General features: G+C 37.5%; 18 protein-coding genes across 18 annotated transcripts; 8 read left to right on the forward strand and 10 right to left on the reverse strand.

Moving 5' to 3' along the window:
* Positions 1-5,587: 5,587 nt before the first annotated feature.
* On the reverse strand, positions 5,588-9,981 carry LOC141824301 (lipid phosphate phosphatase gamma-like). The gene is made up of 3 exons (XM_074711564.1): positions 9,476-9,981; positions 9,187-9,405; positions 5,588-5,831 (listed from the first exon to the last, which is right to left on the reverse strand). Exons 1-2 carry the CDS (start codon positions 9,947-9,949, stop codon positions 9,199-9,201), a joined length of 681 nt encoding a protein of 226 aa, XP_074567665.1. The 5' UTR covers positions 9,950-9,981; the 3' UTR covers positions 5,588-5,831; positions 9,187-9,198.
* A 280-nt stretch (positions 9,982-10,261) lies between these two features.
* On the forward strand, positions 10,262-11,124 carry LOC141824302 (rhodanese-like domain-containing protein 10). Its single transcript, XM_074711565.1, has 2 exons — positions 10,262-10,738; positions 10,817-11,124. The coding sequence occupies exons 1-2, from the start codon at positions 10,314-10,316 to the stop codon at positions 11,010-11,012; spliced, it is 621 nt and encodes a 206-aa protein (XP_074567666.1). The 5' UTR covers positions 10,262-10,313; the 3' UTR covers positions 11,013-11,124.
* Positions 11,125-11,932: 808 nt separating this feature from the next.
* Positions 11,933-14,048, forward strand: LOC141823945 (protein trichome birefringence-like 28). Its single transcript, XM_074711155.1, has 5 exons — positions 11,933-12,775; positions 12,865-13,036; positions 13,116-13,315; positions 13,417-13,575; positions 13,644-14,048. The coding sequence occupies exons 1-5, from the start codon at positions 11,949-11,951 to the stop codon at positions 14,014-14,016; spliced, it is 1,731 nt and encodes a 576-aa protein (XP_074567256.1). The 5' UTR covers positions 11,933-11,948; the 3' UTR covers positions 14,017-14,048.
* Positions 14,049-20,586: 6,538 nt separating this feature from the next.
* On the reverse strand, positions 20,587-21,102 carry LOC141825755 (em protein H5-like). The gene is made up of 2 exons (XM_074713142.1): positions 20,907-21,102; positions 20,587-20,813 (listed from the first exon to the last, which is right to left on the reverse strand). The coding sequence occupies exons 1-2, from the start codon at positions 21,100-21,102 to the stop codon at positions 20,587-20,589; spliced, it is 423 nt and encodes a 140-aa protein (XP_074569243.1).
* A 4,387-nt stretch (positions 21,103-25,489) lies between these two features.
* LOC141822787 (putative cell wall protein) lies at positions 25,490-26,029 on the reverse strand. Its single transcript, XM_074710115.1, has one exon. The coding sequence runs from the start codon at positions 26,004-26,006 to the stop codon at positions 25,686-25,688; it is 321 nt and encodes a 106-aa protein (XP_074566216.1). The 5' UTR covers positions 26,007-26,029; the 3' UTR covers positions 25,490-25,685.
* A 5,618-nt stretch (positions 26,030-31,647) lies between these two features.
* Positions 31,648-32,943, forward strand: LOC141825705 (mitogen-activated protein kinase kinase kinase 18-like). Its single transcript, XM_074713089.1, has one exon. The coding sequence runs from the start codon at positions 31,648-31,650 to the stop codon at positions 32,941-32,943; it is 1,296 nt and encodes a 431-aa protein (XP_074569190.1).
* A 3,566-nt stretch (positions 32,944-36,509) lies between these two features.
* Positions 36,510-37,757, reverse strand: LOC141825497 (uncharacterized). The gene is made up of 2 exons (XM_074712882.1): positions 37,075-37,757; positions 36,510-36,857 (listed from the first exon to the last, which is right to left on the reverse strand). Exons 1-2 carry the CDS (start codon positions 37,667-37,669, stop codon positions 36,778-36,780), a joined length of 675 nt encoding a protein of 224 aa, XP_074568983.1. The 5' UTR covers positions 37,670-37,757; the 3' UTR covers positions 36,510-36,777.
* Positions 37,758-42,761: 5,004 nt separating this feature from the next.
* Positions 42,762-43,589, forward strand: LOC141825451 (E3 ubiquitin-protein ligase Os03g0188200-like). The gene has a single exon (XM_074712835.1). The coding sequence runs from the start codon at positions 42,835-42,837 to the stop codon at positions 43,360-43,362; it is 528 nt and encodes a 175-aa protein (XP_074568936.1). The 5' UTR covers positions 42,762-42,834; the 3' UTR covers positions 43,363-43,589.
* A 1,217-nt stretch (positions 43,590-44,806) lies between these two features.
* LOC141822686 (uncharacterized) lies at positions 44,807-50,665 on the reverse strand. The gene is made up of 11 exons (XM_074710016.1): positions 50,628-50,665; positions 50,428-50,539; positions 49,731-49,820; positions 49,373-49,486; positions 48,193-48,375; positions 47,132-47,628; positions 45,847-45,946; positions 45,685-45,744; positions 45,502-45,594; positions 45,293-45,412; positions 44,807-45,121 (listed from the first exon to the last, which is right to left on the reverse strand). The coding sequence occupies exons 1-11, from the start codon at positions 50,663-50,665 to the stop codon at positions 44,807-44,809; spliced, it is 1,722 nt and encodes a 573-aa protein (XP_074566117.1).
* A 1,599-nt stretch (positions 50,666-52,264) lies between these two features.
* On the forward strand, positions 52,265-54,952 carry LOC141825558 (pentatricopeptide repeat-containing protein At5g52850, chloroplastic-like). The gene is given in 2 exon segments (XM_074712938.1): positions 52,265-52,874; positions 52,877-54,952. Coding segments are annotated over 2 exon segments (2,427 nt in total). The 3' UTR covers positions 54,694-54,952.
* A 463-nt stretch (positions 54,953-55,415) lies between these two features.
* Positions 55,416-59,763, reverse strand: LOC141824507 (serine/threonine-protein kinase STY13-like). The gene is made up of 4 exons (XM_074711812.1): positions 59,578-59,763; positions 59,388-59,427; positions 58,379-59,328; positions 55,416-56,050 (listed from the first exon to the last, which is right to left on the reverse strand). The coding sequence occupies exons 3-4, from the start codon at positions 59,290-59,292 to the stop codon at positions 55,717-55,719; spliced, it is 1,248 nt and encodes a 415-aa protein (XP_074567913.1). The 5' UTR covers positions 59,293-59,328; positions 59,388-59,427; positions 59,578-59,763; the 3' UTR covers positions 55,416-55,716.
* Positions 59,764-62,288: 2,525 nt separating this feature from the next.
* Positions 62,289-64,380, reverse strand: LOC141825430 (transcription factor bHLH35-like). The gene is made up of 5 exons (XM_074712813.1): positions 64,254-64,380; positions 63,747-63,951; positions 63,415-63,645; positions 63,119-63,289; positions 62,289-62,580 (listed from the first exon to the last, which is right to left on the reverse strand). Exons 1-5 carry the CDS (start codon positions 64,325-64,327, stop codon positions 62,485-62,487), a joined length of 777 nt encoding a protein of 258 aa, XP_074568914.1. The 5' UTR covers positions 64,328-64,380; the 3' UTR covers positions 62,289-62,484.
* Positions 64,381-80,458: 16,078 nt separating this feature from the next.
* On the forward strand, positions 80,459-81,537 carry LOC141823052 (LOB domain-containing protein 1-like). The gene is made up of 2 exons (XM_074710329.1): positions 80,459-80,713; positions 81,145-81,537. The coding sequence occupies exons 1-2, from the start codon at positions 80,459-80,461 to the stop codon at positions 81,535-81,537; spliced, it is 648 nt and encodes a 215-aa protein (XP_074566430.1).
* A 13,723-nt stretch (positions 81,538-95,260) lies between these two features.
* LOC141824926 (protein SMAX1-LIKE 4-like) lies at positions 95,261-98,641 on the forward strand. Its single transcript, XM_074712275.1, has 3 exons — positions 95,261-96,480; positions 96,951-97,143; positions 97,238-98,641. The coding sequence occupies exons 1-3, from the start codon at positions 95,276-95,278 to the stop codon at positions 98,639-98,641; spliced, it is 2,802 nt and encodes a 933-aa protein (XP_074568376.1). The 5' UTR covers positions 95,261-95,275.
* Positions 98,642-102,493: 3,852 nt separating this feature from the next.
* On the forward strand, positions 102,494-103,298 carry LOC141824927 (homeobox-leucine zipper protein HAT9-like). The gene is made up of 3 exons (XM_074712276.1): positions 102,494-102,737; positions 102,812-102,891; positions 102,978-103,298. Exons 1-3 carry the CDS (start codon positions 102,495-102,497, stop codon positions 103,165-103,167), a joined length of 513 nt encoding a protein of 170 aa, XP_074568377.1. The 5' UTR covers position 102,494; the 3' UTR covers positions 103,168-103,298.
* A 1,900-nt stretch (positions 103,299-105,198) lies between these two features.
* On the reverse strand, positions 105,199-106,367 carry LOC141823295 (xyloglucan endotransglucosylase protein 7-like). The gene is made up of 3 exons (XM_074710559.1): positions 106,077-106,367; positions 105,784-105,977; positions 105,199-105,709 (listed from the first exon to the last, which is right to left on the reverse strand). The coding sequence occupies exons 1-3, from the start codon at positions 106,350-106,352 to the stop codon at positions 105,319-105,321; spliced, it is 861 nt and encodes a 286-aa protein (XP_074566660.1). The 5' UTR covers positions 106,353-106,367; the 3' UTR covers positions 105,199-105,318.
* A 4,975-nt stretch (positions 106,368-111,342) lies between these two features.
* Positions 111,343-113,203, reverse strand: LOC141824503 (uncharacterized). The gene has a single exon (XM_074711806.1). The coding sequence runs from the start codon at positions 113,163-113,165 to the stop codon at positions 111,507-111,509; it is 1,659 nt and encodes a 552-aa protein (XP_074567907.1). The 5' UTR covers positions 113,166-113,203; the 3' UTR covers positions 111,343-111,506.
* Positions 113,204-114,726: 1,523 nt separating this feature from the next.
* On the reverse strand, positions 114,727-115,971 carry LOC141823480 (putative xyloglucan endotransglucosylase/hydrolase protein 23). The gene is made up of 3 exons (XM_074710766.1): positions 115,637-115,971; positions 115,354-115,547; positions 114,727-115,254 (listed from the first exon to the last, which is right to left on the reverse strand). Exons 1-3 carry the CDS (start codon positions 115,892-115,894, stop codon positions 114,861-114,863), a joined length of 846 nt encoding a protein of 281 aa, XP_074566867.1. The 5' UTR covers positions 115,895-115,971; the 3' UTR covers positions 114,727-114,860.
* Positions 115,972-117,325: the final 1,354 nt, after the last annotated feature.

A 117,325-nucleotide genomic window follows, 5' to 3' on the forward strand; every position in this document is an offset into this window, starting at 1 on the left:
TCTCATCCACCTAAGTCAGCACCGTACCCACCCCACTGATTCTTTCTTATGTGATCGAAGGCCTCATAATTTTGACTTGAGAAAGAATAGTCGATCTTGCTCTTCCACAAACAAGAGATAATAAGATTGTTTTTCTTGTCTCTCGAGATAATAAGAATGGTTGATCTTACTCTTCCCCATAATTATAGGAAGACTAATCCACTTAGGAAACTGGACCTCCAGTCCTAACGCATGACTGGCACTCTAATGAGATGACAACGACAACCTTAAACAGGCTCGAGTTAATTAGCATATAGAAGCTCAAAGGCTAAATCTTGACAAGGAATTGGATTGAATGCTAATTGCGTGATCCACGACCAATCTAACAAAACACAGCAAATAAAAATCAAGGCACTAGAACTAGTGTCGAAGTACTAATCCTTCTTAAAGCAACTTGGCCAATCGGTGAAAATAATTCGGTGTGAAAAACTGGAAAATGGAAACAATATCTTAAACATCAGAGACAGTTATTTTATATATTTTTAATTATGCATATCGAAGTCAATCTTATAGGAATATAAGTGCTGAGAAATTCAACTATACTTCCAACATTTTTTGACTCTACCTTAAACAGACAGCAGAAAAATTAATTAGTTCACCTAATTGAATTGGACGTTAGATGACTTATCAATTGTCTTTGAAAGGCATATTATATATAGCATAAGTCATCACCTGCCACTCTTCGTCAATTACCCTGTCCGTGAAGTGGCAATCAAGCTGTGTTTGAATTTATTGGGGGAAGATGATGCCCTGCATGCACGATGTGCACAAGAAAGCAGCCTTTCATCCATCCATACATGGTTTTTCAGCACAGCCTATAAACTACACGCTTCTAGTCTCGTCTTATAGCAAAAAGTCACTTCCTTTTTATTTATCAGTGTTCCTACGTAATGCAAGCTGGAAGTAACTGTGGACTTGTGGTAGAATTAAGATGGAATTGGATTCTGTTCAACTTTCCTTTTCCTAGCTAATTAGTTCAACCAACATTTACATGTAAGCTAGCAGTAGTACAGCTACAAATTGCTAACAACTCGGATTGAAGCTAATGATGATTGATGAACTAATTGTGAATTAAATTTCCCTTGCCTTTCAAATTTCTAGAGCATCTGGACTGTGTGCCCTTGGCATTTTATTACTGGACAGAAAGACTTTTAATTTCCAGAGCATCAGCAAAACCTCTTGAGCAGACAATAGAACTAGCTGTTAGAAAACCAGAATTTTTAAGTTTGCAAGGGAAGTCAACAACTCCCTACTCACTGGTCAAAGAGAATGATCATTAATGGAAGAAAAAGGTGGCTGTTGGCACACTTAATCAATGCATAACTCGTAAATATTATCATGTATATGTCTTTAAAAGAAAAGAAAAGAAAATTCATATAAATCATCATCAGGAATTGGAAGGGAAAGAAAAAGAAAACAGCAGTATTCACTTTAGTTTGTGCATGGATCTTAGCAATTTTCCACCGACTTGAATTGAGATGGTAGGAGATTAATGGCGAAAAACGACATGAATGATGCAAAATTAAAGTAGCTAGCAATGCATGTGTACATGCGAACCAATTGAATTAGTTTTTTTTCTTCATATGTAATTGATTTATCTTCAATTGGGATCACAACAAGTGTCACCCTAGTTCTTTGATATGGTTCCTTCATGCAGACATTGGTGACGATGGTGAGAGATTCCTGCATGTAACTTTCGCTATTTATTTTTCGTCATCGAATATATGTGTAGTTCATCTCTTTGTGCTTTCGCTTTCGCTTGCTGAAGACTGTCAACTCGAGGAGCTGGAGGGCACTTCTCCATCCAAAGCCAACTTGTCACCATCAATACTGCTATACAATCTAGAGAGAGGAATTATCCAAAACAAAATCTCTGGTTTGGCATGACATAAACAAGCAGAATCATTCTGTAAAACTAGCTCGAGAAATTGAGAATCAAGTTGGTTAGTAGATTTCAGGAATAAGGTAGATATAATATCACTTCTTGCATACATGGAATTTCTAATTCCATGCATCATAGTATTCATATGCAGTAAGTCTCTTTAATTTGATCTGTATTTGTATGTGCCTCTTAATAAATTTCTTGTATTTCGATTAGCACTAGAAATGCCCCAAATATTCAGGAACTACAACATCTAGCTTGAGGGCTCGATCATGATCATTCAATACAAAAAAATTTAAAAAGAAAACAAACAAGTTTAAATATTTTTTAAGCATGAAGCATGATAAAGTAAAAGCTTGAATACTTGCAATCCAACTCAACTCTTTAACATTCAAAAATAAAGATCACAAATTATTGCTGAACACATCTTGTCAAACTGTTCAGACATCTATATATTTATATATATATAGATAGATAGATAGATAGATAGATCCATAAATACTTACAATATTTAAAATGAAGAATAGAACTTAAGTTAAATTTATAAATTTAAGTTTTAGCTAACTTACAAGGGCAAGCTTGTCTTTAGTTGAACTAGATCAAAATCTTAAACTGGAATAATGTTAAGTTCTTTAAGGTTTTAATTTTCTAATCAACAAGCTTAAATCCTTAGCAGTTAGGTGAGATGGAACCTTTTCAAAGATGTTAGGCAAGGATTGCCAAGGCACTCCATTCACTTTCAAAGATGATATGATCAAGTCCTAGAATAAATGATAAATCAAGTAGGGTTCCAAAGTGATTTCTGCAGTGGCAATTAACCACAAATCATAGCAAATGTGAAACAGAAAATGAGACTAGATGATAAAGTTGAGCATTGTCCACATTTTTACTACATGAACGACAGTGTCAATGTGGGACCGTCACTGACCAACCTGATCACTATGCAGTCAATTCGATGTCTGATGTGTCAATTCCTAAGATAATGCACAATGCATTCATTCAAAAGGATTCAAAAATACCAATCAAGGTGTCAGTTAGGGGCGGGCATGTCCTACAAAAAATGTAGTATTTCAATTTATGAGTGGAAAGCTTCTGTTTAGGAACTTGTGCTGAGGTTGTTGTCATGGTAGTCATATACTCATATGACAAACATCCTCATCAAGCACTATTATAGTTGACTTCATATGAAGAAGAACAATAGTCTATCTCTAACACCTATCTCTTTCACTTTCCACTTAGTATCCTAATCTTTAACCATGGCCCCTATCTTTGATGAGGACTCCTTATATATATATATATTTGAACACACTCTTTATGCAGACCTCAATGAACACAATTATAACTTTTATCCACGAATGATCCCATTGCATAATCCTCAAAATGACTTTTTCTGTCATATCAGCCGTATTATACAATTTAGATCACAAATGTGAGTCTTAGCAAATTCTTGAATCACAACTAAAAATTAAAAATTGAACACTAAAAATTAAAAATTGAACACTGGATGCGCCTAATTTTGCTAATGCTCACGTTATAAATAAGTTTGTGGGAGCCACATAAACACACTGATATATTGGTAAACTTAGATTTACATTTTAACTTATAGAGATCCACCAAGGTGAAATGAGCTATATTGCTCAAAATATAAAGTTTAAGGATATGGAAGAATTCCAGGGATCTTTAGGATCACATTAGTGGTTTCGCACTTCATTTTAACTACTAGATGTCTATTAAGATGAAATGACCATTTCACCTTAATAGAGTGAAGATGAAAGTTTGAGGATATTGTGAATGTACATTAAGGTGAGATAAGATAGATTTATACTGCCTAAAATGCAAGTGTGAAATCACAAATGTACTTATGAAAATCTCAAAAAACACGTCCTTGTTTTCTACTTGCATTTTGGTCAAAGTAGCTTCCTCTATTTTAATGTTCAACAATAACAATAACAACAACCAAGTCTTATCCCATTAGATATGGGATCAACTCCTCTATTTTAATGTTCAATTGCTAGAAAATATTTTTTAAAAGAAAAATATAACATATACTATGCATAATAAAGCTTTCTGGAAACTAAGTTAAGACATTTTTTTAATCACTATTCTTGAAGTATAGCATGTATTTTTTCAAGAAATTGCAATTGACCAATACCTTTAAAAAACAATGACTCCTGTGTATGCAAAAGTTTCCTTCTTTGCTTGCATAATTATATTTACATTCGAAATTTTACGAGGAACACATGGATAGCAAACCAACTCTGGCAAACAGGCCAGGCTGTTTATTGAAATGGCAAGAACAAAACTAAATGTTTTTAAGGATCAATTAACAAACAAGTTAATATGAAATATTTAAGCAATAATCATAAATTCCCATAATAAGGATCTAGTGCAATGAAAATGTAAAGTAAATAATAAACATCAACAAACAAATTTAATGAACCAAACTAATCGACTATCAAGGCGGAACACCTCATCAGAGCACGCATCGAAGCCATGAGGAATACTTAGCCTCCTACTATCTTTTAAATCTGTCGAACTATTTTAAATAAACTTAATAAATGTTTATTATGAAGCTATGAGCATTATAGTACAAGTCCTCGATCACTTTAAAATCTGAAATTATTTAAATGTATTAAGAAGCTAAATTTCATTAATTAAAACCCACAATCACTTTAAAATCTGAAATTATGCCAATCTATAAAGAAGCTAAATTTCATTTATTACCTTGATTTAAACATTTATAATGAAAAGAAATTCAGCTGTAGTTGAGCTAAAAAAAAGTCGACCTTGATTCTAATATTAAGTCAGGACTCTTGTTTAATGTACCACGATGGCGTAAGGTAATCCCCCCCCCCCCCCCCCCCTCCCCCCTTCTTTTCTATGTAGAAAAACCGGACAAGTGCATGAATTCTTTGGGGAAAAAATATATATGCAGCACATGCTCCCATGTATTCTTAACCATTTGGCATCAGATCAATTCATGTAGGCCAGTCTACCTCATAATACAAGATCTCATAAGGAGCTCAATATCCCAAAATGATCTATATCACATGTGGAACATCTGTAGGCCTTTTACGTGACATCACAATAATGAGTATGTGAAACACTGACCTGGTTTGACTCGTACTGAGGACTTCAGATGCATACAGGATCTGGAGGATTGTCAGATCATATTTCCATCAGAGGCGTTGAGAGTTGCCTATAGTTTTCATGCCTCCATCACGTCTGCAGGATAAACATTGTAATTTTAGTGCTGTGAATGCCATAGAAAATAAGAAGATAAGGGAAGCGCATTAATAGCAGGCATGCATGAGTGGCAGCAAAAAAATGCACAATTAGCATAGCAGATGCACAAAAAATGGACCAGATAAACGGATCATGCATTGAGGTAGCTCAGAAAAGTTGCAATTAGCACGCGGGGAAACCTGAGCTCCATTTCCAAATTATTGGAATTACTCTCATTTGATCAGGTACCAGCGTTGGGCAGATCAGCCACAAATTTTAATTAGTTTGGTGATCATTACAGTATTGAATCCTCAAAAGGCCAATAATCATGGCTGGAATCCAAAGTGCAGGCTTCATGCTGAGAACTGGAACGAACTTTTCTTATACTCAATATTGCCGATGTAGTGAGAAGATAAGAAGAATAGCTACACAGTATTCAAATTACAAGTACTCTCAAATAAAGAGTTAAAATGGAAATTGAAGACATGTCATAATTAATAGACGAAGATCTGATAGTCTTGTCTTAAAGCACTCAATAAGTCTTTACACAAACCAACTATCAAACTAGCAGAAACAAAAAGATCAGAACAAATATCATCCTTTAAGAATTCTGTGTGCCTTTGTAGTTTAAATATTCCTTTCTTGTTGAATTTCAGTCAAAGTTTATCCCATCCTATTGATAAACCTGCAACAAGGAGATGAAAAACATTTATACTTATGAACATAAATTGGTCAAACTTCATAAAATTGAGAAGGCCGGAAGATTTAAACAACTATGACAAGCTGGCACAACCAAATAATTTTTCTAACTTCAACAAAAATCACAAAGTGACCTATAACCCTGGGAAGGCATATAATGAAATCATAATATCATATTTAATCTTTACCCATATAGTAATAGCCAATTAACCCCAAGATCACAATAAGCATTGAACAAGTCTTGTTAAATAGTTGTTTGTTGTAGCCAATAAATATAAGATAATGATAAGCACAGAGGAATACCACCCATGAATGTGTGCTCATGTCTTACTTGTGCAGCCCATTTAATAATAGCCAATTACACCAAAATCACAGTGAGCATTGATAAAGTCTTGTTAAATAGTCATTCATCAACAACAAGCACAGAGAAATATGGCCTATGACTGTGCTCATATCCCACTGGTGCAGTCCATCTAATAATAGCCAATGAACCCCAAGATCACAGTCAGCATTGACCAAGTCTTGTTAAAGAGTAGTTTTAGTAGCCAATGAACTTAGGGACAATGGTAAGCACAAAGAAATCCCATCCATGAATGTCTTCATGTCTCACTTGTCTAGGTACACAAGATACATGAAAGATTGCACAAGAAATTGCTTGATGTGTCATGTTTTTAAGGGATCAGTCAATTTTGAGCTTTTAATGCTACGAACAGGGAAAACAAGGTCCAGAGTATGACAACTATCATAGGAACTTCTGAATCAACTACCAAAAAGGCATCCTTTGCAAGAAAATGGCATGCTGTACCAAACCAAACATTGAAGTGGTTTTAAAGAACAGCTTTGATGTAATTAGTTTATTCTGTTGTTTTAACTGTGACATTATTGTAGACCATGCCCGGGCAGCGGACCTAGCTCTGGCAAGGAGTGACAGAAATAGACTAACATGTGCTAATATACAAAATCATTTGCTCATAATCGAGCTCCAGAAATCCAATGCCTTGATAAACAAAGTATGAGCACTGGCTTTTAATTTAAAACTTTTACCCTTTTAATTTGTTCAGACCAGACTGTTACCAACTAGCATCTCCTATAAAGTTCCAAGAATTAAAAAGCCTTTCTATTATATTTTGTTCATATAGCATAGAGGACTGATTGCTTCTGCAACACTTAAGTACTTAAATATTTGAATGTCAAACAGAATAATTCATGTAAAGGAGTCTGCATGTATGCCAATTTAGTTTTAAAAAAACAATTGGGAAGACAAAGTCTGGCAGAATAGGAATTACAAGAAAAAAAGATATATTCTGTTAATCATAATCATACTCTATCATAACATTGGAAATGAACTGAAGCATGAAAAAAATCTAATCAAAACCCTATGTGGAACAAGTGAAAAAACACATTTGAGCAAGGCATTCATTTCACTGCAATTTACATTACTAAAATTAGCAAAGGAAACTAATTTCTTGAAATTATATTGCTGACAAAATAAACTGAGAAAGATAAAAAGGAGCTACCGTACTCCATAATTTCCTCAAACCCACATGAAACATTAAGTATAACTAGTGGGTAGAAACCACTAGTGTGATTTAATTTGATAACTTCTGCAGAATTGAAGGTGTATAATAAATTTGCTTTTATATGATGAGTACTATTTGGTTAGGACAAACTATATAATTGCAAGAGGCACTTGGAAATCTTGATTATTAGAAACTGATTCTAGGTTATGCTTTTGATGTAAAGGATGTCAAACACAAAAATTGGAAGATTATGATGTGCCATTACATGTGAAACTGGCTAAGTATTAATACTGTACAACCATTAGACGTTTTCTCAAATCTAGAACATACTTTGTTTTTTCAAATCTTGCATAACATCCAAAATTTAGCATCCATTAAATTTCCATCCATTCACCATTAAAATGTTAGCATGGTATCCACATGAAATTATGTCAACTTAACAAAATGCTTACTGGGATGCATGTGTGGGCTATAAGCCTATTAAACCAAGGAGAAAGAAGTTGGCAGAGGGAACAAAATGGATTTAAATCCAAATCAGGATTTGGATCCAGATAAGTACAACTTATTGATTCACACATACATCTTAGTAAGCATTTTGTAGAGTAGACATAATGTCACATGGATATTATATTAGCATCTTATCAGTGGACAGACAAGTTAACACATGACAAATTTTAATAGGAATCACGGACATTATGCTAGTTTTGAGAAAATAAAGCATTCGCAGATACAATCATCCAAACAGCTGCAATTGCAAATTTAGTTCTACTTGCAGTATATTATGCATATTGAACTGTATGTTCCACACCAGATCATCAAAGCTAGAATTTTCTACATTTTCTATGTGAAAGAAGATGCATTTAACGACAAGGAGGTCTTAGACCATAAGCTATAAATTGGTAATTTTTCAAAGCTTAAGCTATAGAGATTAATAGTTAGCCAATCAAATATTTGACGAAAGAACTTTAATCAACATGATGAAAATTATTCAAAATGCACATATATACTCATGGTAAAGAGGTGCAATCCTTGTCAATAAGTACAATATCGGAGCTAAATGATGTTCAGCAATATCTGTGCCTGACCTAACTTTTAGGGTTGGTTACATGGATCTTATTCTTCTATTGAACTCTATGCTATGTTATATCACCATGAATATTGTACTCAATTAAGTCATTTTTCATTAATATTTCTTTGGTTTCCTTCTAACCTTACACCTTCCATTCTTATATATTAAACACTTGTAACTATAGGATCTATTAATCACCCTGAACATCTCATTCCTTCTCTCATTTTATTATCTATCAATGCTACACCTAATTACTATAGGATAATTTTTTATTTCAATTTTTTCTAATAATTATACATATCTATCTTAGCAGTCTGATCTCACTAGTTGACTTTCATATGTGTTGCTCCTAATAGTCTAGCATCTAATCGATAATATATTGCAGGCCATACCACATTCTTCTAATTTTTTTTTATTAACCTAAGGGACACACGATGATCAAACAAGACTCCATAAGCTTATTGCCATTTTGACTATTTATATTTTAACCTATCGATAACATTTTCATTCACATCCCCTTTTTATTGAACAATTAATCCAATATTTAGAATACATAGAGCATGAGCGTCATGCACATCATTTTGACTATAAAATCTTTTTTTTTCTTATTACTGAAACTATATTTCATGTTTACAGCAACAATTCAACAAAGATATTGGATATACGAAGTCCTATTGTGTACCAGAAACATATCCAAAAATTATTACCAGATAAAAGAAAAGCAGAGACATAAGGTAGGTCTAATAACTTACAAAGACTCGCTTTCAATCTTTTGCTAACTTCTTCCGGAAAGCCCTGGCGTTGTTGTACTCGAACTCTAGCACGTTCGGGATGTGCGAGGAGTCCTTGATGTAAAAGAACCTCCCAACTGCGCTCTCCTCGATTGCCGGGAAATAGTCCACGAGCATAGTGTTCACTATCCAAAACCAGCCGGCCCCGAGCACCATTCCGAGCGTCGCTCCGGCGATAACCTAACCCATTTAACAAGCGAAGATCAAATATTGATTGGACTTGAGTGATGAAGCAACAGGGGAATCGTACCTGGGCAAGAGTGTGGTAGCCGAGATAAACTCGGGAGTAGAGGGTGAGGAAGGCAGCCGGCCAGGGAAGGAGGGCGAGGAGACGCCTGTATCGAGGCGAGGAGGTTCCGGCGCCGTTGAGAAGGCAGAGGAGGGTGAAGTAGGAAGCGAAGAAGAACATATATTGGGAGTGGCTGGATGGCCATCCGTGGGAGTCGCAAACCTCTAGGGCGGCGCACATCGCCGAGGGACGCGACTGCTGGATGGAGGATTTGATAAGCTCGTTGAGAAACTGGGAAAGGATAAGACCGAAGGAGAAGAAGACGCCCTGCAGTTCCCGGCGGAAGATGAAGTGAGAGACAAAGCCGCCGAGGCTGATGAAGACCGGGATGAGGGAGACCCACGCCAGGAAGTGGCCCAAGGAGTCGCCTCGCCGGTACCGAACGTGGGTTAGCGTCACAGCCTTCAGAGCCGCCATGTCCGGTCCCTCGTCCATCTCTCGATATGGGAGCGTCGGTAGATCGGAGGAGGAAGAAGAAATAGAGACGGTCGTTGATTGCGAGACTCCAAATGGACGGTGGATGTTCCGTGGTAAATGATGGTACATAATGACAAAAGAAACTAATTTATATATGATTTGGCAGCTGGATAAGATTACTGTTTTGATGCATTGATGCAGTAATTCACGCTTTTTCTAGCCGAAGGATGACCACGTTAAATTTGAATTTGAATATGACGGTCCTTTTTCCCTTTTGTTTCTATTAAGATTTATGGTTAAAATCCAAGAGTTAGATATGCGAGGATAAGTCGTATCCAAAGCCAGAGGAGGAGATCGCATAACAGAGCAACTAGCTGTAGCAATGGCCGCCGGCGCCATGCACTTTTTCGCTTTCCACACGGAATTAAGAAACAAGGTCTTTCTTGTCCGAGCGCAACAGGCGGCGCCGGGGCAGCAAGAGCTCATCCGCTCCGGCGCCGTCCGCGCCATCCCGCCGAGGGACGCGGCCGTGGCCCTGCAGGCAGAGGGCTTCCGCCTCCTCGACATCCGTCCGGCGTGGGAGCACTCCAAGGCGCGCGTCTCCGGCGCGCTCCACGTCCCCTTCTTCGTGGAAGACACCGATGGCACTCCGCTGACGCTGCTGAAGAAGTGGGTTCACTTCGGCTACATCGGGCTGTGGACGGGGCAATTGCTCACCACCATCAACGAGAGGTTCCTCACCGAGGTGGAGGTGCTGGTGCCCAACAAGGACGACAAGGTCCTCGTCGCCTGCGGCGAAGGACTCAGGTACTGAAACAGAACCCCTGTGGCATGACGACGTACCTATGGAGTTCAGAAACTAATTGGTGCTTTTGCTGGGTTGAGGTCGCTGATTGCGGTGAGGGTGTTGCACGAGGGAGGGTACAAGAACTTAGGGTGGCTCGCCGGCGGATTCAACAGGGCGGGTGACGGTGACTTCCCGCAAGTGGAGGGGACGAGGAAACTGCAATACGCCACTATCGGGGGTGCGTCCTATATCTTCTTGCAGCTGTTGACCTTGCTCAAGGTATTCAAGGACTAAGTATAGTTGCTAGAGTAAGTGATTAAGGTCGTGTATGAGAGCGTATTTGACGGTTTGTGGAATCTATTTGCAAATTTTTTAATGAAGCAAAGTGAAATTATAAAATTAAGAATTGTGCTAAGTTTCTAAAAATTAAGAAGCAAAGTGATAGAGTAAGATTTCTTTGTGCTCCATGAGACTTTCACTATATCTCTATAGTTGAACAAGCTTCTAAAAATCTCGGTCAATTGAATTCTTCTAAACCATATTGGTGGTTCAATGTCAAATAGGCAATTATTGATAAATTAGAGAGGAGTTGAGATGTAGCTAGATGCTTCCAATCACTCAACAATCCATCGACCAACTGAACTGCTCTCGACAAACCATCGGATGGAGAGGAGTAATTACTGATTGTGTTTCCAGATGATGATTTTGTTGTGCTATTTATTATATTGATATGGCTGGCGATCGACATGTCGACTTAGTGATTGAGGAATGGCAACGACTAAACCCCAAAGGTAGACGTCCACAAATGCATGTACTATTTGCCAGCTAGATAGGCATCGACTAAACATAATAATAGAGAGAGACGTCTACAAATTCAAGCTTCTCGCTACCCTTAATTACTACAAAAGATATAAATTACACAAAACACAAAATTAATCATGGTCACTTTGTTCTCCTTTTGCTTTTGGAACCTTCTTTGTCACTGCCATTGGCATTTTCCCCTTCCTCTCATCCAGCAGATTGATCCTCTTTTTATTGAATTTGTTTATTTATTTATTTATTTATTTTTCTGTTTGTGGTGAGGTTTAAAGTAAAGGAAACGAGACAGCAACAGTCGAACCAATCCCTCAGCACGATCACCCACCCTTATCCTCCTCTGTTTTCTGCTCTCTGTCGTTGTATTTGAATTCTGATTCCGAGAAAGGTCAGAAGAGAAGAGGTCGACGCGAAATGATGGCTCGTCGGAAACTGCCACTTCTCGCGGCGAACAAGTTCGATTTGAAGAATTCGTCATCATTCGGCGCCTGTAGACGGAAGAGCTGCAAGTACTCCGTTTTCGTTGTAATCTTGGTGCTGCTCTTGTTCACGTTCACGTTTAACGAGGACGTGAAATCGATTGGAGAACATCCTTTCGGCAGCAGGGATAATTCTCCGATGGAATTTCCCATAAGATATGACATTAGCCACCAACAAGCCAAGCAGACAGTTAAAGAGAAAGAGAGCACTAAATTAATCGAGAAAGCAGAGGAAAAGCCGGCGGCCGAGAAGGATCGGGCGGTGGTTGTCGACGTCGTCAATTCTTCCGCCAAACAAGAAGAGAAAAGAGAAGTGCGCGAAGTAAAGGCGCCGAAGGAAGAAGAAGAATTCCACGACGCAAAGATACCGGCCATGGACATCGAAGAGGGAAAAGAAGAATTGCGCGAAGCAAAGGAAGCACCGGCACTGGAGGAAGAAGGTCGTAAAGAAGAACTGCGGGAGGTAAAGGAGACGATTATGGAGAAAGAAGAGCGAAAAGAAAATTCGCGCGAAGCAAAGGCGCCGGCCATGGAGATCAAAGAGGCGGTGAAAAAGGCCGAGCGGCAGCGGATAATCCTGGACGTGCCGGAGAACTGTGACCTGTTCGATGGCAAGTGGGTGTACGACGACGTAAACTACCCGATATACAAAGAGGCGGAGTGCCAGTTTTTGACGGAGCAAGTGACGTGCATGAGGAACGGCCGGCGCAACGACAGCTTCCAGAAGTGGCGGTGGCAGCCCAAAGATTGCACTTTGCCCAGGTTTGAATTTGACACGAAACAGCACGAATGCATTACGATGCTTCTATTACTCAATGCTGATGAGTTAGGTTAATTGCCAATTTAATTAGATTCGATGCGAAGGTGATGCTAGAGAGGCTGCGAGGAAAGCGGCTCATGTTCGTCGGCGATTCCCTGAGCCGGAATCAATGGGAGTCGATGGTTTGCCTCGTTCAATCTGTCGTGCCTTCAAATAAGAAGAGCCTCACCAAGAATGGCTCGTTTAGCGTCCTCCGGCTCGAGGTAATCCATGTTTTAGTCAACTCTGAGTTCTTAAATTTTTAGATCGATGTTTTAACTAAATAAGTAATTAATTGAGCAGGAATACAACGCGACCGTAGAGTTCTACTGGGCGCCATTCCTCGTCGAATCCAACTCCGACGACCCCAAGATCCACAGTTTCCCGGACCGAATCATCATGCCCAAATCCATCGACAGGCACGGCAAAAACTGGGAAAACGTTGACTACCTCGTCTTCAATACCTACATCTGGTGGATGAACACGCCCACCGTGAAAGTCCTGTTAGTAAATTTAATTGGATTCTAATCTAAACCCGAACTTTTATATAGATACATACACAAACAAGGCTAACGAACTCAACTTCTGATTTTGATCAAAATAGACGAGGATCGTTCAACGAAAGTTCGACCGAGTACGACGAGATGGAGCGGCCGCTGGCGTACCGGAGAGTCCTGAACACGTGGGGCAAATGGGTGCAGGACAACGTGAACCCGAATCGGACCATGGTGTTTTTCATGAGCATGTCTCCCCACCACACGAGGTCAGAATCTTTTCTCGACGTCATTGGCTCAACATCACAGTATACATTGAGTCCGTAATCAACCGCAGGAGCACGGATTGGGGCAATCCGACGGGGATCAAGTGCGCGCTGGAGACGGAACCGGTGGCGAACTGGTCCCGGTGGCAGCCGCTCGAGGTGGGGACGGACTGGCGGCTGTTTTCCGTGGCGGAGAACGTGATCGGGAGGCTGCGGAAGAAGGTGCCGGTGACGTTCGTGAAGATAACAGCGATGTCGGAGTTGCGAAAGGACGCGCACACGTCGGTTCACACGCTGCGGCAGGGGAAGCTGCTGACGGCGGAGCAGCAGGCGGACCCGGCTCGCTTCGCCGACTGCATACACTGGTGCCTGCCTGGCTTGCCGGACACCTGGAACGAGTTCCTCTACACCCGCATCGCGTCAATCCCCTGGAAAGACCCCTAGTTCTCCTTTTTGTTTCATATCCTTTCGTGGCATTTTTTGTGTTTGGACAATCTTTTGCCGGAGAGATTAATATTTTATTGAATTACAATACAATTCAACTTATCTGTAGAGATAGCTTGAACTGATAATTTCAAGCTGCCAACAAGGTTTGGTGTGCCCCGATCACCGATGCTAAATCAACCGAATGGTTGAGTCGTCGAATGCCGAATCGGGCGAGATGCCAAGTGCTGAGAGCCGAGACGGCCAAGTCACCGAGTGTTGAGTCGGTCGAGACGCCGAGAGCCGAGTCGACCAAGTTGCCGAGAGTCGAGACAAGAGGCTAAGTGCCGAGAGTCGAGTCGAGGCCTGCGTTCAACGCAGTTTCCTTAAAACAGATTCGTCCCCTCCGGCGGTGCTTAGAGGTTACGACGGACGTCTGTTTCCAGGATACAACGACAGAACCGCGCTGTCCACCAAGCACAGATAGATCGCGGCGAACTGAGATAGTACCCGAACGCTATCACTAGAGAGGAAGAAAGAGGGGGAAAGAGAGAAGTAGATTTGCTTCTCAATGCTCTTATGCTCAAGACTAAGAGTCTTATATAGATTTTCTAATCTATATGTTACATTCATGCCATTAATTGCATACGTTTATGCATCCATGAATTTACGTTTATGCATCCAATTGCATCAACGTTTATGCAATATTAAATTGCATAAAAATATTTTCAGGTGGCAAAATGTTGGTTCATTTATTTGGACAAATTTTATCCTGACCGGTCTGACATTCGACGTGCGCAGGTCGCATTCGCACACAAGTGCAATCCGGGCCCTAGATTTGCACCCCCTACGCACCTATATCTGAGAGAGAGCATCTCTCTATGCATTTGTTCACAACATCAATGTTTGTGACACAATATAAACCAACCATTAAGCCTTGAAACTTCCAATGTGGGACTATATTCCCATTCACAAAGGAGTCTCCTACTTGCACCATCATTTATTTCCATTCAAATTTCCAACAATCCCCCACATGAATGGAAACAGGGTATGTGATAGCATTCAACAGTTGAGTCCAGTATAGGATAGGTAGGTTTTACCCTTTGAACCTTCCCTTGTGAAGATCTGTTTGTTTACTAGCTGACAGTAGACCCGATGTCTTTGAACTGTTCTGTCGTTTGTGTAAACATTGACACATCTCACCCAGGACTCTCCCTGATACACCTCAATTCTCATGAGTGTGTTCGTTCTTGGCCATGAACACGCCTGGTTCTGTGAGAAGATCTAAGAATTGTGCCTTCAATTCTCTTCGAAGCGGCCCCACTTCTTTCTCACATAGGTGATCACTCAAGAGTATTCCACACTACTCTACTGGATCATTAAAAGTCATGTGCTTACCCTCCATCTTATCACTGATTCACTGGGGCATTTCCCCCCACAGTGATGTTCCTTAGTCGGTGCAGTTAGGTTGTCCCTTTGAACCTAGTTCTTGGGATCTCCAGTCTGCATAGGTTGGGTTTCCTTTGCACCAACATTTCTTATCGGCTTCAAACCCATCCCTCGCGATGAGCTAGCAACTAACTCTCTGTTTAACCCTTTGGTTAGCGGATCCGCTAGGTTATCCTTTGACTTTACATAGTCAACAGTGATAACTCCCGTTGAGAGTAGTTGTCTAATAGTATTATGTCTACGACGTATATGTCTAGACTTACCATTATACAGATGGCTCTGTGCTCGACCAATTGCTGATTGGCTATCGCAATGTATGCAGATTGCCGGCACAGGTTTCGGCCATCTAGGAACATCTTCTAGAAATTGTCGTAACCATTCAGCCTCTTCACCACATTTGTCAAGAGCTACAAACTCAGATTCCATCGTGGATCTGGTTATTATGGTTTGCTTCGAAGATTTCCAAGATATGGCTGCACTTCCCAAAGTGAATATATATCCACTTGTAGACTTAGAGTCTTTCATGTCCGATATCCAATTTGCATCGCTATATCCTTCGATTACGGCCGGATATCTAGTATATTGCAGTCCATAATCACGAGTATATCTCAAGTACCTCAGTACTCTTGTTATCCCTTTCCAGTGCTCAACACCGGGATTACTCGTGTATCTACTCAGTTTACTTACTGCGTATGCTAAGTCTGGTCGTGTACAACTCATTAGGTACATCAGACTTCCAATCACTCTAGAGTACTCTATCTGAGAGCTACTCTTTCCTCGATTTTTCGATAGATGTTGACCCATATCTATCGGAGTCCGTGCTAACGCAGTATCATTCTTGTTGAATTTTTCAAGTATTTTATCCACATAGTGGGACTGACTAAGAACAAGTCCTTCAGCTGTTCTAAGGATTTTAATTCCTAGAATCACATCAGCTAGGCCCATGTCTTTCATGTCAAATCTTGAATTCAACATATCTTTAGTGGATTTGATTATCTTATCATTACTCCCAATAATAAGTATATCATCTACATAAAGACATAAAATGATATATTCATTTCCTGTGTCTTTCATGTAAACACATTTATCACATTCATTGATTGTGAATCCACATTCCTTCATGACATTATCAAATTTTTCATGCCACTGCTTTGGTGCCTGTTTCAAGCCGTATAACGATTTTACCAATCTACAAACCTTATTCTTCTGTCCTGGTGCAGAAAATCCTTCAGGTTGTTCCATGTAGATTTCCTCTTCTAAATCACCGTTTAGAAAGGCGGTCTTTACATCCATTTGATGTATTTCCAGATTCCATAGAGCGGCAATAGCCAACAATACTCTGATGGAAGTTATTCTCGACACCGGAGAATATGTATCAAAGTAATCAAGGCCTTCACGTTGTCGGTAACCTTTAATTACCAATCGAGCCTTATACTTATCAATCGTGCCATCTGATTTTATTTTCTTCTTGAAAATCCACTTGCAACCTAGTGGTTTACTCCCCGGGGGAAGATCCACAAGTTCCCAAGTATGATTTTGCAAGATAGAATCAATCTCAGATGCAATTGCCTCTTTCCATTGAGGACCCTCAGAAGAGTTCACTGCTTCTGAGTAAGTTTGGGGATCACTTTCCAACATGAAAGTGATAAAATCCGTTCCGAAGGATTTTTCTACCCGAGCTCGTTTACTTCGTCTAGGCTCAACCTCAATTGGTTCATCTACTTCTTCTTCCTCTTGTGATTCATATATCCGTTTTGAGGAACTTTCTTCCTCTCGGGTCTTATAAGGAAACACATGCTCGAAGAATGAAGCATTTCTTGATTCAATAATCGAGTTCTTGTGTATCTCCGGTACTTGAGATTCATACACAAGGAATCGATAGGCACAACTGTTATGTGCATATCCTATAAATATGCAATCCACAGTTTTTGGTCCTATCTTGATCCTCTTCGGATCAGGCACCATTACTTTGGCAAGACACCCCCACACTCGTAAATATTTATAGGATGGTTGTCTTCCTTTCCATAACTCATAAGGGCTCTTCTCAATTTTCTTTCGGGGAACCTTATTTAAAAGGTAGTTAGCTGTTAACACAGCTTCCCCCCACATGTACTCTGGTAATCCAGAGCTTAATAGAAGAGCATTCATCATCTCTTTCAGAGTACGATTCTTTCTCTCAGCAACACCGTTTTGCTGAGGAGTATAAGGAGCTGTTGTTTCGTGTCTGATTCCATGTTCAGCACACAACTCAGCGAATGGTGATACATATTCACCACCTCGATCACTTCGAACCACCTTAATCTTCTTATTAAGTTGGTTTTCAACCTCATTCTTATAGAGAACAAATTTCTCTATAGCTTCATCTTTACTTTTGAGAAGATACACATAGCAATACTTTGTGTTATCGTCTACAAAAGTGATGAAGTATTTATTGCCACCACGTGTTGGCGTACCTTTAAGGTCGCATACATCGGTGTGGATTAGGCCGAGTGGTTCACTGCTTCTTTCAACATGTTGAAAGGATGACCTTATCATTTTTGCTTCAATACAAATCTCACATTTGTGTTTCGGGTCAAGGTGGAATGTAGGTATGCTTTGCATGTTAATTAATCTGCGTAGTACATCGTAGTTAACATGTCCTAGTCTACCATGCCATAAACATGAAGACTCAAGCATATAGGTGGAAGAGCTTTCATTCTTATTAATTTTTGACCGAATAGCCATTACACTGAGCTTAAACAGTCCATCAGTTATATAGCCCTTTCCTACAAACACTCCATTCTTGGATAGAACAACTCTATCCGACTCACATACAATGCGAAAACCATGCTTGCTTAAAAGTGATCCGGAGACCAGATTCTTCCGAACCTCCGGAACATACAACACATTGTTTAGAGTGAGCTCCTTGCCTGAGGTCATTTTCAGCACCACCTTTCCTTGGCCCATTACGTCCGAGGTTGCTGAGTTCCCCATGTACAGCTTCTCCCCTTTGACTTCTTCAAAGTTATGGAGCAGCTCCTTGTTGCAGCAGACATGTCTGGTAGCACCAGTATCCATCCACCATTGTCGAGGGTTTGAACATACCAAGTTCAGCTCGGTGATCACAGCACAGAGGTCGTCCACCTCTAGTCCCTCGTTCAGGTTGGCCTCCTGCTTCTTCTTCGGCTTTCTGCATTCCGAAGATTTGTGACCGACTCGGTCACAGTTGAAGCATTTCCTAGAGAACTTCTTCTTGGATACGCCTCCTCTGGGTCCAATTTTGGAAGACTTAGAATTTTTCCGTTTCGAGCTTTGACCGTGCTCGACCACGTTGGCTTTTTCAGTAGCCTGAGAGAACATCTTTCTCTCGGAACTTTTATTATCTTCCTCGATTCGGAGACGGACAATAAGGTCCTCCACATTCATCTCCTTTCGCTTATGCTTCAGGTAATTCTTGAAGTCCTTCCAGCTGGGAGGGAGTTTCTCTATGATCGCTGCCACCTGGAAGGTCTCACTTAGCACCATGTCTTCCGAGTGGATCTCATGCAGGATCACCTGAAGCTCCTGGACTTGGCTGATTACAGTCTTAGAGTCAACCATCTTGTAGTCCAGGAATCGGCCCACAATGAATTTCTTAGCCCCTGCATCCTCTGTCTTGTACTTCTTGTCTAGGGACTCCCACAGCTCCTTAGCCGTTCTCTTCATGCTATACACAGCGTATAGCGAGTCGGCAAGGCCATTGAGGATGTAGTTTCTGCATAGAAACTCAGAATGATTCCAAGCTTCCACTACAGTTGCATCCTCAACATGCTTGGGAGGTTCCTCAGTCAAGAATCGAGCCAGATTTAGCGTGGTCAGATAGAAGTGCATCTTCTGCTGCCAACGCTTGAAGTTCAACCCAGTGAACTTCTCTGGTCTTTCCCCATGAGCGATTGGAACATTACCAATCGGGGCGGAGGGGGCCGTCACAGGTTGAGTCTGTTGCACCTCAACGTTGTCTGTGGCCATCTCAATAGAACCGAATCTGTTTTAAGATTGTTGGACAATCTTTTGCCGGAGAGATTAATATTTTATTGAATTACAATACAATTCAACTTATCTGTAGAGATGGCTTGAACTGATAATTTCAAGCTGCCAACAAGGTTTGGTGTGCCCCGATCACCGATGCTAAATCAACCGAATGGTTGAGTCGTCGAATGCCGAATCGGGCGAGATGCCAAGTGCTGAGAGCCGAGACGGCCAAGTCACCGAGTGTTGAGTCGGTCGAGACGCCGAGAGCCGAGTCGACCAAGTTGCCGAGAGTCGAGACAAGAGGCTAAGTGCCGAGAGTCGAGTCGAGGCCTGCGTTCAACGCAGTTTCCTTAAAACAGATTCGTCCCCTCCGGCGGTGCTTAGAGGTTACGACGGACGTCTGTTTCCCAGGATACAACGACAGAACCGCGCTGTCCACCAAGCACAGGTAGATCGCGGCGAACTGAGATAGTACCCGAACGCTATCACTAGAGAGGAAGAAAGAGGGGGAAAGAGAGAAGTGGATTTGCTTCTCAATGCTCTTATGCTCAAGACTAAGAGTCTTATATAGATTTTCTAATCTATATGTTACATTCATGCCATTAATTGCATACGTTTATGCATCCATGAATTTATGTTTATGCATCCAATTGCATCAACGTTTATGCAATATTAAATTGCATAAAAATATTTTCAGGTGGCAAAATGTTGGTTCATTTATTTGGACAAATTTTATCCTGACCGGTCCGACATTCGACGTGCGCAGGTCGCATTCGCACACAAGTGCAATCCGGGCCCTAGATTTGCACCCCCTACGCACCTATATCTGAGAGAGAGCATCTCTCTATGCATTTGTTCACAACATCAATGTTTGTGACACAATATAAACCAACCATTAAGCCTTGAAACTTCCAATGTGGGACTATATTCCCATTCACAAAGGAGTCTCCTAATTGCACCATCATTTATTTCCATTCAAATTTCCAACACTTAACAGGGACCAGAATCTTAGTAACAACTTGATTAAACTCCACATAAGATTAGGTACGCAGAGCACAAAATACCACAAGGCTTAAGCATTACATGACTTAGCTACATGCTGCAGAACCTAAACAATAGCAAGTCTAAGACTACTTGCTATCGTCTATACGGCTACTGCATAGTTTTGTACTTGGACTCGTCGATGGGGATGCCTTCGTTGGTGGCCCGCTCGCCTCCAAACTCCTCCTTGGTGGATAGGCCACCTTTACGGGTCATCTCCAGCTGGTAGCCTTCGTGCCCGATCTGCTCCCTCCTCGTCTCCCCTCCTTTGTGTCCCAACTCCTGGTACCCCTCCGTCCCCATCTGCTCTTTCCTTGTCTGCCCGCCACAGCTCCGCCCTATTCATTTTTACATCAATTACACACTCGCATATACGTATCAATTTGATGATATATAGAATTTAATGTGCTAATTAATCGACTAAATGAAACCTTCGGCGAGGTGCTCCTGGGCCTCGAGGCTGTTTCCGCCGGTGCCGCCGGGGACAACAGTCTCACCCCGCCTGGCCCGCTCGTCCAGCTCACGCCGCTCTTGCTCCGTCGACATTGTGCGGGTCGCTTCTACTCTCGATCGCTGCCTGCTGCTGGATGAAATCTTTAGCCTTGCGAGCCTCAATCGCATCTTCATGGGAGAAGGGGAGGAGAGGGAGAGTGGCGTAAATAGATTGCCGAGGGCGGTGTGGATGGGGACACCTGCGAGCTTAGTTGGAAGCACGGGACGGCGTTAGAGCTCAGGGAATGCCACGTTTGCTGCAAGTCTCGCGGTGGTAACGGTAACACGAGTCATCTGTAACATTTGCTGTATGAGATTGTCAGTTTACATATATTCGCCAAAACTGCAGTTCTATGTCAAACGTCGTTTAGCTCCTTCTGATCTAACCGACATTTTTTTGAGCAATTTACACAAAATCTCAAACTAGTGGAGCAGAGTCGGAACCGAAATAGAAAGGATGTCTATTATAAAGAGTGTTGTTAATGTTGGATATGATTTTGCAAGGCAAAATTAAGGTGCCATCGATCGTTGGAAGTCTGATATGATTTCAAAATCGAAATCTATGTTTCGCGTAGATAAATCTAGATTATTAATTTGCTCAAAACCGATTACGGGTGAATGAGAAATTAATTGGCTAAAGTTGTGTCCAAAATAACGTTAAGAAAAAGATGGGGTTTTAGTCCCACATCACTAACCGGCGCAAGCTAAAGTTTCCTTATATGTGTTGCTGTGTTAGTGGAGTTAACACAAAAAACACAGGTGCTCTCTACCCATGGGCGAGCAGGTGCTCGCACCTGTGAGCCCGTCACGTGCGCAATGGGCGCTTTGTAAGCGCACTTTGCACTTTGCACTTTGCGTCGTGTGGAGCTGAGGAGTTTTTGTTTATGCTCCAGGTGGCAGTGCCTGCATGGCATGTGATTGTACAGAGAGCGCTGACTGGGCAGACAGATGGCGACCGTCGGATCGAAGATGGTAATAGATCGCAGTGGATGCGATCTGGAGCATTGATGGCTCTAGGTCATAATCTGACCATTGATGAGGGGGGTTGATCTGAAGTGTCGGATTAATAGAGTAAATCTGACGGCTGAGATCAAGTTAGGCTGAAGAGTTAAATCTCTTCAGATCCAACGGATGAGATCATATTATAAATATGAAGAGATAAAACTCTTCAGATCCAACGGATGAGATCATATTATAAATATGAAGAGATAAAACTCTTCAGATCAATGGATCAGATCAAAAGTCATTTGAAGAGTTATAACTCTTCAAATCTGATGGCTGAGATTAAAATATCTTTAAAGGGTTATACCCTTTCAAAATGAACGATCCAGATCAGCCCTCACCAAAGGATACTTACCTCTTCACCAAGTATATATACATCCATTTTCTATTGGAAACTCATCTCATTCAATCTTTGCAATCCATAGCATAGCATTTGAGCATCCTCTGTATAAAGAGTCCGAGAAGCCTACGAGAAGGTTCGCCGATCTCGAAATTTGTAGTGCTGCTATTTCGAGACAACGTCGTTGTATCTTGGGAACGAGTTGCTGCTATCCGTTAGCACCGTAGCGGAGCAATATCGTTTACGGAGATAGTGTCGAACACTAGCCTCGACGATCCGTATCAATTTGCGACATCCTCCCGGAGCTACCGGAACAACAGTTAATTAGCGGCATGCCCTTGCAGAGGATATGGGATATAATCTATCTTGATCAGAATGAGTTTATAACTGCCCTCGAGACATAGTTGAGTTAGTTACGATACAACAGATTTGCAGAAGAGGGCAAAGGTTCGAATCCTGATAAATTCTGACGAAGTCAGGCAATACACTCATGCGTCGTGACCAACTACAATTTTTCAATTTACCTCCTTACAGAGGGTCGTAGGGCCATTAAGGTGACGGATCTATCTTTTTGCAGAACAAAATGAGTTTGTAACCTTTTTTTTTCGATTGGATCTAACATCCGTTCAAGCAAATTATGATAAATTCTACCTCAGATCCTCGCAGATTAGTCCGATCAGATATTTCATGAAAATTGATATGGATCGATGAATCAATGATGTAGATTGGCTTCTGTTTCAATCTGATGGCTCAGAACAGGGCCTTCACAAAACATTAGTATTGTTCATCTAAAGTATTAATCTCTCTTTAGAATTAAACATTCTTAAAAATTCTTATAGTCTACTTTTCTTGCTTCAGCTCTATCTGACAAGCGTTCTCTCACTTGCATCTAAAATGATAACTTTCCCTTGTATTTGAGTGGCATATCCAAGTTACATAATCTCTCTTGAGCCTTCATAAAATAATTAAATGAATTGCACTAATGAATATTTATTCAAGATTTCAATTTTATATCTTGCACTAACCATGGGTAGCTAACTCATTCACACAATATTTAGAAGTTTCATTAGATGTCTATCATTTCTAGTGTAATTTATATAACCATGGATATATATATATAAATCAATGGAATCAAAATATCTTACAATAGTATGATATTGTCCACTTTGGGTCTAAGCCCTCATGGCTTTGTTCTTGGGCTCTCCCCAAAAAGCATCCCCCTCAAACAAAGGACCACAGACCTCTCTCAAACGGAAAGCCTCCGTTTGATGTCTGAATCCTCGATCCACCAGGACTTTTTGCCATCGATCCACCCGACCTACTAGGACTTCCCACCTAGCCGCAACTAGGATTTTTTGCCTCTCGATCCACCCGACCTACTAGGACTTCCCACCTAGCCGCAACTAGAACTTTTTGCCCCTCGGTCCACCCGACCTACTAGGACTTCCCACCTAGTAGTAATTAGGACTTTTTACCCCTCCTTCCTTTGATTCAGACACAGGAGCACCCACCTTCCTTTGTTTTTAAGGTTCAACTCACATGGTTAAATCTGGATCATAGCTCTTCCGGTGGTTAATCCGATGACTGATACCAATTGTAAGAACCAATGTAATCAAAATATCTCTACAATAGTATGATATTGTCCACTTTGGGTCTAAGCCCTCATGAATTTATTCTTGGGCTCTCCCCAAAAGGTCTCATTCTAATGGAGATATCTTTCATCCTTTTAAATCTATTATCTTTTCCATGTGTTTTTAGATGTGGAACTATGTTTGCACCTTTGCAATCCAACAATATATATATACTTAATGACATTGATTGCTCCCTATCGAATATGTCTCCAAGCGCATGATACTATATGTTGTAATATCATTGTTAATCATCTAAATGACTCTATTCACAAAGAATAATTTGCTAGTACAAGTACAACCAAGTGCCACATAGACTCGATCAGTTGTTCGGATAATAAGTACATATCTATATGATACCACCAAAACAATTTGATTATGTGTGATACAAAGTACATTTGCTCTGTAAATCACTGATCAAACTTTACAATGGTCCTCTGTGCATAATAAAACTTACTCGAATGCATCCTTCATGCATGATCACATGAAGAGTGACTCTTTCAATGTTACATATATATATCTTAATTAGCAACACCAATCTTAAAAGGTCTTTATTGATATTTTAACAACATGAATTTGTTTTTCATCTTAGATGATTTATTTAATTATCATATGTGTCTTTATTTTATCAACAAAATAAATTAAATCAAGAACACCATGAGCTAGCACTTGATTAACAAATCTCTTTATTTAGTTCGATGAGATGTGTTCCTTCAATAAAACCAAATATCTTTATTTAGTTATAATTTATGCCTGGCAGAAACAATCATGTGCACTCGTTTACGTTGTAACAAGTATTTTCGATTAGTTATAGCAAGTATATTCCTTTAGTTTTAGTAAATGTAATTATTGGTAAAAAAAATAATTAGAGTATGTGTTTTTATATTTCTAGATGTCTTCATTTATTCATATTTGTTTAATTGTTTAATAAATGATATTTTTATAATTCACATAAAATTATTCTAAAATTCGTGTCAAATATTAATAGTATAGGCATCCTTGATACAAAATGTGTATAATTATTAGAACATTATCAAAACTTCAGTAAAAAAGTAAAATTTGTCATCCCAGCAGCCTTATATAATCGGTCCCATGACTATATATAAGAAATTAAATTAAAAAATTACAATTGACCATGATAAAACAGGACATTGTTTCTGTTTTGCCAAGATTCAATCCTTGTCATAGTTGTTTTGGCATTTCTTGCATTAAGGAAGTGGGCGTATGCATTTAACCTATCATCTATCATCTCACTGACATAAAAAAGCCCACGCTCGATCTCCATGATTCATGTTTCTTGTACATTCAATGGTTTCTGTTCATTGAATGCGGACACTTTTACCTCGTCACTTATAATTAAATTGGTAGGCATTTCGATTTGGTATTTCTTTTCGTACATGGAATAGTAAATATGAAAAGTTTATAAGAAAATCTCTCATCTCAGTTTTTTCCTCGAGGAAAAGTAGTGCACCAATTTTAATAATGATTTCCTTGTCATTTTTAGTCATACTACATGCATTATATAAAAGCAAACACAAACATTTACGGAGCAAATTAACATGGAAATTTAAGATAAATTCCTTGGTGAGACACTACTACCATCACATTTTTATTTTAATATTTAATGGAAAAAACTGATGAGATAATTAACTTGCAAGGTTCCACACGAGGACGACAATTACAAGAGATTTTCATAGTGCAAACAAAAGGAAATCTCCAATCCCACCACACTAAAAAGCAGTGCTCGATCAAGGGGTCGCCGGCTGGAACGGGTTCGGAATTTCCAACCCGGGATTGGGCACAAAAGTGTCGTCGATCCCGGGAAGAAACTGGGCGCTCCTCGCGGCCGGACCGCTGCTGTCCAAGCCGCCGACCGCCGGCAACTCATGGCTTCCGAGTTCGTACCTTCCGATGCCGGGAATGAGCACGGTGCCCTCCTGGACGCCGTAGCAGTCAGGCTCCTTCTTGTCGGAGCTCGCCGGAGTTCCACGTCCGGCGAGGGCAGGAAGAGCAAAGGCCGAGAAGCCCAACAAGAGGAGCACGAGATGGCAATGCAATGAAGCAGCCATTGGACGTCGAAGAAGAAGAAGGAGGATCGATCAATGGTTGATGGAGGTACCTTCCGAGTGCTCTGTTTTTATAATAACAAAGTAGGTGACGAAATGGCGGTGATTCATCGCCTCAACAACTTGTTGCCGCTCATTAACTACGTAGCTGGTGGAAATGATGGAAGAGAAGATTGGCACAATTTTTATAGCGTTGATTTTTCGTTTTTATAGTTTAATTTATATATTTGTATAATGTATTCGATGATTTGTCGATCGGATCGGCGAGCATTAAAGCGTGAGGATGAACATGGAGTACTGTGTGATCCACGAGATTGTCTAGAATTTGTTAAGTTTAACAGCTAGGGTTATCTTGTCAGCGGATGGTATTTAGAGATGCCATACGCCAATGAATTCATAATTAATAGCACGGGTCCTTCTTAATTAATTTGCTAGCTTCTATATTAATATATGGTAATATTAAGGGTTAATTTACTTTTGTATAAAAGCAAGACTTAGATAACATTGAAAAAGAAAGTGGAAATCGTCTCTAATAAGTAGCTGGTTGAGGCAATTTATTTCATTTCCTCGTTGTTTGCTAAATTTTACAAAGAGGGTCAAAAGTTGATGGCGAATTGAATATTGAACCCAAAATTAACAAACATACGATCCAAGTTTTTATGCATGGCTTTGTTACTTTGTGAGCTTATAGCCATATATGCCTATTTATATGAACTAGACTTGAGTTGATTGCTTAATCGATGATCCACCAATTGATAAGTCAACTGATGCGTTCAAATATAGCCATTAATGTTAATTTTGATGTATTTTCATTCTTTTTTTATCTCCAACTTATTTACTTGAGTGCTCTACTCCTAAATAAATCCATAGTAATGGCCTTCAATTTGTCGGTAAACTTCTATTAAAAAAAAGAGCTTGGAGCTTAATCACTTAATGAAAGTTGCAAGATCACTAATCAGTACATTCATTAATTCTATTATCTTATCATCATTTTTACGTTGAAATATATATTACTTTTTCTTCTGCTAATATATATTTTTATGTACTTTAATTTGTTCATCCAAACAGTGCCTTTTATGGATTTGGACAATAAAATTTGAAATTTACTCAGTTGGAATTAATTTTGATATGCACCTGCATGCACTACGTATATTCTCCTAAGATGCGTTTGCAATTACTTCATAATTTCAAGGTAAATTTTAGATTTGATTGAATTATTAAATCTAACGCGAAATAATTATGCAAGTTAGATTGCTAGGTCTGTTATTTATTTTTCTAAACATTGTTGCATTGTGTAAATATCTTTTACTATATATAAATATCTGTATTTTTTTAGAGATTGCTTCGGGTTTTATATATTGGAAAATCAATTTTCATCCAGTTTTTAAAATGTCTAAAAACGATGCATGTACATATATACTTTAAATATATATATATATATTTTTTCATAAATAAAATATTTTCAGAAGTATATTTTAATCTAAAAATGACAGATCAAAATTTCTATTTGATTTAATTTTGGAAAAAAAACAAATGACAATGGAAAAGTGCTCGATCCGATCGCTAAATTAAGAAGCATTAATGGATTGTCTTCTTCGTCTAAGAATATAATATTGTCTTCTTCGGATGAAATTTTTTTATAGAGTCATATACTCATATATATCAACCATCTGAGGGTTAATCAATACACGAAGCCAATTAAAAAATAATAATATATAGATTAACTTAATTCTAACCAACGCTCATTTAAAATCCATTCACCTCGCTAGCTACCAACCTTCGGCTGTTCTGTTGCCAACTGATTCCTCCAGCTTTTAAATGGAGTTGCTGCTTATCAGGACTGAGGGCACTATACGTCGTCACTATCAGACCATAATTATTTTGCACATTTATAAGGCAATATATATAATATGGCACAACCTCGATGTTTCGAAAACTAGACTGGTGATTAAATTAGCTAGTAAGAATGTCGAGCCAGTAATTTGGCCTATTGAATCAGTTTTAACTGATTAATTAAAAAATCGTATCATAGAAATAATTCATACATTATTATGTGTATAAAGTATTTAATATGAATTTAATAAATATATTAATTAAATAGTTGAATTGTCAACTCCACTAAAAAAATTAAAATATATAAGTTAATGATAGAAATTTCCCACATTCCAATTCCTCGAAGTTCCATCTATCATTAACCTTGTGCTACTCGACAATTATCAAAACTCTTATAACCAAAAACTTAAGTCACTGCAGTTGCATCTGACTCGGTAAATTTTGGATGGTTCTTTTTCGTATGAGTATTTTACGGATTCTTCTTTGTTCCTGTTTTGAATATTTTATTCACTCACTATTTTGGTTTCGCAGGTTGCGGCAAGGCAACCGCAACTCTACTAGCTACTCTACGCGAAATTTCTCACAGGCTTTAGGCTTTAGGCTTTAGGCTTTAGGCTTTAGGCTTTAGCCTTGGCCTTTAGCAGAAGCCTCTCGAAACTCGTGGCTCGACGTAGGCCTTACCGACCAATCTTGGTTCATGCACGCGTACGGTCAGACGGTCGAAGGCGCGCAGAATAAATGCGCTGTGTGCATGCATGCCTCTGTTGATACTTGCTTGATCCGTTTGAGCACAACAAGGCCAATCTCCCCCTCTCAATTTGCGTTTCTGCAAAAGAATTATCGAAGTAACTTCTTATTATATATATACGGTTCCGTTTTCCCATGTATTTGCGAGGGAAAGGAAAGGCATCCATTCTCTGGGCGGACGGAAAGGAACCGAAAACCTTGGTTTCGGCCCTGCGTAGCGGTCTACATCGATATGATCGCCAAGAAAATGGAGTGGAATTTGATTGTGTAAGCGGGATGTCAACTGGTCAGACCGTTTAAGGTACTACTATACGGATTAGACTGAGCAGTAGTCACTTAGTCCGCAGATCTTACACTACTACAAGAAATTTATGAAATAATGACAGAATTAGCGACGGAATTAATTTCCGTCGCTATAATTAGAGACGGAATATTCATTTTCGTCTCTAATTAGAGACGGAAATTAATATTCTGTCGCTAATTATAACGACGGATTTAAATATTCCGTCTCTAGATAGAAATTAATATTTTCATTTCTGCATTAAAAAATACTTTAGCGACGGAATATTGTATTCCGTCGCTAAATTAGAGACGGAATAGAAATGTCCGTCGCTAATATAGCGATGGAATTTAAATTCCGTCGCTATTATCGCGTCCAGGTGGGTGCGGTTTGGTGTCTTGCATGTGCAGCACTTAACCAATCAATTGACTTTGTTCCCTCCCAGAATGCTCATCGCTCAGCATGCTCGAGCATATATAAAAGAAATAGATGTTAAACAATAGTTGAAGATCTGGCAACAAGATCTTGGATTGTTTATTTAGTTGCAAACGCCATTAATCCTCGAATGACTTTAATTTGTTCCCTCCCACGCACTAAAAAAATGCCAACTAACATCGGTTCCTCATGCAATAACGATTCCCTTCTTTTTATTCAGTCAATTGATTTGATTTTTTTTTTAAAAAAGACCATTCTTATTGAGCTACTTTATACCTTCTGATTCGATCACATATATATGTTTTTTATCAATTGGAGTGAAGAAGTTGAGATTGAGGGAGAGGTCCATCTCCTTTTAAAAAAAGTTTTTTTCATATAATTGTATATTTTCTCATATTCAAGTCCACACAAATTTCACCTCAATTAATGCTAGATAATTATATTTTAAAAAAAACAAATTGATCCAAAATAATCTTAGTGGGAAATCTTTGTATATCATAATTAAAGTAAAGCACGAATTGGAGCTCTTTGTGAAACAAAAACTATAAATCAAGATCTTATTAATCATTAATCCTGTACTGGAGTATTCAATATTTGAACTGGATAATTTATTAATTTAATTTTGACGTGACAAATAAGAACAACATGGATAGTCAATACAAATATCGAGAGAAAATTGACTAATGAGAGTGCTTTGAGTCAAATATTTGGTAGATTTTTACATAAAAAATAATAGTGTTTTTTTGGTTCCCCATTTGATTAATTTGGATTCATTTCCATTCCTTTTCTTTCTTATTTTCGTTTTATTTTTCTAAATTAAATTAATTTCGTTTACTAATTAAGAGCTATATTATAAAATATAACCTATTATATGTGCTACTTAGTGGACACTATCTATGGATATGCTTCATCGACGGGAGACACCAAATTCTTCCCATAACAATTACTTAATCTTCTTTTTAGCACAAAATCTCGTGACCATCATCCAAATTATCCACTATGAATTCATGCAATTAAATATGTCAACCTCGTGCTAAGTTTGTACTTAGGATAAGTGTCACTTTCACTTCTATTTATTTTTTAAATAAAATTTCAATTTATCACTTGAGTTAGTTTTACTTTTGATCATAACTTCCTGATAAATAATAATACAATGCTTTAAAAACAAACAAACATTTTTCTTGCAGGGTTTGATTCATCTACTTGACCTGTATAACTGGCTTATATCTTGTTAGATGCTATGGATCTCTAATTTGACCTAATTACTAGAAGTTGAACAGATGGAAAATTGAATTCGCCAACTTGTTTAGTAGTCTAGTTCAGTGCATTTTATGCATCCTTGATACACATGTTTTAAATGTAAGAAATAAGAAAATGTATCATTAAGAATGAAATAGTACATTGAAAAAAATAATAAAATAATGAGTTCTATAAATCAGGCACATCTTGAGATCTCGGCCGGCGACCATACCGGCAAGTTAACTAACCAATGATTGAATCAAACAGTGTTTGATATATGCCATAATCATATATCGAGGTGGTTGGAATTGAACAACGATTCATGTGTTCTTAGTGTGCGAATTGCGTCCCCGGGGCAATGGTGCAACGGTAAGACATCCGGATTGTGACTCAGGAACCCACGGTTCGCCGTATGTGCTTCCCGATTTACTCTGGTGGTCGGTGGGAAACTTTCGTGGGACCGGATAGACCACCCTCAGGGATTGAGTCCATGTAACTAACTGAGATTTATTATTTTTTTTAGCGTGGGAATTGCAAGCAAATAAAACGTGCACGGTGCACCCTTCGCCCAAACTTACCGCCAACTAACTGCTACCTTAATTAGGTAATGGAAAAGAAAAGTAGGGCATCGTGCACGTCTCCTGCATCTTCTGCCACATCTACAAACCACACCCTAACACCAAGAATCCCCCACCTCCTCTCTATCATCTACTGCGCCAATATCCTAATCCACTCCAATAATTATCAGTAAGTGCGAGTTTATATATATATATATATATAAACACTCTCCCAGAAGAATTGATAGATTGAATATAATTTCGGTAAATAGACCAAGTAATTTGTTAATGACAAGTTGGGTCCCGCTTAATTAGCTGGTAATGATATCGATCGCTTAAGTTATCAAGATAAGCATCACTTTATTAGCCAACCAGAATGAACCCCTTGCGTCCAATAAGCCGTTTCGTCTTATGGCCTTCTTCCTGTCACGTGTTATTGTATTTATTATTTATTTATTTATTTGTATATATCCAAAACACCACCTTTAAATACCTGAGCAGAGTGGCTCGACTCCATCTTGCCTCCTCTGCTCAAGCACCCACGCACTCTTACATGGCGAGTTGGACAAGATGGCGGCAAATCGGGAGCGGCGCCTTCGGCGACGTCATCCTCGCTGTCGACAACTTCACCGGCAAGCCATTCGCCGTCAAGTCCGTCCAACTCGATTCCCCCCATCACGCGCAACTGGAGAACGAGATCGCCATCCTCAAGTCCCTCGCCTCGCCCTACGTCGTCCGCTACCTCGGCGACGACGCCGACGGCTCGCGACGGAATCTTCATCTAGAACTCATGGTCGGAGGCTCTCTGGCTGATGTTCTGGCGGCTAAGAAGGGCAGTCGCGCTGCTCTCGACGAGGGCGAGGTGCGGGCATACGCACTGTGCGTGGGCCGCGCGCTGCGGTACCTCCACGATGTCGCCGGCGTAGTGCACTGCGACGTCAAGGGCCGGAACGTCCTGATCGGAGAGGCCCCTGGAGTCGCCAAGCTCGCGGACTTCGGAGCGGCGGTGCGGACTTCCGATGGAAGCGTAAAGGGGAACGGTGGGGCGCGGGGGACGCCTCTGTGGATGGCACCGGAAGTGGCGAGAGGAGAGAGGCCAAGGCCAGCGTCCGACGTATGGTCGTTTGGGTGCATGGTGATCGAGATGATCACCGGGTTGCATCCTTGGCCGGAGTTCGAGCGAGCAGAGCCAGAAGCAGCTATGTTTCACATCGGCTATGGAGAGGAGCTGCCGGAATTCCCGCCGTATTTGTCGAAGCTGGGGAAGGATTTCCTCGATAAGTGTTTGAGAAAAAGCCCGAGCGAGCGGTGGACGGCGGAGCAGTTGCTACAGCATCCCTTCTTGGCCGAAGAAGGCATCTTCCTGGACAATTCGCCTAGAGGAGTGCTCGAATGGGCAAATTGGGACTTCGATGGAGACAATTGCGGCTCGGATTGCAGCAGTAGTCTATCAACTTCTGCCGATTCGATCACTCCTGCAAGGGACAGAGTGAAAGAGTTGGCTTCATGCAGTAAACGACTAAGCTGGGATGATGACGGAGGTTGGGAGGAGATCAGGAGTGCTGAGGAGGTCAACTTAGCAGAGGATGGCAAAGAGGAAGTAACAGCAGAAGTTGAAGCACTCCAACATTGTACTTGCTTCAGTGTGCAAATGGAGAACATCCATCGTCGAGGCTCTGCTACTGCTTCTGCTGCTAATGCCTGTTGTTCTCGGTATTGCAATGGTGGTGGCGTCTGGCACCGCCAGATTGGCCTCAATACGAAGTTGTTGGTTGGTTGGTGTGAATTATTTTTCCGGTTGAAGATGATTATTAATACGTACGATCCTATGTTATCTCCCTTCGTTTGATTTTGTTTTAATTAGTTGATGAAAGTATTGAGAAAAAGGGTCGAACCGCGCAATAATCCTTCTCTCAGTTCGTCATTCCTGATTTGATCGGTCAATTCTAGTGGGTTTTCAAACGCCTGCGGCTACGTCAGTAATCAGTAGCTTGACAACATGGAATTATAAAGTTGAAGTTGGAAAAGAGGGACGCCTAGACAGAGAGTGTGATCTGGTTGAGCTAATGGTTGCTTCACTTTAATTTATGGCTTTAGATTAAAAGATAACTTGTGCATATTTTCATGCAACTCGGTGTATCATTGTGTTTGGCCAGGCTTGCTCTGGGTTGGCTCCTTGACAGCTAGGGGGAAGAGAATGCGTGTGAGTTCCTTGGTCCTCTCCTGAGTACTGCTCGCCTGCTGCGATGCTCTTCCTTCCACATTTGCCTTTTGCGCAGAATCGATTACGCGCGGTCCTACGCCGGGTGATACTAAAGCACGTGATGTCCTCCCGTCCCCCCTCCCTCTCTCTCTCGTGCTATGAAGAATTGATGATTTTCTTTTGCTCCGACGGACAGACATAATTGGAACTTATACGTGGTGTTGGTGTTGGTGTTGTGTGGTGTTGGTGTTGGTGGTGTTGTAATATATAGATCACGAGATCGATCTCCCATGTGTTCGTACTGCGTAACGTCTCAATGATCACTTGACCCAATGCAAAAAGTCTCTTTAAACGAGCGAAGTCGTTCCTGAATTATTTCCTTTTCAAATTGCGCGAGACAATTCTGGACGAGGATTATCTGTTTTCCGCAATTGAGAATTTCATCTGTTTCAATGATTTATTCAAATATTTATGATATTAATTCTAACTATAATTTATAAAATATTTTGTTAGTAAAATAAAAAATCTAATATGTCTGCAGTTGCAGTTGAAATAGTAAAAATTAGGTAACTGAATTATTAAAATGATAATAATAATAATAAATAAATAAAGAATTGATGATTTTATCTAATCACGGTCTGTTTGTTCACTTCCATACTCATTATTCTGCTTTTTATTAATTTAAAAACATATATTTAATATTACCATTAAGAGATCCCTAATTTTGATGACAATAAGGATGCCAATAAGGGCAAGTAGTACACGATTTTAAAGTTTTATCCGTAAACTGAAGGGAAAGAAACTATGAAGACATTTCTTTCAACCTCGCCGTGACTAGAGAAAGAGCCGTAACCAGAGAAAGAAGTAATGGAGTGCTTGCACAGCTTCCTCCTCCTCCTCCTCCTCCTCCTCCGCCACGATTGATTGGACGTCGTCCTCCTCGACCACTGTTGATGGCTCGTAATCTTCCTTTGCATCTTTTGCGTTCTGCACCACCCCAAAAGCCAACTGTGATGTGCCGGTGGGTTCCTCTGCCCGCCGATGAAATCTCAATCAATTGCGATGCATCGGTCAGCATGATCGCATAGGACTCGGGTGCATCGGTCGCAGCTACATCGATGTAGTGTTGTTCACCGTCACCGCAGTGCGCAGAAACAAAGTCGGTAACTTTGTGGTTTATCATGAATTGGAAGCCATTCTGAGAGGACTACAAAAAGCTCACCTTTAGCTATTCTTAATATCTTTATGAGCATGCATCACAAGACTAAATTACTCGATGTCAATAAAAAAAGAAAAAAAATATTAGAGCATCCACGATCCATTTCCAGTATAACACCCTCAATCTTATTAAAAAGCATAGGATCAACTGCCACATACTCGTTATAACAACACATCTTTTTCACCTACATTCTTTTTAACATTAACACTTATTATTTATGGATCTTACCGTCCACTCAATCATCTTAAAATCATATCATATTAAATAAATATATTTTAAAAATATTTTAAAATATTAAAATTAATTATTATTTTTAATAATAATCTTACTTTTAAAATAATAATTTTACTATTTTTAAAAATAATATTAAACTTTTTATTCAATGAAAATTTAAAACTAAAATATAATTAAAAAATAAAAAACATACACATAGGGTGAGCTAGCCTCTTGGTCGGCCCACTCCACTTAATTTTAATTGAACGCGTTCAATTGTTTGAACGCATTCAACTGGAGGGGTGTTATAACACTCCTTCACAATGGTGTTTAACACCAGTAGGGTGTTATAATACCCCCATTAGAGCATCCATTGTGGATGCTCTCATCCATGAGTAAATATGAAAGTAGTCTAGATAATTCAAATTCGATAGTAAATTCTTTATTAGTCTTGAGATTTGAATCCTTAATCCTATTCAATAAAGGGTAGAATCTAACACTCTAGCAATCCCACACAGTCGGTCCATGACAACCATCTGTGAGGAGGTAATCAAGAAATTACAGTTAACTACTATGGATAAGAACATTGCCTTGGCTTTAATCTTCAATCCTTGATGTATGAGAAATTGTGTCAAGGTCCTATCGTTGCATTGTGTCCGGAGTAAAAAATTATTATATATAAAATATTGCTATATAAAAATGTTGGCAAACATATTTAAAGTTAATCAAAATGGCTTCGACTTAATTAAATTCATTTCAATTTATTATAATAATTATAAATATGGACAATAACTGTTATAATAATATTAATATGATTTTGACCTAACTGAAGGCCTTTTGATAAAGTTAATACAAAATACAAAATACAAAATATATATTAATAATGTTAAGTTGAAATACTTTTAGTCACGGTGTATTTCTTTTATAAGTAAAACTATATATATATATATATATATGTAACATTAATCAATTGATGAGGAATCCGACTGTACCGCCTCCTAAGTCTAAACATCAATAGGTTGTAGTCTGGTGCACATATCTAAGCACGTTCACTTAAATTGTGCCTTGCCAGTGTATTCGTGATTAAACATTAGTCATCGGGCCAAGAAGTCAACTAGAGGATTGTAGTGTCCAAGAAGTTATGTCGTTAGTGAAATCCACAAATATCTATAGTCATGATGTATAAAAATATTTTTTAAAAATATATTAAACTACTATTTTATTAATATTAAGCAGTGCCCTATATAAAGCTACAAGAGACGTATGAAAACTTTGATGTTTTAAAATTTTCAACGGCAAAATGAAATTTTGACATTGTCAAGGTGCGAAATCAAATACTACTATTCCAAATATTAAAAAAAAAGGCCCCCTAACAAAACTAATTTGCCCTGCTTGCTCTTGTCACGTTTCATATAATAATTTTATATAATTTTATCTTACCCTGTTTGGGGCTTGGGAGATGTCATTTCTGTATAATTTTATCTTATTCAATTGCATTGCTTATACTAACTATACTTTCTTTGCACTCTTATTTTTGAATGATGCTTCAACAAAAGATTTAGTTTGAGATTTAATTAGTTAAGAACTAAGAGTTAAAATTTAAACATGTTCATTAACTGCATCTAAATTGTCCAAATATATTTCCTATTGAGATATCATTGCTAAAATGTGAATCCAAACAGAGAAGCAGATAAACACGAACGATAAACGATTGACATTGTTTGATCCTTAAACACAGTGGTATTTTGTCTCTGATCGACTCCACAAAGTTTGAAAATTTCAAATCCTTTTTTACTCAGTATGCCCCTGTATTGGTTGTGATTACACTATAAAAATACAAACTCAGGACAAAATGGCAGAAGAAGTGAAGAGCAGACATGGAAACATATAGATCGAAGAACAATATAATGGAAGTGGATATAGTAGGATCGACAATTTACAACGGTTGATATATACATCGAGCACTGAGGTAAGAGTGGCCGCTAGCTTTCTGCTCTTGTTATGAAGTATAGGAGCTTGAGTTTGTTGCTAGCTCACATATTAATTAATTAGCAGCTTTGCCGGAGAGAACAAGCCACGGCCTGCGCCCAGTGCCTTAGCCTCGTCTTCACTTGCAGCGGATCGTCACCTGTTTTACCAAATCAATACAGCAAAAGGTCATTACGGATCCAATTTGGCTTAGTAATGAAATCTAGCTTTGTTGACGATTGATGCGAGAGGCTTTTTAAACATGTCCACTGTTTAAATTTCAGAGGAAAGTGATGTTCTTTTTTCTTTAAAGAAAAATAAAATAAAATAAATGAAGTACTAGCAAGAAACCATATATAGTGAACGATACACAATACCAAGATTGCATATTTTCCAGGAGTCGCCGGAACTGGAGATGCCGTCGTTGCTCCGGGGGCTCAGTGCGGGCGGCGAGGAGGTATCGGTCGAGAAACCTGAGCTAGACGAGCAATTCCGCAGACGGTTGACGGCGAAATAGAGGTCGAGCGCCGGCAACGTGTGGCGGAGGTCATGCCCGCCCTCCTCCTCGCTGAACCCGAAGCCAAGCTCGATGCACCCCTTCAACTCGTCCAAGTCCTCGTCCGTCAGGCTCATCAACCTGGCCTTCACTCTCCTCCCCTTGCCCTCTCCCTCCTCCTCTTTCTCCTCCACTGCTGCCGCCTTCTCTTCCTCCTCTACCGCCATCAGCCGCTGCCGTCTATCCAGAATTTGCCGCTGCCGCTTCTCCCATCTGGCCTCCCTCGTCGTCTCCTGCATCGAAAGCTGCTTCGTCAGCTTCTTCTTCTTGTTCCCTCCGCCGCATCCTTCCGTCGCGCCGTCTCCGATGGCACTCAGCCGCGTCATCAGGGACCGGCCGTCGGGAAATTCAGCCACCTCCTTCCCCTCCTCGGTCTCCCGCAATAAGCAATCCACTTCTTCCTTACGCTTATCCATTCCTGTAGTGGAGAAGTAATGGATCGTCTTCTCCCCGTCGCTTCTGCAGCTTCATGGGATGATTCACGCGGTAAGCATCGGCGGGATGAGGAAGGGAAGGAGGGAGGGCGTCCGCGGAATGATGATGGAGAAGGGACGAATTGGAGCTTGGAAGGTGAGGGCGTTGGGTTTGAAGTGGTGGTGGTGGCCATGAGTGCTCCGACATGCAATGCCCACCACTCACCTGGCTTGTTTCATTGCTCTTATTGAAATGATGTAATCGAGAAGGCATCTGTTATTAGACAATAAATATTTGTGGTTAGTTTACGGATAAACTTACTAAACTAGTTTATAATAACGTGGTCGACCACCCCGCGGCCCACATACTAACGTGCTGTTAGCGAGGTTGGTTACATAAGCAATGGCCTAGCAAGTACCAAATATAAATTTTATGTAATGTAGGGATTTATAACTAATTAAGATTTTCAATCAAGGAAGAGTCTATAACTTGCTACGGCAGAGTTACTAGATCTGTCAATATATTATAACTTGCTTTTATTTATCTTTCTGCAGAATACTAATTATCCCGGAAGAGTCTACTTTACGCCTTAATATTTCCCCCTTAATTGTTTGTTATCCAAAAAGAAGAATCAAATCAAATCAAATCTCACCTTTTGACTTTGGGTATCTGTATAATCACCCGAAAAACTTTCACAATGAAAAAATTGTGGTATAGTAAGAGAATCCCTTGTCCTTATAAGGGGCGAATATGCATGGTTGGAACAGAGAAGGTTGCAGCGTGCGCTATATTGGCACATCGAGGCTCGCGTGGTCATGGACTTTCAGGAATTTTCAAACTCTGTAGGTGTCTTTTTCAAAAATTATTCTTTCTCCCTATTTTAAGTTTAAATTGGACCGTGCCCCCATGATGCAATAACATAGAAGCTAAGACTACAAGATAAGATAATTGTTGGAATATAATCAAAATTTTATATTGAAAATATATAAAAAAAATTCTGAGATTATAAGATGGAAAATATCTCATTGATACGAGACCTTTTGGGTAATATTCAAAAACAAAACCACGAAAGCGTGGGCCCAAAGTGGATAATATCATACTGTTGTTGAGATATATATGGATTCCATCAGATCTAATAGTGGTATCAGAGTGGGTCCATGTGGTGGGGATTTATACCAATAAGGGGTCCGTTGGAACTGTTAAGGGGGCAAGTCTGTTGAGATCTGTACTAATAAGGGGTCAATAAGGGATCCGGTCCCAGGGATCCGTTGGGACCGTTAAGGGGGTAGGTCCGTTGGGATCTGTACTAATAAGGGGTCAATAAGGGATCCGGTCCCAGCAGGGACGGATCCAGAAATAATTTTTGGCGAGGGCTAATAAAATTTTTTTTACAATATAATAATCATTCCAAAACACTCTAAAATCATAAAATTATATCATTCCACTACAGTATAGAGGAATCAATAATTTTTTTTAAAAGTAAATGTATAAATGTGCGGAGGAAAAGATCCTGATTCAAAAATCCAAAAAATACATATCACTCAAAATGCAGATCACTCAGCCAACTACCTCTCATCCTCTCCTAATCTCAAAACGGACAGAATCTCCCCAGTAAATTAGGGATATATGAGGTATACATAATGTCCCTGTCCAAATACACATCAAAATTCTTAGACATAGGGCTGATAGACCATCAATTTATATCAGAAATACAATAAAAAAAAACACATATATCAGACACAGCTTACAAAGTCAAAAACATCATAACAGCAAGTCAAACCACTAAAAGGAATCCACATACCCAATATGTTGTGCAATTCCTTATTTCCGTTCCAGAATAGGTTAAGCGGCTACATATCAATCTAATCTAAATCAATCGGTATTAAATTAAATCCCTCCTTATCAAGCTCTAACAACCCTAATCAATTTCTGATCAATGCATCAAACTTCCTAACTAAAACCAATTTACATTCAAGGTTTATCCCTATTAATCAACTAGAAGCAATTAGATTTTACCTCAGAATGGATTCACAACTTACCTCATATTGAAGTCCAATCTAGCCCTAGATTCCTCTTCCTCTCTTCTTCCTTTTCTAGACGATCTTTGCTTCATCTGCATTATATATAATAAAAAAAGAGCTGAGCTATGCGACTTTACTAACGTAGTTATTGTGCGACTCTTATTGACTTCTTTTTTTTTTACAAATTTTTTATCAGTTATTTATTCAGGGAAAAATAATAATAATGAGTATTAAGTTAGGAGGATATTTTATAAAATTGAGTACATAATATGTTAAATTGGCCTAGAAAAAAATATATGGACGCAAAACAGTGGGTGAGGTATCGGATTCTTTCTACATGCGTTGCACGTGAGCCCGGATCCGGATTCGTCATCCACTGAGGCGGGCAGCGACCGAAGCAGTTCGTTTATTTCATCCCCCTCGGCTGCTCCTCCCCTCTCCGAGCTCTCTCGCAGCGGAGACAGATCTGAGAGCGCCCGGGATCCAGTCGCCCCGGATCTTCCTGTCGATGAGGTAATCTTCCTTCCTCGACCCCGGATCTAGGCGATTTCTTCGCCACAATGAACCTCTCGAGATCCAAGGACCTACGATTCTGGATCTGTTGTTTTTGTATCTTCATATAAGCGGGGGCGCGGGGCGCGGGGGCGCTGTGCTCGCGGTCGCGGCTGAGCCACGAGGCGGCGTTGGTGAAAGCGCTGGTCGCCGATCGCCCTGCTGCTCGCCTGCTCCAGACCTCCAGGCCTCTCCAGCCCCCTCCAGCCCTCGCGGCGTTGGTGAAAACGCTGATCGCGGCTGAGCCACGAGGCGGCACTGGCGATCCTGGTGAGGGCTTTAGCCCCCTCCAGCCCTCGCCTGGATCCGCCCCTGGGTCCCAGGGATCCGTTGGGACCGTTAAGGACCAATAAGGGGTCTGTTAAACCGTTAAGGAGGAGAAGTCCCACATTGGAAATATATGGAAAAGATCCTGAGATTATAAGATGGAAATTGGTATGAGACCTTTTGAGTAATATCCAAAAACAAAACTATGAGGGCGTGAACTCAAAGTGGACAATATCGTACCGTTATAAAGATATATATATATTCCATCATATCTAACAATAATTATTTGCAACTTGCAAGTGATGAGTGATAACCAAGTTTGTTTCTCAGTTTGAAAAGAAGAAGATAGATTAGTACATGAAGTTACATCATATAATGGTTTGTCAAAGAGTAATTTTTTGTTTGATGAAACAGCCATGTTCGGCTCGTGCTGACGCTGAAATCCCATTTGGACATGGGGATTTCAGTGAAATGTTGTCGGACTACGAAATCATTAATTTGCTTTCTCTGTTTCTACATATCAGTATATTTCTGATATAATTATATGGTGTCCACATGCATTCTGTCATCATAAACAGGCTTACGTTATTGGCCATTTTGTGTAACGTTATTGTTGTTAATCTAGAAACCATCTCTCTCGAGTACATTATAACATACTCTGCTAATAGATTGAATAATTTTATAATCGCTTAAGCTTTTGAATCGTTCTTGAGCCAACCAAATCATTAAAGCCATGTTTGGTTCATGGAATGAAGGTATAAGAATGTAGCAGGTATTCTTAATGAATGAAATAGAGGAGTGGAATAAGAATACTTATTGCCAATTCCACCACTTTCTAATCCGTGTGCGGTAGGCAATAGTGATGAGGCAATGTTCTTTTTTTTTTTTTTTTTTGTAGTATCTACTTTCATATCTCAAATAGATACTCTCCTTTTGCTGCAACTACTGTGTAAAACTTTTTTGGGTGGGCTCTCTTTTGCTTACATGTGAAATAGTTGGAATGTCATGTCTCCAATTTTGTCCTCCTAAATCTCCCTTGCCTTGAAGGTAATAAGATAAGCCTCATTGCCTTTGCTGTATGGTCAAAACAACAGCCAGCAGTTAATGTTCTTGCTCAACACTAATCTGCACTTGTTTTCTTCTCTCATCCAACTCCTTAGCAACTTGGGTGGACAACTTGCTGAAGACTCAGTTCACTCTCCCATCGTTTTGCTGCATTTGGAGGAACCATCTTACTATTTTTTAATTTAATTTTAATGTCAGACGAGAGGAGACTTTGGCCACAATCCAAGGTTATTCTTCACAAATTCAATCTTAATAAAAAGGAAAAATATCCTTTTCAACTATGCCAATGATATTGCTTAGCAGGTTCACCATGCACACATGCCTCGCGTAGGAAAATGTCAAATCTCCTTTGTCATCTCTTTCAATGCGGCTGATGGCTGGGGTCACATCCTTTGGACATCGTGCTGTCCCTCGCCCTTGGGTATCTGAGTGGGATATGATGCAAATCTGACTCAGCTACATCTTAGATCCTGGTCCCGCACCAAATCTACCTCCCATGTGTCGCGTCACTAGTTGGACGTTTTGTCTAGTATCTTCAGGATTCCTGTCTAAGGAACCGCCGGTTTCCATCCACCTGCTCGAAGACCTTTTGACTGCCAAACACTGACCTGTATGTTTACTTGTGTTCAAAGTTCATCTAATCAGTCCATCTTGTGCCATATCAAGAAAAGGATATCATCGCCCCCACGGGCGGGGTCAGCTGGTCAAGGCGCGGATGCTTACAGATGAAGGTGTGCGGTTCGAGGGCTCATGATTGCAATTGCGATAACATCAATCTGTGTCATGTTTCCAATTCCCTCGGCCACCACGCTCTGGCCAGTCCCGCATTCACCGTGATTTACTCCCCCTCATACTTGTGAGACCAGGGGTGGGGGGCCGCTAGGTTGGCGGTTCCAACCTTTTGCAGAAGAAAAGGATATCATCTCCCTCGTGTTTATGCACATACAAAAAAATTTTCATTTCTTTGTTTTTAGATTAATTATATCGTAAAATATATATACACTTGGTTAATTCCTTAGCCACCACCATATCCATCTTGCTGTTCGGAGTCACCATCAACAACTGTTTCATATTAAAGTCTTTTGAAAAAGTTAGCAAGTCAGTCAGCAAAAGTGAGCCTAAGCTTAAGTTAGCATCATCCTCTTCTGTTTCCCACTACCAATCTGTCTATGCTCTATAAGAGCAGCCCCTCTTCCCTCTGATATTCTCCCCTTTGCCTCTCTCTTCTTCCCTTCTTTGATGATCTATTGACAGAAAGAAAGATGAACGTCTCGGTGGATTATTGCTGCTCTAGTCTTGTGCTGCTCCGATTCCTGAAGGAGGCCGCCTTCTTATTAACTCGTGTATTGAAATGGTTCCTATTCCCCCTCTACGGCTCCTGGTGGCCTAATTCTTCTTCTTCCTCTCCCGACGAGGGCGCCAAAGGAGCCGAGGCCAGGGCGCAGCACCGCGCAGCCGCCCGGGCAGTGCGGGCGGCCCTCCACGTCGCCTCCTACGGCGAGCTGGCGGCGGAGCAGGAAGCTGCTGTCACGTGCGCCGTGTGCCTATGCGGAGTGGGGCCCGGGGACCGCGTGCGCGAGCTGCGCAGCTGCCGGCACGTGTTCCACCAGCGGTGCCTCGACCGGTGGCTCGACCACGACGAGCGCCTCAGCTGCCCGCTCTGCCGCGCGCCGCTCGTCGACCGGAGAAGGCCGGCGATTCCGCCGCCGCCGGAGCCCAGCTGGGCCGTGGAGCGCCTGCTCTACCTATTCGGGGATGACGTCCTCCTCGCTGATCCTCCACACTCATAGCTACGCCTGCGCATGTTTAGCTGTTGGGAGAATATGTAGATACGGTATTTGTATTAGACCCTATTGATACCCAGATTTTTATAGCGGTAATTAATAATGGAAATAAAAAAATCTCGTTAAAGAGTTTATTGCGTTTGCATGTAATTTTGTATGTACCTTTCACTTTTCAATATTGATCTTAAATCTAAATGAATTTGAAGGCATCAATTATAAACCACTTTATTTTATACGAGAGAGTAGCACTTTAATATAATTATGCTCCACCAGGTAAATCGGAAAGCGGCGGCCAATCCGGATATCCAGCATTATTTGATTGCGTTCCCCATTTGGAGAAAAATTCTTACAAATACGCCGTAGCTGGGGATCGAACCGCAGATCCCTGAATTACAACCCGAATGTCCTACACTATATATATATTGTAGCATTGGCACTATAGGATATATAACTATAATCATAAAGCAATTGAATAAATTATGTTCTATGCCATGTTAAATGTTAGATTTGTTAATATCCATCATTTTGGTGTATTCAACAAGAACACGCATGTAAATGGGCCATGCGCAATACTTTATCATAAAGTCTCATAATAATTGCTAGATGCAAGACAAGATTCGATATATAACAAATGGATTCATCATACATTTTCATAGATAACTCGTTTAATAATTATAATGTTAATATTTTAAAATTGTCTTTTAAAAAATCTAGTTAGCTTGTTAAAGCTAGCTATAGATATTCTATTCAAGAGTAATGAACAGAGCACAATGAATAAATCTGATCGTGTTTAATTTGATTCCTTAAGAAATTTAGGTAAGAATTATGTAATAAAATCAAATTAAAAATTCAGATCAATATGTCGTATGGTATGAACATCGAAGTGCAATATTACATATCGTTTAGTGTCGTCAAACTAAATTTTTTATCTGAGCATCGATAATTATTGATACTCAACACCAAATTATCACATTAGCACAAACTCAGATCTCGAGTTATAGATGGGAGCATTAAGAATCCAGATATGCTCCCATCTACAACTACCAAAAACAAGCAAACGAAATAGAAACAGAAATAAATATATTAGAGATATTTAAATTAAACTCTCTAGGATCTATAATTATTTACATCATCAACTCTTATGATCAATAAGAATATTAAAGAACCTTATTATAACCAACCATCTAATTGCAAAACTTTAGAAACTACGTACGTTACCAATTAGTACAATGCTCATTTCGCCCAATAATAACACAAGCTGCAAAGTAATCCAGAATTGTTTAAATGTCCTTGGAAGCGGAAACATCTTATGGTTCTATGTAGTTGGATGTGAAGCGATTTACCCATAAATCTGGAGCTCCAATTTCATGCTTTCTACCTGCATTTTCCTGTTCTGGCAGCAGGTCATGGTAATGACGAGGGAGGTAGCTTTTTGGCATGGACATCATTGTTATGTTAATTTCTCCGGCAAGAAAAGATAGCGAAACCGAGAGTCAAAAGGTAGGACTCCAAAATTCCGGGAAGTGAGGATCCTTTGTCGTCGCTGCGACATGCACTGCTGAACAAAGTTTGCTTGTTGTTGAGGAAGAAATTGAGATACCCAAGTTGCGAAATTGGTATCGTCCACAAGGCCTCTGGCAAAAAAGTAGAGCATTTTTGGCACTAGTAATTTCCCCTTGTGGTTCACTCCAACTGAAGCTCGTACATAATCTTTCTGAGCCTCCTGAAGCTCTTCCTTCACGTTTGTGGGACTATAGATCTTTACCTGTAAAAGGAAACCACTCGAATGTTATCGATATAGAAAATATTCTGTTTTGAGGAAAAGAACTTCAATTGTTGATCAACAAAGTTGATAATGACAGCGAATGCAATTTAGAGTAATTACATATATGGTAGGAAATGTATTTTCTAAAAGAGAAGTTAGAAACAATATTACCGCTGGGGAAGAGTATGACCCAGAACTTAGAGCAAATGTCACAAGTGGCTCAAATGTGTCGATTGAAAACTTTTTTTGCCCTTCAGATAATTTTATTTTGTGAAGAGCAAGTAATATAGCCTGTTGATAGAGAATAACGATAACAACACTGTGTAACATATTCAAAGAACAACAAACGACTAGACTCCTTATTTAACAGTTTGACATACTGTTTGTGGTTTGTGGACGGGTGGCTTCATTTTTAGTATTCCATATTCAATGGCAGAAGCACTAAATGAATGCCCTCCAACTGTGTATGCTGCCTAATTTTAGAGATAAGAGCAAGTCAGTTTATAAGTGCAAAATATTCCCTGAGAGGAAAAATATTGAAGGAGAAATAATGTTTATCAAACCTTTTGCATCAAGGAAAATAATTTCATATCACTCCTTGGAACACCATATGCAAGATAAGCCTGCATTTTATGACAGAAAATATTCAAATCCTCTTGGCCTACAGTAAACATGTATTTTTTTCTAAAGCAAACTAGTATATAGTTTAGGTTAAGGTAGCTTACATGCATGATCAGTGCGTTGTATAAGTTTATCCAAAATGCCATTTTTTCATCACCGTTAAGATGGACTGGGTTTACTTCTGCTAGTTGCTCGATCAGTGTTCTGTCTAATTCAAGGATATTAGCATGACATAGAAAAATCAAACCAATTAATGGTGCTTAGATTCCATATATCGTTATTGCAAGGAATATACTATATATACTCTACCAATCTGAAGAAAGATAAAAGGTTCACCATGGATTTGCTAAACTTGAAAAAGGAGCATACAATAGAGGCTTTGTGTGCCGATATAAATTTATGTACCATGAGTAATAAAGTAGGCTCATTATTTGGCAAAATGAGAAAACTATGTGACAATTCTTGGAGACTTGACCACTGGATACATAATAGCTAGTTAGTGGCTTTACCATTATTTATCACTTATCTTCTAAACCACAAGAGGGTTATGAATATTACATGGTAAAATTGCATATTATGTTTGTACATGAACTTTGACTATGTTTGAGATTTAGGAACAAAAAATGTACTTCATATTTGGTGAAGATTTATTATAAAGAAAAAAATGTATTTGCTCTGATAAAAAAAAGTGTCAGATTGCATGAGAATATACAGTTCCATTGTTAAATGAGATTTTCCAATACTATGAGTTTTTTGTGCACTTACTAACAATTTTGATGTGCTTTACCAAGAACTGTTAAAGACAACTATAAAATAGTTCTACTAGTACAAGATAAGGCCACAATCATAGTATGATGGTAAATAATCACTGTAAGACTTTAACGAGAAGCAGAGCTTCACTGCTTTCACCTAGCTCGAGCTTTTCATTGAGCTCAACAAGAGATATTATTATAGTTATACTTGAAATCAAACATTGACCTAATAAGTGAAATATATTAATTTTTTATTTTTAATATATTATAAATGTACAAAACTTATAAGATATGAATTGCTTTTTTTGTATTATTGAACATAAAATTAAAAAAAAGAAGATAACAAATGGGTTTATTCATTAGTTGTTTATGAACTTTGTTCATGAATATTAACTAGTTGAAGTGACTAGTATTTAAGTTGTGTTATTTAATTTATTTTTACATATTGAATATAAACGTGATCTTATTGGGTGGGTATTGAGCTTGTCCATGAACTTCTATTCATTTACAGCCCTATGTAGTTGAGAGGTAACAATTCAAAAATGAAAAATTAAGATAAACACAGATTGGAAAGATATGTATATATAAAAAAATCTAGGTATTTAAATTAAAAGAGAAGATATTGGACAGAAAGTACCTGAACCGTCTAAGTGCACCAGCAGCATATTCGAGTTGTTTTTTCTCTACTGACATCCAAGAGACTTCAGTCGCCAAACTATAATTACCAATATCAGCCCAACACAACTTTCCATGAGCCCTGTAAGGATCAAATGAGGTTCCGGTGGCTAAAATTTCATTATTATATTGCAGACCCATTCGAGGACTGTCTGCCCATGATGAAATTGATGGTTCAGACATTGAGCAATGTGATGAATTTGAAAAATTCTCCGCCGGTGATGAAGGAAAGCAAATAATGTCAGAGGAGGACATTCGGGATGATACCATAGAAACATCAGCTAACGAGATGAATATATTTTTCATACAACTAACTATTTCTTCAGACAACTGATTGGGATGCTTCCAAAGGCCTTTGATGGAGATCTGTTGTTTTCTGAAACTTTCAGTTGGTACATGCTGACAAATTTCTTCCTCTAGTAACTTCTGTTCTTGATTAAGCACGCTGCCTACTGTATCCTGACAAAATCACAACCTATTACAAATTTAGACCAACACGTAGACCTATGAAACACACCATAGCTTATATTAGCTGTTTATTGTCACCTCCAGATTTTGGAGATCAATAGAACTGGGTGCAGTGTTACTTCTGCCTTACTTTTTTTCTTGTTATTTCATATACAATTCCTATTAACTTGCATGACCATTTCCAGCTTCTAATTGACAAAATTTACTAGTACAACAATTTGTTTGTAAAGTACTAGAGGCTTGTTCATATACTTCTTATGACTACTCCAATAGCAGTGCTCTACAAGGCTTCAAACTCATCATATAATGCAGATAATGTATGTGTATTATGAGAGTGCAACCATTTGATGTGAATGGCATTGAGAAATATTCTTTAAATATATGAAAGGAACAGAAAATAAAAATGAACAAGTCATTTCCAAGGTCAATTCTAAGATTAGGTTACAGATGCAACAATAGAAACATTCTATTAAAAATCACAGTGTTCTTTACTTAGGAAAAAATTAACTCATTTATATTTTTTGAAAAAAAAATTGAAAACGGGGAAAGGTTTACGTTTTCTGCTTTTTTAGCAGGGCATATTTTTGATGGCTGGGCAGGCAATTGTTTTAACCGATACTCAGCAAGTCTTCTTTCATTTCTTTCTTGAATAAGCTTAAAATGCAAAGAGATCATCTCTTCCTCTAATCTGGAAACAGTCATCTCTAATGATGCTATATTGGACAGCAATTCCTGTGCCTGAAAACAACACCCACGCATTTCTCTGCATTATAAGATGCTTTGAAATATGAAACTGGTAATAACTAACAATCCATATGTAGTAAAACGCCATGTTTTCTAAAGTACAACTCATTGGAACATTGCAATATATATAGATGATATTCCACAGAAAGATTAATTATATCTAAGGATCAAGGAAAGCTGCATCCAGAGATTGTGTTGCTGATTTCATTTTTTTGCCTTTTTTTTTTGCGGAATTTTCCAAAGTAGAAAGGTTCCCAACAGGCTTTTAAAACATGGAGAAAAAGGAAGAGAACTTGTAAGAGTTCATGCAGCAACTTTGGTCCAAAATTTAATTTTTGAAGGGAGTTCAGGACATTAAATATTTGAGATTTGTCTATTTTTTTTCATAATTTGTTAAATATTCAAATTAATATTCAGGTTCGTAGGCTTGAGCCCCAATCTGCACATGCATAGTTCAATGTGTTTGGGCTTGGGCTTGTGTCGATGAGGCAAACTGTCTGACCAGCTATGATATACAGCTATGTCAGGTTGGGCATGACACAAACAAGAAATAGGCTTCCTATGCCCATGTCATGTCTGGACTAGACACGACCTGTTAACATATTTAAGCAAACTTCACTTGAATAGTTGAATTCATAGTAAGCAGGAAGTTACCTTCACCTTCCTGTAGCATCTCCTATCCTTATCTCACAAACTGGAAAGTATCAAATAGATGCACAAAGAATTTGATATGAAATTTGTAATGTTGATGCACACGACGCGAGAGAAACAAAGGAACTCAGTTGATATAGTTTTGTGATGATTGCAAACATATACTTATTTTATTCAATTCACTACTCTCAAGTGTATGTCAAGGGCATAAAACGTTGCAGAAGTGGATTTGAACAGATGATAAATATCCAGAAACTTATATAAGAAACATAATGTTTGGTTTGGCAACGATTAGTTTATATGTTAAATGGATGGATCTCTATGGGATCGAAGAGGATACCTCATTTGGAAGGCATGTCAAATCAGATAGCGTCACAGCAGCATGCTCTAAAGCATTTTCAAGAACGATATGCAATTCCATTTCATCCTGCAACACTTGTTGGAGCCTATGAACCTGAAACATAATATCAGGCAACACTAATCTAGTAAGAGAGAGAGAGAGAGAGCTAATATTTCATGAATCTGAAAAAAAAAAGATGTTTCATATCAATAGTCAATGTAGATTTTAACCAAAACATTTCTCTATTAAGTACTTAATTATTGAAATCTCAATATCCTAAAACATTCGAGGAAATGACAAACTATAATCATTATCAAATATTTAATTACAATAGAAGAGAAGAATAAAGTACACGTACATCCTGCTCCAGTTGAAACCTAGAAGAACGTTTGGAGAAGCTTCTTTTATACAACATCATGCTTCCAGCTTCTCCAACTTGATTATTTTCCTAAAATATTACTACAAGCTTAGAAATTTGATAATAATACAACACTTTTCTAACTAAAAGTTGGATTGCTTAGTAAAGCGTTAAGGCCTACCAGTAACAACTATGTATAATCAAGGCCCAAGGAATCCTTTGTTTTGTATTTTTTATAATTTTGCAGGAAAAAAAATACAATAATGAAGTAGGAGTTCTGAAAACATGAAATATATATTCATTGAGAATAGTAGGATAAGATATACAAAATACACCAATTTTACTCTAATACATAAAACATTATCTGCCGTTGGTCAGACAGTAGCCAGGTGAGAGCCAAACATCATGAGGAAAACTAATGATACCATCTGATGATGGATTTGGAGCATACAAGTCACCAGAGTGACTGCTGTTGTTGATGCCAAAGCATTAAAAAATAGAAACTGCTTTTTTCTTTTTAAATTTTAAGTTTATTCAGAAGGTAATCTGACCGCAAAATCAAATATAGATCATCATATAAAAAATGGCACTGGAAGTGGAAATTGCAATTTAGCTAGTGAGTAGAGTTTGGTGGTGTGATTCACTTTATTGGAAGCAATGTGGAGTGGTGCAGCATGTCTTGAAAGTTGAAACCAACCTGCGATTGGAATGAGCGCCTATCTATCCTGAAATCATCTTGGTTACCCATCTTAAGTTTCGCGTCATGATTTTGTTTTGGTTTCGGACAGTTCTTAGGAATCGAATCTTTTCTGCTTAAGAAGAGAAAAAACCAAAAGGAGCTTAGCATAAGCACTGCTTCAAGTAAACAGAGAATAAGCAGCACCATCATGTGATTACATGTTCGTTTTGCATTTCAGAGCAGGCCGGTCACACATTCTACCAAATTCGAAACTTTATTAAATCACTGATGTATGCTGCTTTTGCCTGCCCAACAATGGTAGCAACATGGAAACATATTAGTGAAGCATATATTCCCAGTATGACAGTTACAGAGAAGACGAAAAAAAAATTGTTCGACATAATGTCTCAAGCATTGTTTCCTATATCTTCGGTTCGTAGAAATTAAAACAGAACAGAGCCCTCGTGAGTCCTAATGTTCTTCCCTCTACCTAGATTCAAATGGCAAAGACCAAGAGAAGACCTCTTTTTTTTCCAGTTTTAACCACTCCTATTGTGATCACGCAAGCAACGGATAAAAGGATAAATCTTGATTCACTAATCGGTACAAAGTCGTAATTTTCATTCGAATCATCTCGTAAAGAAAACAAATCAAAAGCCCCACCAACCAAACCATTATCGATGCAAAAGACTGGACGCGGAAGCATGAGAAAGAGACAGAACCATTCGATCTCCTTGCTCGCGGTTCAATCAATGAGGCTAAGCGAGGCACAAACCTGGGGTGAATGGAGGAGCGTTCTTGCAAGGAGAAAGAAGATCAAAATGTACCTGGAGAAGAGTCGATTTGGGTCTCTGAGTGGAGAGATTCGAGCGAGATAGCAACTGGACATCGGCTGACTGGTATATATCTGTGCACTGAACAAAGAGTTCAAGAGTTCATCGCAGATTTCAAATTTCAAACACGGAGTTGGTTGCTAATATCTTTATTGATCTGTTCTTATCATCCGTTTGTCGGAACAAGAAAAGTTCCCGGTCCCAAATTCTCTCGTACCCACAAAATCTCCTCTCACGCAGTCTGACGTGGCCTCCGATAGAGGAGATAAACAGCTTTTGGGAATCTTCGTGGTCCGGATGGCTGCTTTGCAGATTGGATGTCTTTGGAAAGACAGGATACTCCATATTTACGGCGAATTTCCACGGTCAAAGTTCGCGTGGTAGAAGGACATGTTTTTCTATAAGACATTTGATCCTGATTCCTCGTTACAGTTCTGTCCCACGGCAATCCAATCATCCATGTTTATTTCACGCCAAATTCTCAAAGGACACTTCAAATTTAAAAATGTTGAAAAAAAAATATAGCTAATGCTCGAGAATAAGATCATTCTAAATTTTAAATTGTATTTCAAAATATTATCTTTAAGATTTTATTTAGTCTATAAATTATACAACATAAAAGATTAAATATTCTTTAAGATTACATAAATAAAACTAACAATTCAGAAAATAAAAAAATGAAAAATAAGAGAGTATATTTATTTTTCATCCAATTTAATTTTTTATAGATTATTGAAATAGTCAAGAATTGTGATTTTTTTTAAATGTCATTATTTTTTTAATATTAGAGAGCTGAAAAGCTAGCATGAAAGACACAAATATGGAAGTTAGCATGCAAGAATTATGATTTTTTTTAAATGTCATTATTATTCTTTTTTAAAAATCATAATTTTTTTTTCCAAAATTAACAATTATTCTTTTAAGTCCTTTCATAAATTAGAATTTAGGCCTGGTTGACAACTGTGTTGCGTTTGTTATTTGACTGTAACCCGGATGATGCTGTTTTATGAGAGGAGAATAGCATGAGGTTGAAATGGTGTTGGAGCAAAGCCTTCGCCACCACCTCGCTTCCTCCCTCTAGAACCGATTCTGTCACTTCTCCTCAGCAGAGCTTGTTCCAAATATTTCGCAAGCTGCCCTCCAAATCTTACCTTCCACATCCACTCCAACGCGTCTCTCAGCCGCCTTCCCATGTCACCGAGGATGTCTGCTGCAGTCTTCTCGCTTCCTGCTCCATTTCTAGATCCTCGAGGCACGGATTATGCGTCCACAGCTTCATCATCAAGCTTGGTTTCCATGACCAACTCCCGCTGAGCAACCACCTCCTCAGCTTCCATTTCAGATGTTGTGGACTCGACAGTGCACGCAAGTTGTTCGACGAATTGACCAACAGAGACGTCGTGACCTGGACGAACATCATCGCGGCCTGCACGCGAACCCAGCAGCACCAGGAAGCGTTGGAGTTGTTCAAATGTATGCTAGCTACTGATCCCTCTGTTGTTCCTAACGAGTTCACGTTCTCAAGCGCCGCCCGCTGCGCCGCCTCGCTCAGGTCACTTGACCTCGGAGTGCAGATCCATGCGCAGGTCCAACTGTACGGCCTTGCGGCCGATTCAGTGGTTGGAAGTGCTCTCAGGACTGCTATGCAAAATGTGGGAGGCTGGAAGATGCATTGACGATGTTCTCGTCCACAAAGTGCAAGGACGTTGTCTCCTGGACCGCCATGATCTCAGCTCTCGTCGAGGCTGAGGATTGGACCAGGGCAATCCAGTTGTACGCGCTCATGATCCAGAGTGGCATTCCACCAACAGAATTCACCTTCGCCAAGCTTCTCACGTCCTGCGGGCGCTTCTTTGGCCTCCGCAGAGGAATGATGTTCCATGCTCACGTGATCCGTTTGGGGGTCGAGCTCAATCTGGTGCTGAAGACGGCGCTCGTGGACATGTATTGGAAATGTCAGTGGCCGCGCTATGCCATAAAAGCGTTCCGGCAGACACCGGACTCTGATGTCATGCTCTGGACGGCGATGATCACCGGATACTCCCAAGCAGGAAACTACCACGAGGCCATCGCGATGTTCCAAGAGATGAAGAAGGGAGGGGTGGAGCCGAATGCCTTCACCTATGCCGCAGTCATCAGCACCTGTTCCTCTGTCCCTTCGCCAGAATTAGGGAAGCAGATACACTGCCAGGCGGTGAAGGCTGGATTGGTACCCGATGTGTCGGTCGGCAATTCACTGGTTGACTTGTACGCCAAACACTCCACGGATCGGGATGAGCCTATGCGTGCCTTTAGAGCAATCTCCACTCCTAACGTCGTCTCATGGACTGCTCTCATCGCGGGGCTTGCTCGACTCGGAGTTGAACACCTAGCCTGCGCAGCTTTATTAGAGATGCAACTCGCGGGAATCGAACCCAATTCTTACACTTTGTCTACTATGCTCCGCAGTTTCAACTCTCCAGAAGCTCTGTCTCACGCACGGGAGCTTCACGCTTACATCATCAAGACCATGGTGAACTCATCGGGTTTGGTCACCGGGAATGCTCTGGTTGACTTCTACGCGAGATGTGGGAGGTTGAACGAGGCATGGACCGTAGCGCACAGGATGATGCCTCGCAGGGACGTGCTAACGTATACCAGCTTGGCAAAGGGGCTCAACCAGGCGGGCCACTACCGGAGGGCGCTCGACCTGATCGTGCGCATGCACGAGCAGGACGTGAAGATCGATGGCTTCATCCTTGCTTGCTTCCTATCATCTGTTGCAGGGTTGTCAGCGAGGCCATTCGGCGAGCAGCTTCATGGCTTCTCACTTAAGTCTGGACTGCTGAGCTTGGTCTCGGTCTCCAATGGCCTTATAAACGTGTACGGTAAATGCGGGGGCGTAGATGAAGCGCGCAGGGTCTTCACAACGATGAAGGAGCCAAATGTAGTATCGTGGAACGGATTAATTTCCGGCCTAGCGTCGAACAGCCAGTTCGCCGCAGCTCTGTCAGCGTTTGAGGACATGCGGCTGGCGAATGCGCGGCCTGACGAGGTCACCTTCTTGCTGGTCTTGCAAGCATGCAGCCACGGCGGGCTGGTCGACTCAGGCGTCGACTTTTTCAACTCCATGCACGAGCACGACGTACTGCCGCGACGAGAGCACTACGTTTGCTTGGTGGACATGCTGGGGCGAGCGGGGAGGCTTGAGGCTGCGGCATGTACCGTAGAAACGATGCCATTGAAACCGGATGTGTCAATCTACAAGACTTTGTTGGCTTCCTGCAGGCGGCATCGGAACCTGATTCTTGGAGAGTGCACGGCGAGGAAGGCGATGGAGATAGATCAGTCGGATCCGACTATCTACGCTCTGCTCGCGGGATTGTATGACGACGCAGGGAAATTGGAGTGGGGCGAGCAGACTCGGAGGATGATGAGGGAGATCATACCACAGAGGGAGGCTCGAATCTGATCGAACTGGTATCCAGAATTGATGCTGCATATGAGAGCACCATGCAGGAACAGCGGGAGTGCGCAACTTCACTAGGAAGTTTTGCTTTAACAAGTCAATTGACAGGCTTCATTCTGTCTAAGCCATAGATCGATTAAAAGAGAAAATATAGAAGCTATTTATTCCTTAATTCCCATTCAACATTATAAAGGCACTAGTTAGATCACAAAAATTGTCAGCCTACCTGCATTTGCAGAGTAGTGAATCAACCTGATGTATTATCTTGGGCATCTTCAGATTGACTTAAGCTTGCAAGACCTGAATGAATGACCACGTGCAAGGTGTTCATTACCTTCACGAAAATATAACATTGCATATATTAGAGAAAATATCAAAAGTAGGAGAGTATCACAAGTTTCTATCATAAATAGAACATAATGCAATAGTAATATGTTAGGATGTTGGCTAGAACCAAGGTTTGTATGTAGCCTAAACGCAACATAAAGTGTGATGGGGTGAGGGTCGAAGTCAACTGAAATTTTTAAAGATCATCCCCGAGTTGGCACTTTGTTTAGGGCAAACATCAACCACATAATCCTCAATCCACCTGAGAATCAATGATTATATAAGCCATGTCATCAACAGCTATGCACACCTGCCCATATGCATTCTATCAGAATCAATCATCCCATACAGATTCAACCATGGATCGCATTCTAATAGCTCACAGAGGCCACTGTTCATAAGAAAAGAGAATACACAATCATAAGAATAATCTTGTCATACCAGAGTCAACCCCATTTGTGAAGTCATAACACTTAGTCAAGCTGACATACATTAGTTTGTAGCTATACAACAGACGGAACTACTATTCAGACATGATAACAAACTATTACACTCAGTAGTACATTAACCATGAGGTTATTTGGAACAATAGACTCCGTAAAAGGCATTTTAACCAAAATCCTCATTTCAATAAGTTTTCTCTAATTTATATGCAGGCCAAAAATCTTCGTTGCACGAAACACTTGTTACCTTCACTCACTAAATCATCATTGGTTGTATGCAACAACGGAAGCGGGCTCTACGAACAGTATGCACAATGTCTTCTTGCGCGCTTTCTAGCATCCCAACAACGTCAGAGAAGGAAGGGCGCACATCAGGATCAGGATCCCAGCAGCGGGTCATGATCTGGCTAAGTGCTGGGAGGCAATCTTGCGGTATAATTGGACGCACACCCCTATTCACAACAGCAAATGCAGCCTGGACAGCTGTCATATTTTGGAAAGGGAGCATTCCAGTTATAAGCTCCCAGAGAACAATGCCAAAGCTGTACACATCAACTTTCTGATTGTATGGCCTATGCTGTATCATTTCTCTGGGAACAAAGATGCAGTCAGCCAACAAATTTTTAAAACATATCTCTTATCTCTAGCTGAAAGTTTGAATATCAGTAAATATCTAATATCTGGCAATAAAAAGTGGTACATTATTTCCATCACGTTTGATTCCAAAGAAAAAAAAGAGAGAATAACATTCAAGCCCCTGATAACAAATTGTCAGTACTATCATCTAATACAAATCCTAACAATGCTATTTTAATCAACTTATAATTCAATTCTGGAGGAATTAAGAGCATCCTTACCATCCCAACCTAACAAGACAATCCAATTTTACATCTAGTGAAAGTAGAAAGCATGTCCGATCATTATTTTTTAAGGTGAATTGGTTGATCTTTGAACGTATAGAGAATCACCTCCAAAGGTTTTTATTTGTTACTATTACACAGTGAAGGCATATGTGAACCACTAAAATATTTTGTTTCTCTATGAATAGCAGAGCTCCAGGAAGTAACCTTGCAGCAAATGTAAGTTGCAATATTCTAAGCGTTGGCTTCCAATCCAATTGAGGAGGTCATTCTCAATTGAAAAAAAAATAAAAACTTAGTATAACATAGAAGGTCTCTTACTAAGGAGCAGTGAAGAAAGATGAGCTACATTATATTAATGATCATGGTATCATGAACCACATAGTCAACATGAAGCACAGATAAAACTTCCTAAAAATAAATAACCTAGAAAGTACATGTATTCACTGTTGCAATTTTTCTTTCTCTGTAATCCTTTTGTCTCAATTGAATCAGCCCTCTCCTTTGAGGTTAGGATTTAAACCAATGCCTGCAAACTTGCAATCTTGATTGCTGCTATTTCCCCTTGGTTCTCTTTTTGTGATTGAACTGGCTTCCTGTCCTACTTGTGGTCCATGACAATCTTGTAAGCCGTGTGCTGAAGGCAAAATGTAATTTCTCCAACAAAAGAAGGTAGAAGGCAAAAACACTCCCTCTCATTACAAAAGCCAAGTTCCAATCCACTAGGGGCACATATTGTGGTATCCATTGAACAGTTGCTATCTAATAATGCCTGAAATCATTATTATGCTTTACTGCTTGAAATCAACTTAGTACAACAATTATCATAGGCAACTGACAAGGGTTTGTTTACCTAAAAGGATGAAAAAAAATGGAGGAATGAATTATCCTGGGTAAATGGATAAATAAGTGGATGAATAAATAAATTTCTCTTTCCGTTTCCATTTGTTTATTCTAGCTGAGAAAAAAAGGGTGAAAAAAATGAAGATATGAATCACTTGTAACTTGGCCTCCTTAACTCATCCTAGATCCTCAGTCCATCCAACCTGCTTGGGTCTTTCAACTCTCTTAGCCCATCTAACCTAACCAGTTTGTTTGGACCACCTGGTTCGCATGGCCTATGCTTACTAGGCAACCCGGCCAACTTGTCTAACCATCCCCAGCCTAGCCAACCCACACAATATGTTTGAACCACCTAGCTCAGCTAGCCCATTCGGTGACAATCTGTCTAGTCAATTTGGCATGCCTGACCCACTCAGCCTACTTGACCCAACTTGACCTTCCTGCCAGGCCTGCTTAGCCTACCTCACTCAATTTGCATGACATAAGAATCAGTTAGGGTATGTTTGCTTGAAGGGATGAATAAAAGAGAGGATTGATTGAGTTGAATGGATGGATGAATATGTGAAATATATTTTTGGAAATTAGAAAAAGAACTAAAAATACACCTAACAAAAATAATACAATTTACCATTTTTATGATCAAAGATTATTAAAAAGTAGAAATAACACATAAGAAAGATCAATACTAACATGAATAAGCATGATTACTATGATTTCTTTTTTTTCTAAATGAAAATTTACATTCTTAAGAGAAAGTATGTGCAGCTTCAATAAAGTGCTAAACAATAAGTTGAGACGATACACACATTAAAAGGGGAAAATGTTTCTATAGTTGAATAAGTTGAATCGATTAAATTTAAAGATGTAAGGGTAGTGGGACGCTATAGAAATCTCTTAGTTAATTGTAAGAAAAAAGAATTTAATTATCTAAATATTGATAAAGACATTGTCTTGCATAGTGTTCAATAGAGGATATATAACATGATGGTATATGGAAGACTTGTTAACACTGCTACAAACCAACTATCCCTAATGACAAACCATCAATCAGTGCAAAATTCTAGAATACACCTAAACTGAAAACATCAGATCAAGTGGGAAAAAACACATGCAATAAAAGAAATTCAAGGATTGATGAGTAAAAACTAGTGCCCTTTAATAAGAACTTCAATAATGTTAAACTTGTTAAACTTATGAAAGGCCAAGATCACATACGGAGCCATCCATCGATAAGTTCCAGTTTCAGGTGTCATTCCTTCAGTCTTAACCTCAATACGAGCAACCCCAAAGTCAGCAATCTTAATTGATTTGTCTGAAAATATAAGTAGATTGTCAGACTTAAGATCCCTGTGTATGAGTCCCAAGCCATGAACATATTCCATCCCTTTAGCAATGTCTATTGCTTGCTTAATGGCCAGCTTTAGTGGCACTGATCTGTTCTGCCTCTTCATGAGAAATTGCCTCACTGATCCACCCTTTGCATATTCTGTCACAATGCACCAGACCATCGGCTTCCTGCAAGCCCCAATAAACCCGACAATATTTGGATGCTTAAGATTTGCAAGCATCATAACCTCCTGTCTGAACTGCTGCTCCATCACCAATGCCCTTTCAGGGTCATTCTCAGGCTTCTCCAACAGCTTAATAGCAACATCTTCTCCATCATAAATACCCCTGTAGAGCTTCCCAAAAGCACCCTGAGCAAAGGCCACCCCCATATTCAGCTTCCTTAGGTCAAGAGTCCATTCATCATAGTTCTCGAGAGACTCTGTAGGATATCGTGGATCCATCAGGGTCTGAGCTAAAGCATCTTCGTTCATAGCGTGAGAGACCCTACCAGGTCTCAGCACGCTATGCCCCAGAGAGAAATTGGAGCCTGGGAATAGACGGAGTCCAGTATGGCGTAGTATTCCAGTCCTCGAGTTGTTCGATCCGACACTGCTATTTTCCACGGACATGGCAGCCGATCCACCATCAATGCTCGTCTGAAGACTTCCAACACTATCTATCGACATGTTAGAGCCCTCATCTAGCTTTTGGTAAAATCCCACATCATAAAGCCCATTTCCGACGACATTTCCTCCAGCCACACCACCAATAAACCCAGCAAATTTTGATCCTTCCGCCATTTGTTAATAAACCAAAGCTTGCAAGTTCGCTAGCTTCTGCAAATGCTTCTATAAGCCACACAATTTTTCATACATTTCAAGAATCAAAAAGCTACCTAAACATAGAAGCATGGATCCCCCGTACGCTGCCGAAACCTGTTATACCAAATCGAATAAAGATATCGGTCAAATATTCCACGGAAACACCCAAAGATAGCACCTTTAAAGACTTCGAGTAATAATCAACAAGCAACAAAAGAGCAAAACCCGATCGAAGCGTATGAAACACCGATTAAGTGTGCTTACATCGATCTTGAGGAGACTGGTCGGGACGAGAGACTTTCTTGCGGCCAAGGAATAGGGCACGGGAAGGAGGGTCGCCTGGGGAAGGTAAGGGAGTGATGGTGGGTGGAGGAAGACGAGTAGACGACGATCAGTGTGGATAGGACTGGAGAGCAATCCTTGATTGCTTTCGCGTTTGCTTTCCCTTTTCTCTTCTCTACTTATCGCTACTAAAATCATTTGCTTATTCCACCCTTTTCGTTTTGTCCATTCCCCAGTTGTCGTGTTACAAAATGACCGTTACCTGAAGCCGAAGGGCCGTTATGTGCTGATAAAACGCTCCATAAAAGTAACATTTCCATTCCATTTGGGAAATTGCGAGGAGACATTTATCTCAAGAAAATTATATAATTTTCAAAACAACTAATTGATTAAAGAAAGTGGACAAACTAATTAATTAATAAAGTTAAAAATTATCTGTAATTTAGAATGTTTAACATTCTACCAAGGCTGCTTTTAACATAAAAAATATGAAATAAATGTGGGTGTAATCACCTCTAGTCAAAATTGATCAAGTTCAATTTGACTCAGTTTGAATTTAAATATTTAATTGAACGTTAACTATATCAAAGTTGATCGAATATTTGACAGTTGATTAATACATTAATTGATTGAGCGAGAAGTCCAATGTTGTTGCCGCCGCGGCCGACGAAGACCAGACATTCAATAGAAGTTGGCAAGAAGAAAATCCAAATTGATCACAGTTGACTACTAGACGCTTAGCAATCAGAAGTCCAAAAGGGAGTTACAATTGAAGAAAGTTTAAGTGAAGTCATAATTAATTCGGACATAATTAGTGATTAAAAGTATAAAGTAGAGTTGGCATCAGGTAATGAAGTCCAAATCAAACTGAATGAATTTTAGGCAAAGATGAAATCCTGATAGGTTAAGGTTGACCAGATGTAAGGTAAAAAAAAAAAGTCTTACTAAGTTGATATCAACAAGATACTAGGTCAGGCAAGAATTCAACTTTGATAAATTTGAAATAGAAGTATCAAATTGATATACCTTATCAATCGATTGATAGGGTATATCAATCAACTAATGAACACTAAATCTCAAAAATAAGATTTGCTACAGTAATCTGCTACAATAACTGTGGACAATAATTTGACTACTACGGTAATTATGAACATAATATGCTACATAAATTGTTGAAGTAACAGTCGACTGTTGATATTACTGTAGCAAACAGAGAGTTGAAAAATTGATTGTTAACTTACTGATCAAAATCAATTAACTGATGGAGTGTATTAGTCGACTGATGTTATTGTTCAAGTCAATAGAATGTTTAAAACTCGATTGTGAGATTCAACTGATTAGGTAACAATCGACTGATGGTAATGACAGGTTAACTAATACTGAGGTACAATTGATGAATCATTGAGCTCACAGGTCAGAGTAACATGTGTTCGAATTTACAATTGATCAATCAACTAATGGATAAAATCAGGTTCGACTAGCTAAGCGAAAATCAACTCGAACAAAAAATTTTATAAAAGAAGGTTTTAAGGTGTTTTGATATCTTCCATCCTTTTAAAAGAAGTTGATTTTTGAAGATTTGAGTATGAAGAGCTATTGTATTTTCTGACCAATAAGAGATAATTCCAAACAAACAAGAAAACACCCAAAGTATAAATTAATGTAAAGTAATTTATTTTCATTGTATTTGCTTTTATCTACAAAGAGCTTTTGTTTGCTTGTATTGTTTGTAAGAATAATTTGTAAAAGGCTTGTCTACCTCCGAAAAATATCAAAGAAGGAGAAGGATAGTGGTAGTAGTCGTTAGGATTAGGTCTTAAACGTAGTCACCTTGGAAGGCGATGAACCAAGTAAAATTAATAGTGTTATGTATACCTGACGTCGAATTTAATTCAAATTTTCCATTGATATTCAAATGACAAGCACACAATTGAGATAAAATGATTGAAGCTATTCATTCTCCTCTAACTCACAACGGCCTAATAATAAGTGTATATTATGCGTATTGTCCTACAATATTTGGACATATTATTTTATTTGAAAAATATTAGGAGGCGTATTTATATATAAAAACTTATATTCTTTTTGGTACATTTTATATTATTATCCCTTGCAAAAATTTCTTAATATTGCACGACATTATCTCCACGAGAGAATAAAGAAACAGATATCTCTACTTGATCTTTAAAAATTCCGATTCCAAAATTTTAGAAGTTAAAGACAAAATTGTCAAGATTGGCTGACTTGGGTGCTCTGTTATTCATGCTCCTAATTTCTCGCACTTTTGTTGGCTGACTTGGCCCCATTGTTAATGCAGTGACAAGTATCCATGTGGAGTTGAATATTATTTTCACTTCTTTTCGTTGCACCACTTCTGGTTTGTTCACAATCAGATCAGCGTATTTGGGGTTTGTCTTCTAGGTTTTTTATTCGGAACACTGCAATATTAGTGAGCTAAAATAATGATAAATACTAAGCAATATTCAGCTAATTGCATGCCTTGATATTTTGGGTTAGATTGAGTTCTTTTTTAGCTTTAACAGATGAAACTCGAGAGTCATGACTTTATGAGGATTTCATCGTCGTAATCTGTAGAACCCAATATTTGTTCAAGGTTAAACACGATGGGCTTGCCATGAGTATCTGTCTCTCATCTGCTTACAGAATATAATAATCTACCTAAAAGGTCATACACAAAACATCGATCTAGTGTATATTCGAAACATAGTACACTATAATTGCTAAACACCTGCTTCTGTAATTGCTGAACAACGGCCTAGACCCAGAATTGAACGATTAGGCCGCAAAAAGAGCAGGTTTTATTGACCAATTATCCTTTTAACAAACACATATACGGCGAAAATAGCATTGCTGAATCCATGCATGTTGTTAATAACTTGAGGAACTTGTACTCCTTGGGCCGTCAAGTCTTATAATTGCAGTCTCAATCTCGTCCTTCAGTTGAGCACTCCCCATTTCATCACTCTGCACACAAAATATCTTTGTTGAATTATATGCACATATACAGATTGTTAAGTCGATCTAGAATGCTATGATCATTTCCAGTTCAGCTTAAGAATTTTGATGTGAATGATGGCGGCACAGTGTCGATGACCAAAATCTTGTTTTGCACTGGAAGCATGTTACGCGTGCTACATGCTCTGACGATCATACATATGAGAAATAGTAGCAGATGTCCTTTGTCAATAACAGCATTTGAATCAAAGTTGTATTTCCCCATATGAAATATAAAATAAAATTTTTAATTGACGAGAAGAGTCATGTGTTAAATGAGAGAAACATGGAAATAGGAGAATTGGCTTCGACCTGGAGTTATATGCCAATTTATGACATCACCCCCGGGTGTCATGGTATTGCTTTTCTTTTTTGAAGAGAGAACAGAACTCCCAGAGCTTTCTAGCACTCACGTCACAGTTGGTTGAAGGCCAGTTTTAATGTTATTGCACCGTCGAACACGGTCATAATATTGTTAAAATTGTCGAAGGAGGGAAGTTTATACTACCTGAATGAACAGAGTATGCAAGAGGCTGCCGGCAACGCAGGTGATGTTGGCGGTGATGACCTTGATGTTGAAAGACTCGAATAGATCGCACAGTTTGATCATGGTGTCTCTCTTCTTGTTGCAGGTGATGCTTATAACCATGGTTTTCTCCCCAACTTCAGTCACTTTAAGCTGCACGCGATGCCACCGAAACAAATCATTCGCTGAATTAGAAAAAGTCTCTGTTTTGTTCACGATCAGAAGCTAAAAAGTGTAAAAAAAAAAAAAACAGAGAAGGGGAGAGCATGTTTAGTTACTTCCACAACTTGGATCGGTGGCGAGTTGGGTAAAACTAGAGCAGACGCAGTTCTTTTCTTCTTTCTCTGCATGAGACGCAGATTCTCATGTTGGGCAACGTCATCAGCCGAAGTTAACTCTTGTTTGAGTTTTGACTCAAGCTCCGATATCTCAGCTTCCATCTGCCTTTCTTCTTCTTGAAGCTGCACAATGTAATCGATCGCGTCCTTTATGATGGACGCCTTGTTCATCTGAGTTGTTCACATTGATTAAGTAACTATCAGATATTAGAAAAGAGAGAGAAAAAAAAACAAACAACAACCTGGTGAAGTTGACTGTGTTAAGCAATTACCTTGGTGATTTTGGGGACGATGCTTCGCAGCGCGTAAAGCTTATCGTCTAGCTTCTTCCGGCGATTCCTCTCCATGGCAATGGTCTTGGCCGCCGGCGGCGCGGTGGCCGGCGGCGGCTCCGTGGACGGCGGCGGCGGCGAAGAGGCACCTTCAGGGGAACTAGAACCATAGTAGCCACCGGACACGGCCTCGTCAAGTCCCCAGCTGTATAAGAACAAAAGAGGGCGTTAACCCGGAAACAGAGCACTGCACAGATGTCGTAGTTCATAAATAGAAAACAATTGAGCCGTTTTGTTCTTCTTTATCCATTAATTCATCCACGAGATGGATACGCGAAAGAACAATACTCTCAGGTCGATTCCAAATAAAGAAATCAAGAAAAGAACAAACAAAGGAAAGGAAAAATCTCCTGATGTTGTTCACAAAACCATTTCTCCAATTCAGGGACCTCGATCAACAGATGAGAGACTGAAGGAGCAGAGATGGTGGCTTGGATGAGTGTGTACCTATCCTGCTCTTCGAAGTCCATGAAGCGCCTAGTTTCCCAGTAGAAGTTGTACTCAGCATTCATGTCGTCCATTGGTACGGTCTAGTGGGTAGTTGTTGGACTAATGGTATGGGACGGAGGAAGAGAGATGGCTATGACAGACAGGGAAGGAAGAGAGAGATGGTCCTATATTTATAGGTGGGAAGGAATTAAAAAATATAAACATTACTGATAAATTCTCTCAAGTTACAGAGTCCCCTAAAATTAGTGCCGTCGGATAAATCAACTTTTCAAAAATTCATAGTAGGAAGGAATAGATTGATCTGCCATTTTAAGATTAAAAAATTTTCAATTCAATTCAATTCAAATAAAATAACTACAACTTTTTAATTTATCTCTTCATTAATAGTCGTAGAATTGATCATGTAAAATCGCAAAAATAATTGATTCCACCTTTATTGTAGAAATGAGTTAATCAAATTTTAAATTATGAATTAGGTGGATTAGGTTTGCGTACCTATTAAATTTTTTATTTTTATTTTAAATTTTAAAAGAAAAAAAAATTCTTGATCTCCATGCCAACTCAATCTCATCGTAGACTGACCTATAAAGATCACGAATCTAAACGAGTTCATATTTTAAAATAAATTGATAATATATCAATCCAATTTAATTAAATTGTACGATGAGACAACCAATTCAATGACAAGAAGTCTTCCCGGGTCATAGCTGAGTTTGTTACGACGTAGCAGATTTGCAGAAGAGGGCAAGGGTTCGAATCTTGACGAAGCCAGGCAATATCCTCCTGCGTCGTGACCAACTGCAGTTTCTTAATTTACCTCCTCATATATGGTCATGGAATCGACCGTATGGTGCTGCTAAGGTGATGGATCCACAATTTTGCAGAAAAGAAGTCTTCACTATTAAAATGATTTACCGCCCAAGAATAATAATCTCTCATTTATAGATAATAAATATAGCCTCCGTTAATTGTGTCATTTTCAATGATGACCTGTAACCGACAATGATTTAAAATTAAACATAATAAATAAATAAATAAATGTAATTTTGTGATGCTTTTAGTAAAGAATTTTTAAGTGCACTTATTCTGTAATACTATATAAATTAGTTCTTTCTTATTATGATGCATAGTATTTTTAAGTGCCCCTATTGATGTATTGTAGCATAGCACTTCAATAGATTCCTCTGTTACTCAATAGTAATTGGTGGACTCTTATTGAAAAAAAACACCAAAGACGATCACAACAATTAAATTGTAAAAAAAAAAATGCTAACGATTCTGGGTGGATATCCAAAATTGAAAGACAAAAGAGAAATCAACCAATATTAATTCAAAATTTCTACACTTAAAATTAGTTGTAAACTATTTGGCGATAGCACTTAGTTGTTACAAATACGAACTCAATTTTCTACATTAAAAATCGGTCGCACATTTACAATTATTCAGTGGCGTCTTGATAAATTTTCAGTACGATTTAGAATTATAAAATAAATAACTACTTTGAGAATCACATGTGGAGTTGCCTTGGGTCCGAATAATCCAAAATTTTGGCTGATGTATGTTAACTGATTGTCAGCGCATTAATTAAGTCGACATGACGTGCGCACACGGTAATATGGTACCCGTAGAGTTGTCGAGTATCAAATTGCTTAACGAGATGGATCGATTTATTATTTTGACAGATTAAAAAATTTCCGATCCAATCATCCAATACCAATTGTGGATTATGAAGATCAACTTATGAATATATTATAAAATAAAAAAATTAAATTTAAATAGATTAAATTAAAATTTTTAAATTTAAATTATAATTTAGATAAATTAAATTAGGACAAATCCATTAATCAATTAAATTTTTAATTTTAATATTAAGTTAAAAAATTAAAATAAAATATTTCAATCTACAGATCAATTCAAGCTCATATCATATTAATTCATGAGGATCACGAATTTAAATGGATCAATCTATTTGAATTACTCTTAAAATGAATTGATAAAATTTTAATCTAATTTGTAAATGACAACTCTAGCTATACAGAAATTGTCAAGTGTTAAACTAAATGATGATTAAATAAGTAAATAACAATCGTATACTACCGCGCGACCGTATAAACTGGTATTATATTATATTATATTATTATAAGTTAATGTCAAAATAATTAATTAACAATAGTAATCCTTGTATAGTTAATAATATTCTTGTGGTTCCTATTGAAACCACTTTTGTCGATGTAGCTGCGCCCATGGTTGTGGTATGACGTTACTGACGTAGACAGGAGCCTCCGCAGGATACAGTTTCAGACTTGGATTTAATCTATTCGGTTATTGGAATGAATTGTCAACTTTAATTTTCAGTAGTAATGATGCGTTTCTTTGGAAATTTTTTCTGCAAAAAAATTAAAATATGCCACTCAAATGGTTTTATTGAGAAACTGCAGTTAATAGAGTATTATCTTCTTTTGAATTCTACTTCATCGTAATTAATTCAATTATATCTCGAGAGCACGTTTCAAATTTCAAAAGAAACTTTTCTTGCAGAAGAATTTCAATAATCAAGTACAGCCAGCTAGCTGTTCGAGTTCATTTTTGGTTTTGTCTATGAAACTGTGGCCAAGTGTACCATGGAATGCTATTATGTTCATCATCAGAAGAAAAATGAAAAAACGACAAAATTGTATCAAAAACATATTAAGTGGATTGAACACTTCCGTCGATATGTTAATGTCAGCTGAGTCTGAATTGCTATGGGTGGGGGGATGGATCAGAGCCATTCTTATCGAGAAGAGTCTGATATCATTTCAAAATATGGACGTACGGCCGGGTCAATTGCAAAAATTGTACGTACTTTTTACCGCTTTTTTGCTTTTAGAGGGGAGAGAGGGTTTGTGTTTTTTGTGGAGATTTTAAAGAGTAGATCATGTCCTCTTCATCAATCTTTGGGGGAAAAAAAGAGAGACGGAAAACAACCATTAGCTATGGTCCGTTGGTTTATATATATACATCAACATAAACATTCTGAAAAAAAAACACTTTTGATTTTTTTTTTGACTAAAATAATTTCATTTTCAAAAGAGTCCTTGTCTCGTATTTGATCAATTCAAATAGACTGTATATATATATATATAGTGTTGGATTTTAAAATCCAATGCTATTGGTGCAAATATTTGAAAATCAATTTTGTACGTAGTGTTGAATTTCAAACATCAACACTATAATGGTACGTACTAATTAGGATGAGCATGAGAATGAATATTTGATGGTAATAAGGATGAAAATTGAATACATGATGAAAATAAAGATAAAAATAAATATAATAAATAAAGATAGAATCTAATCCAGTGTCATTCCAAAATCATCTTAGGTAAGAGAGGTGGGGCTAGTAAATCTAATAACACGTGCATGTGAATAAAGATTAATCGATTGATTTAATTAGCTTGTCTAATATTTATAGTTAAATCAATTCAGTCAATAAGTTTGACCGATCGATCCAATCAAATTAGTTGGACCGATCAAACTAAGTATGCCAGTTGAACCAACTAAGACAATACTTTCAAACAATAAAAAAATATCTAATTTTTTTTAAAATGAAATTTTCATTGAAATATATTTTTCTCAGCAAATTATAAACCGATCTACACGGCGGTGAGTCATCTTGCATTGCATCCCATCCCTGTTTCTCAATGACCGTGACAAGAAATATAAGATTAATCTGCTGAATTGCAAGACATTCGATGAACACAAACTCTACAGATGAATTATTTCTTGGCAAATAAATTCCATAGTCGTCATTTACATTGCATCACGTTTCTCTGTGATGGTTACAAGCTAAGAAATATGAAATTTGCTCAATTACGATACATTCGATGGATATTGTTGATATATATATATTCTCATTCAGATAGTTTGGTTATTATATATATATATATAGATCGACCTAATCCATTACGCGGTAATAGTAAGTAGTAAAATAATTAATCAACCATTTTGACTTTAGATCCCATGAACGTTGGGAAAAAGAAAACTATTGTATTTAAAAAACATTAATACACTTGCTCCTGATTTGTGATCAACAAACGTATTGCTTGTCCCAATCCTCTACCAAGTATTCAATAGATTTAATTTATTGTGCACATGCAATTGCTTTCATGCATCTTATAGTCAATTTCAGAAATATGAACAGGAGAATTAATGAAACAAAGTACTGGTGTCCATGAATTATATTTCAGTTCCTATAGTTTACAATTATACGATCAGGAATGTTGGATTGAAGCTGTATCTTTAATTTTGCTTCTCAATTTTCTATTGCAATGCCATGTTGATTAATTCCCCGCCGTTGAATGAATTGAAGCATATATATGAGCGGAGCCAGTCTCTGATCTGTCCCTCTGTTCATATTTTGATGATCTTGGCCACACTTCACGATCTGCAGCAACGACGACCAGCCACACAAGAATATTAATTAAGTCTGGTCTACGTACCCATCATGTGTTCCTCAAGTGAATGGTCTACGCTTCTGGTCTTCGCACCGGCCAATTATTAAATAAATAAACCACACTGATGCTGATGCTAGTCGAGATCCATTGCAGCTGGAGCACATTAATCAGTGCAAGCAAACACATACCTAGGAAATGATGTGTGAAACAGAGAACTTTGCCTGCGACCGTCACGGTCTGCCACCCGATTGGTCGCGCCTCAAGATGGTGAGTTGAATTCATTTATTAGTTTTTTAGAGAATCGATCGATCGATGGGTGACAAGATTCTTCTGCTCCCCCAACTAAGAACCTTGCTCTTCCCTGCTACTTGTATGATGTATCATGTCTCTCAGTTTATAATCAACATTCTTATCTGATCCAAAAAGTGAACCCAGGCTCCTTTCTTATCGGATGGATTTTTTCCCCCCATTTCAATTAGTCAAGCATTGCATTTGCTGTTTTTATAAAATTTAAGATAAAAATTAAGAAAGGTGTCTTTTTTTTTTCCTTCTAAATCCTGAAAGGGTATTCAACTTTAACTCTTTTTTTTTTTTATGAAAAGAGAATCCTATTCCAAATAGGATGGCACAACTATCTATACTATTTTTATTATTATCTTATTTATATTTTCCATCTAAATTTTGAATTGGTCAAATGCGTTTGTAGTAGTTATGAAAACATAATTACTACAATTATAATGATTATAATAGTTATGATTTCGTAATTGCTACAACTACAACAGTTATAATTAATAGTTACAATTATTATAGTTGTAGTAGCTATGGAATCCTAATTATTACAATATAAAAAAATAACTTTAAATAAAGAGGACTAAAATTCTTTAGAGATAAAAAAAAATTAAATAATATTTTTTAAATCTAAGATTGAACCGTTATATATTACACCTGATAATAAATCTAGATATCTAAATCAATTTCGATTTAATATACTGTGAGTCGTGGGGTTCAATCTGAGATAAAAGTTATGACCACTTAAAACTTACTTAATATTTATAATTGTAGTAGTTACGATTTTGTAGAAAATTATATATAGTTGTTATAATAAATTTTCACAAAACAACACAAATACCAATGGAAGTAATTATAACTTTACATGAATCTTACTTTAAACGTTTTCTTATTGCTTAGAATTATTTCTTGTTAGCCTGGAAATGTACTAGTACTTTGTCCTCAAAGCTCTAAGAACAGACACTTTCTTTTTCAAACAAAATCCTATTAATGCGGTTATTGATTTGTTGGGGCTAATTTCCGCTTAACAATCGATTGCTTGTCATCATTAATCGATTATCATATCAGATCCGACCGTTTAAACCTATAAAATGACTCTTTTTTCTTGACCAATCTTACTTCCAATCGATTTGAGAAGCTTCTGTTCACTGCTACAGTTCGAAAAATCGATTGTTGAACCCTAGCAAACATTTGTTATACTTACCAATCAATTGATGAACCTTATCAATCGATCAATTGATCACGCAGTAAATCCTAAATTTAGAGTTTAGGATTTACTATTCGATTGCTACTTCTTAACAATTTACTCCTAATTTCAACTTTTCAAGCTTAAAATCACGTCTTACTCTATATCCGATTGGCCTCATCCCACCAAGACTTTCTTTGCTTAACATCTCTTCTCACTAAGTATCCGGTCAACTGTGACCCACTCCATGACTGAACTGTAATGCATTTGAACTTCTTCACCATCAAGTATCCGATCAACCTGACCTATTGAATATCTAACTTGTTAGTACCGATGGAATCAAAATATTTTCACAATGACATGATATTGTCCACTTTGGGTCTAAGCCCTCATGACTTTTGTTCTTGGACTCTCTCCAAAAGGTCTCATTCTAATAGAGATATATTTCATCCTTTTAAACCCATGATCTTTTTCATGTGTTTTAAATGTGGGACTATGTTTGCACCATTGCAACCCAACAATCTCCCCCTTAAACAAAGGACCACAGGTTCCCCTCAAACGAAAAATCTCCGTTTGATGTCTGAATCCTCAATCCCCGCTCTTCCGGCAGTTAGTCCGGTGAAGAGCGATCTCGCTCTGATACCACTTGTTAGAACCGATGGAATCAAAATATCTTCACAATAATATGATATTGTCTACTTTGGCCCTAAACCCTCGTGGTTTTATTCTTGGGCTCAATCCAAAATGTCTCATTCCAATTGAGATATCTTTCATCCTTTTAAACTCATGATCTTTTCCATGTATTTTAGATGTGGGACTATGTTTGCATTCTTGCAACTCAACATAACTAACATATTGATCAAACATTAAAACTCAACTCGAGTCAAACTGAGCTTGGTTAACTTGGTCAATCTTGACCTGAGGTCGATTATATCAATAATCTTTTATTTTTTATGTTTGATAATATGTTTAAGTTAGACTAACTTATTAACCTAGCTTCCGCCTTCATCTTTCTTCTCATGTCAAATTATGAATGAGGATTTTCTAACTTAAACTCTGCATTCTCCCCCTTTGACACATATCAAAAATCACTTCCGAAAATTTCATTTGTAACTTTTAACATCGTTCTCTACCCTCCATTGTCTCCATTGCTCAAACTTGAGCATCCAATCCTTGATACATTCACCAATTTCTTAATTTTTCCTCCTTTCTTGAATTTCTTCATCTCTCCCTTTCATATCAAAATTATGCCTTTATGGAGGACCTTCCCTCAAAGCATTCTTTGTGTTCAATCATTACACCAATAATGATTTTGTGATCCTAAACTTTTAAAAAATTCTAAAATCTAAGTTATAAAGTTAACAATTTAATCTTAATCTAAATCTCCTTTTTAATTCCTCATCTTTCCCTTTTTAATATCTCTTTCTTATTTTCATAAAGAATTTTTTTTGAATACTTATCCAAGTATATCAGAGAGTTAGGAATAATTAAATTATCCAATAATGAGCTTAATCGATTGAAATAAATTAATTTCAATCAAAAATACAATTATTAATTGATTGTTTACTGATAGCAATTGATTGATACAGGCAACAATTGATTGATACGACAACAATCGATTAATAACTGATAGCAATCGATTGCTATGTCTAAAAAAATTGCTTATTTCCATACTATTTAAATGTGTCCAAGTAAAGAGAAGGGACATGAAACAAATCAATGAAGAAAAAAAATCAATCGTGAGAAATTTGACTTGTAATTTCATTAGGGTATTTCATTATAATTGTCTTTTAATCGCAAACACAAACATAAGATATCAATTGCAAACTTTTTATTAAATTTATTATAATTGTTCATGCATTTTTACAACAATAATATCAGAACATAGAGCATTGCATGAAGTCTTTTGCTTCAAATTCTATATTCATGGCGGTTAATCAAGAAATGCATATCACTATGTTCTTTAAAGGAGATTGCATATATAAGTTCTATAATTTATCAATTGAGATGGATAAGACTTTATTTATCAATCTTGTACACGATATAAAATTAAAAAAATGATATGCATGAATAAACTATTCATGCATGCTCAAGATTGAAGAGCAGTTCGTAATATTGGTCTATTATGATAAAAAAAAAACTAGTTCATTGGATTGGATGACAATATTTATTATTTATTTATTTTTATATTGCTTGATGTTTCATGATAAATAATATGTTTTTCTCAGTAAAAAATATTGATGCAGTTTTTTTTTAGATTGAAAAAAATGAAAGTTAATTATATTATGGGTGCATTAATTTGCCGGTTCACTTGGGATCCGACCTTTTATGGGTGCATCAATGAAAGTGGTTTAATAGTTGGTTCGATTTGCTTATTTGCCGGTTCACTTAGGATCCGACCTTTTATTTATGTCTCTAAATGGGTCGGTTATGAGTCAGCTCATTGAACCGGATCAGTGAGTAATTAGTCTGTTGACGCAGTTCTAATATCGTGCTAGGCCCGATCCATCCCAAGGTTAGGTCTCTGTTGCTTGTTTTCAAGCGGTTAATAGCCAAATAGAAGAAGGATGAATTAAGACAGATGAAAATCTATGTGATTTAGTAATTTTAAAAGTGGAGCATATGATTTTAATATTTAGAAAAATTACATGTGGTTTTAGTAATTTACCGTTATAAAGAAAATATATATGTTAGATAAAAAATAGCAGTCGACTCCGACCAAAAATAAAATAAAATAGTGGTCTCCATGTTGACTTGACTATCGCTGACTACAAGTTGTGGGTGTTTTAATAACATCTCTCACTGTTCATTTGACGGCCCACTGCGGACGTGTGAATCACGATGCGTATATCAATAGGAAGTCCATCAGGCGATCGAAGCGAATGGGAACCCCGAATGGAAACATGCCATTTCGGCCACAATATGATAAAATTCATAGTGATATATTGCAGAAAATAATAAAAATAATTTCTAAAGATAAATTGTAGAAATTAAAAATTAGTTAAACGAGTTTAATTAGATGAATTTTTAGCCAAAAAAATTAAAGGATTAAAACTCGGAAGCAATAGGCTTAATTTTTCGCTCCGGCTCTAAGCCTCTAAAGAGCTCCTTCGACATTCAAAGTTCGCAATTTCCGTCGTATGCCAAATTAAATACTACTTGTCTTTGTCGACTAATTAAATTCATGAGATTCAACGTTGGCACATTTTCTTTCGTATCAATTGAAAATCGTCGTTTTCGAACCCAATTAAGTCACTTCGTTCCGTTATGTAACGTCATCCAACAAATTGCACGTGGCTAATATTGAAACGCGCGCTTGCCATAAGGAGTCACGTGATAAATGATCCAAATTTCAAATATGAAAGCAGTTCTGTTAGATCCAACAACCATTTAGAATTGACGATTGATTCAGAATATGGTTCTTAAAAATATTCAATTTTAACTTTCTAAATCGATTATAATTTACAGTTTAAATTCGTCGATTATTTATTATGTTATTTTTAAAATATTTAAAAAATATATATATATATATATATAATGTACTTAGCTAATTAGTTGTTTAGTTAAGATTTTGTTACTTACATCTATCAGAGCACTCCATAAGTATTTAGTATTAATTTTTTTTTTAATTTTTAACTCTTTTAATATAAATTTTAAACTCTAAATTCAAATAAAAAATTAATACTAAGTGCTCACCGATGTGCAAAGTAATATTTAATTATTTACCTATCCCTTAGAGTATAAGAAAATTAAAGCCATATAATTCGTTAGCAATTTCAATATTAAAAATTTATATTTAGTCCTTTAACAATTACACTTTCTTTTATTATTTTTATAATTTTCGCTCAATTAGATCTTTTATGAAGTCGAAAGTAAATCGAGAATAATATTATATTAATTCTTAACGTATTTTAATTTTTTAATACTAATAAAAAAATTTATCGAACATTAATATTATTATATTTTAATATGATGAGATATATATCATATAAATTATAATTTACTATATATATAATTTTATTATTAAATAAATTATATTCTTTGATAAATTTATTATTATTGGCATAAGCGATGTCAAGGTTGATAAGTTCGAGTTGGATTTCAATTTTTGATCACTATATTAATTCGAGGTTGATTGGATATTTAACGGTAAATCAATATATCAGTTGATAAGAGAAAAATTCAAGTGAATCATGATTGATCAGATACTTAGCGAACAAAAGTCCAACAGAGAGTTGACATAAGGCATGAAGTCTTGGCAGGTCAAGGTTACCAGGTGTTAGGCAATAAGAAAGTATCAGCAGGTCAAGGTTGATCAGATATTAGATAACGATGAAATCCATAATAGGTGAAGATCAGATGGGATCCAAAAATTAGAATTGGGATGGACTTGAACTTAATATAATAAAGTATATATTATTATCAATCAATAAATAAAATATATAACAAAAAAGGTTTATATTATATTGTTTAAGATAATTGTGCCAGATTTTGAAATATAAAATTCATCTATAATATAATTTATATCTCTATCCTAAGTTAAATCATATAGAGTGTTGATAACTAATATTTTTACATCTTATTTTGCTCTCATATTTAATGTTTTAATTCTCTCATATACTTAATTTTTACTTCATATCAAATTTTATGAGCAAGGATTTGTTAGGACCTTGCTAGTTAGAAGTGGGTTGAATAGCTCAAATTGTTCTGTCTATCAGATTGGGTAGTGGAAATTTGAAACGAAGACATACCACAATACACACAAGTTAACACATTGATTTTACTTGATATCCACCTCCTGAAAGTGACTAATCCAAAGGTCAACTTCTATCTCTCCATTATTTCTACTAAACTTTTTTGAGAGAAGTTGTTCCACCATAATCAACTCAGTTATGTTTTATGATCGAAAACTTTACTACTGCATCATGCTTGAGGGAAGCTGCACCGTGCTCGATGCTCGATGGACTGTTTAAAACAATGTATTGGTTGACAATCAACAAGATATATATCTCTATCGGCTACAAAGGTTGTAGAAGATCAAGCAATTTGAAAAATACAGAAAATGGAAATAATGAATATGAAAGCATATGTCACTCCAATTCATAATTGACAACACGTGAAACTCAGTGACAGCTGCACTGTCACACGTACAACTTTTTTTTCAACACTCTACCGTGTGATGGGCTAGATCCATTTTATATCACAGGTCACGACGCACTAAAAATGAGTGAATTGATTTCTTAATTTGTCTAGGTCTAATCATTAGTAAAAAGAATCTCTAATAGTTGTATCAATTAAGCATATAAAACTCCAATATCCATCCAAACACTTAATTACTAAATTAGAATGCCAAAGATGGTATCCACAAGGTTGCATGTCAATCTTAGCTGGTACTTCTTTTTCTGAAAAAAAAATGTTTATGAGAGCTATTAAACAGTACTCACACTTCGATCCGGATGGGTTTCAAATTCAATATTTTAATAGAAACTTTTAAAAAAGTCTTTACCAAATAAACTAGCGTCGCCATTAATACTAGCCATTCAGCCAGCGCAGAAAGTGGTTGCTAGAACGTCCAATTTTTTCTTTCCTTGCAACAGAAATTAGAGAAAGTTACAAACAATATGTTATTAATATATATATATAAGCAAACTACAGAAATTGCGGACGTTTGATTATTCCTCCCTTGTGGCCTTGGTTTATCCATGCTCAGTCCTGTTAACTAATTGAAAGTATTGAGCCCAATTTCAACGGCCGGCTACTTGTTGTCTATGCTGATATATGTTCTTGTCTTGATGTAGTTTTCCATTAAATTAGCACAAAACTAGACATTTCATTTTCAATCAAGTCGTGTTAAATTTCTAAAAGTTGGCGGGGAATTTTTTAACCCAGAATAACAATCTTTGACTAGAGCTAGCCATCCGTCTATTTAATTTTCGCACATTTTAATCGAGTCTCCATGCTTTTTAGGACCAACTAAAAGTGTTGTTTTCTGCTTCTTTAATTTATCCCAAATGTAGTACAGAGAAATAAAGCTTGATGTTACTTTAAACGGCATTTTTTTCAAAGGGGCCACGATTTTAGAATTTCTCCAAAATGAATCATAATTTTATATTTCTTAGAGATGATGTATTTCTTTTTTTATTTAAATGCCTTTCTTATTAATAAAATAAAATTTACAATCCGTCAGCCATGCGCCGGCCAGGCTAGACAATTGTGGTCACGCGACTGGGCCGTTAGGCCGAGCTACCGCCCTATATATGTCGTTGGTTTCAAAAGATAGGACCATACTAGTGTTGTTTTATAAAAATCAATATCATCATCATATTAGAAAATTTACCATTTTTAAATTTCAAAAATATTGTGGTGTTATTTTATAAATATCAATATCATTGTATTAGAGAAATCACTATAGTAGTACAAGGATCATGACCATAATGGTATAGTACTGATCTTTATAAAACAGTATCACTATATTACTTTATGTTCATGTTTCAAACTTTCATCAACGAGTTTCAAATCAAAATTAATTAATGACTTTAATCAACTCTAAAGGAGACCAATCCAAGTTCTGTAGATTTTACAATGCTTTTAAGTCTCACCATGTCCTAAAGTCTCAAATTCAAGACCTTCCTAGTCGTGCACAGATTATTTTCAAAAATTCAATCGGCATGTCAATTGACACAGAACTATAACTTCATTTAGGAGATTCAGAATAAAGATTGCACACCATATCTAACTACTATACACTCTTCTCTTCCATTCTATATCCAAGTTTCAGAATTTTAAATCGTATAGGTTTATTAATGAGTTTCGATCAAAATTCATTGATCATCTTAGCCAGCTTTAATGAGACTCAATTTAATCCTATAGGTTTCTACAATATTTTTCAATTTTATCGTACCCTAAAATCTCAGATTCAATGCCTTCCTAACTGTTCAGAGTGTTGGTGCAATCAACCCCTAGTCAAGATTTGATCAGGTTGACCAAGCTAGAGTTAGCTCGAGTTTACTTGAGTTGAAATTTTGATGTTTGATCAATATGTTAGTTGGTCGAGTGAGGTGTCAAGTAGGTCATGATTGATTGGATACTTGACCGTCGATAAATATGTTAGTTAGTTAAGAAACATTTAAGTATGTTAAAATTGACCTGATACTTACGGTGAAAAAATCTAAGTGTGTCATGGTTCACTAGACACTTGACGATCGGAAGTCCAATATGTAGTTAACACGAGACAAAAAGTTCAAATGAGTCATAGTAGATTGAATACTTAGTGATAAACCCTCATGATTTTGTTCTTGGGTTCTTTCCAAAAGGTTTTATACTAATGGAGATACTTTCCATCCTTTTAACCCCATGATCTTTTCCATGTACTTTAGATGTGGCTTTGTTCTTGGGCTCTCCCCAAAAGGTTTCATACCAATGAAGATACTTTCTATCCTTTTAACCCCATGATCTTTTCCATGTACTTTAGATGTGGGACTATGTTTGCACCCTTGCAACCTAACAATCCCCCCCTCAAACAAAGGACCACAGACCCCCAACGTCGTTTTTGATGTCTGAATCCTCGACCCACTAGAACTTTTTGCCTCTCGGTCCATCCGACCTACTAGGACTTCCCACCTAGCTGTAGATATGACTTTTTGCCCCTCGGTCCATCCGACCTACTAGGACTTCCCACTTAGTCGCAACTAGGACTTTTTGTCCCTCGGTCCACCCGACCTACTAGGACTTCCCACTTAGCCGCAGATATGACTTTTTGCCCCTCGGTCCACCCGATCTACTAGGACTTCTCACTTGGTGTCTGGTCCTCTTGATTCAGACACGGGAGCATACACTTCCTTTGTTTAAGGTTCAAACCACATGGTTAGATCTGGATCATGACTCATCCGGCGGTTAGTCCGGTGAAGAGCGGTCTCACTATAATACCACTTGTTAGTACCGATGGAATCAAAATATCTCCATAATGGTATAATATTGTCCACTTTTGGCCTAAGCCCTAATGACTTTGTTCTTGGGCTCTCCTCAAAAGGCCTTATATCAATGGAGATACTTTCTATCCTTTTAACCCCATGATTTTTTTCATGTACTTTAGATGTGGGATTATGTTTACACCCTTGCACTTTAGATGTGGAACTACAAGTTATGCAACATGCAATGTGTGCTGTGGATAATTTAATTGTGCGCTGCGGAGAGTCAAATTTGTTATAGTGATTCTTAAATTATTCGTTTGAGACGATCGAGAAGAGGTCACTCTTGTGTGTGTTTGGATGCTCCTCCTGCTTCGCCTTTAGATTCTTTTAACGCGTCTGTCTGATGGGGCTTGTCAGCTCGCAAGCAGACTGCTTCAACATTCCTGAGTACTGAGGCCAGCCCATGCATGCAGTACTTGTCTTAACGTACGTTAAGCAGGGCAGCTGGCTCGTGTAGTAAATCCAACATAATCAGAATCTTTGAAGAAATCTAACTGAGGATAGGATCAACTGGCTGCCAGCTGCATGCCTGTTTCATCTCATCGTTGGTAAACAATCTGATCAGAATCTTTGAAGCAATCAAATATATATATATATCATGATGAGGGTAATGAATAGGAAGCAGGAGGAGTTGACATTGGGTTCCAAGAGTTGAATATCTAAATTAAAAATTAATATATGTCAACTAAAGCATGTTTTTGTGTTTACCGTGTAAAAGAAATTGAGAATGAATTGTGTAGATCCACACGACAATTCAAGTTCAATATTTAGTAAGAATCGTGCTCAAGAGTTAATTCATAAAATAGCTAATTGCTTATCGTGTATATCGAGCAATTATGGGATTTCTTTTATATTATTTTATATATAATATAAAAGAAATAAAAGCGAATTCCCCTCGAAGAGGTAGTTAGTTAAAACATCTCATAATTTTAATTTGTTCCTATACGATAAAAAAATATTTGTCAATATAATCTAATAATTAAACAGGAAAATTATAGCATTTAAATGTAAACTCGAACTCAATTAGAACCAAAATAAAATTTTAAATTCAAATTAAGTGTGAATTTAACTAATATGCAAGTAATTCATTTTCATCCCTTTGATATATAGTACTATACTACTAATTCATCTAAGGAAATAATTATAGCGAGTGTTTTAAATTAATATCCTATAAAAATACAATAATTATAAATAGTTATAGGTAAAAATGTTAAGAGTATGAAAAACTTAGATGCCATTTTCTATGAGTTAAGTTACATGAATATTATGAAAAATAAAAAATATTTTTTTTGTTAATTGGTATGTTCAGCTTAGGATAACATTTTATAGAAATTAAAAATAATAGTAATACCACAGGAATTTTTCTAAGATGCAAAATTTGGGAAAGGGACCTTCATATGTATTCTACCTAATGAACGTGGCTTAGCGGGTAAGCATATCCGCGTCATTACTAATGAAGGACCACAATTGTGTGCATACTTCACATTCTCTAATTAATTAATCTCTAAGTAATTAATCTCTCGATAAGGCTTATTGGATTAATCGGACGATATCTAAGCGGCGCCGGAAATGACGGTTTTAAGCAAGGAGCCAATCAATTAATGATTATGCATGGGAGGCCTTCTTTAGGTAACTAGAATAAAATTCATGGTCCCCGGGGCAATGGTGCCGCGGTAGGACATTCAGGTTATCACTCAGGCATCTGTTATTCGATCCCTAACTACGGCGTATTTGCAGGAATTTTCTTCTAAATAGGGAGAGCAATCAAAGGATGTTAGGCGTCTGGGTTAGCCGTTGCGTGCACTTCCCGATTTATCCTGATGGCCGGTGGAAAATTTCCGTGGAGCTGACAGAAATAGTCAATAGGACTTAATTGAGATTTATCATTTTTTTAGAAGATCTTATCTTTAATAATATCATATTAATATTTAGCTTTAATTTCATTATTCCGAGAAAAACTCGAGCTTTCTACGTACTAGGAAATTAATCAATTTGTAATACATATAAAATAGTTAAATGATATTTAACCTTCTAAACTATTTAATTTTTTTTCTTTGAAAAAAAGACCTAATTCAATCGAAAATTGAGAATCTAGCGTTCTATATATAGAAATTATATATATAATTAATTATACTTCTGGTGGAAAAATTGACCACAAAATGGAGGCCTAAAATTTCCAAACATGAGCATTCGCCAGCTTATTAACCAAGACATGACGGCACGCTCTCCTTCCCCTAATTGCTTGCCTCTATATATTTATTCTCCGGTGGCTCAACTATTCCAGTAAACTGCAATTTCTCTCTCTCTCTCTCTCTCTCTCTCTCCATGGAGTCTAGTGGCGTCACCACCAGCTTCTACCACTTCTCCAACTCTTCTAATTCCTCCCCTACGCCGTCGTCGCCCATCTCGTCCCCGCCGGCGCCGGCCGCAATCCACAGCCCCTGCTCCGCCTGCAAGATCCTTCGCCGGCGGTGCACCGATAAATGCGTGCTCGCGCCTTATTTCCCGCGGACGGATCCTGTCAAGTTCACCACCGCGCACCGCATCTTCGGCGCCAGCAACATTATCAAACTCTTGCAGGTACTCCTTCAAATCGATCAAAATTAAGAATTCTGCTGAAAAAAAAAGGCTTTAGATTACAATTTCGGAACACAAATTAGCAAATCATTAATAATTCACCCATCGCTGCCCTTGAGTAGAACTTCAACTTGACTTCTTTAGGACGTGAAATATTAGGTCATTAAATAACAATCTTTAATTCCCTGCAAAAAGAAATCAATTCTTTCAACATCATGCAGTTTGGCCAAGTCTCACGCATTCTATTTATCAGTAGATATTGCCTATACACAACTCTTAAACTTTGTGCAACAAATATAGACAAATGACACGACAACTCTTAAACTACTTGAGCACTCTCTTTAATTAGTTAGCGAATCAAAACTTAACATAACCTTAGCTAGCATGGAATATTAATCTCAAATTAACATTGGAAACCTTTTAATAAATGGCAGGATTTGCCAGAGAGCCAAAGAGCCGATGCAGTGAGTAGCATGGTGTACGAAGCGAGCGCCCGAATTCGCGATCCAGTTTACGGGTGTGCAGGCACGATATTTCACCTTCAGAAGCAAGTCAGCGAGCTTCAAGCTCAGCTGGCCCGGAGCCAGGCCGAGCTCATCAACCTCCAAGCTCATAACAAGAATTTGCTCGCTCTGATTTGCATGGACGACATTGAGCAATATTCCTCCGCTCAAGCACCCGATCCAAACTGCATGTTTCAGAACGATGATGCTTCTAATAACTACTTCCTCGAAGACATCAGCCAGAGCTACCAGAGCTACGTATTTGCTAATTCCTCAGGATGCGAGCCGTGCATGGTTGGACATATAGAAAATTTATATAATTAAATCCACAAATATCTATGTTCCCGGTAATTGATCGAAGCTTAATCAAGCTATCTAATCAATTATGGTGATAATAAGAATTAAGTAGAGGAGAAATGGACGAAGTATATTTATATATATATGAGAGGTTTGATTGTGAGATGTTTTATTGTATGATTCATTTTAAGAGATTAATGTTAATATAATTTTTCTCCTTGGACTTGCTCGATCTCATTTTATAAACAAATAAAATAACTCATTTATGCCACCCAAAAAAACTCATTTATAATAAAATGTGAAAATTATCGGGAAGGTTCTTGAAAAGGTGCCCTACAATTTTTTTTTTAATTAAGTATATCATTCTTAAATCGATTAATTTTGAAGGTGAGTAGCCAATTCTATAAAAGTTTTTCACTGAGTATTAGAATAAATCTAAGAAATACAAATAAATAAGTTTTCAGGATTCTATTTTTGAACTTTATTCAATCTTTCATCTTATAAATTATGATCTTTTCATATATTTTTAATGTCAAACTTTATTGTAATTCCAACAATAAATATTTTCAAATCTGAGTTTTTTCTATAACTTTACGCAGATTCTTCCGTCTAAATATCTTATTTATGGGTGCAATTAAATATTCCAATAAGGCAACAACTATAAATTAATCCCCTTAATAAAACATAACATATAAATTAATTGTCCTATGGTTAGTTAACTTGCCCACGTTTTTTTTTGTCTAATTTTACCTTACCATTTTTCTATGTATTATAAAGATATTATTGTACCACTTACATTTTCTCAATAATTCAATTATATATTTTATTTTTAAAATTAACAAATCACGTATCAAATTTTGTAAATACCTTTTTATTTTCTTTTTTCTAGATCTATACGGTTTATCTTCCTCAACCTTTTTGATACGTGATTTGTGATCGTGGTTAATTACTTGAATAGATGGGAAGGCGATCCTAATGTTATAACCGAGCCGGAGATGGTTGAGAAGTCACCTTATAACGATTTTATAATTAACTCAATTATGATTTCTAAGACGCCAAGTTACGATTAATTCCACAGTCTAATAGTCTCAAAATTAGAATTGAGTTGATCATTTAGTCATGATTCCAATATATAGAGGATATATATGATTTTAGTATTAAGGTGTTTTAATCGTATCTTTCACTGTTCATTTGACGGTCCAATTCGGACGTGTGAATCATGCATGGTGCAATAGGAAGTCCATCAGGCGATTGAAGCGAATGGGAACCCCGAACGGAATAATCATGCAATTTCGGCCACGATATAATAAAATTCATAATAATATATTGCAGAAAGTAATAGAAATAATTTCTAAAGACAAATTAAACGAGTTAAATTCGATGAATTTTCAGCCAAAAATTAAAGGATTAAATTAAAACTCGGACGCATGCAATATTATAAAAGGCTTAATTTTTCGCTCCGGCTCTAAAGAGCTAGCTCCTTTCACATTCAAAGTTCGCAATTTCCGTCGTATCCCAAATTAATATTTGTCTTTGTCGACTAATTACGTACTACAATTCAACGTGAGCTCATTTCCTTTCATATCAAGTTAAAATCGTCGTTTTCGAACTCTTCTTCTGCCTTTTAACGTCATCGAATTCAAATTGTACGCACCTAATATTCAAACACGTGCTTGCCATAACGAGTCGCGTGATAAATGAGCCGACAACAATTCAAAACTAATGATTCTACGGTTTTAGGAATATTGACCTTTAATCTTAATTTTTCAAGATGATTATAATTACGGTTTGAAATCATTATTCACGATTCATAATGATCCAAAATTACTTTTTTATTTTATTTTATTTTATTTTTTAATATATATATATATATATATATATATATATATATATATATATATATATATATATATATATAAGAATTTATTTACATATGCCTTTGAGTATAAGAAAATTCAAGTGCAATCGATTTTTAGTTAAAGTTGATTGGGTTGATCAAACTTGAGTTGACTCGAGTTGAATTTTAATATTTGAATAATATGTATATGATAAAGTGAGACATCGAATAGGTCAATGTTGATCGAATATTTGATAGTTTTAGAAGTCCAGCATGACATTGGCATGAGACGATAAAAGTCCAGGTGAGTCACAGTTGATTGGACATCTGGTGATCCGAAGACCAACATAAAATTATCATAAGAAGGAAAGTCCAAGTGAGTCATTAAGGACTGGACACTTGACATGAAAAGTAAATCCAAGTGGATCATGATGGATCAATCACTTGGTATGAGAAACAAAATTTAAATGGGTCATGTAAGATCGAACACTTGGTGATGATGGAAGTCCTAGCATGTCAAAGTTGACCGAATGCTAGGCAATAAGGAAGTCTTTGTTGGGTTGCAATGGTGCAAACATAGTCTCACATCTAAAGTACATGGAAAAAATCATATGGTTAAAAGAATGGAACAGATTTTGGATTAGTCGTTCTAAGAGGTGAATATTAAATAAATTTTGAAGTTGTGCATATGACATTGATCAAGTTTGAGTCAAAGTTTTCGTTGCGCATTCAAACAATGAGCCTCATTCAAGATGAGAAGCGATCTTAACTAATCACTCTCCCTTTAGTTCGCATGCATGGATCTTAACAATTTTGATATTAAAATTTTCTATTTAATCCTTTAAAAATTATATATTTTTATTTTGTATAACATTCGCTCAATTAGATCTTTTAATCCTTTAAAAATTATATTTCTTTTATTTTTTTTATAACATTCGCTCAATTAGATCTTTAAAAAGCTAAGTTAAAAGTAAATCGGAAAAAATATTATATTAAATCTTATATTTTATTTTTTTAATATTAATAATTATTTATCTAATACTAATATTATTATATTTTAGTACTATGATTTTATTATTAAATAAATTATATTCCTTAGTAAATTTATTATTGAATAAATCATTCAATCAAATAATTTTATAAATTTAATATTGAATGAATAAAATGATAAAATAAGATTCATGAGTAATTAAAAGAGTTAAATAAAATTAATAAATTTAAATTAAAAATGGATTAGTGTTATATCAAAGAATTTAAGATAAATTAATAAAATTAATTTTATTAGAAAAATAAAATAATCTCGCATGAAAGAATTTAAAATAAATAAATTATAAATTTAATTCTTGAATAGAAAGATAGAATTGTTCGAGATTAAAAAATTAATTTACTATAGAATAGATTAATTTATATTTAATTAATATATCATTAATATCACTAAAATATTATAATATTATTAAATAAAAAATATAATTAAAAATTCTAAATAAAATTAAAAAAAATCAATGAACCGGGTATCCATGTGAAACAGTACTGTTTGATGTATTTGAAATAATTATATAAAAATATTTATTCATATAACATGCGGATTGACTTTTTTTTTTTTTAATAATTCACTTATCAGGCTCTTGAAGGCAATCTTCCCTTTGTCGTCTACCTGATAAATTTGAAAGTACGCTTCTCGCCTAGCTATAGTATTTAATTAACATTTGAAATTGTTTATCTCATTAGAAAAAATATCCTATAATATTCAGTAATTAAAATTCAAATCGTAAATACCTAACTATATATCCTATTAATTCAACAACTTGCCCTGCATATCGTGTTCGGTGGACTGTTAAAACAATGCGTTGGTTTACAATCAACCAGATATATATCTAGCTCTATCGACTACAAAGAGAGAAGAAGATCAAGAAATTTGAAAAACTACGTACAGAAAATGGAAATAATGAATATGAAAGCATATGGCACTCCAATTCATATATAATTATTGACAACACGTGAAACTCAATGACAGCTAGCTACACCATCACACATACAACTACTCTTTCAACACTCCACCATGTCCATGTGATGGATTAGATCCATTTTATGTCAGTCATGACGCATGCACTAAAAATGAGTGAACTGATTCATTAATTTAATTTGTTAGGTATAATCATATATTATTAAAAAAAAATTCTATGTCCAAGTCTAATAATAGTTCTATCATTTAATTAAGCATATAAATTCCTATATATTTTTTTTCTTTCTTCTTGTTTTACAGACGCTCTTTTGTTCAACTTTTTCAGAGGACAATACCATAAAATGAACCTAGTTCACTTATGCATATTTAATATTACTGAATTACATTAGAAATTACAATGGGGTTTCACATCACATCAAAACCATCCACTAAAAAAAATCACATTAAAACTACCAGTAATCCAACAAAGCTCATCGTATATACCTCATCTGAAATATCCTGCGTTGCATATATTATATATATAAGCAAACAACAGAAACTGCCGGCGTTTTATTCCTCCCTTGTGGCCTTGGTTAATTAACATTATAGTTTTTGTTGGATCATGTTTAATTTCCAATGACGTTTTAATATAATATATCCTTCTCCCATGATGCTCAGTCCTGTCAACTAATTAGTTAAACCCATAATTTCAACTGTTTCTTTATCTATATATATATATATGCTGCTGTTCTTCTCTTGATCGATGTTGAACCTAATCAAGTCGTGTTTCGAATTCTAAAAATTTATTGGTGGGGAATCTTTTGACCCAGAATATATAACAATCTTTTGACTAGAGCGATATATCCTTCTATTTTCGCACATTTTAATCGAGCGCGCGTCTCCATGCATTTTTATTTTTGACCGACGAAAATTAAGCTAAGTGTTGTTTTCTGCTTCTGTATCCCTAAATGTTGATTTCTTTGATAATCCCGACAGAGAAATAAAGCTTGATGTTACTTTAAACGACATTTTTTTAAAGGACGAACGATTTTAAAATTTCTCAAAAATGAATCATAATTTTTTATTTCTCAAATTAAATGATGCATGTATATATTTCTCTTTAATTAAAAATATGATATTTTTAACAGATACAATTATATTTATTATATTTAAACTTAGCCTGTAAGCCATGCCGGCCCGACCCTGTGGAACGCAGGGGCCCACGGGCTGTAACCACCGCGCCGGCACACGCGACCGGGATCAGACGAGTAATGCAGGTGAGGATTCAATAACGGCGGAAGGTGGCACGTACTCAAAGTCGTTCAGAGCACAAGATCAAGAAAAGCTTCAGAGAACGATGTACAATTCGTTTTGAAAAACAAACGTTATTGAAGTGGTACGATTTAGTTCATGATCATTGAAACTGTTAAATCCATTGATATCGACGAAGTTACTTGGTAAACAGAACAATTTTCCATCTGACGAGGAAACTATATACTTGCTACCCGCCACATATTAATGAAACTTGATAGAACATCTAAATGTTTTCCAAGACGTACTGTGATTGCATGGGTTAATGTTCGTGTGTACATCGCATTCGCATCGAGAATTAGCACAAATTAAATTTAATTTGTTCTTCCTTTGAAACATTCGATTCTTTCATGGGGACACTGGGAAAGAACAGTAATGGCATAGGGCAGGGGCAGGAAGCGATATCCATTGGGATAAGGATCTCAGTAGTGCAAATAATCATCTGAATTCAAATTATTGGAGGTTTTTAAATGATTTAGATGCACGATATATTGTTCTTTTTTTTTTTTTAAATGACCTAGTGATTGAAGCTCAATATGTGTGTCCAATATCAAACTCAATGTGCTTAAATTGAGAATAATAATCTGTCTGAAATGTGATATAGTAGAAGTTTTGTTCATAGGGAACACACATAAATGGTGAATATTAAAGTTAGAAAATGTGGATTAGTCTATTTTTAATAGCTCGTGCTTTTTTTTATAAATAATTGTTGAAACAACCCGTTCAATTATCTGGTTCCTATTTGACAAATGCACAGTAAGGGATACGGTTACATAATGAAAAACATTTACTTACTGATATAAACTATCATAAAAAGGCTCTAGGTCAGATAACGATTGTGAGCATCAAGGTACAAGAGATTACTTTAATCTACCATTTAGCTTCTTTGATTAAGCTCAAATCTAACTGTAATTTGGTTTAAACTATCAACGTTTTCTTTTCTTTTTTTCAAGAGTTTACAAATTCTGCATATTTAAAATATAATATAGAATTTGAGAAGACATGGTTTATCTAACTTGTTTTTGCATTGGCAATGTTTTAAAAGTGGAAAAAAAAGGATAAACAGAGCACCTGTAGTCTCTGTTCTGGATTAAATCTTTCCCAGTATATCTATCCTATGCAACTGGGTAGTTTCGATCTTAAGGTTTTTCACTAAGAGTGATGTTTGGTGGTAGTTTTCCTTTTTGAATTCCTGGAACAGTAAGTTTTTGAATTCTGTGGTAGATGAAGAATGTACGGCATATACTTTTATATATTAATGAAACATAAAGATAGAAAAAAGAAGACTGGAAGAGATATTGTTCGACTGTGACTTGGATGCAAACCAAGGTAGACAGTGTATGTTGATGACAATGCGGTTATCTCTTACAAAAGAACAAAATTACATTCTTGAATCAGAGGAACAAAGGGCATACAATTAATGGACAATAGAGTTTTGGGCTTTATTCTGACAGAAAAATCCAAGTAGAAGAAGCATTGCAGGTAGAGAATCCAGAGAGTGATAGAGCAAAGAGAGGGCATGGCATTGGCCGTCCTGTCCTTTGATAGGAAAGGTTTAGTAGGGTGTTGGGTTTCACCCTTTGGCGTTTAGCTTCAATGCCTACAAACTCTCACCTCATTTCTTTCCTATGCCATTCACCTGTCAAGCTACACTGTCTTGTAGGCATTGTCGCCATCTCTTTTCGCTTTCATTCCCTCTCCCAATCTTTTCTTGTTCGTGTTCTTTTCCTCTGAAAATGGCACTGCTTTTATGCTGATTAAGGAAGAGGAATATATAATGGAGAAAAAAAATGATAAAACATTCCATCAATGCTTCTCCTTGGTTTCTCCCCATCCTGCAGATGTCCGACGGAGAGGAGAGAACGTGAACTTAGTCATTTTGCTTTTCTTTTTTTTTTTCTCTGATTTATGTCTTCCTCTGCCATGACAAGCTACTCTGATGCCATGCAATTATATTTTGAAGGAAAATAATTCATTATTTTATAAAAGCTTTTAAATCTCCATTGAAGTTTCTTTCTTTGATCCCTAATTATATTGTTTTCCTTCTAATTCCAGCGCTATTCCTTCTTCTCAATTTATATAGCTTATAAAATTCTTTCTTCTCGAGCAATAAGTGCTTGATTGGAAAATTATATTCCTCTAATCCTTTTCCTTATCCCATGGTTAAAAAAGGGTGAAAATTTTGTTCCGCTTCTATTAAATAAAATATAATTTAATAAATTATTATATATATATATATATATAATATTATTCCACCTAATTTACTAATATCCTTTCAGCAATGTCAATCAAAAATATACTCACAGAGCCATCGTTCCAAGACGTAGTAGCCATGTGAAAAGCTGTGTGTAGCATATCACTTCATTCCTGTTCTGCACTTCGACTGGGAGGGGAAAATAAAATAAAATTATTTTTATATATTTTTAATTATTCAATAAAAGCGATCCTCTGATATATTTGCTGAAAATAATAAATTAAAATATATGAAAACAGAACATTTTGATTCGGTAAGCAGACATCACATTTTATCAACTTTTTTAATATAATATTTTATGGAGTAATCTTGAAAAATATTATATTTCTTTAAAATTTGTTATTAAATCTAAATAATAAAAATATTTATTATAAAAAATATAAATTTAATATTTCTATTTGATTTGATTGACTAGTAATCAAATTGATATTTCTATTAACTCAATCAATGATCAAGCAAAATCAATTAGTCAAATAAATAAAATAAATCAAAATTTAATTTGACCAAGTTTTGTTTTTCGACTTAAATCAAATAAAGAACATAGACTCTGTATATTTGCTGCATACATATAAAAAAAAAATCATTTTTATGTGATTTGTTTTTTTCAAACATCAATTTTAAAATTATTATTAAAATAAAATATTTTATGATTTAGATTTTGTATTACAACTAATATAGATAATTAATTAAATTTAAATATTATCATGATTTATAATTTTGATTGAACTAAATTATCAAATAATTCCATTTTTTATTACGAGGGTGAGTCATATGTCTGATAAATCATGAAAGATTAACTTTTGAGAATGATATAGCAATAATTTTTGAAATAAAAAATCGACTGAAAGACTAGCTACACAAAAATCAATCATCAAAGAGTCGACTATCCTTACAAAAACTTAGTAAGAGGTTAAAAGGGGATTAAGGTGTACTTTGGCGTTGTCTCTCTAACGCTCAAATCAGTATAAAATGAAGAAATTAATGGAAATTATGAAATGTTGCAATGATCTTAAAAATTACATACATTGAAGAAGTAAGATATCTTTTATAGAAAAGCAAGAAGTCCGTCTCTTCATTAATTGAAACCCCTTTATGATGAAGTGCCTTCCCAATACTTTAACAATTGAGATTATTTGATGATAGGAATGGACATCATTTTCATAAATAAATAACTAGTAACTATGTCTTTGATTTATATGTAATTGTCTATTACTTATACAACCCTTCGTCTACCCTTTGCAATTGATGTAATAAATAACTATATATGTCAATGTCTTAACTTACTGATTTACTTAGTATTCAATCATCTCTAAAGTCGTTGACATCCTTTTTTTGAGATTTTAAGCCATATATACTGGATATCTAATTAAAGATAATCTGATTTCTTTATATGATTAATCAAAATTGTTGGAAGACAGTCTGATTTTTTTTTATAACAGATTTAAGTTATTAGATGCGTATATTATGTTTTGACTAGGTCAAGGTTTATTTATATGGTAAAAATATTGACATAATCAATATTTATAACCGGATCAAAATTTATATTTTTCTAAATACAAGAAAAGGAAAACAACTTTTATAATTAACTTCGCTTTAAAATCTATATATTTCTGACAGGAAAAATCACTCTTAACCTTGTGCCCCCCTTCACAATCCAAGTCTATATATCTCTAGCTAGCTCTAACATTATAATAAATTAATTTCCATCTACCAATTTCAATTTATCTAGCTAGTTTTAAAAACTAGAAAATCATAATTAAGGAGAAATGTGAGTCCCACCGAAGAAAATTAAACACACATTGGCGTAAACAGTAACGTAAAGAAAAAAACATGAGTGGGGCTCTTCTCTCTGCACCAAGACACATGAGAGCACAAAATTATAAAACTTGGGTGACGCAAGTGGAGCAGACATGAGCATGCTTTTCGGTACTTTGGGAGAAGGAAGGAATGGAATACTGTCTCTCTACAATAATCCTTTATTCTTTTGAGACAAGAAGAGGCCACTCTTGTGTTTTGGATGCTCCAAAGAAAGAGATTAGACGAAGGGGGGGACACCACCAGTACACTAACAAACGCCTCTTTAGCCTGCATAAAGTTCCCCACCTTTTTCACAATTCTCTTCTCCTTTCTCTGCCTCCTCCTGCTTCGCCTTTTGATTCTTTGAACACATACATCTGATGGAGCTTAGCTTGTCAGCTCGCAAGCTGCAGCGCGCTTCAACATTCCTGAGGCTGAGACCAGCTAGCCCATGCATGCAATGCGGTACTTGTCTTAACGTAATTAAGCAGAGCAGCTAGCTGGCTAGCTTGTGTACGTAGTAACTAGTAATCCAACATAATCAGAATCTATCTAAGGATCGGACCAACTGCCTGTGCCTGTGCCTGTGCCTGCCTGCCTCTTTCATTTCATCATTGGTAAACAATCTAATCAGAATCTTTGAAGCAAGCAGCATCATGATGAGGGTGAGGAACACTGGAACAGGAAGGAGGCTAGGAGTTGCTTGGTTCATCGAGCATGCATGTCCAATCTGGTCAAAACAACAAGGCATATGTGACCCGATTTTGACATGTTTGACTGGTCAAACTAAAGCACGTTTTCGTGTTTGCCTTGTAAAAGAAATTGAGAATGAATTGCGTAGATCCACACGACAATTCAAGTTCAATTAATATAATATTTAGTAAGAATCGTGCTTAAAAGTTGTACAAAACAAATATTTAGTAAGAATCGTGCTCGAAGAGCTGTAATTTGTTCCTAAATGATAAAAAGTATTATTTGTCATTATAATCTAATAATTAAATTGGAAAAGTATATCATTTAAATGTAAATTCGAACTCAATTAGAACCAAAATAAATCAATTATGTCGTTTAAATTCAAATGCGAATTTAACTTATATGCAAGTAATTCATTTTCATCGGATCCCTTTGATATATAGGATACTACTAATTCATCTGATGAAATAATTATAATGAGTGTTTTAAATTAATATTCCTATAAGAATACAATAATTATAAATAGTTATATGTAAAAATAATAAGAGTATGAAAATCTTAGATGTCATGTTTTTATAAGTTAAGTTACATGAGTACGTATTATGAAAAATAAAATAAATATTTTTTTGTTATTTGGTATGTTAAGCTTAAGATAACATTTTATAGAAATTAAAAATGATGATATTATAGGAATAATACTATTGTTTACTACGTACTGATATTTGCATCGGCAACTATCTGATATTTGTCGATGTTTTATAAGCGTTATAAAATTTTAGAAAATAGTCCATTCGTCCCCGATAAAGACAACCTCGACAAACTCAGGGCTTTTAATATACTTTATGGGTTAAATAAGACATAAAGATTTGTAGAGTAGACTAGATTATTTGGGTTTGAATGAGAATTTCAAAAACTAATTAAGGGGCTGAGTAGAAATTTTTGATAGTGAAATGGAAATTGTAAAATTTCAAGGGACCAGTGAGATTATAAAATATACAGCAAAATTAAAATTTGGCTTTGGAATCGAAATGTTAAACATTGGAAGTACAATTTTGAATAAAATGAAAATTTAGAAACTTTTATCACATTGGGCAGAGTAAAATGGGAAAAAGTTGGAAAGCTTTAGATGGCAAACCGATGTGAAAATTAACAAAAACACACACACAACTCATAAAAGATTCATGCAAATTTTTAATTAATCATTGATCCATAAAATTTATCTCTAGATGTGCAGAACCTTTATGAATCTATAGAGCAACGTTAATCTTAGCACGATTAACATGTTTATACCTCTAAGATATCCACACGAGTACACCACCATTAACACGTTCACACCTCTAAGGTATCCACACAAGTACACCGCCAAGTCGTTAGTCTCACAAGCACACTACCTAACCATCCGTTTCACGAGCATAAAATTGAAAATCCCTATCTCATTATCGTAGTGCTAGCTACTATTTAAGTTAAAATCCAAAACCTAACTTATAGGGTTCACAAGATCTTATCAGATAAGATTGTGTTACATGGATATAAAATCGTGGGCTTCATTTGGTTTAGGCCCATTTTATTAAATCATTAATTTAACAAATTTTAAGATCCAATTAGATTGATCCATTAATTCAATAAGTTAAGGTTCAAATACATTTTAGTAGTCCTACTTAATCAAGGGGTCTATAGAAATCACTTTCATTATATGAAAGAGGCATTCCATCTACATTACTCACATCCTTTTGCATAATTTATTACATACATAATGAATGACTTTAAAATAATTAATCTTGTTACAAATGATATTTGTTGATACTAAAGTACACAACTCCTTAATTATGTAGGACACCGTAGTAATTTCAAATCAGAAGAATGTTTATATAGATAATGACTATGAAAATATTTATAATACTTATATAACAATTCATTAAACATTCTCATTGTGGATCATCCAATATATATTTTTTAATATATACCTATGTGTTAACTTAATATCTCATATCCATGATTTATGAGATTAAGTCATCAGTTAACTTGCATGTTATTCTTAATGCATTAATATTGCCCTTGTATATTAGTATTTAACTAAATTAAAGATAATTAAAAGTAGTGTTTATAGCTAATCTCTTACAATCAATTCAAATAATTGATATGCTATAAAATTGAACCTACGACTCTAAGATATTATTATATTTAATTTATTCAAATTTACATAGATTTTAAAGTAAATATAATAAATATAAATATTATATTTTATTAAATTATATGATATGAAATTCTCAAATCAATCATCTTATGACATTAACATAGACAACTAAGGAAGTTTAAGTTGTAATTTTTTGTGGCTGAACAAAAAATCTTTGAAAATTCAAAGGGCAATGGCCAATTTGGAGTGAAATATCTACGCCTGAAAAAAAAAATAGGAAAATTTTATGGTCTAATAGAGAATTATAGGGGGGGGGGGGGGGGGGGGGGGGGGGGGGGGGGGGGGGGGGGGGGGGTGAATGTAATTTAATTTCCAAACAAATTGATGGATCTCTCCCCACGTTGCATCCTTCATTGGAACACAAATGAAGGGCTCCTTTATAAGAATTTCCATCATTTGATAAGAGAAATTTAATTTTGTTTATATCAATGGCTGTTTTATCATCAGCGGCCAAGATCAAATACGCCTTGATCAAATAACTGAAAAAAAAACCTTTCATTGGAAATCTTATTTTATATAGGTGTTAAAAAAAAAAGATTCGTGTTCCTTCTTCCTGTTCCTGTGGATGAGTAACTGCCCAGACGCTTAGCAAATAGTTTCAATTGCATATGTTTAGACAATCTGGCTAGCTTGAATATCCAGAAACATTGTCAATTCAATTAGTTCCGATTTGTTCGACTGCAATATTCCAAACTAAACTCAACGTACGACTTCCAACTAACTTTAATTTGTAGATTGATAAATTATTTGATAACTTTGTAGACTGCAATATGTTTAGACAATCTGGCTTGAATCTGGCAGTGGTGGCTGTGAGCCCAACACACAAATCAGGCAGTAGCGGCCGGGACTTACAGCTAGCCGCGCGTGAGTTACTGCTGTGGACCGCGTGTTTGTTCAATTTTGAGACTTTTAGCTAGGCACATAATCTACGAGGCAGGTGTACCTGCAAAACTCCATGAACAGTATCTATCTCTCTAATTAATCCTTCATGTTTTATTAAATATTCATCATCTCTAGCTCGGCACTAACTCGCATCATCATCATCATCTACTCTCCTGAAAACTAAGCCCAATCTTTTGGTAATTAGTTGGTTCTGAAACAATCAAAGGATAATTAGGTAGAAAATGGGATATATTAATTAATGCGATAATGTTTGCACATATTCTTTTATCTCATAAAATAAAATAGAGCACTCTTGTGCATGGATAGAGCAGTGGAGATTGTGTAATCATTAGACATGTTCATTTGGCCTTGCTGAAATAAATAAAATTCAAAATTTTCAAAGCATGTTGACAACATTCTTTCACCAACATATGCAAGCACAAAAATAGGCGAATTAGGCCAAAAGAAGGCGCAGAAAGAAAGCGAGAAATCGCTGAAGTGGATGTAGAAAAGCACCCCCAACACTGCCTGCAACACCCACAACAGAAAAAAGCCAGACTAAAGAGAGGGACGTGATAGGAAGCAAAAAGAGAGCTCCTGCTGCATAAAGCCCTGATCACCAACTCTCTCCAATCCCCACAAAGCGTAGCAATCACCAACACACTTATCCTACAATCACAAGTACTCCTTGTTCTTTCACAAGCCAGCAAGCAGCTCCTCTCCACCATCTCAACACGCAGCTAGCTCCACTCAAACACCCACTGAGCAGCACCAGTCGTCGTTGGTGTTGCTAAAAAGAGAAGGAGGAGGAGGAGGAGGAGGAGGAGGAAGAGAAGAAGTATTGGAGGTTGAGGTATGAGAAGTGGAGTTTGCATAGTGCGACAGGCTCTCAATGATGAGGTTGCCTCGGTCCTCAAGCACTCCGTCAATCTGGCTAGGAGGAGAGGTCATGCCCAGGTCACGCCCCTGCATGTTGCTGCAACCCTCATCAGCTCCTCCCCTGACTCCACTAACGTTCTCAGGAGAGCTTGCCTTAAGTCCCAGCCTCACCACCCTGCCACTCACCCTCTTCAGTGCAGAGCCCTTGAGCTCTGCTTCAATGTGGCTCTCAACCGGCTCCCCACCACCGCCCCTCCCTCCTCTGGATCTCTCCTCTCCTCCCCTTCCTCCCTCTCAAATTCCCTCATTGCAGTTCTCAAGAGGGCGCAGGCCAACCAGAGGAGGGGCTGCATTGAGCTGCAACAGCAGCAACCTCTGCTGGCTATCAAGGTGGAGATGGAGCAGCTCATGCTCTCCATCCTGGATGACCCTAGTGTGAGCAGGGTGATGAAGGAGGCTGGCTTCTCTAGCAGCAGCGTCAAGAGTAAGCTCGAGGAAGAAGCTTCTAGTTTGAGCCAATCCTCTCCGTTTCTGTTGGACTCCGGCAAGGACGTCACCAATATCGGAAGAAAAATGTGGCAGTGCCCAGGCCTTGGTCTTGCTTCCAAGGCCTCTGTAAGCGAGGAGTTGAGGTCAGTCATCGTAGCGATGCTAAGAAAGCAGGGAAGGAACTCCAATACTGTGGTAGTGGGAGACTCGGTCTCCATGACGGAGGGCCTTGTGAATGAGCTGAAGGGGAGGCTTGAGAGAAATGAGGTCCCTGATGAGCTCAGGCATTCCAGTTTCATAAATCTTCAGTTCGCTGCCAATAATCTTAGGCTGATGAGCCAGGGTGAGGTAGACATGAAGCTGTCTGATCTCAGAAGCACCATCAATTCTTTAACATCAGATAGAGTTGGACTCATAATCTACGCAGGGGATTTGAGTTGGATAGTAGACGAAGAACCAAGGGATGGATGTGGCTTCAACTATGACCCAGTGGAGCATATGGTTGCGGAGATGAGTAGGATTTTCTCCGAGTTCAAGAGCAGCATTGACAACAGGTTATGGCTATTGGCTACTGCAAGCTACAGCACGTACTGGAAGTGCCAAATAAGGCAGCCATGTCTTGCGACTCTATGGGCCCTTCAAGCTGTGGTGGTTCCCTCTGGTTGGCTAGGCTTGGATCTCCAAGTTTCCAGGTGAGATATATATCATTGATTGAAGTTTTAGTCTCTTTCAGCATGGATTCTGGTCTCTCTGTGTCAATCTTTGTTCCTTGGAAAGGAATACATAGGAATACATGTGGATGTTCTTGTTGTTGTGCCATGTTTGTGAGATAGATGTTTCCATGATATAAAGATTGGAACAGGACCACCTTGTTTTTCTTTGATGGAAGACAAAACTACAAGCTTGTCTTTCCTTTTGCTCAGCCGAGCCAAAACACATCATTTTCAGAAATCAAAAAGAACACTTGCATGCTTCTTTGTGAATAATGGATCAGGTGGTTCTGATTATTCACTTTTGAGCTTACTTCTGATATTTGACAAAAATTATAGCACGTTTTCTGTTGATCAAGTATTGTGAATCTGACGTATTTCGTGATTTAGTCGTGAGAAGAACTAGATGCAATGAAATACTGATATGCCATTTCCTCTTTTATTCTTCGCAGTCACCTAAATTCAAGGGCGTTGAAATTTGACGAGTCCCCATCTCAACTGCTTCTATCAAAGATTTTTAGTTCAAAGGAAAATGAGATGCTCCTTTGTTGCGACGACTGCACATTTAACTACGAAAAAGAAGCATTAATTTGCAAGTCAGAAATCCCATGCTGGCCCCAAGCAACCACTGAGAGCGATCATAAGGTAAATTAGCGAAAACTGGATGCATCCTTTTACTTGTATTAATGGTATCTCTTCTTATGATTAACAATCTCGCTGTTTTTTTCGCTTCTTTCAGAAAACTTTGCCAGAATTGAAGAGGAAGTGGGCCAAGATATGCCGAAACCTTCATCATAAGCACTACCCTCCATTTTTCAATCAGAGTCTCATCAGCATGGATTACACCGGGTCTTTGTCCACGTCCAATTCATGGTGGCCTGGCTGCTTCTTCTCCAACCAAAACAAAACCTTCATTGCACAGAATTCATCATCTTTCTCTGCACCCGTTGAAAATCTTTATCCTGGATTCTCGGTAGTTGATAAGAAAACCAAGACAGGGAACTCATCTGAGGGAAGCTTCAGTTCTCTTAAAATTTCAACGGATCACCAGGTTAAGACAACTCTTGCATTATCCAATCCCTCCTTCTCAGATTCTGCAACATCGAAAAACCTGACAAGACTATTGATGGCAGACCCAACAGTTCTACAACGCCAATTGCAAGTAGAAATCCCTTGGCAATCAAAGAGCATTCCTTTGATAATGGAAGCACTGCATGAGTGTGTTAGTGGTGATAAGAAGTCTATGATGCTCCTGATAAAAGGTACTGATTTTGTTGCCAAGAGAAGGCTAGCTTCAGTCATTGCCAAGTCCTTCTTTGGATCTACGGATAAGATAATCCAGATTAAACAAAATGGTTCATGCTGTGCAACTCTCTTGGATGCCTTAATAAAGGACCAGAAACGTGTGGTCTTGATAGAGGATTTCTGTCAAATGAAGACTGACTTCATTAAATCATTCACGGATGCCATAAAATTTGGATCTTTTAAGGGCAACGCAGGTGAAGAAGTGAGCTTGGCTGATGCCATATTTATATTGACTACTTCCAAGTGTTCAAAATTGAAGGATGCCAGTCGCATCAACAAGGTAGTGATGATGAAACTTTGTGCATCGTCCTGCTATACCCAAAGGAAGCTAGAAAGTGATCTTGAGAGATTAGCAAAGAAGCCAAGAAAAGAAGACCACAGTTTTGATCTCAATTTCGTAGTGAACAGCAACACCGAGGAGGAAAATGTTCCAAGTGATCTAACACAGGAAGCAGAATGCATCAGTTTCCATCTCCCACAAGAGTTTCTAAAATCCACTGTTCAGCTCACTTTAGATGCAGGTCATAATGAGCACCAAGAGGTGAAGGCCAATCTCCTGTTGAAGCTCCATCGAGCATTTGAAGAAGTGCAGACTGGCAATGATGGAACGGCGCAACTTTTCATCGATCCAGAAATCGCGGAGGAGTTAATGCAGGCGTCTGATTTGTTCTCGGAGAGCTTCTTTGAGAAGTGGGTGACAGAGGTTTTGCACCCGAGTCTACTAACTGCAGCAAAAGGTAGGAACTTGAGGTTGAGTTTGGACGGGAAAGAGAGGTGGAATGTTGAAGAGTTTGGTTTCATGGCTTCTGTACTGCCAAATAGGATAAATGTGGATTGAAATTTGCTTTAATGTATCAGAATTAGGCGCAACGCCACCTAGTAGCAAAATTTCCACTCTTATTACAGTTCCTAACTTACCAGTCCTTCAACTGAATTATTACTGCAGCTGTAGGTACCAATATCTCATCGACGTTCTTGTTTTATCTTTGGCTGTCCTTTCTCATGTCTGTATGGAAGTAGGCATAGCAGGGGACAAAAAAGTTCCAGCCTTCTTCTTTTTCCTACTGTTCGCATGCGCTTTTCCATCACGCGGGAAAAGGCAACGGTGGCAGCTCAAGGACATGGACGTCGGAGCCGAAGGCTAAAGCCTAAAGCTAGAATGAATGAAAACATTCTTACAACTAGACATCGACTGTGCTCTTGTACTCGTTAGCAACCCAATGATGTGATATGAATTATTATTTTCCCTTAGAAATATTGCCAGATCGATGAACTGGAAACATATAATTTCTGCGAAATTATTCACAAAGTGAAGGAATAAAGATGACAATAATATAGCTATAATATTTACAAAGGTGTCACTAATGACTGTACTGCTTTTCGAGATGGGAAAAGGTGTCACTAATGAAGCTATCATTCTACATCTATTAATTTGAAACCATCTTCAAATATTGCCCAACTTTGATCCCTTGACTTTTCCTGGATTTCTGTATCAATATTTTGTTTGAAATAAGATCTTGTATTAATTTGTTGAGCAAGAATGATTGACTCCAATGACTGAGTGGATCAGTCAGCATTTCTCTCTATATTCTACATCAATTTTACAAAAGTAACTTTATTCTTCGAGCATTTATAACTCTTTAATGAATGAATGATCATTCATACATATATCTGGGCAAGGACTTGTCCGCCACAACTTTATTCATTAAAAAGCAAAAGTTTTGAGTTCTCTAAGATTGCTTTGACCACCCGGAGCACGATTCAAGTGCATAAGCACAAACAAACGCATTGGCAGGAATATAATTACACACAATTGCGTTTATTGATTATTAATTACAGTTTGTCATCTCACTATATTGCCTTAGGAGTGAAGTTGTTGACAAGGATATGGTTTTGTTAATTAGCTTTCTGGTTCAGGGATATGATTAGGGTATTTGTCTTACTTTTAAAACCACTTGGTTTTAAGAGCCATAGTTGCCACATCTCGTTACCATCATCTGATGGTGTGATTAGGGATAGGACGTACGTGATTGTTGGTTAGGATCAATCGGCTCTGGAGCATAACCACATAATGTTGTCTTCATGCATAGGAGGTACGTAGTTTTCGCAGAGCTTCAATGAGATTGTTGTAGGATTGAATGGTCATGTACTGTGTCTGCATTGATCAAAATTCAGGCGTAACTTTACTTTTTTTCTCTTCTTTTTCAGACATGGAAGCTGTATATATGGGACTATGAGTGTTCATGGCTAAGGCAAATAGTGGGTCGCAGATTACTATTAATTACTATTAGGAGCAGTGGAGAAAGAAGTGTCGTAGATCTGCCAGAATGCTTTATTATATTGTGCCTTCAGCCACACTCAGATTTGACGCCACCAAATGTTATGTTACACCCAGTGGCGTAACGAATCTCTATTGCACCAACAATTAATCTTTATACTTATAAAAAATATATGATAGATCTAACTTAAATCTTTATCAAACACTATTGAATTAGATCGACCAAATGGATCGGAGTATCATTGTACCAACAACAACCATACGCTGCCACGGCAGGCATGAATGAATGGCTCCATAAGATTCCTTATGGAAAGTCTCTCTCCTCGGGCGACCATCACCCAGTTGATGTGCCAGTGGAGTTGGCCTTTGCTTGAGAGTTGAGTCAGAATCAAATTCTGTTGGGAGGCGCATTCTCAAGTGCGTTGCCGTGGTAGATATATACAAATAGCTAGCTAGCGACGTTGTCTCGCTCGCTGTCATCAACGACCGAGACCAACGACAAACCAACAATCCCCGCTCTGATCCATCGATCCCACGTTGCAGCTTCCTAATGGCACCGACAATGATATGTCCAACAAACACAACTTTAAAATTTTACGTTGCAAAGTTGCATTTTTCTGTCCTTTAAAAAGCCTAATTCTCTATGTGATAGATTTTGAATCTTGATTTTTTCTTCTTTTTTTCTTTTCATTTCTTTACACACTAACTATTATTACGATTCGTGTAAGAGTGGTTTTATTTAGCTTAATTAGATGTGCTAGTTGCAACAATGAATTAGGCTACTTGGCTTTCAAGTTGCTGAGGGGGAGCAGGGGAACAGCTTTGAACTTTGCTTAACGTGGATGGGCTCAGGGCTCAGGGCTCAGGGCTCAGGGCTCAGGCATAAAAAATTTGTGGGCATCAAGATGGGCCTTCCTATCATGAGTTGCCCAGCTATAGATGATCTCAATTTCACCAATTAATGTTATTTCCTGTTTATGAAATACTTGGTTGGATTAAACAATTCATATTAGAATTTATAAGTGTTATTGGAAGTTTAAGAATCCAAATCTAACCTTAGTTTTGATCTAGGGTCTAAGAAGATCATTAAAATATATATTTTAAAAATAATATAAAATTACTTTTAAATTTATTTTTTTAATAGTACTAATTTTGATTTACATAGCCTATCCTATCTGGTGGGATAAGGTTTGATTGATATTGTTGGTACTAATTTTAATTTACATAAAGAAATGTCAAGACAATCTAGATATTTTACATTTTCTTTAGAATTTTCTAGGGAATTGAGATCTTATTAATTAGATGATTCAGGACAAGGAAATCTAATTATCTGAGCATTTGCCCAATCGAATTAGTGATTCAACGTTGACAATTCCTTGTCTTAGATTCCTCACGTATCACCATGTAGTTGATGTTTCCCGGTATTTCTCATAACTTGCCTTTCTCTAGTGTCACAGCCAAAAGTTAAAGCAGGTAATGACAGCAATTAAGCAACTTTTGAATCGATTCTATCGTGAAGAATTTGAAGACTCGTGTTATATAAAAACAGAACTACTTTTCTTGCTCCATTCTTGATAAGTCGTTTGGATTTATCCGTCCAACAAATAAAAAGAATACTCTTCAAACCGAAGACTTTAAAAAAAACTTCATAAATATTTTTCATGTATGTCCTCTATATATATAATAATAATGTGCTTTTGTATAATATCATATATATATATGATTTTTAGAATTTGCACGTATATATAATTATTCTTGTAATCCATAACCAACTACCAATAAGTCATCCCATAAAGATCTTTCTATGTGGGGGCGAGCACCTTAATTGAATTTGAAAGCCAACGAGTGGACTCTGGAACCAATAAACCTTAAACATTCAATTCAAATTATAAACAATAATGCGTTTTCTTTCTTCATGGCATGCAGTGGAACGGTTACGTAAAACAGACTCACGAATCTACTTTTTATAGAAAATATAAATATTAATAAAGATATGTATATGAATAGCATCGTCAATTTAGTTTTAATTAATTATATTGGCAGATATTATTTCAAGTGACACAATAATAGATATTCATTGACCATATACCTTGTAAGTTGCAATCCAAATGGAAAGTGAAAATAAAAAAATGGTGGTTTTATTCCCCATGTTGTTTGTTTTTGGTTTTGTACACAATTTGGACTATTTTTATAATTCGCCTGCGTTGAACTTGTTACTTCATCATGGTGACAAAATCAGAATTCCAATGTCATCAGTTACCACAACTTCTGATAAAAGGACAAACGTTGTGGAGAACGAAACTTCCACGAAAATCACATGTTGACTTCAACTCCATCTGACCTGGTCTTTGTTGATTATAATTATAAAAACCTTCCTTGATCCAAAGTCCCCACTTTGGAAAAACAGAGCAGAATGATAGAATTAGAGGAGAGCAACGTTGCCCTCAGTCTTGCCATTGCAGGACCTGAAAGCCTTCCCATCGACAAAAATCCGGAGGAGAAGAAAAGGAGGAGGAGGACGCTTTTGCTGGCTCAACCAAGGGAAGCAGCAAATCCATCAGACAAAGGCAGCAGCAAAAGGAAGAAACTGAGGCTATCAAAGGAGCAGCTAAATTTGCTTGAAAAAAGCTTCAGAGCTCACACGACTCTTGTTCCTGTATGATTTGACTCCAAACGATCAGATTTGTTCGTATATCCAAAAACTAATGATTTTTGTTTGTTTCATGTCAGGAGCAGAAGCAAGAGCTGGCGCAAAGGTTGAACTTGGAGCCAAGGCAAGTGGAAGTGTGGTTCCAGAATAGAAGAGCCAGGTATAATTGATTATTTATAAATAATCTATGTTCCGATCAAGAAACGTGCGATTTTGATATGGAGATGGAATTTGATTGGTTTGTAGGACGAAGTTGAAGCAGACTGAAGTGGACTGTGAGTTGCTGAAGAAGCGGTGCCAGAGGCTGATCGACGAGAACACAAGGCTGAAGAGAGAGCTGATGGAGTTGAGTTCTGGGACGCAATTGTGCTTAAAAACCTGTTGTTGGTGTAACAAGATGGTGGGTGATCATGACAGTAACAGAGCAGTTTCTTGAGCTTTCTTCACCATTAACCTAATTAGCATGCATCGAGTTAACTGGTCTTGGCAAGTTCTGTCGATAGGATTATAGTAACTAACAAATTGCACATCTCTCAGAATTACTATATGTTAGGAATTAAGGTTAAAGATGAGGATTGTTTCTTTCCAAAGATGAATTCGATGGTTTGATATAGATTTGGTTTGGGTGGGCACTCAGTGCTAGAATTAATTAAATTTGTATCACATATCTGCGAACGAGAGACAGACAGACAGAGCGTCGGCAAGTCAACATATTAATTCCCTTGTAACGCGGCTTAATATGCTGGTATTCCCTGACGTGCATGCATGGGTTAAGCCTTAATGGAGTCACGAACAGTGCTGGGAAATCGTAGAAGGTGATTGCCGTGGTGCAAATTTAATGGTAGGTTCTTAGAAAATGGAATCAAAAGAAGACTTGTTCTTTAATAGGAGACTGGAAATTAAAAGGTTTGAAAGTTTGCCTGCTAATAATGCCAAATCTCCTGCTCCAAGAGACCTTGATATTATTATTATTATATATATGCTAACTAAAGCGTTAATTAAAGTGGTACTAAACTTTAAAGTATCAGTGTGACCGTGCGTCTCCTTAAACTAATTTATTGCGGGACACTGGGACTTGTCTGCAGCATCGGAAACTTCACTGCTGTTATCTACATGCTTAACCTTTTCCTTTTCCTTGAAATCTAAAAATGATGAAAATAAACACTTTGACAATTTCTCTAAAAATAAAGTAACAGTGTGAAAATACTGTCTGAAGGTTTCAGCAGGTATTGTGCTGTGCACCTGAATGTCGAAAGCTTTCAGCAAATGCATGCTGATGTCTGCGACTTTGGTATTCTTGTGCTGGAGATCATTAGTTTAGAAAGAACACAGATCTTTCTCTTCCAGTTGATCGTGCAATATCTTCCAGAATTTGCAAATTCCTGTCTCTCTTCCTTGACCAAATACTATATCTGTATCGATCAAAAGTCATACCTAACTCATGTGCTGAGGGATGTAGTGGGGTCACAAATTACTATTAGAAATAGGAGAGAAAGAAGTGCCCTGTTATTTGAGGCCACCAAATGTTACATACAGTTCGCATGTTTAACTTGCAGGACAGATGATCATCCTAGTTTATTCAGATCCTTTTAGCCTGAAGATATTGATGAGATGTACAATACAGTACGATGATGACCGAAGTATACTTGTTGGGTTGTGTAGGATCCAAATGTCTTAACTTCTAGCACACTTGTCGTGAGCAAACAAGAAATCCTAGAGGAGCAATTTTGACCTGTTCAAAAGCGGTTAGACCGTTGATCGATTGCTCCGACCATGACTAGCAACGCATGACTAGATCGTACTTGTTTGAGTTAAAATGTTACCTGCAAATTAATATGTCATTGCATATTTGAATTAAATGATAACAGCCTATGTGAACTAAATAATAACACGTATTGAAACTAAATTATATCACCTGTAACATGACCATATATATATATATAAATATATATATATAATATTGACACATACTTTAAAGGATATACATGCATAAATTAAATGGTGGCACATACTAAAATATTTAATGTGATGGTGCTTCCAAATTAATGCTTAGGGTTTAGGTTGTGCTTTTTAAATTTTAGTTGAGTATAACAAGTATTATACATCCATTCCTATGTATCCTATCTAGATTTTGTATGAAGAGCTTTCACTGTAATATTGTGTTATTTTTATAACTATTTATGAAATTCATCATCCCAATGGCCCCACACAATCGGGTCTATGATCATCTATAAGGAGGTAAATTGAGAAGCTGTAGTTAGCCATATAGGAGAGGCATTGTCTCAGCTTTGTCGAGATTCAATCGTTATCCACTTCAATAAATCTGTTCCACAGTAACCAACTCAATTATGTCCCGAGGTTGTTATTTTTATAATCATATTCTTGGGCTAGGGTGTGAATTTAAAAGTAGTGTATGATTTAAGACGAAGCATTTGTTATGAAATTTTTTTTATAATACACAGGCAAGCATACAACAGTGATTAAAATAACAAGAATTAAGAAGAATGCGTTAAAGAAAAACAGAGAAAGAAAACTAGATAATTTTATTTATACACACAGAGACCAGAAACCATAATGACTTTTTGAGTCAAGGCGTTGCAGAGCATTCCGGCGGCATTCCTTGGGGGAACCTCTTCGCATCGTTGCAGTAATTGTAGATCATGTACTTCCTCTGCATCCACTTCATCCTCCTCAGACTCGTCGCGTCGAACTCCTGCCACATCCAAGAGCTCCCGCTGGCGGAGCAAGTGGCGGCGCCCCCACCGGCAGGCCAGACGCAGCCATTGGCGTCATAGCCTCTGAATGCAGCCGTGAAGGGCGCCTGCGACCAATCGGTCTTCACCTGCCCTCCTCTGGTCGCCCAGTCCTCTGCTGCCCACAGGCTCGCGTACACCCGCATCGCCTGGCTCTTCGGGTATGCCATCCCCTTCGCCTCCATGTTCTTGAACTCCCTGATCGGCGTTCCGTCCACGTAGAAACTGCAACACAGGAACCTGAATAAATTCATAGTTCAACTTTTCGTCAGAAATGTACATAAACAAGTGAGACTCACACAATGTGCCTGGGATTCCACAAAACAGAGTAGGTATGGAAATCCACGGTGGGATCGAACCAGAGCTTGAACTGCTGCTCTCTGTTTCCCTTCCCCTGCGTGAACACGTTGGTGTGGAGAGTGTAGGGGTCGCCGCTGAGATTCCCCAGAAACTCCAAATCGATCTCATCATGCGTTGGCCCCTGAGATGATAACTGCAATATAAACAGCACAATTGATTCCGATTATCTCAGTCTTATTTACAGGTAGGGATTAAACATAAAGCTCAGCATAAGAACTAGTATCTCACGCACGTAGAAGGTTGTAACTGTGCCCGCAGAATTGCCTGAAACAAGCTTAAGCTGCATGTCGAACCTGCCATAAATGTATTGGTTCTTCGACAGAAAGCCGGAGCCGGAGCTCTTGTCGAGGGAGAGCGTGAGGAGTTGTCCAGCGTTGAGAATTTTGCCTCGGCCGTTGCCCCAGGTTATGTCCACGTCCTGGTAGAAGTTTCCGGCCATTGCCGTGCTCGTAGAAGAAGTGGCAAGCAAAATAGAGAAGAGAAAGAAACGAGCTGTCGCCATGAACATTAGCTTAATCAGTACTTGTTGAAGACGAGAGTCTGTGTTTGTGGGTGAAATGGATAAGAGAAGGTCGGGATATATATAGGGAAGGGAAAGGTAGAATTGGGGAAGGTTCCTTGCGAAGGTGATCCAGAAATGAGCTGTCTCCATTACTTGTGTCTACAGTTTTGGTTTTCAGCGGCTTAAGCTTGCCATCGAGGGTATGAACTATGACTTAGTCTCGTACTATTTTGTAATTTTGTACAGCGTTTTGCCTGAAACTTTTGTCTTATAATTTTGACATCGTATATGAACGTATATTTTTCGATTCAACACATCACCACGTATTGGATTGTCAGAAAACTAAAGGCAGTAGCTTCAAAAGAAATGAATTCACCTTTCAAAATTTTTTTTAGATATAGTAGTCGATATCAAATCATTACTGATTATCTTGGGCGGATTAAGTAGATAATTTAATGCTTCTTGTTAGGGTAAATTATACAGATGACAAGATATTGATCTCAGACGGACTCATTACCAAGAGGAGATGAAAGGACATGGGTGGCAGGATCACAAGCAGTTCGTCGTTTTGTAATTTGTTGGCTTTCACCGAAACAAAACCACTATTGAGATCGTGAGATGCGATTAAAACCTACTGCCCGTGACCATGATACCATGAGCAGGCCAGTAGACATCAAAATCTATGGATCCCCGGATTGATCGATATTGGACAGAAGAGCTTTTCTACATTAATTATTAGGAGATAATTAATGTAAAATGGAGTTGTTGTCTCTCCAAAGAAGCACCGCGCACAACTAAATTAATCATACAACAGCTTAATTTATCTACACGCGTATGTGTCTCTATCACTCAATTAACATTAAGATAAGCAAAAGAACTCAATATAACAAAACGCAAGTTCAATCACTAGAGACTCTAAAAATGGTGTTGTAGCTGTAACGCATGTTGCATTATAATAATGGCTTGAATTTTATTTTGTGAATTGGAGCCGATGCAGAATCTAATCATGGATGTAGATGAGAACTTCGAAGAACAAAAATTGCCTGTTAATAAAACATAGAGAATATGCTAAGTCTATAGGACCTACGATACTAATATAACATCTCCAAAAAAGGAGACAAGGACGTCAATTAAGTGGAGTATTAGGAAAAGATTTTTGAGTTGGAAGCTTTAAACAAAAAATATATATACTGCAGCGGCTATCTATAGATTATCTTTCTGAGGCTAGTGTTGCAATGATGAATTTGGCGGCATTCTGATGATACATTCTGTTCCACTTAAAATTCATATATAAATAGATAAATATTCTTGCACTTGCACCTTTAAAAAATGATTTCCAGCAGGAGGCAGACAAAACCCAATGATAATATATGATATATTTGCATTTAGTCGTACTTTGGCTCAACCATAATGATTAATGTGGATTGAGTCTGGAAAAAAAATGCAACATAATAATACATATGATCATTTGCATTCAGTTGTACTTTAGCTCAATCATAATGCGGATTGAGTCTGGAAAAAAAATGCAGTGCCAGGGAAATATCAAGGAGTTATTGAGGAATACGACTGAAATTGAAGATATATTTCGCAAATAAATTGTGCTCTAAACTGATTACAAAATCGACAAGTGATGCAACAAGAACCACATTAGATAAGTATGGTTCCTCTTAATTAAGTTCAAGTAGGGCAAGTGAACGGGCATTTCTCTTCAAAAAAAGAAAAAGAAAAAGTGATTGTTGCAGCTGAGTTTATACATCTAAGTGAGACTGAATGATTTGCACTGATTGCTAGTAGCAGCAAAGGGGTTACATTATGCAGTGTCAGCTTAAGCACCAACACGTAAAGGTCAAGCACTTATGGATGCATTAACAGCTAGAGCAAAATACTAAATATCTTGAAAGAAGAATCAACAAACCATCAGAAAATGGCTTTTACCTTGGCATGAATCAAACCATGAACAAATGTTTATCATCTTGCAGCTTATCAGAATTCGACAATCAAAACAAACACCTGAACTTGTGTATAAAGATGGATTCAGTCTTTTTTGTGCTTCTGGATATGTTCATGTTCATCCTATCAGCCAAGATGAAGCATGATAAAGGGTAAACCTTTTTTTTATAAATATGAAAGATGTTGGTCCTGCCTTTAACTCACTTGGCACAACAATATTTTTCTTTTTTGAGGAATAGGACACAGATATGTCAAATATATTTAGAGAATTTCACTGTGTACTTAACATGCGTATAGCCTATAAAAGTACATACAAACACAAACTATTCGATAAAGCTCTGAAAACATAACATAACAAACTACACAAATCAACAACAATGTTTACCCAATCAAAAAAAGTGATAAATGATCATAATCATTGGAGGAAATTAAAACACAACAATATTACATAGCAGCCAAATTTATAATTAATGTTATGCGAGAAGTGAAGAAGTGAACGGGTTTCTCAAATTACCTCTGTGTGTGTGTGCGTGTGTGTGTGTTTGAGCCACTCACCTGAACCACTTAAATCGCCTAGGTAATTCACCTGGGCTGATATTTAGAATATCTGTCTGGGACAAATTATTGGCTAGGCAAAACAGGCAAAACAGGCAAAACAGGCACCTTTCAATACAGCCTAGGCAGTCACCTAGCTCATCTAACAAACAAGATTTTAGTTTTCTACCTTTATGGCTGATTTCATTTAATGAAATAGACAGTAGGGATTAGTCACCAAAAACTCTAGATACATGGGAAAGGTATCATTCGAGTAAAGGGAGTGTATCTTTTGTGTAGTGTAGGTTGAAGTAAAACTACATAAATTTGTTACAGCATCACCATTTATACTAATTAATGATCAAAGAAATAGGTTTGAAATTCCTCGAATTTTAAGTTAACCCACTTACATCAATAAATGAAAAGGATGATCAAAGCTTTATTCACCTTTATACAGCCAACTGTTTATGTTTTATGAACCAAGTGAGAAAGGCTCAAAGATTCTGTGTTTCAATGAATTAAATCTCACAAGAAAGTCCTACATGGCTTACTCAAATCTTTTCAACAAGAAATTAAGACATCATTACACAGTCTGAATTCAGTTGGTCGCTAATGTTTGTCAACTATTCATCAATGTTTAAATAAACTTTATCGACTTGCCCTAAACTAACACCATTTGGAGTATTCTGTCAGCAACAAGAGAACTTCACAGAGGCCAAAGTGATATCTATGATATACAGAAACCAGAGCAAACATAACAATCATAATAAACAAGCAGGATTTAGGAGTGTAAGGTCAGTTTCTAACGATTCTAATAAAAAATATAAAAACAAGGATATGCTACAAGTACACCCTTGTAGTGTCTACTGGTATTTGATGTGCCCTTTATTTTTTCTAAAATATCCACTCTAGTCCATAATAATTTAAATCCAAATAATATAAAATAATACACATATTTTGTCATCTAAATGGCATCTATTTTTTATCATTCGATCTTAAAGATCAAATCTAGTTAATTTAGATACAAGGTATGTGAGTTAACCTAAAGTCAACTAAACTAATTTCAAAGTGGAATATTAATCATGTTATGGTCTAGTGCACATTTTAGAAAAAGAAAATGAAGGGTGGGTGCATGGCATGGAATGCCAATAAACTACAGGTACATATGCAGAAAGCAATAATATGCGAAAACTGAAACTGCATAGTAAGGGACAACTATGTAGATCTAGAAACAGAAAATTGATAATAACATAAGTTGTTTCAGCTCATTCGATGTGGCTTGTGATTTGTGAAGAGTTATAGCAGACTATTCAAACAGTTGCAAAACCTTGATCAGCAAAAATTTATCACATAAAATGAACTTCATAGAATCAACATCTATCTGTCCCTTCAAACTGAAAGATTACATGCATAATGGAAAAACCATGGATTGGTAACATAAGTCATTCAATGAGGCTTGTGATTTGTGATGAGTTATAACAGACTATTCAAACAGCTGCAAAACCTTGATCAGCAAAAATTTATCACATAAAATGAACTTCATAGAATCAACATCTAACTGTCCATTCAAACAGAAAGATTACATGCATAATGGAAAACCCATGAATTGGTAGTAAAGCAATAAGAAATAAAAGCAGAGAAGCAAAACAAACTCAAGAGTATGATTCCATGGCATATCCACTAAATCAAGTTAAACTATACCGAAAGGTTGATTGAATATCATCTTAATTCTGTTTTTGATCTGTTTTAAAGCTGGATTACACCTTAACTTTTTGTGTACGCCAAGTTTCCCTGACTACCTGGTGGAACACCATTCTCTACAATCTCCTGACAGGTACTTTACCCATTACCACTTTCCATTTTCATTTGCATTACATCTATACTTCTTCATGTCGACCATGCCCATTTCAGCAGCAACTTCCTCAAATGGTCTCAGAAATTAAAATCATAGAATCAATCATTTCATGGGTTTTCATCATATTCCCATTCAAGCTCTCACTTACCGGTTGTTTCAAGACGGCTATCAGTGCATCCAAAAGTTGACCTTTTCCACTTTTTTCTCTTAAGGTAATCCATAGATCCCTCTAATATCTTCCTCTTCAGAATAGGTTAACCTGTCGACTTTAATTCTTCCTAAAATTATCTTAGGGATGGAAAAGGAACCATTCCTAAAAATTAACACGATGCACTATTTCTTAATACTGCCAGGCTAGCTAATAGCAAAATTCCCTTAGGTTAACTCCATTCTGAAACATTCGGACACATACTATTGAGCTTATTGATAGCCTATATATATACACCAGAATGGAGATCCAGAAATTGGAGTGTAAAAGTGAGGTTTTTAGTAAGACTAATTATAAATATAAAACAAAAAATGAAGACTGCAAACTATTTGCATAAAGAAAGTAACAAGAAAAGAAAATGTAAATGGCATCTTGGGCTCATAGAACTTTCCTTGTGAAGCTCAGTAACAGAACGAGAACAGTCAATATTGTCATCAGTAAGATGTGACTTGTCACAGATAAATTGAACATTACATAATCACAGTCCAACATTCAGACCCGAATTGATGACATGATAAGGGAAAACCCTTGACGAAAATCCAAAGATATAAAAATTAAAGCAGAGAAGGAAACAAACCAAAGCATGAATCCATAATCAATGAATCAAGCTGATCTACACAGTAAGACCTTGCAGCTTGCGAAGGCGTTTGATGGATGAAGGACTCTTAACACCAATCCTAATCTTCTTTACTGAGCTTGCTTTCCCCTTCATTTTTTTAACTGTAGGAGGTGTTTCCTTGATAGGTCCAGGTGGAACGCCTTTCTTAAGAGCACTACCTTTTGGAGTTGCAGATGGAGGTAATCTCAAGCTCTGTGGAGGTAGAGGGCTATTTGGCTTCCAGACCAAGTTACTCTTCATCGAAAACCTTACCTTCTTAACACTTTTTCCAGTAGTACTATCACAGTTAGCACTATTTCCATTTTCGTTGGCACCTGCAGATATAGCCTTTGTTCTTTTCCTCTTCTTTACACCAGTACTAACAACTGGTGTGGTTGGCGAAGCACTTGATTGATCGCTACCAATAAGAATGCCAGCTTCAGCAGCAGCCTTCTCAAACTGTCTCTGCAGGTTTGAAATCACAGACTCATCAAAATCAATCATTTCATGGGTTCCCATCATATCCCCGTCTGAATTCTTAGCACTAACTACATCATCGACTTCACTACTTGTTTTGACAACATGACTCTCCGTAACAGAATCAAAAGAATTCTTTTTACCAGACTTATTTTTTTTCTTTTTATCAGCATCTGAAGATGCCTTTGGTTTCTTCCTCTTCTTAGTTTGCTTGTCATCTGGGCCACCTTCGGTGTCTTCATTCTTAACATCAACCTGCTCGGTACTTTCTATCATCATTCTACCAGTCACGTCCTGTGAACACCCACTGTCCAAGTACTCGGCTGAGATATGCATTCCAGATTTTTCTAAATTGTTCTCCAACTTGAGAAAACCTTGATGCAAATTAAACAAAATTTTCCGATTTCCCTGTAGAGTTTCGGAAGCTGAAGCTGCATCAAAAAACATCTTCGAAAACGCTAGGAGGAAAGCAATTTTACCGAGCTTCTCCTCTTCGCTGTTCAGCTCCAACTGATCGCCACTTTTCATCGGATTCAGCAACTTCCTTCCATTCTCCTGTAACCGATCAAAAATGTTTACCTTGATCTTATTCACAAGCACCTTATCCGCAGATTTCTCCATCACTAAAATGAAGGGATTCATCACTAATTCTAGTGTGTTCACGACGAGAGGAAGAAGATCATTCGTCTCGTCCAAGAAGGCCTCCGAAACATGGTACTTGACCCCATTGGCCAAGTAATTATCGGATGCAAGAAGCGATTTTTCCAACAATATTCTCATCATACTGCCTACGAGGGCGGGATCCCATGCGTTCTTCTTCAGCAGCAAGAAAGCATGCCGCAGGAACTTCCTAATGAGAAGATAAAACTTGTCGAGGCGGAGGAAGTCGATGCCTCCCCACTCCCGTCGGATGGTGACGAGGAAAGCCTCGAAGTATCGGAAGGCAAGGGGCGGAGGCAAGGCTTCGACAAGAGCAGCAAGGCGGCCGGCGAGTTCGGACTGGACGGGGAGCTTATCTGCGTGCCAGAAGCAGTAGAAGAGGCCTTTCCATATTTTGATCAGGTCAGCATCCGAAACGGCGTCGTTAGCTTGGCTGCAGATCCACGACGAGAAGGCACGGACAGCCCGCTCCCGTGTAACCCTGTTGCAAGACGCAAGACGTTTCGCGATGGCGCCGCCGGTAAGGGCGACGTCCATTGGCGCCGCCAGGAGAACAAACCGCAAGGGTGACGGAATTTACGAGTATGCGTTGAAAAGCCACTTGATCCAAACCCTAATCAAGGGTATACGGTGGCAGGATGAGCCAAAAAGCTTTTTTAAAAAAAAAAGAAAAGAAAAGAAAGATGCTTTACAAAGTTATTTGAATTGAAAATGATTTTTAGATATTTTTGTATTTACCCAAATAAATTATTGATGGTTTCAGTAGAATTAGAAATCTTTTTAGGTTTTCTTATACCTGTCCAAAAAAAATTGTTGAAGTTGGTTTAAATAGACTTAGTAATCTTTTTGGTTAGTAGTTTGTTAATTTTTAGTTTTTTATATTCTTTAAACAGTTTATTGCTATCATTATACTTACTTCCGTATCCAACAATCAACAAATCGTATCTGGGCACGATTCAGTCTGGAGCCATGTCGGACTCGATGGTCCGACTGACCAATAGGAGAGTTTTTTAAATCCAATGGTTGATGCCGGACTCAAAAATATATTAAATTTTTTTAAGAGAAAAAGCCATTTGCTTTCAGGATCAGTGGAAGTTTGAACACTGGATTATAAAAAAATAATAATTAAGATTTCCAGTGCCCCAATTATACTCCCCAATCAATTAAAAAATAAAATTCAATTTAATATTTAATGTATTATCTTCATTCAATAGATATTTTTATCATTAGATTAATTTAATATTTATAATATTAACGATAATAACAAATTGATAATTATAATAATTCACGAAAGATGAGAGGATCTCATGTTCCGCAGAATCTCCCCCATTAAGCTGCAGAAATTGAAAAATAGCATTTTCTCCCGCAATCATTAGCGATCTTATGAAAGTATCTTCTCAGTTATTGTGTATTTGTCTCACTTACTAAGTTTTGGTTCAGAAGCCAATCAGAAGTTTGAGCGAGGGCTTATGCTTTGGCACTGCGACCAGCAAAGTACCATCTGGTCAGTATGTGAACTGTATTTCCTATTGTTTATGTGCAGTAATTATGCTTCTACCAAAGCAGCGTGTCTTTTCTCTTTACAGAGTAATTGCTGGATAATTAAGATTCATATAGCAAACCTAAATAATTTAATAATTCAGAAATACAACTTCTTGTTCTCGATGCTCTGCTCCAAGACAAGTGTGGTTACCTACAATCTTGCTTTTATGTAAATGTTTATGTAAATCTTCTTATGATCTACGTACTGCTATGCTAAGAAATTGGGACTGCAATGACGAAGCCCAAAAGTTTATCTAGATCAGATTGATTTTAGCAGATCGTTTAAATTTCAATAGGAGCTGAATGCATTGCAACGACGACAGATATCCTTTCCAGATGAATTGAAATCGGTTCGTCTTGTTCTACGTTGAATATGAGTTAAAGCGGATTTGGCCAGCAATATTAAAGACCAGTGATCTCAGGATAACTGTTGGTCGAAAAGTTTACATCTGGGATGAGGATGATCATTTAGTTCATTAAGTTGCGATGGCTGCGATTACGAGAAGAGATGCTACGGCGAAATTGCATGATGAATTTAGTAGCTGTTCTGCTCAGCTTAAACAGATGAGGAAGTAATAATTTTATTTCCTAATTCGTTGCTCACAAGAAAGACGACCAAACACATTTCCATTATCGTGCATATCTACAAAATGAATAAACGAATAATACTGCTCGTTCTCTTTATTTCTTTCAGGCAAGAGAGCACTCTGGAGGTAGACCCTGAGGGAACCTCTTGCTATCAGTGCAGTAGTTGTAGATCATGTAGTTCTGCTGCACCCACTTCATCCTCTCTTGGCCAGTAGAATCCAGTTCTTGGTTCCACCACCCACTCTTGCTGGTAGCTGCATCTGAAGCACAGCTGGTGGAACTAGAAGATGTAACACAAGCGTCGGAATTGAAGTTTCTGTAAGATGCCAGGAATGGTGCGTTGGACCAATCAGTCTTGACGGTACCACCTCTGGTAGCCCAGTCATCGGCATTCCAAAGGCTAGAGTAGATCCTCATGGGCTGGTTCTTAGGAAAAGCAATACCTCTGGATTCCAGGTTTTTGAAGTCTCTAATTGGTGTTCCATCAACCATGAAGCTGCAGAAGGATGATTAAAAAAAACCATGATGAGAACGAAATCGGCATATATTTTTGTATCAGTAAAGCTCTGCTCGGTATGATGTTAGAAGTACTTACATGACATGTCTTGGATTCCACAGGATGGAGTAGGTGTGAAAGTCCTTGGTCGGATCAAACCACAACTTGAACTGCATCTCCCGGTTGCCCTTCCCCTGTGTGAAAACGTTGGTATGAAGAGTGTAAGGGTCTCCGCTGAGATTCCCCAGGAACTCGAAGTCGATTTCATCATGTGTTGGTCCTTGCGAAGATAACTGCAGCAATGCAACAAACACGCCTGGTTAGCTCCTGTATGCTGCAAGAATCGGAAACTATTTTGATGCGGCTTGTGACAAAAACTTACATAGTAAGCAGTGACAGTGCCTGCAGAGTTGCCATGAACTAGCTTGACCTGCATGTCAATCTTACCGAAGAGGTACTCATTCTTGGACTGAAAGCCAGATCCTGAAGTTTTGTCAAGTGACAAAGTAAGGAGCCGGCCATTGTCGAGGATCTTTGCTCGGCCATCACCCCAAATGATGTCGAAGTCCTGGTAAAAACTGCCAGCAGAAGCAATGCTGAGAAAAGAACAAGCGAGGATAGCAAACAGAAAGCCCTTCATCGGAATAGATGTTGGTGGAGAAGCAGAAGAGGATTGCGATATATAAAACTTTGAGCTGTGAACTGAGTGAGGGAGGAGGATGAGCCGATGGCACTTTATAGCTGATGAGAATGCCATGGGCACGGCGCTGAATGCATACAGTGGGGATTTAGTGCAATCGCATTGGATGCTTCCCAGCTGAGCTGGCTACAGTTGGCAGTCAGAGATATCTTGCACGGATCGTCATGGCTACGCGATTTTGAATATTTAGTGTGCATGGATGAGGAAGACAGAGCTTAGCTGTCTCCTCCTGGAGCATCTACGTGCCAGCTTTAGCTTTTGGTTACGCGTCGTCTCCTTCCTGTTGGCCTCGTACCCGGAAAACGAAATGAGAATGGAAGACAGGGGTGCCCCGGCTCAACCACTTTGACGCTCAAGTCAGTTTTTGAACCAACTCAGCAAGAAAAAGAGAGTAGAACTTAATTGAGAGCATAATGGGTGTGTGTACCCGTACCTGTCTGTGAGGAGTGGGAGTTATATAGAAGATGGTGAGAAAATAAGAAAAACCTGTCTTGTCTTAATTAAGGAGAATATTTGGTTATGGGGATTCTGTCAGATGATATGTCCCATCTAGGGGAGGAGAGTGTCCCATCACTACCACTAATAACGAAAAGTCATGCCATTCATCATCATATCGTGCTATCATGCCGCCTTAATGGGGGAGTAGGTTAACCATCCTATCACATGATTGCCTATATCCTTCTGGCGACGACATAACTAACTGAGAGAGCGAAGCAGAGTTGATTGAGCGTTAAACAGGACACTAAGAGAATGAAGTCTGGTCTGGTCGGCAGAGGGAACTCAAGTCAGGATAGGTTGGGGATTGAGTCGGGATATGACTAAATGGAGCCTTAGAATCGGGTATAAACTCAAACCTTGGGAGACAGATCGACTATTTGATACGAGCGAAACCTACTCATCGGGTCAGGCGCTGGACCCCGACCCGAGCTGCCTTTGGTGTTGAACTTGTGGGCCTAAGTTGAGCGGAATACAGAACTGAGGTGGTCAAGCTGGGTGAATCTGGCAGAACAATCTGGAGCTCAGAGTGGGCTGCTGCATAGGAGTTGAACTCTTCAAGGGGTTAGGCTTTGGGTCCAGACTTGAATCGGAGACCGACGGGATGCTAGACCCCGACTTAATCTGGATGCTGAGTCAAGGTTAAGTCAACTTTTTGTCTGACGTGTCATATACTTGGTTTGGACTTTGACTTCCCGGGCTGGGTCATATCGATCGACCCACAACACTCTACAAGGATACTATCTTCTTCAGTAGATTGTGAGATTCATATTACTTCATCAACGCAGAAGTCAGGTGTCCAATGATTCATCCGATGGCGAGCTCAAGCCGTCACACCCATCTTTTCCATTGACATTTCTAACATTAATTAAATCA

This window comes from Curcuma longa, chromosome 3, assembly GCF_044706935.1.
Source record: "Curcuma longa cultivar G26 ecotype Majalengka, Jawa Barat chromosome 3, ITB_CL_G26_1.1, whole genome shotgun sequence".
In the NCBI taxonomy this organism is placed as follows: domain Eukaryota; kingdom Viridiplantae; phylum Streptophyta; class Magnoliopsida; order Zingiberales; family Zingiberaceae; genus Curcuma; species Curcuma longa.

Coding starts and splice junctions, on each gene's coding strand:
- LOC141824301 (XM_074711564.1), bottom strand. CDS start 9,949: ATGGACGAGGGACCGGACATGGCGGCTCTGAAGGCTGTGACGCTAACC. Junction 9,406..9,475: donor GCTACCACACTCTTGCCCAG/GTACGATTCCCC, acceptor TAAATGGGTTAG/GTTATCGCCGGAGCGACGCT.
- LOC141824302 (XM_074711565.1), top strand. CDS start 10,314: ATGGCCGCCGGCGCCATGCACTTTTTCGCTTTCCACACGGAATTAAGA. Junction 10,739..10,816: donor GCCTGCGGCGAAGGACTCAG/GTACTGAAACAG, acceptor TGCTGGGTTGAG/GTCGCTGATTGCGGTGAGGG.
- LOC141823945 (XM_074711155.1), top strand. CDS start 11,949: ATGATGGCTCGTCGGAAACTGCCACTTCTCGCGGCGAACAAGTTCGAT. Junction 13,037..13,115: donor TTAGCGTCCTCCGGCTCGAG/GTAATCCATGTT, acceptor TTAATTGAGCAG/GAATACAACGCGACCGTAGA. Junction 13,316..13,416: donor ACGCCCACCGTGAAAGTCCT/GTTAGTAAATTT, acceptor TGATCAAAATAG/ACGAGGATCGTTCAACGAAA.
- LOC141825755 (XM_074713142.1), bottom strand. CDS start 21,102: ATGAAGATGCGATTGAGGCTCGCAAGGCTAAAGATTTCATCCAGCAGC. Junction 20,814..20,906: donor CCAGGAGCACCTCGCCGAAG/GTTTCATTTAGT, acceptor AAAAATGAATAG/GGCGGAGCTGTGGCGGGCAG.
- LOC141822787 (XM_074710115.1), bottom strand. CDS start 26,006: ATGGCTGCTTCATTGCATTGCCATCTCGTGCTCCTCTTGTTGGGCTTC.
- LOC141825705 (XM_074713089.1), top strand. CDS start 31,648: ATGGCGAGTTGGACAAGATGGCGGCAAATCGGGAGCGGCGCCTTCGGC.
- LOC141825497 (XM_074712882.1), bottom strand. CDS start 37,669: ATGGATAAGCGTAAGGAAGAAGTGGATTGCTTATTGCGGGAGACCGAG. Junction 36,858..37,074: donor CTGGAAAATATGCAATCTTG/GTATTGTGTATC, acceptor TTGGTAAAACAG/GTGACGATCCGCTGCAAGTG.
- LOC141825451 (XM_074712835.1), top strand. CDS start 42,835: ATGAACGTCTCGGTGGATTATTGCTGCTCTAGTCTTGTGCTGCTCCGA.
- LOC141822686 (XM_074710016.1), bottom strand. CDS start 50,665: ATGTGTGACCGGCCTGCTCTGAAATGCAAAACGAACAT. Junction 50,540..50,627: donor CTGAAATGCAAAACGAACAT/GTAATCACATGA, acceptor CTTCTTAAGCAG/AAAAGATTCGATTCCTAAGA. Junction 49,821..50,427: donor GGCGCTCATTCCAATCGCAG/GTTGGTTTCAAC, acceptor GTAATATTTTAG/GAAAATAATCAAGTTGGAGA.
- LOC141824507 (XM_074711812.1), bottom strand. CDS start 59,292: ATGGCGGAAGGATCAAAATTTGCTGGGTTTATTGGTGGTGTGGCTGGA. Junction 56,051..58,378: donor ACTTATCGATGGATGGCTCC/GTATGTGATCTT, acceptor CTTTGTTCCCAG/AGAAATGATACAGCATAGGC.
- LOC141825430 (XM_074712813.1), bottom strand. CDS start 64,327: ATGGACGACATGAATGCTGAGTACAACTTCTACTGGGAAACTAGGCGC. Junction 63,952..64,253: donor GACTTCGAAGAGCAGGATAG/GTACACACTCAT, acceptor GTTCTTATACAG/CTGGGGACTTGACGAGGCCG. Junction 62,581..63,118: donor TGCATACTCTGTTCATTCAG/GTAGTATAAACT, acceptor TTTTGTGTGCAG/AGTGATGAAATGGGGAGTGC.
- LOC141823052 (XM_074710329.1), top strand. CDS start 80,459: ATGGAGTCTAGTGGCGTCACCACCAGCTTCTACCACTTCTCCAACTCT. Junction 80,714..81,144: donor ACATTATCAAACTCTTGCAG/GTACTCCTTCAA, acceptor AATAAATGGCAG/GATTTGCCAGAGAGCCAAAG.
- LOC141824926 (XM_074712275.1), top strand. CDS start 95,276: ATGAGAAGTGGAGTTTGCATAGTGCGACAGGCTCTCAATGATGAGGTT. Junction 96,481..96,950: donor TTGGATCTCCAAGTTTCCAG/GTGAGATATATA, acceptor TATTCTTCGCAG/TCACCTAAATTCAAGGGCGT. Junction 97,144..97,237: donor CCACTGAGAGCGATCATAAG/GTAAATTAGCGA, acceptor CGCTTCTTTCAG/AAAACTTTGCCAGAATTGAA.
- LOC141824927 (XM_074712276.1), top strand. CDS start 102,495: ATGATAGAATTAGAGGAGAGCAACGTTGCCCTCAGTCTTGCCATTGCA. Junction 102,738..102,811: donor CTCACACGACTCTTGTTCCT/GTATGATTTGAC, acceptor GTTTCATGTCAG/GAGCAGAAGCAAGAGCTGGC. Junction 102,892..102,977: donor TTCCAGAATAGAAGAGCCAG/GTATAATTGATT, acceptor ATTGGTTTGTAG/GACGAAGTTGAAGCAGACTG.
- LOC141823295 (XM_074710559.1), bottom strand. CDS start 106,352: ATGTTCATGGCGACAGCTCGTTTCTTTCTCTTCTCTATTTTGCTTGCC. Junction 105,978..106,076: donor GCACAGTTACAACCTTCTAC/GTGCGTGAGATA, acceptor TTTATATTGCAG/TTATCATCTCAGGGGCCAAC. Junction 105,710..105,783: donor TGGAATCCCAGGCACATTGT/GTGAGTCTCACT, acceptor CCTGTGTTGCAG/TTTCTACGTGGACGGAACGC.
- LOC141824503 (XM_074711806.1), bottom strand. CDS start 113,165: ATGGACGTCGCCCTTACCGGCGGCGCCATCGCGAAACGTCTTGCGTCT.
- LOC141823480 (XM_074710766.1), bottom strand. CDS start 115,894: ATGAAGGGCTTTCTGTTTGCTATCCTCGCTTGTTCTTTTCTCAGCATT. Junction 115,548..115,636: donor GCACTGTCACTGCTTACTAT/GTAAGTTTTTGT, acceptor GCATTGCTGCAG/TTATCTTCGCAAGGACCAAC. Junction 115,255..115,353: donor TGGAATCCAAGACATGTCAT/GTAAGTACTTCT, acceptor ATCCTTCTGCAG/CTTCATGGTTGATGGAACAC.